We start from the raw sequence: 144,179 nt of genomic DNA on the forward strand, positions 1-144,179 counted from the left end.
TTGCTGATCCATCTTGGATAGGTAGTTAGTACAATGTGACTGACTAGGACGTGCTTTTTCTTCTAGGTACCAACTGCGCTGTTTAATTATTTATCTCTCTTAGATAGATTTTTCCAAATTGATATTTTTGTCTAAATTGATTTTGCATGAAGACTCACATGCTGATACTAATCTGGGTTAGGTAGGCTGACAAGGGTGTCTTTGACGGTGACAGTTGACCTACTAAATTGCATTGCTGAATCACTCCATTAATGTTGAATATTTGCTGACTTGTGTGTACTTGATTGCTCAAGATTCTTTTAATGAACATTGTTTTGTGATGATTAATAAAGCTTGGTTAACCATCAAGTTGAATAAAGATTTTGATTAGAATTGTAACTAATAGGGAATAAAACAATTAACCTTAGTAGAGAGTGTTGGTGTTTCTTATTATAAAGGGGTTTCCCATAATGTTTATTATCTGATTTTGGTGATGTTAATGGTTCGCTGGTCTACCGCTTAACTAGGATACTCCATGCGATCCAAAATGTTCATCGACCTATTCGCGTCCCCTTGTAAGTTTACTTACTAAGGACCAGGCGCGCTAACAAAAGAAAGAGAGAAAGAAAAAGAGAGAGAGAGAAAGAGAATGAGAGGGAGAGAAATAGAGTAAGAAGGAGAGAGAGAGATTTTTAGGCTTTGATGTATGACATACTTAGAATTAGATATTTGTGCACAATTTGAAAAGAAAAATGTGTTTGTCATTTAAAAATAGAAAGAACACTTTTCAGTATGAGCCTTAAACATTTGCAATAAAAAAAATGGACTTGAACCTCAACACTGAGGCCCTCATTACGACTTTGGCGGTCTTTAGTCAAGACCGCCACGGTCGTGGCTGCCAAAAGTCCTCCAGTGTTGGTGGTATCATGTAGTAAGAGTCCACAAAGTATTCAGTCTAAAAACAGCTACAAATCTGACACTGTCAGGACATTGGAGGGTGAGAAAGAGGCAGATGCACCACCTGCTCTGACACACCGACAACTTTCCACCCACCAGATTAAAGCACACAAATCAGCACAGGGGTCTTTCCATGGTGGGAAACCACTGGCGGCCCGAACTGCTGTGCCCATAACATACTCCTGTCAGAACACAACACCACATTGGACAGTACAAATACCCTGCACCAGATTCACATCCACACACCAGGCACACCTACTCACAGCACTATAAAACACCCCCCACGCATCCACACAACCCACAATTCTTAGTGCAACTAATGAACTACACAGACCCTGAGAAGCCACAATTTAATTCATATCACATATACACCATAGGCCCTCATACACTTCACACTCACCACACACCACACCACAGCACCACGAACACCATACACACATCACAACTAAACACAAACACCACCACCTACCTCTACTCTCTGCCAAATACCCCCACCCCACCGAGCACCTTACACTGCACCCTACACACACAACACCCCCCAACAACACAACCACTATGTCTCATCAAAAGCACCCACGCTTCACTGACGAGGAGTTGTGGGGCATGGTTGATTAAATCCTCAGGGTAGAGCCACAACTCTTTGGAGCGCAGGATCAGCAGACCTCCATAGCCAGGAAAATGGAGTTTATGGCAGAGAATAGTTGACAGGGTCAACTTAGTGGGCCTCCTTCCATGCACAAGTGAGGACATCAGGAAGAGGTGGAATGACTTTAGGGGGAAGGTGCGTTCCATGACGACCAGGCACCAGCTGGCGGTGCTGAAGGCTGGTGGTGGGCACCCTCCACCTCCCCCAGAGTTCACATTGTGGAAGGGTCGGGTCGTGGACATCCTGCATCCTGAGGGCCTGACTGGAATACCTAGAGGACTGGTCTCTGGTGAGTAACTAACACTCCCCTGACACTAATTCGCCCTGTCCAGCATGCTTTCTCACCACCCACTCACTCCCCAATTCACTCCATCTCCCACTAAACCTCCCACCTACTCACCTAATGCCCCTTTCCTTCATGTCACACTGCTACCCACCCCCAATGTCCACAGAATCCCTGCCAAGTGTACAGATAGCACAGCCAATCACAATCACTATGACTCCAATGCACTAGTCCATCCACCACAAAACCTGCACTGTGTATGTCACATCACATCTCTTGCATATAGGAGAATTGCACTAGCTACAGCAACTGGATGTTTTGACTGAGGACCACTACATGGCAATGACAGCAATGCACAATGGAAAACTAGCCTCGAAACAGCACTGTCACCAATCCAAAGGACCACTAATCCAGGCCCACTACCCTGAAATGAACTAATTCTGGCCATGACAGTAAGGGGGTTTACTCCATGCACAACAGGCACAGACAGAACAAACAACCTTGCATCCATACCTACCCACTCCCATTTGTACACCATGCTGCAATACCTGGCAAGCCAGAATGTCCATCAGCTATCGGGGCAAACCTGTCATGTGAACCATCCCCCAGGAACACAATCATCCCACTGAGCTAAAGTGACCAGGCCTGAAGCAAACAAGCCCAAGGACCATGGCACACATGTATCAATCCACCATTCACAAACAGTGTTAGCAGTGCTTCACCTGTCAATGTCTGGGAATCAAGTCAAGCCACTGTATGCATCAGACTAACAGACAGCCATACATGCCTACAACAGTAAACTCTCTCTCAGTCCATCCACAGGTACCCCTGCCAAAACAACAATGGAGAGGTTACAAGATACTGCCAGGCCTCCTTATGGTGAAGACCCTAGTGAGGACAACAGTGCTGGATGTCTGGACAAAGACGACCTACCTGGCTCATCTGGGACCCCTGGTCAGTCTACCACTCGTTGCCTCACCCTGCTCACTCCACCACCCTCGACCTTGTGGTAACAACATCTCAGCCAAGCTTTCATCCCCATATCTTTGCCCCATGGGCTGGTCAATCAATAGTGTGTCCCACAGTACAAGGACTTGAGTCAACCCCTCACACTAAAGACAATGAGAAGCCTGGTGAAACTGGGAGTGGACACACTGTGCCAGGGGCATAGGCACATAGGGGCAGGGGGTATGGAAGGGAACCTGTTTGCCAGAGTACGGGTCAGCCAAGGGAGGCATCTGACCAGGAATCCATCTCCCAAGTCCTGGAAGCACATCAGTTATCCCAGGACATGATGGGCCAGATCAAATTCAGGATGGAGGAACACCAGAAGCTGCAGAGGGAATACCACCAGATGGTCATGCAGCAGTGGCAGGCCCACAATGGCACCATGGCCTTCATTGCAGAGGTGCCAGGGACAGCAACACCACCGTGCATGCTTCCTCCACCCACTAGCAGACCCCTTCTACTAATCACATGACATCAGAGCCCTCAACATCTGCTGCTGCTAGTGGAACAGAGGCCCTGCCAGAGGAGGCACATGCCTCAGACCCCCCTCCCCCTGTACCTAGAGAAATACCCCGCAAAATGTGGATATCCATCCAGACATGCGGCTGGAGCAGATGCCGAGGCCAAAACTACTGCCAAGAAGTGACCCTCACCTGATAGTTCTTCCTTATATGCCACTGAGACACCCTGTTGACTGTTCAATGCCTAAACTCCATTTTCCCATGGCCCAGGGACACTGAGGCCCATATTAATACTTTTTGACGCACAACTGCGCCAACGCAGTTATGCGTCAAAACTTTTACCGCCGGCTAACGCCATTCCAACGCTCCATGCGGGCGCCTTATTTATGGATTGACGTTAGCCGGCGCTGCGGACTAGTGTGCGTCAAAAAAAAAGACTCAAGCCAGGCAGCGCCGGCGTATGGGAAAATGTGGGTTGTGTGTCAAAAAATGGGGCAAGTCAGGTCTGAGGCAAAATTCAGGCCTCAAACCAGATTTGCGCCATTTTTTTGGACGCCCAACCTCCATTGACATGACTCCTGTCTTAGCAAAGACAGGAGTCGGGCCCCCTTGCCCAATGGCCATGCCCAGGGGACTTATGTCCCCTGGGCATGGTCATTGGGCATAGTGGCATGTAGGGGGTCCCAAATCAGGCCCCCCCATGCCACAAAAACATTTGGAAAAAAATACTTACCCTAACTTACCTTTCCTTCCCTGGGATGGGTCCCTCCATCCTTGGGTGTCCTCCTGGGGTGGGCAAGGGTGGCAGGGGGTGTCCCTGGGGGCAGGGGAGGGCACCTCTGAGCTCCTTCCGAGCCCACAGGCCCCTTAACGCCTGCCCTGACCCAGGCGTTAAAAAACGGAACACATTAGGCTGTGCGTCGTTTTTTTAGGCCCACCCCCTCCTGTGCGTCAAAATGAAGTCAGAGTATAAATATGGGGCACAGAACTTAAAGTCATTATTTGGAAGGGAACGCCTACCTTGCATATAATTAACGCAAGGCTGGTTCCCCCTTCCAAAAAATTATGCACATGGTGGAATTTTGACGCCCGCGGGGTCAGACGTCAAAGTATAAATATGGGGCAGGGTTTGCGCCGATTGTGCGTCAAAATTTTTGACGCACATTCGGCACAAACAGAGTATAAATATGCCCCTGAACCTCTACTACCTACAGATGTGCCGCCTACTCTCAGGATTTCTTCTACCATGACCACACTCATCACCTGTTTGTCACTCAACTCACAAAAACACCATTGATCGCAGCCACTGCATAAGTGTATTTATTTGTACAGTAACAAAAGTATGTTTACCTGTTTGACAAAGTTGATTGGGCCATAATGCAACAGGCAGTGTAAAGGACTGCATAGTGAGGTATCCTCTGCAGCAGACACAGTACAACAGATCTGCGCCAGGGCTGATGTAAGGGAGTCACTAGAGTTGCCACACTCCAGAGTAAACCTACACATCCAACCTGCAAAAAGACAATTAGAAAGATCACCATCAGGATAGTAGGCATGGTAACAGCTAAAGCACATATGTAGTCCATAGTGGACGTGCACAGTGTAGTAGGCAACTAAACAGGGCACGACAGAGACCACCTCTACTGCACCAGTTGCAAGAAATACATCACCAAACACTGTACATGGCACCTCCCATGTGCTAAAATCCACAATGTGTACAGTAACCAAATGATACAGAACATGCATGTCTCAAGCAATAGATAATAGTGTCAGAAATAAACAGTGCATAGTCAGTAGCTGGAATGACATGAAGACAGGAGTATGCAGGACACAGTGTACAATACTGGCCTGTCCAAGAGAGATGTGATGCATTCAACCTGCAGAGAGTACACATGTCAGAGAGTATACATTACAACTGTGCACCTCACATACAGTCAGTCCTCTCCCACAACACACACATGGGGAAATAAACACATTATACCACCACTGATATACCAAATCAGGAGGACCATAGCTACAAAATTATCTTGACATGCCAGACATGCAAATACACATACAACATACCTTTATGTTATTGGAAGTACTGATTGATTAGCTCATACCTTGAGACAGCTCTACCTTCCTCATATGCCTCCTCATCACTTTCAATGTCAGCCACTGGTCTAGCTTCCTCCTCCTCCTCAGCTAGTAAGGATATATGACGTCTCAGGGCTAGATTGTGGAACAAGGACCAGGCTAGTATGATCTGGCATACCTTTTGAGGGGTGTAGAGGTCTGCACATACAGAGATGTCCAGGCACCTGAATCTGGCCTTCAGGAGGACAAATGTTCTTTCTATTAGACGCCTCGGCCTGACGTGGGCTTCATTGAAATGGTTTTACCTTCAGTGTCAGGGTACCTCACTGGTGTGAACAGCAATGAAAGGTTAGGATAGCCATAGTCACATGTGTGCACAGAAGTAGGACCTGTTACAGGATGGGTACAGCCTCAGGGAACATTGGGATGACAGGTGCCATAACAGGGACATACAACCAAATGCTTACATACCTATGAGCCACACCCTCCGTAGATATGTCATCATGTATGGGACATTGCTATTCCTCAGAATGTAGAAGTCATGCACAGATCCAGGAAACTTAGCTGTCACTTGGGAGATTTATTGTTCTGCCACACACGCCACCTGCACATTGAAGGAGTGTTAGTTTTTCCTGTAATTATACACCTGTTCATTGGCATTGGAAGGGACTAATGCAATATGGGTGCCATCTATCTCCCCTATCACATGAGGGCCAAATCCACTTGTTGGAGGAATTTGATGTAGCTGTCCATGTGTTTCAATAAGGCACACAGTACATCCTTCAACACAAGACTGAACATGGACTGTGACATCCCTACTGCCAAGCCCACTGTCATCTGAAAGGAGACTGTGGCAAGAAAGTGTAACACTGACAGAACTTGAATGGTGGGAGGGATGGCATAGGGATTACGTATGGCAGGCAATAGATCTGGCTCCAGCTGGGAACATAGTTCCATAATGGTCTGATGATTCAGACGATAGGTCTGAATTATGTGCCTCTCCTCCAGGGTTGCAAGGTCCACTAGCAAATGGTACACTGGTGCATGACTCATTCTCCTTAAGACAGGGTATCTAAGATGGGGAGGAGAAATAGCACAATGTGCAATGCACACCACACATGTTGGCACAACACATCCAACTTGCACATACCTAACAATGTTCACATGCAGCACACTTCTGGCACATGCCATACTGGGCATGCTGAAGTGGCATGGACCTCTCCCTTGATGTACATTGTTGCCCCTGATCAATAGTTTCAAGTTCCATACGTGGTACACTGACCTGCCCTGCACTGAGCTTGTATGTAGTAATGCCACATATCTATGCTGTGACGCCGCAAATCAGCTGACGATTATCTGGACATGCTGGTCATCAGACACCCAGCCACACCGGGTCACTGTATCATGCATCTCACATGTATGTGCCAACACTTGATGGCACCACTTAGGCCTACATCGCTATCTGCCATATAAAGTGTATCAGCACTGGACAGGTGACAGTGGCCTGATTCCGCTTGTGTAGGTCATCATGGCAGTAGACAGTCACAACCGCTGTGCAACTTCTAATTGGATAACATTTATGCCTATGAGAGACTGGGGCCAATGGCGATCACCGCCGCCGGAGACAGTCCTGTATGCGGTGGTACCGATGGCCATTTTCTGCAGCCTAACTCACTTGACTCCTGACACTCTAGCAAGCGAAACCTCCACGAGCTGAGCTGCTGTGTACTGTCTCTGGGAGCCATCATGCCACGTCCTGCAGGTGATATGGTTCTCCGCCTTCACCCCTGAGGAGCTAAAGAGGCTGGTGGATGAAGTCCTACCCTTGTATGGACAGCTTTATGGGGTACAAGAGGAGCAGGTGAGCCCAATGCCATAGTCATGTGTGCCATTGTCACAAGCGGTGGGAGGACCTGAGATGCTGGGCCCGGAAGACAGCGGAGGCCCAGCTGGGAATGTCCTCCCAACAAGTGAGGGGTATCCATTGGATCCTGACCCCCCTAATGGCCTGAATTTTGGTGGTGGCCTACCCTGGGTTGGATGGGAGTTTGAGGGCAGCACAGCAGCCACTATGTGGTGAGTACTGACTGTATCCTGGGAATTGGTTTGCCTTAATTAGGATAGTGTGCCTAAGTGCTGCCAAAGTGGCATTGTAGTTAATGGTACATGTGAATCAACATTTAGAAATGGGCAATAGGCACCTTTGCTGAGTATCTTTTGTTGTTGTGTCCCCTTGCTCTACTGCCAGTGGACTTTTATCTCCCTGTTCTATACCTCTCAGAGTCTGTAATGTGAAGATGCACAAATAACATGGGCACATGTGTGACTCCATCCTGGCCCTATGATGGATGTGAGTGTCAGTAGTAATCTAAGAATTGTGTGTGACCAGCTCTAGCCATCTGCATCAGTGGATCTAAGGTGTCAGTCCACTCCAGTCTGTGTAGCCAACATTCATATGCGACTGTGCGACCTTCCCTCCATCCCTGGGACTATGTAGATCATGTACTGTAACTGGTATAGATAGATTGTGGGGCTGGCATTACAGTTCCACCACTGCACTGCCCTTCATGGGACAATGAGTACTGGGCTGAGAGCTGACTAGGAATATACAGGTGAAGGGGTGAGTTCAGGGTATCTGTAGGTAGGCAACTTGGCACACTGATACATGAAGATCTGATGAGGTCTGTTTGCAGAGTTCTAACATTCCTGTGGGCTATACTTGTGGGGATGTGTCCTACCAAAGTATAGGTCAGTACTGGCAGTGGTAAGTACCATGGTAGATCCCTGATGTGTCACCATGGTGTGTATATGCATGTATAACAAAGTCCTAGCTTGTCCTCCGCTGCATTGCTGATTGACTGCCTGCATCATGTTGACATGGATAGTTGGGGTTACTTCTGATGGCCTGTGACTATACTAAGTAGGCAGTCATGTGTAAGGCAGGTAGGTGTTGTGTGCTCAGTGTTTGTAGTTGTCTTCACTGTAATGAACATTTGGCAGTGGACAAGGACTATTCAGGTGTTGTCACTGTAAGGTACTGCTGTGTATTGTTATGTCATCTGCACATCTAATGAGTGATAGTTGTATGGTGAGATAAGATGTGTAATTAGTCGAACAATTGATAGTTCATCCAAGGTATGCTGTGCCAGCTTAAGAGGGCATAGGTTGGCGTCATGGGTATGAGTCTAGTAGTGCTGTCCCACTTAGTTATTTCTGTAGGTGTTAGGTTTGGCAGAAGGTGTGAGAAGTAGTGACATGTCATGACAATATGTAGGTAATGTGTATTCGCCAATGATATTGCCTATGCATGATATTTATTCTGACCATGTTTCGCAGTGTCAATGGAAGGTGTATGTTAACCATTTTGCACCCTATCTCTTCCCCTCCCCCTCTCTCACTCTCTCATTGTGTGCATCAGCATCGTCTGTTGGAGGAGAAGGGGCACAGGTGAGTAGGGCAGCAGCAGCCCAAGGGGCAGAGGAAGGTGGTACCAGGGGGTGAGTGCCAAGGGAAGACCAGATCAAGCACCTCTTCTTCAGAGTCCTCCTACAGTAGACACTCCCTAGCAGTGGCAGACCAGTCTGGGACCACCCGAGCACCATCTTTGTCTGCCACCCCCTTTACAAGTACCGCCCTCCCTGTCACTCCCCACCCAGTTGCCCATGCCCATTTACCCAGGAGGGTGGGCGTTTCCTTCGCTGCAGGCACCTCTGCCCCTACCCCAGTCAGCCTTGCTGCCCTAAGTGAAAAGGCTTTTGACCTCTTCAGGTCCATCTCTGTGGGTCAGTCCACCATTGTGAATGCCATCCAGGGACTAGCAACTCAAGTGCAACTGAGCAAGGCATTCACGGTGCTGTGGCTGCCCTTAAGAGATCCTTTCAGGCTCTTGCTGCCTCACTGACTGCAGTCTGTGTCCCTTTGTCAACTGTCCCCCACCCGCCTACCTCTTCCCAATCCCAAACCCCTCTCCCCACACCCATCCAGAGCACACATTCACACAGGCATGCATCCACCTCAGCAGACACGGTTGGCAGTGACAAACATAAGCATTGCAAGACCCACCAGTGGCATGCACACAGACAACACCCTCCTGCAGACACAACAACATCCGCTCCCGGTACAGGCTCCCCCACCACCCCCTCCTTCACCGACACTACACCTGACACTCCTGCAGGCAGCACATCATCATTTGCAGATCCAGCCACCAGTCTCATCTTACCCACAGTTACCATAATAGCAGACACTCAGACATCCACCCCAGTCACCACATCTGCATCCACCACAACCACTGACATACCACACCCACATGTAGCACATGTACCATACCTGCATACACCACCCCAACAGACAGTCACCCATCCAGCATGGGATCTCTGAGCACCTCCCCCAAGACATCTAAACACCCACACTCACCAACCCAACAGACACCCAATACACACAAGCATTCCGCTCACATACCTGCACCCAAGACAACCACAAAGACATATCCTACAACCACCCCTTCTCCCTCCACTCCTAAATCCTTTTCGCATGACCACCCCTGTGTGCCAAAGAAATGTTTTCTGTATGAGTTTTCCCTGTTCCCTACCCATCTCCCAACCTCTGACCCTGGAACACCTCTATTTCCCTCTCCTTCCACCTCAAAATCCTCCCCTGCCACCCCTCTATTGCCCCTGCCCCTCCCCCTGCAAGAAAGTCAACCCCCCCCCAAGGCCAAGGCTCTCCTCCCAAGGCCAGACCCAAGGGGAACCCCACGCAAAACCAAACCCAAACCCAAGGACCACCTCCCAAGCCCAAACCCCCCCTCCACCGCACCCTCGCCACTGAGGTGCCTGTATGCCCCCTTGATGCCCCTACCCTGTGGAGGTAATTTGGCTGACAGGATTCAAGTTGGGGCAGAGTGAGGTACCTAATGTGACTTTGGCACCTTAGACATTGGACTGGCCTATGGGCTATTATTGTACATAGATAAAAAATTCGATTTATTTTAAAGATTTAATACATCTCGGTCAACTAGATGCTGGCATCCATCGAACACTACTTGTCCTACCTTTCTTTCTCCAGGTCAGATTTGTTAATGTGATTCTTAGTTTGTGTGTGTGACATGTGTGTGTGTTGGTTGTGCGTGCTGGTGTGCATGTCCTGCATGTGTGTGTGAGGCTGTTGGAAAATGGATTATTGGTAAGGGCAGGTAAGTACCTACACTTAGCAACAGGCCACTAACCCTCACTTAGGTCCAGTTAGGTCTCAATAAACTAAACCCAGCTCAAACCTTGGTAGCTTGGCAACAAGTGACAAGGCTTAACTTAGGAGACAATTATGTAAAGCATTTAAAAATCACAAAACAGTAAATAAGCAAAACACAAAACACGATAAAAATCCAACACCAATTTAGAAAAATAGATTATATTTTTATCTTTAAAATTACACCAAAATGCTTACAATCGGATAAGGGGAAGGGGAGATATGAATTTTTAAAGAATTACTGGGGCATATTTATACTCTGTTTGCGCCGAATTTGAGTCGTTTTTTTCAACGCAAATTCGACGCAAAACTAACTCCATATTTATACTTTGGCGTTAGACGCGTCTAGCGCCAAAGTTCATGGAGTTAGCGTCATTTTTTTGCGTGAACACCTTCCTTGCGTTAATGATATGCAAGGTAGGCGTTCCCGTCTTAAAAAATGACTCCGATGCATATGCGTCGTATTTATACTCCCGGGCAAAAATGACGCCCGGGAGTGGGCGGGTCTAAAAAACCCGCATTAGCACCGGATTTTAGCGCCTGGGTCAGGGCAGGCGTTAAGGGACCTGTGGGCTCAGAATGAGCACAGAGGTGCCCTCCCCTGCCCCCAGGGACACCCCCTGCCACCCTTGCCCACCCCAGGAGGACACCCAAGGATGGAGGGACCCATCCCAGGGACATTAAGGTAAGTCCAGGTAAGTATTTTTTTTAAACAAAAATTGTGGCCTAGAGGGGCCTGATTTGTGCCCCCCTACATGCCACTATGCCCAATGACCATGCCCAGGGGACAGAAGTCCCCTGGGCATGGCCATTGGGCAAGGGGGCATGACTCCTGTCTTTGCTAAGACAGGAGTCATTTCAATGGGGGATGGGCGTCATAAAAAAATGGCGCAAATCGGGTTGTGGCAATTTTTTTGCCTCAGCCTGACTTGCACCATTTGTGGACGCCCATACGCCATTTTCCCCCTACGCCGGCGCTGCCTGGTGTACGTCGTTTTTTTTAACGCACACCAGACAGCGTCGGCGGCTAACGCCGGCTAACGTCATTGAATAAATACGGCGCCCGCATGGCGCTTCAGAATGGCGTTAGCCGGCACTAATTTTTTGGGCGCAAAACTGCGTTAGCGCAGTTTTGCGTCAAAAAGTATAAATATGGCCCACTGTTTTTCTAGAGCATAGAAATGAAAAGCGCCAATCTGGTCATCTGGTTGCACCTCGACCGGGGCAAAGTCAGGGGCATATTTATACTCCGTTCGCGCGAATTTGCGTCGTTTTTTTCGACGCAAATTCAACGCAAAACTAACTCCATATTTATACTTTGGCGTTAGACGCGTCTAGCGCCAAAGTTCATGGAGTTAGCGTCATTTTTTTGCGTGAACACCTTCCTTGCGTTAATGATATGCAAGGTAGGCGTTCCCGTCTTAAAAAATGACTCCGATGCATATGCGTCGTATTTATACTCCCGGGCAAAAATGACGCCTGGGAGTGGGCGGGTCTAAAAAACCCGCATTAGCGCCGGATTTTAGCGCCTGGGTCAGGGCAGGCGTTAAGGGACCTGTGGGCTCAGAATGAGCCCAGAGGTGCCCTCCCCTGCCCCCAGGGACACCCCCTGCCACCCTTGCCCACCCCAGGAGGACACCCAAGGATGGAGGAACCCACCCCAGGGACATTAAGGTAAGTCCAGGTAAGTTTTTTTTTTTTTTTTTTTGTGGCATAGGGGGGCCTGATTTGTGCCCCCCTACATGCCACTATGCCCAATGACCATGCCCAGGGGACACAAGTCCCCTGGGCATGGCCATTGGGCAAGGGGGCATGACTCCTGTCTTTGCTAAGACAGGAGTAATTTCAATGGGGGATGGGCGTCGTAAAAAAATGGCACAAATCGGGTTGTGGCGATTTTGTTGCCTCAGCCTGACTTGCACCATTTGTGGACGCCCATACGCCATTTTCCCCCTACGCCGGCGCTGCCTGGTGTACGTCGTTTTTTTGAACGCACACCAGACAGCGCCGGCGGCTAACGCCGGCTAACGTCATTGAATAAATATGGCGCCCGCATGGCGCTTCAGAATGGCGTTAGCCGGCGCTAATTTTTTATATAAATATGGCCCCCAAAGTTTAAGGCTGACCATGATGGAACCCTGCTCGGCTACAGCTCACGGGAGGCCTCGGTCAAAAGTTTACCCTAGTCGTCGTTTTGAAGATTTTCTTCAGAGGAACCAAGTCGCCTGTCAAATCCGACCTCCTGGAACTCTTCCTCAGATGCGCATTGCGGGAGCACCCGGTGGAGAGCTCAACCTTCGGACGTAGTCATTTTTTTTAGATGAAAATCCTCTGACCAGGGCAAACTTGAATCTTGATCCGACGTCCTTTGAGTCCTCTTTGGATTCAGTGCCTGAGTGGTCCTTGTCAACTTTATACGTTTGGACTTTGTAACTTTTTTGGAGAGTGTCTTCACCAGGACAAACCTGCAAGTCAGGCCGGGACGTGATTGAGGCAAGCCAGCTAGAGTTGCCGCGGTGGTCAGTCCCTTTATGGAGGTTTTTTCCAAACGTTCTCCAAACTTCTGGATATTCTCCCAGATGAGCTTTTAAGGAATTTGAGGTCCACAGCTCACTCCAAGGTTCAAAAAGCTCAGAGATGCTCCTTGAGGGTGCAGACTATGACCCCCCAGAATGCACCTGTGCAAACTCCAAGTTGGCCACTGGACTGTGGTCAGCTGGTCAGTTTCCTCAGGAGTTGGTGCAGAGGAATCCGGTTAACAATTTTTCACCTGTAGCAAACAGGGAGTCCCTCCTTGAACTAGTTGAAGCCAGGCAAAGTCCTTCTTGCGGTGAAGCCCACATGTGCAGCTGGTGCATTCTTCCAGAATGCAGTGTCCAGGTACAGATCAAGGGCCCAGCAGGGCAGTCCTTCTTCTCCTATAGTTTTTCATTGTAAGGATCTGGTAGGGATCTAAGGTGTGGCTGCATCTCTGCCATATTTATCCTTGCTCCTGGGTGAAAAACAGGGGTGGGGTTCTTGGTTCTCCTTCAGATGCAGGGTCCTCCCCCCTCTGAAGACCACTTCATGGGAATTGTGGCAAAAAACAATCCCAGGGAGCAACATTCTTCAAAAATCCATCATGGCTGAAAGTGATTTTTGGAGGTTACATCTGGCTGAGCCCACTCACTGGTGTGGATAAAAATCTTAAACACACCCCTCTTCTGCCCTCTCCTAATCTAATCAAGAGGGCACCCAGTTGTCTGGGGTTGCATGATGTGAGGGAGATGTTGAACTAGTCCAAATGTCCTTCCCTGCCTTTGAAGACCAGTTTGGCAGCCCTAACCCCTTCCTGCGTCTCCATCTGCTGAGGGGACTTCTCCTCCCACAGGGACATTCCTTTGTGTTCAGCCCAGGCTACTTCACACCTCATCAAGGCAGCCTGGTCAGACTGTCAGAGGCTGGTCAATCAGAGCAGAGCACTACAGGGCTGAAGTTGGCAACTTTTTAGGTAGAATTTAAAACTCTTTACCTGAACAAGTTATATTAAATCCAACAATTGGAAGTTGTGGGACTTATTATAACAATTATTTTGATACCAAACTTGAGGTATCTGACACTTAAGGGGGCATTATAAATTAAAATAAAGTCTCCCCATTCTAGCCTATGGAGGCAATTCACTACAAGGAGGGAAAAAATGTAATTTGGCTTTTTTACCTCACCCGGGCTTATAAAACTATTTTATATAAGGTTCCTGCTTATAGTTACATGGCACCCAACCCTAGGGGCACATAGGGCACACCTTAGGGGTGACTTATATGTAAAAATAAGGTAGTTTAAGACTTTGGAAGTACTTTTAATTCCAAGTTGAATTTGCATAAACTCTAATGTAAAAGCAGTCAGCAAGGCAGGCCTGCCTTTAAAATGACACTGGGCACCTCAGCAGTGCACCTATGGGTGAACTATCTATGCTTGGGTCCCTAAACCTACATGCCTTACCATATACTAGGGACGTATGGGTGGGTTGCGACAATTATAATTAGCCTAATTTGCATACTTATTTTATACAGAGCACAGGCCCTGGGACTGGTTAGCAGTACCCAGGGCACTATCAGAGTCAGGAACACACCAGCAAAAAGTGGAAAAATGGGTGCATAAAGTTATGGAGCCTCTGCAACCAGCCCAATTTTCTCATCTGTCCCGCTGTGATGGGTGTGTATTGTGTGTGCAATATGATTGTTTGGTCACATACATGTGTGTAGCTATATTATGTTTTGTTTGTGGAGAGATAATTTATGTTGGTGTTGTGTGCCATTGTGTGGTTGGTGTGTGTGTGTTTGTGTGTGGTGTTGGCTATGTCCTATCCATTGTATGTGGTGTGGAAGTGGTGTGACAACACATTCATTGTATGGGTGTTTATTAGTGTTGGCAGATTGTATGGTGCTGTTATGTGTTGTTGTGTGTATGTGTTGTGATGTGGATGTGTGCAGTGAGAGTGGTTGGCGAAACTTATGTGCAGTTCACCTTGTGATGTGGTTATGTAAGTCAGTGGTATTGTGTATGAATGTGTTTGACAGTGGCGTATGTATGTCATGTGTGTGTTGTCCGTGGTATGTGTAGTTTGTGTGTGTGCATGTGTATAGTATGTGTGTGCTTGTATGTATATTGAGGTGTGTGTGTGTTTGGATGGGTGTGCAGGTGTGTGTATTTGTGCCTGTTGCAAGGCGTCCTGGCTGTTTGTGTTGTGTGTGGTCGTGTACTAATACCTTTCCCTACTGTGTGTGCTAAGTGTGTGTGTACTTACGGTTGTTCTCTTCGTCGCTGGAACAGGAGTCGTTGTACGGGCAGGAGCAGTGGGAGGAGTTTGAGTTAAGGTTCCATGGGAACTCCGGTCAGCTCTGTGTTCCCGGAGCTGAGTGTTTCCTTTTATTGCATTCGTTTACTCCAGGGTTTCAGTGGTGGTGCGACCGCAGCGGAAACCCTGGTGGTGTGCAGCCTCGTTACGTGCTCCCCACCGCCGTCCAAGGCGGTCAGACACTGGTGGGACTGGCGGTGTATTGTCTTCATCACCAGGCCATTAGCGCTACGACTGCTGCTGCCTACATGGTGGTCCTGAGACCCCCAAACTCGTAATGGCCACCTCAATCTGATGGTCTGAGACCTTCACTATTTAGGTATTCCTTTTCTTTTTAAAATATTTTTTTAGACCTTTCTGGGCTATCTGGGACCATGAGGGGAGACTGAAGGCACCCAGGGCAATCAGTGGCTCCTCCAGCGGGACTTCGCGGGCCATCTCCAACATGATAGATCCTGGAGGTCTGAAACAGACATTTGATCAGTCCCGTAGTCCCCGGGGCTGGGGGGGGCCGTGTGGTTTCACGCACAGAATTTATTCAATACCCCAGGTTCTGGTGGTCTCAAGGGCTATGAAGGGGGGCTGTGCATCCCCTTGCATAATAGTTGTTTAATGCCCGGGGTGCTGGTAGTCCCCAGGGCAGACCCCACCATTATGATATGAATGCACCTGGGACTTGGCTCTCCCGGGGCCTTAAAATAGACAAAGAGCAGGAGCCTGCACTTCATTATTTCCCATTTGTGGTAGAGCTGTGGATCCAATGTGACTCCTGCCCTAAATTAAAAAAAAATTTATTTCAGAGCTATGGGGTCAGGGTGTCCCTACCATGGCACCTTTTCTTTTTTTGTCTCCTTTTCTGGGATCTTGCTGGAGCCCGGTCCCAAGATTGCTGCCAACACTTCCTGGTTGAAGTGTTGGCAGCCAATCAGATCTCAGCATGAGATTGGAAGGGGCAGAAAATCCCCTGCATCCCTATACATACAAATTTGGATTTCCTTTAATTTCTCAATAACTACTGAACAGATGGACACCAAATAACTAAAAGCGCTCTTTCTGGATCAAGAGCTACCTCACTGCAAAATTTGGTGTAATGCTGTCCAGTGGTTTTAGCATCATCACTGTTCAATTTTTCCTCTGGGAATGAACATTAGAAATATTCTAAATTTCACCTCCCCTTTATCTCGGCCGAGATTCACGGATCACCCAAAACTTTCCAGACAGCAGATCACATGACTTTAGAATTTGTTTGGTAATTTGCGTGAGAATTCATCAAGCAGCACCAAATATATATGCAGGCAAAAACAGCTTTTTCTATAGAAACTAGGTCCTAACTACAACTATCTAGTGAGCAACTGCCACTTAGTCAGATATGTAAATATTTTAATTTATAATTCATCCATCTAAAACCACACTTAAAATACACAAGCATTTGAAATTCCAAAGTTCCTAGTTATAGTTATTTATACCATATTAATTTCAACACAATTGTAACATTAAAAATACGCACATATGTATACACAAACTTATCTGCCTGCTCAGTACAGTCAATGAAGTATAACTTGCCACTATGCAATACAGTAGTTTTGTAATAATGTTTAATTTAGTAATTACATTATAGCTGTAGTTGCAGTAAATCTTAATTTTCCTCTATAAAATATGGTAGTTCACGAAATGTCAACAAACAAGATGAAAAAGTTCCAGTTATTGTTCTTTGACTGTCTTGAAGAAGCTGATAAGTTTGTGTATGCACGTGTGTGCTTATTTTTTAAGTTAAATTGTATTCAAATTAATGGGGTATGAATAAACATAACTTAGGCATTTCAAATGTTTGTGTAGCTCAAGCGTGGAGTTTTACTGTTTTTTTAGAATGGATGATATATAATGGTTGGTGGTGTAAATGATTTTTCTGCCTTATATTATAGTTCCAAGTAATGTCGATAGAACGGCTAGGAAGGTTTTTGAATTCTAATGTAACGAGAAATGTTTATGAACATTAGTAACAATTTAAAACATTATGGTGGTCATTACAATCCTGGCGGTCGGTGATAGAGTCGGTAAGACCGCCAAGAGGCCGGCGGTAAAAATTTTGCAATTACGACAGTGGCAGAAACCGCCAACATAGACAGCCACTTTAACACTCCGACCGCCACACGGTACAAACAAACAGCGCAGCGGTCTCCGCCAACAGACAGGCGGAGGAGAAAGTACTGCCCACAGTATCACAACAGGCCAATCCGCCACCTTTTCCGGGGCGGATTCACCACGGATAAAAACACAGCGGAAACAGGATTCCGAAAGGAAACCGCTCATTTCTACACACCGCATGAGGAACTGGGACACCATGGAGCCAGAACTCCTAATTCTCCCTGCAATAGTCTTCCTGCTCCTCTACCAGGAGCACGAACGCCAGCGGCAAAGAACACAGTGAGTACTGCACCTACGACACAGGGGTGGGGGAGGGAAAAAACAGGGACACACACACGCAATACGCAACACCCCCACCCCCACCGTCACCCACCATAACACACACACTAATACATATTGTTACATCACAGTTACACCCCCAACCCCCCCGGAAGAATGCAAAGACAAAAGAAAATGAGTGTAACCAATGTAATCTATTAAAATCAAGTAGGCAAAAATATATATATATACCATTAACAAAATATACACCAAGCATAGTAGTCCAGGTAGTGTTCCAATTAAGTCAGTGGAACACTGGGCCCACACGGTATGGACGAGGCCCACACAAGATCCCCGACCATGATGGAGAGAACACTGCAGGGGCATCAGAGAGCAAGAAACCAGGCACCTCAGGGGGAGGGAAAGGGGGAGCACCTCAGCCGGTTGAGTTCACAACACCAAATCCACGAGGGGGCCACATGCCCACTGTTCAATCCTGGGTAGTGCAAAGCCACAGTCTCTCAAGTCTCTACAGTGGGTGGGTTGCCCACTGTTCAATCCTGGGGAGTGCAAAGCCACAGTCTCTCAAGTCTCTACAGTGGGTGGGTTGCCCACTGTTCAATCCTGGGGAATGCAAAGCCACAGTCTCTCAAGTCTCTCCAGTGGGTGGGTTGGCCACCGTTCAATCCTGGGGAGTGCAAAGCCACAGTCTCTCAAGTCTCTACAGTGGGTGGGTTGCCCACTGCTATATCCTGGGGAGTGCAAAGCCACAGTCTCTCAAGACTCTACAGTGGGTGGGTTGCCCACTGTTCAATCCTGGGGAGTGCAAAGCCACAGTCTCTCAAGTGGATGACAGTCCCCACTGGCTCTGGAGGGGGCATGGTGCCCAGAGTGCTTCATCCTGCTAGGGACAGAGGTAGTGGATGGATCACTTCACTGGTTCTGGAGGGGGCATGGTGCCCAGAGTGCTTCATCCTGCTAAGGACAGAGGTAGTGGATGGATCTCTCCACTGGTTCTGGAGGGGGCATGGTGCCCAGAGTGCTTCATTCTGCCCGTGACGGACCAGTAGCGTCAGTGACCTTTTCGCTCATGGGCCAGCGTTGCTTGAGACGGCGGTGCCCTGTTCAGCGGTGCTTAAGACAGCGGTGCCCTGTTCAGCGGTGCTTGAGACAGCGGTGCCCTGTTCAGCGGTGCTTGAGATGGTGGTGCCCTGTTCAGCGGTGCTTGAGGTGGTGGTGCCCTGTACAGCGGTGCTTGAGACGGCGGTGCCCTGTTCAGCGGTGCTTGAGACGGCAGTGCCCTGTTCAGCGGTGCTTGAGACGGCTGTGCCCTGTTCAGCGGTGCTTGGAGCGGCGGGCTCCTTTGCAGTGACTCAGCTGCTGGCGGTCCTTCATGGCCCAGCGGGCCTTGTGCTGGCAGTCCTCTCTAGCCCAGTGGGGCTTGTGCTGGCGGTCCTCTCTAGCCCAGCGGGGCTTGTGCTGGCGGTCCTTCATGGCCCAGCAGGGCTTGTGCTGGCGGTCCTCTCTGTCCCAGCGGGATGACGGCTGTGGCCTCCTGGGCAGCTGGGCTGGTGCTGGCGGTGGCCTCCTGGGCAGCTGGGCTGGTGCTGGCCTCCTGGGCAGCGGGGATGATGGCAGTCTTCTCCGCTGTGCTGCTCTTCCCAGCCTTGCTGAGTTTCTTGTGCCCCTTCCCCACCTTGAAAGGTGTTGCAGCTGACTCCACACTCCCACCTGTACCCCTGGGAGCGGCTTTGGTGGCTGGAGTCTTCCCCCTCTCCCGCCGGGCACTGGGCAACTTCTGATGCTTGACAGGTGGGGGACTGTCTGTGCTGTGGCTCTGTGCCACATTGGCTGCCCTGGTGGCCGGTGCACTCCAGATTACGGTGACTACAGGCACCACTGGTCCCAGAGATGTTGTAGCTGAGGTGCTAGTTCGGGACCTAGGAGATGGGCAGGGTGAGGGAGGTGTGGGAAAGAGGTCAAGGTTGGACAGGAAAAGGTTCTTGGAGACTCTGGGATGGGTAGCTGGAGGGGGTTTGGGAGTGGAAGAAGAGGTTGAGGTTGTAGGAGATGTTCGTTTGCTGACTTTGGGTGCAGGTGCATGCGCTGGAGGCTGTCGTGAGGTGGATGGCTGTTGGGTGGGTGTGTGCCTGCGTTTGTGTATCTTGGAAGGGGGCATCACAGACACATTGGGAGAGGACACAGGGGACGTGTGAAAGGTAGTGGGGGTGGTGACTGCACATGAGCGGGGTGTGGTGGAGGGTGTGCTGGTGATGGTAGTCGTGGCTGTAGAGGTAGTGCATGCAGGTGTGAGTGTAGACGAGACTGGGAGGGAGGAGGGAGACGAGGAGGAGAGGGACACAGTGGAGGCAGTGGATGTTGGTATGTCTGCATGTGTGTGATGCTTGCATGAGTGCCTGTGGGATGTGTGGTGCTTATGTTTGCCTGAGCTTCCCTTGTGTGTTGAGGTTTGTGCATGCTGTTGTGAAGGTGTGCTTGGGATAAGCTGGGGTACAGGGGATTGGGTCTGGGTGGAGGAAGTTGGAGGGAGGCTAGACACAGGGACAATGGCTGCCATCAGTGCTAAGGCCAAAGTCTGAAAAGCTTGCTAAGGGGCCGCCTGACCAGAATGAATGCCCTCCAGGAATGCATTGGTTTGTTGCAACTGCCTTTCTACACCCTGGATGGCATTCAAAATGGTAGACTGCCCAACAGTGAGGGACCTGAGGAGGTCAATGGCCTTCTCACTGAGCGCAGCAGGGGTGACTGGGGCAGGGCCTGAGGTGCCTGGGGCGAAGGTAATGCCCACCCTCCCGGGTGAGCGAGCACGGGGCAAAGGCTGAGGGGCTGCTGGGAGGGCGGTGCTTGAAGGAGGGGTGGTGGCTGTACCTGTAGATGGGGGGTATACAGATGTTGCCGCCACCACAAGAGAGCTCCCATCAGAGGACGAGTCCGTGTCGCTGGTCTCAGCTCCTGTCCCCGCCGTGGAGCTCCCCTCACCCTCCGTCCCACTGGTGAAGTCCGGTTCCGCAGTGTGGCCCTCCATGGCCATGTGGGATGCAGCCCCTTGTGCTCCGGTGCCACTGCTCCTCCACCTGATGATGCTAATGCACACAAGAACAGGGAGACCACAAAAAGGGGGGGGGGCGACAGAAGAAAGACATGTTGAGTACATGCATTACCGCTACTGTTGGCAGACACGAGAGACACAGAAGCCCCCTGCACTACGCCGTGCTCTTGGGCTCCACTGTTCAATTCCTGGGAAATGGCCTACTAGGCTATGGACGACATCTGCACACATGGCTGACACAGGGGCATGACTAGGTGTAGTTGGCACTCTACAGAGGTGTGGTGGGGTGCCACATGGCCTGCCTTATGGAGGGACCTTGCGTACAGAACCCGCCCTGGTCTAGGGAAACCCACAGCCCACCTCCCCCACCCAGACCCCTCCACTGCGCGCAAAATCAGCAGAATGAGAGTATACTCACCCCCTTGTGGCTGCTGTGATGTCCTCAAGCGCCCATCCAACTCTGGGTACGCCACCGCTAGGATCCTGAACATCAGGGGGGTCATGGTGTGATGAGCACCCCTCCCACGTTGGGAGGCCATCCCCGCTGAGCTTCTGCCGTCTTCTTGCTCCAGCTGCGAATGTCCTCCCATCTTTTCTGGTTGTGGGTGCTCCATCTGTGGTAGACCCCCAGGGTCTGGACGTCCTGGGCGATGGCACGCCAAATATATTTTTTCTGGTGGGCGCTGACCTACATGATTTGTACAGGGGGAAGAGAAACTTATTACCAACTGCACCGTCACAGTAATTAGCCCCCATCACTACCCTTGGCATGTGGCACATGCACTCACCGTCGCTTCATGCACGCTGCACTCTCCCCCCTTCCTTCTTACATCCACCCCTCTCCACACAGGCATAGCCCATACAGCATGCTCCCATTGTACTTACCTGTTTGTCTGGAGGACCGTAGAGTAGCGTGTACTGGGGGAGGACCCCATCCACGTGTTTCTCGAACTCCTCCGATGTGAAGGCAGGGGCCCTTTCTCCAGACACTCGAGCCATTGTCTCTTCCAGACCGAGGTCACAGCAGCACTTGCAGTGTAGGTCCTCTCCTGTCGAAGATCAGGTATTGAGTGATTGAAGTGATAGAAAATGGTGGTCACGTCCGCGGTGGTGCGTACCGTCACCGCCGGCGTACATCATCATTGGCTCCTGGGACCCATAGGGTCCAATGTTAACGAATGCAGCATTGCGCTGGGGTCTTCGACCGCCTACCGCGACGGTGTACAACGCCAGCGCAGTTACCTCACATGCCATTGTCCCACTTTACAGGTCAGGCAACAGCCATTTCAAGGGCCCACATGGCTTCATTTTCAACTGCGTCACATATACCTAGGCCTAGACTCAACACACATGCAGGCCACTTTTTAGATTACGATTGGTGTTCTGAGTAAGCTGGGGGTACGTACCTCTGGGTAGTTTGACTCTGTGCTCGCTGTTGTCCTTTATAGGCACCGTCCGCTGGGACATGTGAGGAGATGGCGGCATCCTCCGGTGTACCGACCGTTGGTGGACCTGTCGACAATGGAGGAAAGACATGTGATCATCACATATAGGCTTGTCTGTGCCACAATCCAGGAACTGTGTACCCAGTTGGAGCCAGACCTGATGTCAGCTATCAGCCAGCCCACAGGAATCCCCCCTAAAGTGCAGGTGCAATCAGTGCTCCATTTCCTTGCAAGTGGGTCATTTCAAACAACGGTGGCCGTAGCATCTGGGATGTCCCTGCCTATGTATTCCAGAGTGTTGTCTGCCCTGCTGAAACACATGCAGAGCTACATCGTTTTCCCTCAGGTGGAGGATTTGCCTACAGTGAAAGCTGATTTCTATGCCCTGGGACATATCCCCAACATCATAGGCGCCATTGATGGGACACATGTGGCTTTGGTCCCCCCCCCCACAGGAGTGAACAGGTGTACAGAAACCGGAAGAGTTATCATTCGATGAATGTACAGATGGTATGTTGGGCCGACCAGTACATCTTCCATGTGAATGCCAAGTTCCCTGGCTCAGTGCATGACGCCTACATCCTGTGGAATAGCAGCATCCCTTATGTGATGGGTCAACTCCAGAGGCACCGTGTGTGGCTATTAGGTGAGCACCTGGAAGCTAGTCAGTGTGAATGGTTGTCTGGGTCTGGGGATATCCCTCCAGGTCAGTGTGTGTATAACAGTTGTCCCTCGCCATTTACAGGTGACTCTGGTTGCCCCAACCTGTCATGGCTACTGACCCCAGTGAGGAATCCCAGGACAAGGGCAGAGGAACGATACAATGAGGCCCATGGGCGAACTAGGAGGGTGATCGAGCAGACCTTCGGCCTCCTGAAGGCCATGTTCAGGTGCCTCCATATGACAGGTGGATCCCTATTCTACTCACCAAATAAGGTGTGCCAGATCATCGTGGCCTGCTGTATGCTTCACAACTTGGCTTTGCGACGACAGGTGCCTTTTCTGCAGGAGGATGGTCCAGATGGCGGTGTTGTTGCAGCTGTGGAGCCTGTGGACAGTGAAGACGAGGAAGCAGAAGAAGAAGACATGGACAACAGAGACTGAGTGATCCAGCAATATTTCCAGTGAAACACAGGTAAGAATACAAGCCTGCCTACTACATGTACTTAAACACTACTACCTCTCTACTGTCTGTCGTTTTCACCCAGTGTATGGTCACTGAGTTGTCACTTTCTCTTACGATTTCACAGATGTGGGTCCCACTGTGTGACATCTGCTTTGATTCCTCATGGACTAGAGCTGTGTAACATAGGTATGTTGACATTACAAATGAAAGAGCTTTTTGCCACAGTAATTGCCAATACACTATTCTGAAATCACAGACTGACTCCAGATTGTTTTGTGCTTTAAGGGTGTTTATTTTAGTGCCCAAAATTGGAGGGGGTAGCAAAATGGTGAGGGGGTGATGGCGGAGGAATGTCCATGGCAGAGTCCAGTCTCAGTCTCACAGGTGCATTGCCCAAATGGGCATTGGAAGTGGAGCTGGGGCAGTTTAAGGAAGGAAAGGGTGACAAAGTGGGACAGTAGGATGACTAGTAGGGTGGTCTCATTTCTTGGCGGGGGTCTTGGCATCGTTCTCTGTCTTTGTCCTGGATCTCAGGGACCGCTTGCGGGGTGGTTCTCCCTCTGCAAGGGGTGGGGTGCTGGTGTGGTGGTCCTGTGGCGGTACCTCCTGTCCACTAGCGCCTGCGGAGGTGGTGGGCAGTTCATCATCCAGGCTAGTGTCAGGGCCCCCTTGTAGTGCCACAGTGTCCCTCCTGGTGTTGAGTTCTTCCTTCAGCACCCCTACTATGGTGCCCAGGGTGGAATTGATGGATCTGAGTTCCTCCCTGAAGCCCAAATACTGTTCCTCCTGCAGACTCTGGGTCTCCTGAAACTTGGCCAGTACCGTTGCCATCGTCTCCTGGGAGTGGTGGTATGCTCCCATGATGTTGGGGAGGGCCTCGTGGAAAGTGGGTTCCCTGGGCATGTCCACCCCCTGTCGCACAGCAGCCCTCCCAGTTCCCATGTGTTCCTGGGCCTTCGTCCCCTGGAACGTGTGCCCACTGCCACTGCCCACAGGTCCCTGTTGTTGTTGGGGTGGTGGGTTAGCCTGGGTTCCCTGTAGTGGTGGACACACAGCTGATTGACGTGTCCTAGGGACAGTGGTATGGGCCCGCTGGGTGGGTGCTGTGCTGGTGTTTCCAGAAGGGGGAAGCTCTGTGGTGGCCTGTGACTGTGTGAGGGGAACCGACTGTCCGGAGGTCCCCGATGGGCCGAGCTGGTCATCTAGATCCAGTTGGACAGAGGTGCTGTCATCACTGTGGGCCTCTTCTGTTGGTGGTGTGGACATGTGTGGAACCTCCTGTCCGGTGACGTTGGGTAGGGGTCCTGCAGGTGTATAAAAGGATGTTTATGACATCTCTGTGTGGCATGGTGTGCAATGGGTGGGTGACCGTGTACCCCAGTGCTTGCATTCCTGTGTCAGACCTTGTGTGATGATGGTTTAGGAGGGTGTATGGGTATGTGCAGTGGGCATGCTTTAGTGATGGGTGTCCATGCTTTGTTGTTGCATGCAGGGATTGGGGTTAGGATGTGTGGTTTGTGATATTGGGTAATTTGTGAGGAGTTAGAGTGATGGGGGTGAGGGTGGGGGTATGTGCTGGCATGCAGGTAGGGTAGGGGATGTAATAGTTAAGATTTGACTTACCAGAGTCCATTCCTCCACCTACTCCTGCGAGGCCCTCAGAATGCAGAATCGCCAAGACCTGCTTCTCCCATGTTGTTAGTTGTGGGGGAGGAGGTGGGGGTCCGCCGCCAGTCCGCTGAACCGCAAGGTGGTGTCTTGAGACCACGGAACGCACCTTCCCCCGTAGGTCGTTCCACCTCTTCCTGATGTCCTCCCGATTTCTTGGGTGCTGTCCCACTGCATTGACCCTGTCCACTATTCTTCCCCATAGCTCCATCTTCCTTGCAATTGAGGTGTGCTGCACCTGTGATCCGAATAGCTGTGGCTCTACCCAGACGATTTCCTCCACCATGACCCTGAGCTCCTCCTCCGAGAACCTGGGGTGTCTTTGCTGTGCATGGGGTGGTGTAGGTGATGTGTGGGGTGGTGTGTGGGGTGATAAGTGTGCTGATATGAAGTGGTGTGTAGTGTGAGGTGTGTGGAAGTAATGTGGGTGAAGGTGTTGTGTCCCTGTGGATGCTTGTATTGTTGATGGTGGTGTCTCTCTATGGCCTTCGTTCGTGATTTTTGGTCGTAGGGGTTTGTGGGTGATGTGGGTGTGTGTTTTATATTGTATTGGGTGTGTGGGAGTGTGGTGTGTATGTGTATCAGGTGTGTATATTTCGAATTGTCCAATGTTCCTGTGTTTTGTAAGAGTGTGTGTATTTTGAGCGCGGCGTTGTGTACCGCCAATGGAATACCACGGTTGAAAGACTGCCCCGTGGATTCGTGTGTCGTGATAGTGTGGGCGTATTTCTGTTGGCGTGATGGTTGAGGTTTTGTTTTCGCCAGTTTATCACTGACCTTTGGTGTGGCGGACTTGTGTGGGTGTCTAAATTTTGGTGGATTCCGTGCTGTGGGTCTTAATAGCTGTGGTGGTTTTCCGTGGCAGCGGCGGTGTGTTGGCATTCTTCTGCACTGCGGTAAGCGGCTTTTACCGCCAATGTTGTAATGACCGCCTCTGTTTTTTAAACTTTATTAATAAAACATTTATTAATGTGTAGAAACAAATTTACTTGTGAAGAAAATATTTGAAAGTAATGATGGCAAGGATAGCAGGAATGATTGTGCTGAATGTTTGTATTATTGGGCTATTACATTGTGGCCCTCATCCACGCATGTTGATAATGATGGTGATATTGTGCCACAGAGGAAAAAAGCACCAGTACCAAACGTGTTCTGGGGGGGTGGGTGGATGGAAGACAAGTGTAGGCAAAGTGACAGGTAGTAGTTTTGGAGGTCTGTGTGTGGGTGTGTGAGTGTTTGAGTGGGAGGCTGTGTGGGTCTATTAGTGGGTGTGCAAGTGGGCGTGTTATTTTTATTATTTTTATAATGAAAACACATGCACCGGAGTGCTTTCCCGGTGGTACCTCAGAACTTTGTCATTTAAACAAACAATGTGATGGGCTAGAAAGCTAGTTTCAGTTGACAATTGAGAAACAGGGATGAAAGCGTGTGTATTTTTCTTATGCTTGGGCGAGGTTTAGAAGTACAATACTGCAGGAGTACCCATCTTATTGTTTTGTATTGCTGCACTGGAAGAACAATATCTGTTGTGGACCTTGAGTCTGAAAATTATGAGGAGGTACAGGCCACTGACAAGGGGCAGTAGAGGATTTCGAGGAGAAAACATCTGAAGGATTGAGTGGCATGGGGATTTTTCCCCTGGCCTGCAGGAGAAAAAAAGTGAATGCTTGATGTGTGAAATGTAAGTAGTATCACAAAGTATTATCACATGGTAGTAGTCAGCAGTACCCTATGGGTACGACAGGGATTTAACAGCATCTGCAGGTGATTGTCTCAAAACATCCAGCATGTGCAAAGAGTGAGCAAGAGTTGGAGTTAGCAGAACTTGAGCTGAACATGGCAGCACCAGTGCTATCAGGCAACATTTCTTGGCCATCAACTTTGCAATTGGTTCATCCTGTAGGAGGCATAGATAGCTGCAATACACCACTTGAGGCAGAACCAACACATATTATAGAACAGTACGTCACCACTGCAACGTGTTGCTTGTATTGCCAAACTTTTATAGTCTCTGTTGAGAAGGACCTGAACATTAATTGGCAGTTAGTAATGGCTCGTGAGTGCTCTTCTCAGAATCCATAGGTTTTTAAAAAACATTTTTGGACATGTGTTTCCTGCTCCTCCTTGTCCTTTGGATGGTTTGTTTCTGGTAGTTGGTCCTGTTGACCTGTAAAAAAACAAGAAAACAAACTACAAAAATATAAAAAATGGAATAGTCATACAGATTAAGAGCTCGTTCACATTCTAAAAATTTTCCCAACTGGTGTGTTGCATATAGAATATCAAAATGGGTATTGTGAAAGGTGAGTTTAATGTAATTTGTATAATAGTGCTTCTAATTACTGTACTGGAAATAGTTTTTCAGACAGTTGTAACAATTCAGTTTCAGAGATGTCACACTAAGTACCTAATGAGGTGAAGATGAGCATCCTCTGTAGTCATCAGTAAACACTAGATAAAAACACAAATCATATGGGTTGTGAAAAACCCCTACTAATGTTGTGCTTGTTCCACTGTTTGTTCAACTGTTTGTTTGGACACAGCCATATGCAAATCATTCTTCACCCTGTTCTTCATGGGAACAGTTCAGCCTGGCGTGCCAGGACAAGTCCTCCTGAACCAGAACACAAGAAATCCAGGGCCAGCTTTGCCCTTGTTACAGGCTTGTAGGTTGCTTGTGTTCCTGTACAGAGAGGACCTGACCTTGCAGTTGGGGCTGCCCTGTTCCCTTAAGGCTGGGTCCAAACTGAGATAGCATGGTGGAGAAAAAGTAAAGGATTGGGATGCAACACAAGTGCTTGCCAGGGGCTGAGAATAATTCAAACATTCAATCAATGACCTTGTAATTTTTCTACATGTCCATTGCTCAATTGACAAGTCCATGTTGTACATCCATATTTATATGTAAAATAACGCAACATGTTTTACAAAAGTATATATCTTTTTCCAATCTTGCAGTATGTGAGACTGCTGTTTCCATATTCATTCATTTGGTATGTAAGCCTTTGGTAACGGGATTGTTAACTCCATGAGTTTCAACTGTATCTTTAGGAGGTAGATGTTTAAATTGCTCCTTTTCAATAAACAACACTTCCATATTTAGGTGAGAGTATTCTTTGAGGGTTGGCATCAAACAAACAACAGGTAGTGTCTGTAAAAGAAGGTAATTCACAATATCTGCAAGAAAATGAAATTGTGGAAATAAGTTAGAAATAGTTCTTAGAAGCATAAAGGCTGATTGCGAGTTTGGCATTCGGAGGACTGCAAAGCCTGCGGTGGCGGTCAGACTGCCACACACCTGGTGGTCCGATCGCCAGATTATGATCCTGGCAGTCAGACCACCAGGAGACCACCACCACCACCAGGATCCTAGATCCCAACAGGTTGGCTGCAGTCAGATTAGTGATCTGCCATGGCAGTGCCGAGTTTGACTCCGCCTGACTGATTACGACTCCACTTTCTGCCAGCCTTTCCATGTCTTGGGCAGTAACCAGCAAGAGGGATCTGGTGTGTTACAAAATTGGCCTCGGCTCCCTGGGAGAGCTGAGGTCAATGCTATTGCACTGTTTCCACCAGGCTTACCAGTGGAAACATCATAATACAACAGTTCTGCCAGTCAGCTAAGTAGAAACATCATAATGCAATGGGGGTCAAGCCGCCGGCTTGACGGTGGCCTCATCCCCGAAGGTTTGGTGGTCCAACAGTCAGACCACCAAACTCGTAATCAGCCCCATAGTCTTGGCTTCATGTCCTATATTTCCTAGCCTAATATATTTTAACACTTCCCACATTTCTCATCATTGGGTTATGTCATATTTTGTGTCAGTTCACTGTACGAGAAATGTAACCAAATACTGACATTACTTGTACTTCCAAGTGAATAGCAAGTTTGTTTTTGTAAGAATTTTGAAAATTGGCTCACCTTTTACAGGAGTACATCTGTATTCAATTTTATTAATTTTTTAGGAACTCTATAGAGTTTTTGACAAGCATCACTATTTAATTATAAGTTTCGTAGTTTGTTAACATGTTACACTGGTAGTGTAGTAGTAGTTGAGATAATGTAATTCCTTTTATATTTTGGACTTCTAAACCAATAGGAGCTGTAACAGTACATGATAAATTAGAATTAGTAACTTTATGTACATAAGCAGTTTTATAAGGAAATTTGTCCTGGTACTAGCTTGGTTTGAGATATATTGCAATGTATGCCATTTCTAACAATGCTTATAAGTTGTACATGTACATAAACCATAATCATGTTGAAGGCCATGGTCTACAGCTTTATGAATATCTTTGTATATTTGAAACCTTTTACTACTCAACTTTGTAATAAGATATTCTAGAATTTTGCCCATATCAAATTCTACCTCACCCATTGTAACAGTAGCTTCATTACCATTATTCGCTTCTCTAAGCAGGTCGCATTAGTGATGTTTGAAGGGTTATTTCTTGTTGCAGTGCTGCATAATATTCCAGTTTTCATTTTATTTTCTTCAAAAATGTGCTGCTCCAACGGTTGTTGGTAAATCTGAAATTCTGCTATTGTAATGTTGGTTTTCTATCAATCAAAAGCTTCTTCATAGGATGCAGATCTTCCTATTATGGCTTCCTCTTCTAACCATAGTTTCAAAAGCTGTAAAAGTGCCACAAAATAGAATTCCTTTTTTTAATCAGTTTCACATGCAAGTATTTGGTGATTAATTAGTGTAGGTTGGGAATGAAGTGTCAAGCAGCCTTTTGTTCCAGCAACATGGAATTTCCCATCATTGACATCCTCAACTACATTATGTAGGTAAGTATAAAAACTTCATAAAGTGATGAATGTTCCAATAAAATATTTCAGTTAGGTGAGTATGTGTCCAACACATTCGTTTTAAGAATGTTTTGTTATATGGTTCAAACTCAGGAAGATATTCAATTTGTGGTAAACTTTTGAGAATTCTTTCTCAACAGGATAAATCTTTAGCAAAGTCACACAATGGACTGAGGTTTAGGCCCATATTTATGTTCCTTTTGTGCCAAATTTGCGTCATTTTTTTACGCAGATTCGGTGCAAACCGTACTCCATATTCATATTTTGACGTTACACACATCTAATGTCAAAATATAAGAATTTGCACAATTTGTTATATGAGTGAACCTACCTTGAGTCAATGAGATGCAAGGTAGGTGTTCCCATCTAAAAAATGGTGCTATTTCAATAGCCCATATTTATCCCCGTGCTAAAATCATGCATGGTGGGAGGAGGGGCTAAATAATGGTGCTAAGCTTGCTTAGCACCATTATTTAACTCCTGGATAAGACCAGGCGTAAGGGGACCTGTGGACCCATTACCATGGTTAAACATCATGGAATGGGTCCACAGGTGTCCTCCCCAAACCCTAGCAGCACCCCCACTAAAGGTACACCAGTGGATAGGAGACCCCATCCCAGGAAAGTCCAATTAAGTATTTTTTAACTATTTTTTGCCATCGGGGGCTGTAACTTGGGGCCCCCTGCATGGCACAGGGTAGAATGGCCATGCCCAGGGGACACTTTCCCCCTGTGCTGGCCATTGGGGTGGTGGGCATGACTTCTGTCTTTCCTAAGGCAGGAGATATGTTTTTGGTTGTTGTGCTCCACAAAATAATGCTAGTCTGGTTAGAGGCATTTTTTTTGCCTCTAACCAGGCTAGCATCATTTTCTGAGGCACAACCCCCTCCTTCCCTACCCCCACCCGGCTAGTGTCTTTTTTAAGATGCTAGCCCAAGTTTAGCGCTGGCTTGCACTATACTATTAATATCACACCCGGCTGGCATTGTTAAATGACGCAAGCTTGTGCTATACTTTTTGGTGCAAAACTGTGTTCCCACAGTTGTGCACCAAAAAGTATAAATTCGGGCCTTAATGTATAAACTTAAAGAACCAAAACGATCACACGCTTCATATCTACTCACCTCTCAGTGAGATCACATTTAAATTCTATTCAACATAGCCCTCTTGTTAGAGATTCTTCTGCAGATATCTCTTCCCAAACTTCCTTCAAATCAGTTTTTACTGCCTTAGTAATATATGAAGTGTCATAAAGTGCTGCAACTGTAGAATTGTCAGCAACAAATTGTGTATCCATAATAGCATTCCACATGTGTAGTATTAAAGGGTTGCAGTTGTTGACCCACTGTGATGGTTGGCCTCTTTTAAGATTGTATGAACTTTTAGGTGAATATTCTATGACTACATGCCTAAAAGAAGACATTAGATTGCTCGCTCTTCCTTTATTTAGAATTGGTTTTAAAATCCAAAACAACAGTTGGTGTAGTGTTGGATTTGTTTTAAAACTTATATTAATAGTACTTTTTTCACATCTATGACTCTGAAATTACACAACTTGTTCAAACAGCTTAATATTTTTGTTCTTTACTAGGGATTTCACAAGTAACATACTGCTCAATAAAATTAAAAACAGATTCATCTGAGTCTTAGCCAAATTTTACAGCATTTCTAATACTCAACAGCATATGAATGTGAGGTGCACCAATTGATTGGTATTCTTTTCTTGAAAAAGAAATCAACAACTTCTCCCAGAGGTTTTTTTTGTATGTTAAGTACTTAACAATAGTATTGAATATGTGATTACAAAATCTGCAAACGTTTGCCGTATCTAAAAAACATAATTCACCAGTTTTCTTCAAGACAATGTCTGTAGGATGATTGCTTGCTTCAAGTAAGTGAATGTGTAAGTCATCCCATAGATATTGAAAAAGGTCAATCGTTTTTTAATGGATTTATTGTTAATATCGCATAGGGAAGTACAATTCCATTCGTACACAGGATGTTAGGTCAGTTTGTTCTGTAAATACTATTTTGACACCTCTGATATCGTTTTTACTTTTTTTCTACTCCTACCACAGACCCATGTAACACTTCATAACAACTTCTTTTGTCAGTAACTGATAGGATCCAATTAGTGTGTGGATAGTTTCTCGATGGAAGTACGTTACTGTAATGGAGATGTGTCTCCAACAGCCTCCAAAAATATTGCAGAAAGTTGGTGAATTCAATTTTGCTTCCTATCTTATATATTCTATATTTAGGGCCTCATTTCAAGACTGGTGGGCCAACTGTCAGCCCAACAGATCCGTTGAGAGGAGACCACCATGGAGTTGGCAGTTTCTTCCCTGGGCCAAATAAAATGTTTCCAATGGGCTGCATTAGGAGGTTTCTGACAGTCAGCACAGTGGAAACAGTGCAGTGGCATTGGCCTCAGCTCCTCATGGAGCTGAGGCAAATGCCGTCACACAGAGGGTAGCCCCAGCACCCTCAGAATTTACATTGCTGCTGTAACAGACAGTGCACATTCTGAGGGTGCTGGGCAGGTGGGCCTCTGCACTGCCCACAACATGGTTGCTGGCAGGGCAGAGGTCCCCCTGTAGCCCCTAATACTGTATTTCCAGCAGCCTTTTCATGGTGAGGGCCCTGCCATGAAAAGGCTGGCAGAAAGGGGACTCCTCATCAGCATGGCGGTGCTGAACTCAGCACTACTGTTGCTGACCATGACTCTGACTACCGCCACCTCTCCAGGATCCATGAACCTGACAATGGCGATGGTCCACTGGCGGTCCGACCTCCAGGGTTGTAATCTTGTGGTTGGCCTTCCAGGACGGCAGCAGTGCAACTACCACCTCGGGTTTGTCGGTCCAGGGACCACCAAACTCATTGAAGACCTTTAAAAGAAATTAAATGTGTGAGGCTTTCCATAGTATTCGTTGTTAAAATAAATCATTTTATTTTGACTCTGAAAGTTTTGTCTCCAAGATGTTTAACATATTGTTTATTTCTGAGTTTGTCATTCTTCTTTGTTTTTGCAGAAAATGTTTGATAAAGTTAGCAGGCACTGTACTTTTAAACTATTTAAATATAATATTTCTAATGCGCTCATTTCTTGTGCGACTGTATAAAGAAATTAAATTCTCCTTTTACTGTTTGTAAGTATCTTTTGCAGACATCTTAGCTATCTTACAGACCTTCTTTCCATTGATATTCCTACTAAGATGAGAACATTGTTCATTACCATGCAAATATTTTCTAACCAGCCTTTATTTACTTACCAGTACTTCCTACGTTTGTAGGTATGGTTAGGTTTTCTCCTATTTTATCTGTTTTGATAATATTTTCATTTGATAGGTAATATTTTGAAAGCATCCTCCATAATGTAGGTAACCCTGCATGCACACATGAAAAATATAGAACCATCATTATATTTCAATGTTATACCAAATTATAAATCACAGAATACTTGTATAGCCAAATGTTGATATGATACCAACAGCATTTAACTGTATCTACTTTCAATAATATTGTTCTGTTCAATTTATAAATTAAACTACTAGTAGATTTTAGAATAAGTATCTCTATGTACTTCTGTTGTACTACAACAGTTACCCCAGTATCAGTGTGATTAACATATATCTAATAGTATTGGGTTAGCTTTGTTGCCTAATTACATTTTTAATCCAAAAACAATATTTGTTATTGATGCACTAAGGGGCATATTTATGCTTCATTTGCGCTGAGTTTGTGTAATTTGTTTATGCACATTCAGCGCAAAATGAACTTCTTATTTCTATTTTGATGTTAGACACATCTAACGTCAAAATACTGGAGTTAGCACCATTTTTTAGATGGGTTAACCTACCTTGTGTCAATGAGATGCAAGGTAGGTGTTCCCATCTAAAAAATGGTGCTAACCGCATAGCCCCATATTTATTCCCCTGTGCTAAAAAGAGCAGGGGTAGAAGGAGGGGCTAAAGAATGGTGCAAAGCTTGCCTTGGCCAGACCAGGTGTTATGGGACCTGTGGATCAATTTCCATGTTTAAACACCATGGAATGGGTCCATAGATGCCCTTCTCAAGCCCCAGGAACACCCCCACCCACACCAGAGGGACACCGGAGGATGGGGGCTCCCATCCCTGGTAAGTAGTGTAAGTATAGGTAAGTATATATTTTTTTTAAATTAAAGTGCCATTGGATCCCAACTTGTGGCCCCCTGCATGGCATAAGGTGCAATAGGCATGCCCAGGGGACGCTGGTCCCCTGTGCTGGCCATTGGGGTGGTCTTTTCTAAGACAGGAGTCATGTGGTATGGATGGTTTTGGGCCAGAAATGACATCAGGCTGGTTAGAGGCATTATTTTTGCCTCTGATCAGCCTAATGTAATTTTTTGGTGCAAAACACCCTTCTACCATACAGCCACCACCACCCGGCTAACGCTATCTTGTGCCCTCTAGTCCTGTATCCTGAGATGCAACTCGACACTCCAGACACTGAAGATTCAAGACCAAGTTGGGGAGGACACTATGTGCCAAGGGCACAAGCCCTGGTGGTAGGGTGTGTGGGGGGGATGCTGTGGGACAGCAAAGTGAGGCAACTGGGGTTGCTTCGGCCAGCACACCATCATCAATGCCTTGGGGGTCTATCAGGAGTCCAAAGGTGCAATTGGCCAGGTGTTGACTGAACTCCAGGACATTAAGCAGCTCCAGAGTGTCATGATAAAATGGATGCCCATAATACCGAAATGGGCACCCTAACAGGGGTGCTGCTGGAAATTAACACCACACTTATCAGGGGTTTATTCCCAACATCTGCCCCTTCCTGTGTGGCAACTACATTGTGCCAAACTATATTTGTGGCAGACACTAGAAGGGAAGACTAGAAAGAGGCATAAACAGCCACAGATGCCCCTGCCTCTGCAGCAGCAGACCCACCCCCCTTGCAAGCGGGGACATCCAGCAAAGAATACAGAAGGTGTGGATGGGAAGACACCCACCACTGCCAGCAATAATCATCTTCCTTAAGGTCCTCATTTGTGTATCACACATTCACTCTGTGGACTGGTCCTGAACCACCTTCCATTTCCAATGGGAGGAGTACACTGGATGTTATACTTCCAGTGGTGTGCCCTCTACTCCAATGATTTCCTTCACCATGACTGACCCCTTCACATTTCTTTTTTTAATGAGTCATGTCACATATATTTTCTCTTAGTAGTAGCTTCCCAATAAAATCATGCATCATTGACTCATTGTCTGCTGTTTTTAATTTTACATTTAGCCATGTAGATTTGTCAGACCAAGTGAACCATAGGATGATGATCCAAGGTACATGTTCAAGAAGGGATATGTTGTATGTATCAGAATTGCGCCCACCCCACACTAACACATACATACAAGTGCCTGGTCAAAGAAACAAAATGATTGCAATGTTCAGCACATACGCTGTCAATATATGTTTGAACTATTGCAAATAAAAAATGATCGACTCCTGCTGAGTAAATTCACGTATTTCAAGTACAGACCTCCAAACCGGGGACGGAAGGGATTTGCCAGACTGGTCCTATAGAATAGGTAAACATTGAAGTTGTTGATGTCATCAGCTTGAGCCTTATCACATACCACACTAAAGTAATACAACTTCACATAATTCAAGATTCAGACAGATGGCAGTACAACAGTTGCTGATCACAAGGTCATTATAATCCAGTGGTCATGCATCTGGTGGTATGACACGAACAAATGTCAGTGATTGGGCACAGGCAAGTTGGCTTACAGTGATAAAATACCTCAACAGCTGAAGAACCAGAACCTTATGGGCCTGGCGGCGCAGGGTACGCCTGAAATCTCCTTGGATTCACCTGCCTCAACTAACAGAGACACGGGACACTCTGTCAGGCGTAAAAGATCAGATTTTATTAGCTGCAGCTAGTACAGTTGTCCAAGAAGTACACAAGGTATGTTCTCAGGAGACTGCCACTTTACTTTGTGGCGCACAATCTTATATACCGTATAAAAACATTTATTAACTACATACACTCCCAGAACACATAGAAAGAAGCCAGTAAGAATGATGTAAAGATAGAACAGAGTCAATAGAAATGTCGGAAAACAAGACAGAACAAAGTATCAAGTGACTTAAGGTTGCCTCCCCTCCAGCTGTGTTTGTCACCCCTCCCTTGAACTAATTCATTAACCGATCCACAACGAAGTTTGCATGTGGTGCGATAAGTTTGTGTGCGTTTGGAAGACAGTTGTGAAATGAGAGAATACTAGCAAAGGACAGCGAAGGCCAGACGATAAGATAAGATCGGCGGAGAATAGTGTGAGCCTACAGATAGTTGAAACAAGGATTAGAAAACCAGACAGGGATTAGTGTACTCGGTCAGACCTTAATACCAGCCTTGTAAAGATAGAGGCAGAAAGCTGTTTTGAACACCATGTTGCAGAATAAGCAGAAAAGGCAGAATGGACTTCGTTCGCTGTGCTGCCTGAGTGAAGGCAACATAAAATGGCGGCGGGCCACAAAATGGCGGGTCGATACGATCGTATTAAAAAATCGAATTTCCTCAGACCCTCCTTTTGCCAGAACTCAGGCAAGATACACAAACTCATGTTAATCTGAGTCGATGTCTATGGCCATGAGGTCATCAAGCTGTTGCTGTACCATCATTTTGATATTCTCTGCTCTTTGGTTGGGTTTGGGAATACATGCAGTAGTACATAGGTTGCAGATGGCAGGACCGCAGTGCATACAAAGACAACAAGAGAATATAAAAGCTAAAATTACTCCAAAGAATGTCAATACCTTCCAACCCCATTTGGACAGTAATCCCCAAAACCACTCTGAAAAGGACCAATCTCCTTCGTCCTGATGAATCGACTCGGAGATTATGTGTAACTTAGAGATAGCTTGGTATACTGTCGGAGCGTCATTAGGTATGAAAATACAGCAACTTGATCCGATCAATTTGCATACTCCACCACGGTCCGCAAGAACAAAGTCTAAGGCAACACGGTTCTGCAAGGTCATAAGACGATCAGCCTGTAGTTCAGCTGTAATGTTACTTAAAGCTCCTACAGTGATGTCTATGGTGGTTTCTACGACACGAACCAATTGCCTTATATTTCTGCTGTTGGCCATTGGACCCCAGAAGGGAAGAAATCCTTTGAGGAAATCTCCTCCCTCTTGTCCTGCTGTGTCTTTCGAATCCACAATCCCTCTGCCATATCTATTTTTATGATGGTTCGCAGGAGCGGTGTATGTAGGGGGAAGAAGAAAGGCTATATAACAAGTACCAGAAAAATCAGCTGGCAACCATGTATAAGCCCTATCGTGGCAAACGAAGTATGTACCTTGAGATGGTACTAACGGCGGTGAATTCAGGGCTGAATAAACATATGTATGGGAACATAAACTTTCTCTTTGTCTGGTGTTTGGAGTTCTTCCATTTATTTGCAGACAGAAATTTCCTTGTTGGGGTATGACCCGTATCGGAGGAGATTTTCCTTGCTCAATCTTATCATTGAGGCTGGAAATGTAATTAGTTATGTTCCAATTGGTATATGCTTTTCTTTCATCTATGGAAGCTTCACTTTTTTCCATGATTTTAGCCATAGCTACCATTCCCTTTATCAATAAACTATGACTGAAATCTGAACCAACACTATGTGAACTGACAGGTTGTTTAATTTTACTTTGATATGCATTATTGAAAATGACAAAATAAGCCCAAGCGGAACCTTCATAGGAGAATGGAAGAACTAAATATGGCATTCCATTTTCTACTGTATGTGGTATGAGGCCACACACCCAACAGTCAGTTGTATTGATCACTAACTGATGTTGATGTAACAACTGGACTAAGGAATTGTTAAAGTATTCAGTTCTTCTGATGAGTTCATGCTGGGGAAGAGTGTGAAATAGGTGCGGAGAGATAGTAGAAGAAGATGTAGAGGTAGGAGAAGAGACAACTTTTTGCTGCAGAGTAATAATGATCCAGTTTACAGATGCCAAAAGAATACACGACAATATAATGACGCATAGAGCAATACTACAACGACTACATATTTCTTTACAATTATTCTTTACATTTTTACTTTCTCTTTTATTTAATGTAGCCTCCATCTTTCTAAGTGGATGCTCACGGCAATCTTCCTCAATCACTGTAGTCACGATTATCTACCGTCCTATGACACTGTGAGGTCCTGCAGGCCTATTGCCACTTACTCAGGTCGTGACTAAGACTCCTACCGTGACCCTGCAACCGGGATAGAGTACTACATAGGAGAGAAAGTTACAAGTTCTTTGGTCTTGGTCTCAAATTATAGCGTTCCTGTCCAGAGGCAGTCTGGTTTTGAAACAATGTTCCTGGATTTGTCGTGTTCAAGCGTCGATGCGATGGTATTGCTTCTTGAAGGATGTCGTCGTCCTTTTTCTCAGAAAGTGTTCCAATTAGACGCGCATCACTGAATGGTACAAATTGCGGAACTTTCTCACTTTCAGAGTCACTGATGCCTCTACGGACCCACTGATCGAAAGGCAAGGGCAAAGGCACTTTCTTGCAGTGCACGGCATGCACCCAGTTTTTCTTTCCTTCGACTTTAACTGCTGTTCTTGTGGTCAAAAGAACCAGGCGTGGCTCTCTCCATCTGGGCTCCAAATTTCTCTGTCGTTGGAAATTTTTCGTGCAGACCCAGTCACCTGGTCGGATGGAATGACCTGGGTCTGTGGAAGCCTCTGGTAGAGCACTCTGAACCTGTTGATGAAGAACACGCAATTTAGTTATAAGGTCATGCAAGTAGTCAATCAACATCGGGTATGGCAAGTCTGAGTAGTTTTTTAGGGCGAGGAACTCCCCATACATTAGCTGGGCGACCAAATATCACTTCGTAAGGGCTAAGCCCCAAACGAGAGTGTACTGCTGTTCTGATGGACAGAAGAGCCAATGGTAAAGCATCAGGCCAATTAAGTCCTGTGCTAGCTTGCACCTTAGCAATTTTAAGCTTCAAGGTTCCATTGTAGCATTCTACTAAACCAGCCGACTGTGGGTGATTCGCCGCGTGGAACTTCTGTTTTATGCCAAGACCTGCACAAACTTTTTGCATGACTTGACCCACAAATTCGCTCCCATTGTCACTCCAGACAATGCGCGGCAAACCAAACCTAGGGAAGAATTCTTTCAAAAGTATTTTGGCAGTTGATAAAGCAGTATTGTCCTTCAGAGGGTAGGCTTCTACCCATCTAGAAAAAGCACATACTACCACCAGAACATATTTGAGGTTGTTGCCTCAAATGGATATGTCGGAGGAGCAAAATGACCTGCTGGAGTTGGGGTTCCCTTTCCCGGATTGTACATCAAGCAAACAATACAATGTTTTACTACATTATTTGCACACTTTGGGATCCCCTCATTTTGCCACACTGGAGCCAGAAGTCTACATATTCCTTTTGCACTTAGGTGAGCTGGACCATGTGCCATAGTAACTACAGGTAGTACATAAGCATCTGGTAACAGCCAACGTTGATGTTCTGATAATTCAACCCAACATCCCATCTCATCTAACATACCTGTACTTTCCTTCCACTTTCTCAACTCATTCTCCGTAGCCTCTCCTTGAATTGATTTCACACTCTCTACTGTATCTTCACACATTCCCTTTTCTCTTACGCAGTTTGCGGGACCTGCAACATACATTCGACTAGTGTTGTCTCTGGCTGTCTTTTTCGCTACCTCATCTGCAAATGCATTTCCTCGACCAACATCGTCCACAATCTTTTTGTGTGCACTACACTTCACAATCGCTATCTGAGTAGGCATTGTAAGTGACTCAAGAAGTTCAGTCACTAATTGACCATGTTGTATCTTAGTACCATGGGAAGTAAAGAATCCTCTTTCCTTCCATAAGCGCCCAAAGTTAAACGCTACACCAAAAGCGTATTGGCTATCAGTGTACACGTTTACTCTTTTTCCTTTGGATAACACACACGCTCTAGTTAAGGCTATCAATTCAGCTGCCTGAGCTGAATTATGTCTAATGCGTGCTGTCTCCACAATCGTATGCAAAGTAGTAATAGCGTAGGCTGAAACTGTATCTCCATTCGGGAGCTTGAAACAAGAACCATCTACCCATAGTGTTCCATCTGGATTCACTAATGGCGTGTCTTTTAGGTCAATTCTACCCTTAGTCTCTTCTTCAGTACGGAGAAAACAATCATGCTGTTCAGAGACATCTCTCTCTTCTGGAAGAGGCAACAAAGTAGCTGGATTCAGGGTACTACATCGTTTGATGTGTATGTGACTAGCCAAAAGCGTCAGCTCATATCCGGACAACCGAGCACTCGTAAGATGCTGCGTTTTTGTCCTATTTAGTAAAATATCCACTGCATGTGGCACCATAACAATGAGAGTATTATCTAGCACTACTCCAGCAGACTGTCGGATAGAAATTGCTGCTGCCGCTGTCGCCTTAAGACAACTAGGCAATGCTTTAGCTACTGGATCTAACGTAGCTGAGAAATATGCGCATGGTCGCTGTTGATCTCCAAAACACTGCGTTAAGACTGACAATGCACAACCCTCTCTTTCGTGGACATAGAGCGTAAAGGGCTTACTGTAATCAGGGGTACCCAATACAGGAGCAGAACACAAAGCAATACGCAAATCAGTAAAACTCTTCTGACACTCGTCAGTCCACGGAAGAGGCTGAGGCGTATCTTTTAAAGTTAGCGCCAACAGCGGTTTAGCCAATAAAGAGAAACTCGGAATCCACTGTCTACAATAAGAAGTAATGCCCAAAAAGGGACGTACCTCTCTTTGTGTGGATGGCACTGACATTTGTGCAATTGCCTGAATTCGTTCGGGGGTCAATCGTCGTCCCTCCTTTGACAAGAGATGACCCAAATAAGTCACCTCGCGACAGGCATATTGTAATTTAGAAGGAGAAACCTTGTGATTTAGATCAAACAAATGACGCAACAGTGCAACGGTCACGTTTTTGCAAATCTCCTCTGAATCAGCGGCAACTAATAAGTCATCCATGTACTGAATGAGAGCGGCACCGGACGGTAAGGAAAAGGCATCAAGATGACATTTTAGAGCTTGACTGTAAACAGAGGGACTTTCACAATAACCTTGAGGTGCGCGTTTAAACCGGAAGCTTCGGCCTCCGAGGGAAAAACCAAAAATATCTCTACTCTCTTCGGCGATGGGAATACTAAAGAAAGCATTCTTTAAATCAATAACTGAAAACCAAGTCGCTGTAGAAGGTATCATCGTCAACAGAGCAGTGATATCTGGGACTACAGGAAACTGCGGTACGACAATCTTGTTTACCTCCCGAAGATCAATTACAAAACGATAAACAGGAGGCTGAGAAGGATCAGTGCGTTTAAGAACTGGAAGAACAGGACTGTTACATGTATTTCCTCTCGTTTCCTCAACCACACCCTTCTGAATCAAATCATGGACAATTTCCAGAAGTGCTTTCTCACCTTCAGTAGAGATTCTGTATTGCGGAATACGTGGCATTTCAGCATTGGGCTTAAGAGTAACAACATAAGGTGGGATCTCAAGACAACCAACGTCATTCGGACCCGTAGCCCAAAGCGTTTCGGGAAGAGAAAGCAATTCAGGTGGGAATTGATCTTTTGATAAGTACATTGGACTAGTCATTTTCTGTCCTAGAGTGAGGTATACACCAGAAGGTGAACAATATATCGTAGCATGCATTCTTTTTAATAGATCTAAACCCAACAGATTTTCACCACAACCATTCGTCAGAAGAAGCGGAGCTTCTAAATCATAAGGGCCTATTGAAACAGGCAAAGGGCAAGAAACTGGATTGCGAACAGGGGCGCCAGAAAATCCTACAGATACATTCGTTAAGCCAGACAAAGGTGCGCCAGGGAGTTTAGAATGAATGATAGAGCTTCTCATGGCACCAGTATCTAAAAGAAATGGCTCTGAAACACCCATTGTAGTGACATTAACATAAGGTCCATTCTGATCCACTGGAATTGACGTAACCCCCTTACTTTGTCCATGGCTGTCCTATTCAAAATGAAGACTTTCATTCCCTCCTTCAATATACTGATCCTCACTGTAATACTGTGTAGACCTAACATTTTGCTGGTCAAAGTAATTTCCGGAATTTGGAGGAACAAAAGAACGCTGCCCTTGGGTTAACACACCTCGACCTCTACCTCTATTTGCTGACTGAAGACCACCACGACCTCGTGAAGCAGATGTTGCTCCATTACGCTGCAACAATGCCGGACAATTGTTCTTAAAATGACCTTCCTCCCTACAATAAGCACATTGATTGGGACCTAGCAAAGGTCTTGGAATGAATGGTTCAGGCTTTTGATACAACCTCTGAAACTGCGGAGGCTGTTGAAACTGAGGCTGAACATAACGAGGAGGATAAGCCTGTTGCAAGAGAACTTTAGTTTTTAATTCTTTCGTCTTTTTCTCTTGTTTTTCCCTTTCTTCTTTGTCTCTATTTTCATAATATTGTGCAGTAGCCAATATCTGGGCGGAAGAAGAAACTGCCCATGAACTCTCGGAGTCTTTTAGCTTGTGTGATAGTTCAGGAAGCAAGTTATATACGAACTTATCCACAAATAATCGCTGTCCCCCTTCTGTAGCCATATCTTGACCACTGTGATCAATGAATGTCTCCTCGAATCGGGTAAAGAAATCGGAAACACTTTCATCTTTCTTTTGTTTACATGCTGCTAGCTTATCCAATTAACTCTCAAAGCAGGCATCATTGTTTTCATTAATGTAATAATCCTACCAGGGAGTTCTGAGATCAAAGCGTCGGGTTTTGCACCACCTACTTGACCTCTATCTGCGGCAATAATAGCGTTCCAATCGCCGCCTAATTCTTGAGCGTGATCCTCTCTACGAATTTTAGCCCATATTGTCTGTGGAACTACATTTCCCATCAACATGTCAATATCTGCTAAATTCATAGTACATGCATCAACTGTTTGCGACAACTCTTTATAGTAACCAGCAGGATTTTTGCGTGAATCTGGTAGTGATTGTTTAAGTGCTAAAACTTCAGACCTTTTCCAGGGGACATGTATCCATATGCGCTGAAAATGCGCAGGAATAGCTGGATTAGCACCTGCTGCTGCAACTTCTTCCTCCCATATTGGAGAAACCTCTCTCATGGGATAGTTTTTCAGTGCTGTCCTAACTGAAGGATCAGAATCAGGAAAAGTCTGTGAGAACAATAGGGATCTGAAAGAAATAAGTGTTCTGACAGCGTTTTCAACCTTAGGACCCACAATAAGTCCTTTGTCAAAGTCAGCCTGAACATCTAACAGATCCTGTGGGACCGAACCCAAATTCATATCCTCCCATTCTTTAGCGAGAGTATCGCACATAACTTTAAAAACATATCTCTGCGTAGGTGCATTCCATTGCAGAAAGGTGGACATAATATCAGACGTACTATATTGGGGACCCTTCTTGATCCATCTACAAGCAAGTGAGTCCAATTTTTCTTGCTCTTCGGAGTCTGGGAATTGACTACGAGACTGCCTTCGAGAAAAAGCTGGAGACACATTTAAAGCTTCAAAGAAAGGTGATAAGAGACCAGAGACAGTATCTGCAAATCGCTTACGCGTAGATGGAGAATTTGACATAAGGATAGGGGACAAGGTATTAGGTGAATTAACTAAAGGAGCATTAGGAATTGCCAAAGGAGCAGAAGGCAAAGGAGTTAAAGGCAAAGCTGGCATAGGCAATACTTGAGGAGGCAAATGTGGAAAAGCTGGAGCAGGCGGAAGCACAACTGGCGGCTGAACAGGCTGTAACATCGGGGGTGCATTAGCACCTTGTACATAGGGCGGAGGCAATTTCAATAAGTGGGACATTAAGGAATCTTCCTCAAAATCTTTTCTTTTATCAAGGGAAGAGATAGGCAATGTCGGATAGCATTTATCTATTGCCATTCGATGATGTCTGTCTGAAATTTCCATTGCATTATCTATTTCATCATCTTTGAATTGCTGAGCAGCCTGTATAATCGTCATTCCCTGTGTTTTCCTATCTCGTTTCGCTTGTTTAATTTCTCTCTGTTTGGCTTCCTTACGCCAAAGGCGAAAAGAGTCAAACATTGCCGGCCGGGCTTTTCTTTTAAATAACGTTGCTTCTAAATTATCTAGCACATCAGTTTCGAAACTACCATTTTCTGGCCATTTTAAAACACCATCTTTCTTTGTATATCGGGTCCATGTTTTATTAAAGGCAATAGGACCAACACCATGTTTAGAATAGAGCTCATATGTGGGAGTTCCAACCGAAGGAATCGGACAGGAGTCCTCAAGCTGGGAGTCCCTATTACAACCAAAGCAACAAAGTTTTCCAAACTTAGTCAGACCAGACATCTCACGATTTTTACTGGCTGTTCACAAACATCAAGGGGGTAAAACTTTCAGTTTACACAGCACAAATGCACTTACCCCTCGGCTTTGGCCACTGCAATGGCCAAATCTAAGAACCTAAGGACAAAACAAAGACCAAAATTTGTGGGCGCGACCCACCAAATACTTAACTAAGGATGTCTTCTTACACCAACAGAGGCCCGTCTATCGTCTCGCTTTACCATACATCATCAAAGAAAGGGCCAAGGCAGGGCGGCAGTCAGGGCAGCAGTCGTCAGTAGCCGTCAGGAAGGAGTAACCGCGCTGAAAAAGACCTTCGGACCACTTCGACATACAGGGGTCGCTTGACGTGGCTCGCGATTCCTCCAGAATTTTCTTGCGGGGTTCCTCACGACCTTCAGGCAGAACCGGTACCGCTGAAGCCGCCCCACGTTGGGCGCCAGTTGAAGAACCAGAACCTTATGGGCCTGGCGGCGCAGGGTACGCCTGAAATCTCCTTGGATTCACCTGCCTCAACTAACAGAGACACGGGACACTCTGTCAGGCGTAAAAGATCAGATTTTATTAGCTGCAGCTAGTACAGTTGTCCAAGAAGTACACAAGGTATGTTCTCAGGAGACTGCCACTTTACTTTGTGGCGCACAATCTTATATACCGTATAAAAACATTTATTAACTACATACACTCCCAGAACACATAGAAAGAAGCCAGTAAGAATGATGTAAAGATAGAACAGAGTCAATAGAAATGTCGGAAAACAAGACAGAACAAAGTATCAAGTGACTTAAGGTTGCCTCCCCTCCAGCTGTGTTTGTCACCCCTCCCTTGAACTAATTCATTAACCGATCCACAACGAAGTTTGCATGTGGTGCGATAAGTTTGTGTGCGTTTGGAAGACAGTTGTGAAATGAGAGAATACTAGCAAAGGACAGCGAAGGCCAGACGATAAGATAAGATCGGCGGAGAATAGTGTGAGCCTACAGATAGTTGAAACAAGGATTAGAAAACCAGACAGGGATTAGTGTACTCGGTCAGACCTTAATACCAGCCTTGTAAAGATAGAGGCAGAAAGCTGTTTTGAACACCATGTTGCAGAATAAGCAGAAAAGGCAGAATGGACTTCGTTCGCTGTGCTGCCTGAGTGAAGGCAACATAAAATGGCGGCGGGCCACAAAATGGCGGGTCGATACGATCGTATTAAAAAATCGAATTTCCTCACAGCTACATACAGGTCATACAAAAAGAGTGTTTAGCCAATGTGAAGGGGAACTGACATGGTCGTAGACTAGGACTACATATTTTCTGACCAGATGATGACACACATGATTCATCAGGCCCACCACAGGACACTGAACAACTTCAATGGACACTTTTAAACTTCCATTCAAGAGCGGTGAAAGGTCTCCTACACCCAAACTTTGTGACCTACATTACCTGGAATAATCCATGTCCACTTGATATGTCAGAACAGCATAACATACCTGCCAGTGTCACAAATCCGAAATACCCATATGAAGGTGTCATGATGGAGGTACCTGTGCAAAGAAAAAAACAAGGAGAATAGGCATGAAACCATACGTATGACACAAGTCACATGGCAAGTGTCTGAAAAACAAAGTATGTTGCAAGAAATCTGACGGAAACAAAGCAACATCATCAAGGTAGGGATGTTTCCGAAAGCTATCTCATCATTCAGCCTTTGGCTCCCTAATTGTTTAAAAAAACTCAACGCCACACTTTCTCACAACTACAGTACATTGTACAGTCACAGTCATGACATTACATGACATCCGCTCATGAGAAGATTTGGATGAGATCTTGTCGCAAGTCAGCACTGTCAACTTCAGTTGGCATTTCAGGATTCTCACCAAGTGGCACTATAGACTCCCCCTCTTCTGAGATGTACGGGATATTCCTCAGCAGAACAATGTTATGGAGGATCTAACATGCCGCAGTGATCTGACACGCTTTCATGAGTGATTAGAGGAGGGCTCTACCAATCCTGCCCAGACAGTGACATCTGGCATTCGAAAGCCCTCTCCATTGCCCGCTGTGTTCATTTGTGAACCTCATTGAACTAACTTTTAAAGGGCATAGTTGGATTCCTCTGTGGTGTCAAAAACCAAGGATGGTTTGGATATTCTGAGTCTCCTGTTAAGGAATGGGACATAAGTGCAACAATGAGTCACTGACTTTGTGATTGTAGCACCTGGCTTTGCTCACACACAATCATGACAGATGTGACTTACCAACCAGTCAGGCCCTAGATGGTTGCAGTTGTAACATCAGTTGAGCTATGGTACTGTTCTGCATAATAAAGGAATCATGGGCTGATCGAGGAAAACAAACACAGAAGTTTATGATGTAGATCCGTCAAACAGAGAACTCGCACATTGATGGAATGGAAGATTTTTCTGAGGCTTTTGGTGGCACCAGGGCAACATGTATGCCACCAATGGCTTCCACCACATGTGGGTGGCAGGCAAAACCATATAAGTCAGCATTCACATTAGCTAAATCCTCACATCGCGGGAACCTGATATAGCTGTCAATGTGTTTCAACATTATTGAAAGGAAATATCTCAACACCAGACTAAACATAGGTTGGGACATACCACCAGATAGAGTCACTGTATGTTGGAAGGACCCTGTGGTCAGAAAGTGCAATACTGCCATGACTTGACCAATAGGTGGTATGCAGTATGGATTACTGATTGGTGGCATCAGATCTAGCTCCAGCTGATGCCATAAATCCACTTTTGCTTGCCTATTCAGATGGTACAGCTGGATATTATGATGTTCCACCATGGGCTGAAGGTCTGGAAATGGACGGTAGACAAGAAGGTGTTGTATCCTCCCTCCCCCAGGGTACCTATGCATGAAAATACATGATTTAGAACATTAGTCACTGTGTCCACAACAACATACATGATGCATACCAACAAAATCATGTGACAAAGCATTTCTGACTGGAAATACATTACGCCCAGTACACATCACAGCTGTCAACTACACAAGGGTCAAATGTGACCCCCATGATAGTGAACACATCTACACAACATGGATTCAGGTGCTACTCAATTGCCCCTAGAATTGTGACGGTCTTTTCTGACTGCCAAAACTACCGTTCAACAGTGGTGGACAGTGCACAGTCATCACGTGCCACCAATGCCCTGCAACACATTACACTGGTGGTTGTGTATTAAGACCTACACAACAACGCAGATTTAGGATGTTTATGATTATCCTCAACATATTGTTTTTGTGATGAATTTAACAGGGCCATTTACCATATTTCCAACTGCAAAAATGGCAGATGCTTGACCCACACCACTTGACATCAGGAAATGCCTGCGGCCACCGGCAGAAGTCATCTAAGTGTGCACAGTACCATCCATGGCATACACACCCATGGGGTAAATTTGTTGCCTGTGGCGGTTGTGGGAAAAAGGATGTGTCCACCAGTGGTGATGTTCACGTACGTACGGTACGTTCTTTCATGTTTTGTAAAATCAGTCACGTGACTGCTGACACTGCTGCCAGAAACTCCTCCACCACTTCAGCTGCTGTGTGCTGCCTCTGGGAGCAATCATGCAGGTGAAAGGGCCTCTGCCTTCTCTCCAGAGGAGCTGGAGAGCCTTGTGGACAAGGTCCTTCCATGTATGGTCAGCTCTGTGACACCCCAGAAGAGCAGGTAAGTACCTCATAGGCACAATTGACTCTGTTGAACACCATCATTTCCCTTCTCACTGGCTACAATGTGCCCCTGTCTGCCAGTTAGAAGTCTTGTGTGCCTATTGTTGCAGTTTGTGTTGCATCAATTGGATGTACATGGTGCAGGAATTGGAGACCAGTACTATATGTTGTGGACATTCACATTATGTTGTGTGATTTTTTTAGGCCCTAGATCCTCGTTGTGTTTTGTATCCACATAACTAGGCAAGGAGACTTTACTGCCATATAATGGCATTTCTTTGTTTATGATAGTTGTAAATCACAGACAACATGTATGTGTATGACAGATGACAGCATGAGCTGTGTTTGCATCTTGTCTGTATCATTTGAGAGTCTTGGAAGCAATCTGTATTGTGCCATGGATATTTCACCCCAGATCAGGTTGCCGCACAAGCCACATTATTGTCATGCGTAGAAGTGATGGAAATGTGAGTGTCATGTAGGTTCTGTATGCTCAGCATGCAGAGACCAGGGCCCATGAAATGTACATCTCAGTATGAGGCATACGCCAGGTTGTGGGAGAGTCACTTTGGCTATGCAAGTGCAGCATTGTGCCCACTCCCTGCAGACCTGCAGATCCTGTCATGTGGCCAATATGAGGCTCTGGTGGCAAAACATGCCCAAATACCTCAGTAAATGTCTTGATTAGGAATGGGTACTGAGGTAAATCCCTGAACTACTCCGTATGTGCAATTAGCAGAATTGTCAATCTGTGTATTTGACTCATGAAAGGTCCCTCACTCCCACAGCTCTGTTGTCCCCATCACATAATTCATATTTGTACATTACAGAAGTATTGCACAGTTGACAAACCCACAGTGAAGATAGTGTGTATATTCCAAGGAGGCCATGGCATGTCACTCAGTAGCTTGGTTACATAACAGAAATTGAACCAAACATACCTTTAGAAGGTGGATGCCATCTCTGTAGGTTTACCACATGTGTTCAAATGTGTTTTCTTTGGTACAGGTACATGTCACAGAAACCCACTTTGAAGTGGCAAGAGTCAGTATTTGGTAGGCTAGATTGTCCACATGTGCACAAGGTAGAGACTTTCCGTGCCCACCATGCCAGCCCTTTCATTGTCACTCAAGTCTTAGGGTCAAGTCTGATATATGGTAGTTGACTGTATGCATTGAGGCAATGCCTAAGAAGTTTACCCTTTAGAAACCACATTGGTTTAATTGTAGCTGACATCACAGTGCATGTTGCTGGACCCTGGGCTACTTGATGTCAGTAGGTTTGCTTAGTCATGGTAGGCCATGAGCAGGGTAGTGAGTTAGTCTGCTGATGACTACAAAAGTGTGTAGATATGTCCCTGTATTTATCTTGTGTGCTTTACACTTGTGCTATGTTGGCAATTTGCATATTTTGTGCTTTGTCTTTCTGACATGTGTGTGACACAAATATTTGGGCAAAACCTTGTGTTTGTAATCTTTTGATTTGTCTCTTGCATCCATACTGGTCAATGTCCATCAGAAGAAGGAGATTTGGAGAGCCATCGCCCAGGAGGTGCAGACCTTGGGGGATCCATAGCCGACAGTGTGCCCACTGTCAGAAGAGGTGGGAGGACTTGAGATGCTGGTCCCAGAAGATCACAGAGGTGCAGCTAGGACTGTCCTCCCAAAGTTGTGGAAGCACACAATGGAGACTGACCCCCCTAATGACCCACATTCCGGCAGTGGCCTACCCAGAGCTTGATGGGCATTTGTGGGGAGCACAGCAGCCACAAGGGGGTGAGCACAGGACTTATTCCTGCCTATCACATTGCCAAGTTGATTTATTAGGTTCTGACTTCTTCCCTTGACAATTGTGGATGGGCCATGTGTGATACACAAGATGAGTAACTGTTTGTGTAGGTATGGGATTTGGTGCATACTGATGTTCCTTGCCTATTAGCCCAGGGACCTAGGGAACAACTGAATACTGTCCACAAACAATTTGACTGCAGGGTCAACAGATGGCTGTGAACAGTGACCAATCAAGTAATGTTGGTTGTTGTGAATGTAAATTGTATGCAACAATCCACTACTCTTCAGTGCTACAGCCCAAGCAAAATGAAGTGATGTATCACTGTCCTCAGCCATGTGTCTGCTCAAGTGAGTAAATTGGCATCTGCCCTCCAGAGGCCACTTGTCTGTAGTGTGTCATGTGAAGGTGGGGATCATACATGTGACAGAGCATGCATTGTTTTTTGGAGCTACAGATCTATACTTTCCCTTCATAAGTGGGGAATGTCCATTGACATGATTTGTGTGACATTACTATTGGCTACATGTGTTAATTTCACTTTTGACAAATTATTTTCACTTCTATTTCATGCATGGTCTGCCTACCTGTGTTCATGGGATGATTTCTGTATTCCCTCACATTTGTGTGCATGCCAACATGTGTTCGGAATTGGACATATGTCATGGGGCTACATTCCATGTGGTGCCACAGACAGGAGTGTGTTACCATTGATTGGTGGCTCACAAATACCCTCACACATCATTGCATGTCATTTGGCATGTACAACTGCAGTAGCAATGAAGGACATGACAGGTAGGACTACCTCTGTTACCTACAATGTACATTTCTATGCAGTTGATGTGGCATCATTTAACAAAGTGCTCCGCACATGTGAAATGGTAAGGTTCTTTACCTGACTGCTGGCATGCATCAAGGAGTGACTTGTTATGTTGAAATCATATGTAGTTGGGTACAACCATCCACCCACAGACACATGGGTTTGCAGGACCAAAATGGAGATGGTGATATTGCTTTTCACTGGGGAACATGTTGAGTACTTGAGAAGCCCAGGGCTTCTCCAACATTCAAAGGACTATTGGATTCTACTGATGCAATCAGAGTATGTCATTGTTAGGAGTGCCATACAAGTGAGGTGATTTCCCTGGGGCTAGCTGATTCAATGTGTTGTGGATTTGGAGACATATCTCCCTGAAAATGTGCAAATTTTGGCCCATATTAATACTTTTTGCCGCAAAACTGTGCAAACGTAGTTTTGCAACAAAACGTATAGCACCAGCTTGTGTCATTCCAAAGCCCCAGCAGGGTGGCAACTTTATGGAATGCCTCAAGCATGGCCTCAGGTTGGGCTGGTGTCAGAAAAAATGATGTTAGCCGGGTGGGGGTACGGGTCAAGAGAGTTTTGCCTCAAAAAATGACGCTAGGCTGTTTAGAGGCAAAAAAATGACGTTAACCAGCCTAGCATCATTTCCTGATTCAAAACCATCCATACCACATTACTCTTATCTTATAAAAGACAGGAGTCAGGCCCACAACCGCAACGGCCAGCTCAGGGGACCAGGGTCCCCTAGGCATGGCCATTACACCCAGTGCCATGCAGGGGGCCCATGCCAGGGCCCCCAACGGTAGTTGATTTTTTTTAAAAATACTTACCCATTGTGAGAGAACAGGGCTGATTGCAGAGGCCCCCTAAATTTTGCCCCCATTTTCCACTTTTTGCTGGTGTTTTCCTGACTCTGATGGTGCCCTGGGTACTCCTAACCAGTCCCAGGGCCTGTGCTCTGTGTAAAATCAGTATGCAAATTAGGATTATTATAATTGGCTAAGTCAACCTACCCAAAAGTCCCTAGTATATGGTAGGGCATGTAGGTTTAGGGACACCAGCATAGGTAGTGCATCCGTAGGTGCACTGCTGAGGTGCCCAGTGTCATTTTAAAGGCAGGCCTGCCTTGCTGGCTGCTTTTAAATTAAAGTTATATACAAATTCGACTTTGGAATTAAAAGTAGTTCCAAAGTCTTAAATTACCTTATTTTTACATATAAGTCACCCCTAATGTGTGCCCTATGTGCCCCTAGGGCTGGGTACCATGCAACTATAAGCAGGGACCTTATAAAAATAGTTTTATAAGCCCTGGTGAGGTAAAACAGCCAAATTGTTTTACCCTCATTGTAGTGAATGGCCTCCATAGGCTAGAATGGGGAGACTTTATTTTAATTTAAATTTAAAGTAAGAGATACCAGAAGTTTGGTATCAAATTAATTGTTATAATAAATCCCTCAACTTCCAGTTGTGGGATTTATTACAACTTGTTCGGGTAAAGAGTTTTAAACTTTACCTGAAAAGTTGCCAACTTCAGCCCTGCAGTGTTTTTGCTGCTGTGCTCTGATTGGCCAGCCTCTGGCCATGCTGCCTTGATGAGGTGTGAAGTGGCCTGGCTCCACACAAAGAGATGTGCCTGGGGGTCGAGGTCTCCCCTCAGCAGATGGTGAAGCAGGAAGGGGGAGGGCTGCCAAACTGGTCTACAAAGGCAGAGAAGGACATTTGGAGCAACCCAGCAACACCCTCACATCCTGCAAACCCAGACAATTAGGTGCCCTCTTGATTAGATTAGGAGACGGCTGGAGAGGGGTTTGTTTAGGATTTTTAGCCACACCAGTGGGTGGGTTCAGCCAGATGTAACCTCCAAAAATCACATTCAGCCATGATGGATTTTTGAGGAATGGTGCTCCCTGGGATTGATTTTTGCCACACTTCCAAGGAAGTAGTCATCACAGGTGGAAGGACCCTGCACCTGATTGGAGAACCAGGACCCCCCTGTTTTTCACCCAGGAGCAGGGATAAAACTGGCAGACCTGCACCCACACCTCAGTTCCCTACCAGCTCCCTACCAGGAAGAACTACAGAAGAAGAAGGACTGCCCTGCTGAACCCCTGGCCTGCACCTGGATCCTGCACTCTGAAGGACTGCACCAGCTGCACCCTTGGGCTTCAACACAAGAAGGATTTTGCCTGGCTTCAACTGGTTCAAGGAGGGACTCCCTGTTTGCTACAGGTGAATAATCGCTAACCAGAGTTCCCTGCACCAACTCCTGAAGAAACCAACCAGCTGACCACAGTCCAGTGGCCAAAAAGGAGTTTGTGCCAGGTGCATCCTGGGAGTTGTAGTCCACACCCCCAAGGAGCATCTCAGAGCTTCTGGAACCTTGGGGTGAGCTGTGGACCCCAAAAGAACCTTAGAAGAACATCTGGAAGAAGATCCATAAGTTTGAAGAACTTTGGAGAACTTTTGGAAAAAATCCACATAGAGGGACAGACCCGCCGCAGCAACTCTAGCCGGCTTGCCTCAACCACGACCCGGCCTGACTTGCAGGTTCGTCCCGGTGAAGAAAATCTCCCAAAAAAGAGACTTAGGCCCTCATTACAACCTTGGTGGGCAGCAGAGGCCGCCCGCCAAGTTTGAACCGCCGGGCGGCTGCCAATGCAGCCACACTACCGAGGGGGTCTATTATGAGATCACCGCTGCGCCGCAAAACCGGAGCCGGCTCCAAATAGAGCCGGCGGTGTTGCGGCTGTGCGATGGGTGCAGTTGCCCCCGTCGCGCTTTTCACTGTCTGCTATGTAGACATTGAAAAGCTGCATGGGGCCGTAGCAGGGGGCCTTGCGACTCCCCTTTCCGCCAGCCTTTTCATGGCTGTTCAAAAAAACTGAAAAAGCTGGGGGAGGGGGACTCATAATCCCCTGGGCAGTGCTGCAAGCAGCGCTGCCCTGGGGGATTTAAACCGCCTCGACAAAAGTGGTGGGAAACCGCCAGTCCCGGCGGTGCGACCGCGGCGCTTCTGCCGCGGTCGTAATTCCCCAGAAAGCACCGCCAGCCTGTTGGCGGTGCTTACTCCAAAACAGCCCTGGTGGTCAAAGACCGCCAGGGTTGTAATGACCCCCTAAGTCCGAACGTAGGAAGTTGACCGGGACCTCCCAGCCAGCGTATCCAAGGAGGGGCTCCAAGGACGTCGGATCAAGATCCAGGTTTGTCCCGGTCAAAGGATCTTCACCTCAAATAAACAACTACGTCCGAAGGTGAAAATCTCCACCGAGGGCTCCCGCAACGCGTATCCAAAGAAGAGTTCCAGGAGGTCGAATTGGACTGGCAGGTTCGTCCCACTGAAGAAAATCTTCAGAAAAATGACTAAGTCCTAAGGTAAACTTTTGACCGAGGCCTCCCGCAGGCTGGAGCCGAGCTGGGCCCCATCGCGGTCTGCCTTAAACTTTGACTTTGAAGTGCGACCAGATGACCAGATTGGCGGTTTTTGTTTCTATGCGCTACAATACAATAATTCTTTAAAAATTCATATCTCCGGTTCCTCTTATCCGATTTTATTTATTGTGGTGTCATTTTAAAGATAAAAATATAATATATTTTTATAAATTGATTGTGGATTTTTAAACAGTTTCCTGTGTTTTATTTAATTACTGTTTTGTGATATTTGAATGCTTTACACTCTGTCCCCTAAGTTAAGCCTTGTCACTCATTGCCAAGCTACCAAGGGTTGAGCTAGGTTTAATTTACTGAGACCTAACTGGGCCTAAGTGGAGGTTAGTGGCCTATCGCTAAGTGTAGGTACTTACCTGCCCTTACCAATAACCCATTTTCCAACAACCATACTTACCCTAATTACCTGGGATGGGGTCCCCCATCCTCTGGTGTGGGTGGGGTGTTCCTGAGGCTTAGGGTGGGCACCTGTGGGCCCATTCCATGGTATGTATTTCACCATGGAAATGGGTCCACAGGTCCCCTAATGCCTGGTCTGACCCAGGTGTTAAATAATTGTTGAAAGCAAGCTTTGCGCCATTATTTAGCCCCTCCTCCTACCCGTTCGTCGTTTTAGCACAGGGGATGAATATGGGGCCATGGGGTTAGCACCATTTTTTAGATGGGAATGCCTACCTTGCATCTTATTGTCGCAAGGTAGGTGCACACATCCAAAAAACAGTGCTAACTCCAATATTTTGACACTAGATATGTCTAGCATCAAAATATAAATATGGAGTTAAGCTTGCGCTGAATTTGCATTGAAAAAATGACGCAAATTTGGCACAAACATAGTATAAATATGCCCCTTTGTCTACAGTGTTCATTACCATGCTAGATGTGTAATATAGCTGAGCAACATTACTACTACCTCCATGACTCCATTAGGACAATTTGCACATGGAGAAGTGAGCAATGTTGATTTGGTTCCAGTGTAATGTTGGTATTTCCATGTCATCTTCTTCAGGTCAGGCTACTATACTTCTATCAGCAACATGCTAGGATTTTGGACCCACAATTCATATTATTGTGTTATTAGGTATGTGACAAATAGATGTATGCATGACCTTGTGTGTGATCTGTTGTTATGAACTTGGCATTGGCCTACTATTGACAAAAGGTAACTGAGGTATGCTTTATGAGGTAAACAGTTGGTGATAAGGTCTCCTACATGTTCAATGATCACTGTGTTGCACAAGTTCAACCATGCAATTGTAGTTCTATGAGATTCTTATTTTGCTGTGGGCAACTATTGACAGTTCAAAAGGAATGCATGGATATACTATGGTAAATATAGGAACCACTTTGGTGGAGTTTGTTGCTGGGGCCTACTTGATATCATGATAATGTTTGCTAATCACAGCTGTTGTTCAAGTGTGATCAGGAACATGTAGTGACCCTATTTCTCTTTGTATTTGCAGCATCATCCCAGTCAAGTGAAGGAGGAAGGGCGGAACCAAGTGGGGAAGCATCTAGCCATTGTACCTCCAGTCGTGACACCACCCACACTGAGAGACCCAGTGGCCTGGAGGGTGAGGGGAGTACCAGGGAGATGCAAGATCAACCTCTTCATCTTTGGATTTTACCTCCAGTGGCCACTCCCTAGTGGTGGCAGACCCATCAGGACATGTTCCTTTACCATCCTTGTCCACCAACTGCAGTTCTATCTCCACTCTCCCTTTTGCTCCCCATCCAGTTGGCTGCACCCGCTCACTTAAGAGGGTGGTTGTCTCCTTCACCCCAGGCACCTCACCCCAGTCCTTGTTATCCCTGCTGCCCTGAGTGAGGAGGCTATTGACCTCCAAAGGAATAACTCTTTGGGGCAGACTGCCATTGTGAGTGCAATCCAGGGTTTGGCAAGCTAACTTCAGAAGACAAATGCATACCTGGAAGGCATTCAAACTGATATGTCTACCCTACAGAGATCTTTTTAGGCTCTGGCCTCCTCACTGATCACAGCCACCAACCCCCCACAATTCTCCCCCAACACCTCCTTCTTCCCAAACAAAATTCCCTATTCCCCTACCTGTCCCAAGCACACAGACACATCTGCATGCACCCACCTCAACACACACAAGCAGCACAAGACACACTGGCATGCATGCACTCAACAGTCGCCATTTCCACAGACACCTTCATCCCCATACCCACTGGTCCATGCACTGCAACCACCATACTCACAGATACCACCACATCACCCAGTGACCCATCCACTATACCCACCATACACCCAAACAATACCTCACAACCCACAAACCCACTCACCTCAGACCCCATACCCCAGATACCACCAGAACACCCAGAGACACATCCACCACATCAATCATACCCTCAGACACCACCCCAACACAGACAGACACATCCACCACATCCACCATACCCACAGACATCACCCCAATACACACAGGCACAGCCACAACTTCCGCCATACCCACATCCACTTTTCCCAAATCACCCAGTACCTCTACCTCACGGCTCCAAAGACATGCAAATGCCCATACTCACAGATGCAGCAGACACCACCCAAACACAGGCATATCTCACACATGTATACACCAGCATCAACAACCACAGACAAGATCATCACAGCCCTCAACCTTCAAATTCCTAGCCCCTTTTGATGACCCTACCCGTTTTCAGAAAGAAATCTATTTTTTTTACCTTTCCCCTGTTACCTCCAACCCCCTCCCAAACCCAAGAGGCGCCCACCCACATCCCAATCCATCCTTTCCACATCTAAGCCCTCCCCTGCCACACCTGCCCTCCCTGCATGCCCCCACACCCCTCCCCCCAAAAAAATGACCTTTGATCTCAATCATTTGCATCTAATAAACCCAAGTTGTTGTTTTTTGGGTATCTGTCGTGCCATTACATTTCTACCTTTTTGTTGCTCCTGAGTAATTAATGTGGTATGCCTACAGTTATGTGTGTTTCACCCAGATTGCTGATTCATTTGGTATGGTTGACAAAATCTGACTTTATGGGCAGTGCTGGTGTCACCCAGAACAAGTATAGATGTTCACTGTATGGATATGTGTCTGTTAATCCAAATCGGGTGTCATTGTATTGTGTTATTTTGGCTATGGTTAGTACTTAATCTTGGGTTGGCCAATGTCAGCATGTATGTTGTTTGAATTGTTCCCCTGATATGGATTGGACATTCATCTCATGTGTGGGAGCTAGAGTTTTGTTTGCCCACACATGACGGGTATACAATTGTGCTACCTTGCTTTTCATTTGACTGACCATGTGTCCATTTTGGCGTGTGTACTTTGCAGTTACTTCATCTAGATGTATGGCCCATGCTGTTGCTGGTATATTTGATTCCTTTACTTGCAATTACACATTTGGCAGATTGGCATGTCACTTTGCACTACTATCATGTGTCACTGAGATACATGAAGATTCCTGTGCAAAGTGAAATGTGTCCCAGGGCATCATCTTTCTAGGAGTGCTCCTGAAGCCGCCATCCCTATTGTGTAGCTATTGTTTGCATTGTGAACTTTGGATATTTGTCTCAAAAAATGTTATGCATCTCATTGACCTTCCTTTGTCTTGCAATGTGGGTGATATGTGTGGGCGCATTACAGGGATGTTTCATGGGAGGGTTATTTGTATGACATGACACATCCATACATATGTCTTCAATATTCAATCTGATGACAGTCCATGGCATGTGAACAATGTGAGAATGTCTGTTGAATTGATAGATGTGATGTTGAAGTGGTGTTGTTGTTGTGTGACACAATGTTCTGTACACTTCACTGTCCCTGTGCCTATGATGAGCAGACATCTGTTTTTGTGGAGTGTGGTGGTGCAGTGTCAGTGACCTACCCAAAAGTGGCATTTTATGGCTGTGCATGTGTCATTCATTGTGAATGACTCCTACCCAGGACACAATGACACGTTTACTTGGTCCACGTAGCCTGACCCCCATATCATGTGGATGATGATAAAACAATCTGTTGTTCAGCTTCATGACACAAATAAGTGTGTGCAGCAGCAGCAAGTGTGTTATCGGCTCATTGGCAGCACAGGACTTATGAAGCTACATTCAGGTGAGTTTCTTCCATTATACTCTCCGTTTCCGCCAGCTGGATCGTGGTGGTTGTACCGCCACAGTCATGTTGGCAGATGGCAACATCAGCGGAAACATTGGCTCAGTCGGCTTGATTGGCCTGTCTCACCACCGAAGCATCCTGGAAATGCAAGCAGGACCGCAGCAGTCTTTCCTCTATGGAACCGCATGCATTGTGATACGGTGATCTGACCACTAAGACGATGGCAGTCGGACACCGCCACCACCATGGGGGTCCACGGACCACCAAACATGTAATAAGGCCCTATGTTTTTATTCATTATTAAGCAAATGCTCAAACATTGGTCAAGAGTGTCATGCCCTGGCCTGAAGCCATACCACAATTCAGAAATGAACTGCTTATCTTTGACCCAGGTAGTCAGCCTTTTTAAGACCACTCGACCTATCACTTTTACTATAGAGTTTGATTATTGAAATAAAGCAATAGGGCTGTGTGTCATTTTTATTTCCTATTTTAAAGATGGGCACTATTACTGACTGTGTCCCTGTTTGAGGGATATTGTGTGATACAGCTGTGTTGATGGACAAAAGAAGCAGGGAAGTCAAAAGGAAAACTTCAGAGCTGGTAAATTGCCAGATCCCGACTCAGAGGGTATTATTCTTTGGTGATGCAGCATTAGAATCAGTTGCCTCCTCTGGAGACAAAGAAAGAATAAAGTCAGAAGGGGATGGGGCAAAACTAACAGAGTATCTTCAGAACTTGATCCAAAACTCGATCCAAAATTTTTAACCCTGCTATCTAATGAAATATAACAACTCAAAGAAGCATTATTATTGTATTGGGAAAGAAAAAGGCAGTTAGCAGCTTTCCAGAAAGTTGTAGTCTCTCTGTTTATACTGGTTGGATCTAGCTGCTCTCAAGCCTTCTCCCAGGACATGTTTCACAGCTTCACCATATTCTTATTTTTACCTCTAGATACCGCTTCCTCGTGTCTGTCTCTGGGGGTCTTCTTTAAACTACTAATGGTCCAATTTCTAACATTCGGAATCAGAAATATATTTAAAAATATCTTTTGCTGGCAAATGTTTTTATAATACATTAATACATGCAGAATTAATAAATACAATGAGTAAAACCTCACATATTTTTAGAATGGGAAAAATTTGACTTACACTCAACAAGCGTTTCTCAGTTGGCAATAAGGGATCTTTATATAGCCTGTCAGGGATTTTTCCCTGGTGTATATTTTGGGGGTGCAATTCAATTTAATTATTACTTCCATACTGCCTAAAGCAGTGTTTCCCAAACTGTGGGTTACAAAGGCAGAGGGCAAAGGTCAGGTTAAGTCTTCTGACAGATTGCTGCTTATTCTTTTAACATACAACATGCTGTTTGCACACTACAAAATGCTGTTTGCACACTTCTGATTTTATTCATTCATTCTATTAGCCCAATTGTGGTTTTGATCTTTAGTTTTTCTTTCCCATTCTCCTCGTTGTAGGTTGGTATTTAGTTTTCTCTTATCAAGTTTGACTAATTAGGCTCATGAGTTCCATAGTTCTTATTTTATTTTGCTTTCTTTCATTTTCCCATTCACAATTTACTTATGTGTGTTCCCCTTCCTCTTTTTGTTTCTCAAAAAAAGACAATTTTTCAATATATTTTTGTACTTTTTTGATACTTAGTCAATCCTTGCATAGCATTTGTTTTAAGGGTTTTGCTGTCTGTTGATTCAAGTCCTTCATATGGGTATTTTATGTAGATTAGAGACCCTTTCTATGTATTGTTTTTCTTAAATTGATAATCTCTTCCAGCTCTCTTATTGTCTGCTATCCTTATCAGAATAGGTACTGGATAAAATGATCTAGATTTCTAATTATTTTGGTCAATAATGATTATTAGAAACTGAGCAAAGTGCATTTATTGTGGTTTGGGAATTATCCTAAGTGGTGTTACCAACAATTCACCACAAATAGAGTGTGTGACTAGAAAATGTCATCTGAGGCTTTTTTTTACTCTGCATTTATGTTAATTGTTTTCTTCCCCTCTTTTTTCCTCTTTTTCTCTGTGACTGTGGTCTGGTGTATGTATGTTTATTTAAACATTTTAGCTTCTATGCTTCCTCTCTGATAGATGTTTCTGAGGCATTTTTTACAGTACGGGGAGCCAATAGAGAATACGCTGTTTACCAATGATGCCACAACCACAATATTAATGTGCTTCCATTGAATAATAATTAAGTAACTACTTTTATGTAACTGACTCTGAGTATGGCCGGGACAAACAGGGAAGGTTTGCTCCACAGGTGAAAAGGGTTAGAAACTCTAATGCTATGAATTATGTTAAATAATTCTCAAAAATATTAATACCCTGCTGGTGCATTGAAGTAGAAAATAAGTGAAACTCATGTAACAGTTATTTAGATACTTTAGTAAAATTATAAAGAAAAGATACAACCCAAACATTATAATGCTGTACTATCACTAAGCACTACAATTCTGTTAACAATGGCCCCAGGCTTTGGATGTGGTCAACTAAAAGATATTTTATAGCACCAGGTCCTTAGGCTTTACTGAGGGCTAATTATCAGTAACTTTGTCGGGAAGATAGGTAAGCAATACAGATTCTGGTTATCTGAACCCAGCTATTGTCTTAGACCAGATTAGGTAACACTCTTTTACAAAGATTTAAATCAAATGTGGCACCACCACGAATAGGGCAGGGGTATGAACAGAAGGTGTCACCCCTAAATCATACACCCACAATCAACCATCCAAATAAATAGGATCATTCCCAAGAAATCTCTAGAGATCCTCCATCGTCTGGTAATGATATTCCGGTCACCCCATGTCTAACTGGACATCATTTTCTGATCTAGGACAAGGATAATGTATGAAGGTGTAGGAGCCCAGACATTGATAAACAAGCACACTGGAAGCCCTTAGTTGTAGCAGCACCAAATGGACATGCTAGGTAGTACTTACTAGGTTGTCCATAGTTATTCTTTTTTGTAACATACATAGCATAACATAACAAAACATAGGCCCTCATTACAATCCCAGCGTTCTTCTTAGAAGACCGCCGAGGCATCGGGTGCCAGAATACCGCCAGTGCTGGTGATATTCCTGGCTCCCTATTTTGACTTTTCTGCTGGGCCAGCGGACGCTAACGGTATTACCGTCCGCTGGCCCAGCGGAAAAGTCACCTCAACATTACTGCCGGCTCATAATAGAGCAGGTGGCAATGCTGATGTGCAGCGGGTGTGGTAGCACCCATTGCACATTTTACTGCCTGAAATTCAGGCAGTGAAATGCGCGATGGGGCTATGCCTGGGGGGCCCCTGCACTGCCCATGCCAAGTGCATGGGCAGTGCATGGGCCCCCAGGGGCACCCAAAGTCCCCCTTACCTCCAGCCTTTCCATGGCGGTGTTTCCCACAGGCCACCAGGGTCATAATGAGACCCACAATGTAGTGTCATAGAATAACATAATGTAGAGTAACATAATATAACATAGCATGACATAACATAAAATGCATATTTGTAAAGTGCATGTTCATGCTTGAATATCTTGATACTGAATTACAAATGCTTATTGTTACCCATACCTGTAATCTCAGTGAGATTTCTGCTTCGGCTAAGGAAGGAGACTTAGGGCCAGATGTAGGAAAGGAAAATTTTGCGACTTGCAAATTGCGAGTCTGACTGACTCGCAAATTGCAACTCGCAAAATGGGATGCAGAAAGGTGTCTCAGACACATTCTTCGAGTCGCTATGGGGTCGCAAATACCCACCTCATTAATATTAATGAGGTGGGTCGCAGTTTGCGACCCCATAGCGAGTCCCTGTACTCACAGGGTTGGTGGCCTGCACTAGTCAGCAGACCTCCATGTCTGTTACTGCTTTTTCAATAAAGCAGTTTTTTTTTTCTTTTTGCAGCCCGTTTTCCTTAAAGGAAAACGAGTTGCAAAAAGAAAAAAATTCCGAAACCATTTGGTTTCGTTTTTTTCAGAGTATAAATATTTTTTTCGGCATTCACAAAGGGGAAGGGGTCCCATGGGGACCTCTTCCCTTTTGCGAATGAGTTACCACCAGTGTGACACTGGTGGTAACTGCGAGTTGGTTTGCGACCGCATTCGCGGTCACAAAGCAACTCAGCATGGCGATGCGGTCGCAAATAGGAAGGGAACACCCCTTCCTATTTGCGAGTCGCATCCTCAAATTGCGAGTCGGTACCGAGTCGCAATTTGAGGATGAGCATCGCGTTCGGCCTTTTGCATGCCGCAAACTGCGTTTTTCGCAGTTTGCGACATGCAAAAGGCTTCCTACATCTGACCCTTATCTCCAAGGGATATTCTTGTACAGTATAAAAAGGATGCTAAGGTTACAGGGTTCATCTTCATAAATATGTTCAAGGTTGCAACTTGAACATCACCTTACACATTTGTAAACAATATACCTTCCACTCTGAAGGCTCAGGGAGAATCATTTCCAATGCTAGTGTTCTTCAGGCAGTGGTATCTATGTGAATCCTTTTCACACTGTGAGTGAGAAATAAGGATTCACAGCAACTTTAATTACAGTTTGTTTTTTTGTACATTACATTAATGCAGAACATTCTTTCTGCTTAGATATGTTTCATTTCTAAAGCCTAGGAAAAAGAAAGAGAAGTTACCGTTTAAGTTACTAATACTCACCATTACTCTAGGCCTTTTCTTCTCAGTGGCCCAATATTCCCACAGGGTCTGGTAATTGATGTTACTAGTCTCATTGGGATTATGAGGAGTATTTCACTCAAAACATTTGCTGATGATCTGAGATCGCTAGGAGAAATAACAGCATTAGCATGTGAGAATCCATCACATTATCCCCTAAATTCCATGATCAAGAGTATTATGGCCTTTCCAACACTGGAGCTGATGTCATTGGTATTAGAAACAATAGGGGTGAGTGAGCATACAGGGCGGTTTTACATTCAACTCATAAAGAAGTCCTTATCCCCATTCTTCTGTGTTTTTGCCCTGCCAAACCACACAGTATGATGATGAGGCTTGATCCCAATGGGAATCTGGGAATCCCACCTTACTTATGGTGCCCCTACTGGATGGATGAAATTATCAACTGCAGTTCCTAACCCAAGGTGTGATCCCTTTAATTTGTAAGGTCTTTATCAAAGAAGAGTATGAGTGAGTGTGTTGAAGATTGCAACAAACTAATTGTGGCATTCCTTTCAAGGCGTGCACTTATGAAGGGGAGAGACAATTACATAACTGTTCATTGGTGTAAGACATCATGATTGGAGGGACAGTAGTCAATTCAATTCAATAATTTATCTATGTTTTAGAACTCCAATGGAGGTCCACATAAAAAGAACAAATTGCATCAGTTAAAAACCTTACACAAACATTGCTACAGCATATAAAATTCAAATAGGATATATGCACCACATGATGTTAGTTGGATACAAGAATAATGAGATTCACAATGATGCACTTATAAAGTGTAAGAGTGCAGATACACGCATACATACATGCAAACATAGACTAAACTAGAAATTAAAACACATTTAGAAAAAACTTTAAAGAGTTAAACATTTTTGCTCAAACCATCTCAGTAAGTACACCTTGACAAGATTCGGCTGCTGAATTAGTGTTACATTTCACAAGAATCAGTCCTAGAAAGTGGCGACATGCAACGTGCATATAAGGGCACACAAAGACCACATGATTTAAGGCTTGTACATATTTGGAACATAATTTACAAAGTCTCTCTTACTTTGGTACCCTTTCCCATTTTCCTGTGATCAGACACAGAGAGAGTACGTTTAATTTAAAGGCAAAATAATTCTACGCACTCCATGTGGAAGATTCCAGAAAAAAAGGTAAGGCGAAGGCTTTTTACATATACTACTTTCTTGAACAACCATACTTCTTGCATGTTCTATATGGAGCAAAAGATCCCTTTTCGTGCTTATTATCTACAGGGATTTTTAAATAGGTTTCTAAAAAGGGAGTTTGACAATGGAAAATTCCCAGTTTGTACTGTCTCAAACATTTCAATTGCTTTTATGAACAAAGAGTAAAAACGCTTTTCTCCCTCAGGATATTAAAGCTTAGATTTATGGTGGCCTAGCTCCATTCGAATGCCACATTAGCATCATTTTTTTATGCTAATGTGACGTTGGAAGGGCGAAAATGCCACACCATATTTACAAAGTGGTGCAATGTTTGCATTACACCACTTTGTAACACTTTGAGCCACATTGTGTCTATGCCAGGCATAATGTATGCAGGCGGGCATTCTGGCACTAGGGGAGCCGTAAGTATGGCCCAAAGAAATCTATGAGATTCCTTTGCACCATTTTTACCAGCATTTTTTAAAATGAGGCTCCCATTGTGTTCAATGGGCCTCTGGGTGCTTTGCAGGATTAGTGTCATAAGTTTTCACGCTAATCATGCAAATCGCTGGACTGGCATAAAAAAAAAAATGATGATGCTAGTCCCTCTGACTACCGCCATGGTGCATGGTGTGCAGTATTTTAAATACAGCGCACACATGATGGCACCAGGTGCAGTGCCACTTTTCATAAATCTGCCCCTTTGTGCCTTAATGAGGCTCAAATTTACTCCAGTTCACTTCTGAACAGACAGTTCTCACACTTCAGGAACTGTTGCCAGAGGGAAGACAACAGTAGAAGGTAGCCAAAACTCAAGTCAGAGAACATAGGAGGAAGCCAGAGAATTCAATTTTGAACTTTGATGCCAGATGCTCATGTCGATCACTTCACATGCATAACTTAATTTAGGCAGAATGTTTGCCTGATGAACCGACATGGCATGTGAAAAATGCCTTTACTAGCAGCTCTTATACAATCTGTTAATAACCAAAGCTTGGGAGACTTATACAATGGTTTATGTGATCTCTGTCACAACAATTGCTTGAGAAAATCTTGCCCAAACGAGAGTAAAATTTTACTTTTTCCATCTTAGCACTACTAAAAAACCAGGCACCCTTTTTTCTAAAAGTCAGAGCTTTACTTCTTGAGATGTTTGTTTTTAGGTAGTGCTCTGCCACATAATCTTCCAAGGCACTGAGATGCCTTTGAAGTCCTATTGGTGTAAGATCCAAAAGAATTATGCCATTGGCGTACAACAGACAGTATATGTCCATAAAGCCAAATGGCATTCCTACTCTGCAAGGTAGGTCAGGAATGTAAAATGAAAATAGCAGCAGCGCTAACAGGCACCTCTGTTTCAATCCGTTATGTGTCATGACTCTTTGTGATAGACCTAGGTTCTCACCCATCAACACTTGGGTCAATATAGAAGAGTGAAGAGCTCTAATTAGCCTCAGAAGATGTGCGGGGATTCCTAGCAAATGCAATTTTCTCCACAGTGTCTCTCAGTATACCTATCGAACGCTGTGGAGAAATCAATAAATGCAGTGCACAAGGGCAAGTGCCTCAGCTGGGGGTACTTTTCTATATCTGTTTCTAATGCTGTAATGTTATCAAGATTACCACAATTATTCCAAACACTGCCCTGTTCTGTGTCGATAATGTTATTTCCAAATGCCCACTGTTGGAGATGAAGTAGAATGCTTTTAGCAAATAGTTTGCCTGTCACATCCAGAAGAGAAATTTGCTATAGCTGGCTGGAGAAGTTTTCAGTTTTTTTAATACAGGGGAACAATGATTCTTTCCTTCCAGGATGATTGAGTTCCATCTGCAAGGCAGCAATGTTGGAATAACGAATCTGAAAAGATAGCCCATCAAAGTTCCTCCTGTTTAATGATTGCTATGGGGATTTCATTAGGGCCCATGGTACCAGAACCTCTTGCACCTTTCATGAATCCTACAATCTCCTTGCATGAAGGTGGAACATATAAGGCTAAGGAATCCACATTGCCTTTTAGGGCAGGAGGGTTACTGATGCACAAGTTACATGTGGATAGCTCAGAAATGTATTGGGTCCAAACATCATCTAAAATCGAAAACGCTTGAACACTAACTCTAAAATCACAATATTGGGCAATTTAAGACCAGTATATTCTTAAATTATAAGAAATAGCAGCTTCCCTCAGATTAATCAGTTTCATATCCTCTTCTTTTCTATGTTCTATCTCTTTCAATCTAGCTCTCTTGCCCTTAAGGCAGTAAATTTCACCCTGTCTCGAAATTGTGAAGGACATAAACTGCTTCCTGAAAAGGTAGTTTATTTCCTTATTTACCACTTTTAAAGCCCAGGTGATCCTTTTAAGTGGTTTTAATTCTTTACCTTTACTTCCATAACAGCAAAAATAATTAATGTGCTGGAGTGTATCCACTGGGCCCAAACATGCTACCTTAAGACTTTACCCCATAGCTTTTATGTTATTATGGGACCAAAAGGAGTACCCATTTAATTTATGATCAGCCACAATTTCTCTGTGGTATTCTCGGAGTCAAGGACCTTTTACTCTAAATCAACTGAGATAGAGAGGATACTATGGTCACTTAAATCCGACCACAGTATCTTTGGGTGTGAGCATGTTCTTAACATTAGATGAGACACCACCATATAATCAATTAGGCACTGACCACCAAAAGCTTTAAAAGTGTAAGAAGCAGCTGTATCTTTGGGAAACCTATCATTCAAAAAGATAAAATCACGCAGTCTCAGATTATCGAAAAATAATAGACCCCCCCTGTTCGTTTTGACCTTTTTCTTTAGTACCACTTCAGGAGTAGACCATGCTTCATCCAATTCAGTATTACTGCATGTCATATATGCTGAATTGGATACCTTAATGTTAAAATCTCTTACAGTATTTACCAGAAGGCATTCCTCTATCAGACTGATGTTACGAATGAATACAGACATAGAATGTCGTAAATAGTCCAGAGACTTGCTTGGGGAAATATACTGGTTAACTAGCAGGAAAAACAACAGCCCTCCTTTCCCTTTGAGAAAAGCCAACTTGAAACAAAGACAAAGGGTTGAATGATGAACAAATATTTTTTTAATTCCATTTGATGTTATTTTTGAGCAAGTTAGCTATACCAGCACTAGCATGATCTTTAGTGGCTGATTTTGCTCCAAAGGAAAAATCTAAGTAATTCTCGAATGCACAGTCAGTGCAGACCCACATTTCCTGCAAACATAAAATCAAGGGTTTAAGGTGCATTACAGAATTAAATTTCAAATCAGCTTGTAATATTCCAGGATATAAGCATTCCCCAAGGGTTAGCTCAGAAGTACCAGATGCGTTGTGATGTTACTGAAGCCATTCAGTGTCCCTGCTACCCATCTCCAATTTGTTAACTCAGTCCCCTGCTGAAGCCCCCTATAATCCAATTCTGCCGACTCCATTCAATTTATAACTCTCCTCGCACTGCCTACCGAAATGGTTATATCCTTAGGTTTAACAGGCCCCATCAGCACAAAGGGCCAGATGTAGCAAAGGTTTAGTGACTCGCAAACGGCGAAAAACACCGTTTGCGAGTCGCTAAGGCCACTTTGCTATGTTGAAATACATTTTGCGAGTCGGAACCGACTCGCAAAATGCATTTCCGAGTCGCAAATAGGAAGGGGTGTTCCCTTCCTATTTGCGAGTCGCAATGCGATGTAATTCCATTTGCGACTTGAAGTGGATGATAACCCAGTCGCAAACGGGAAGGGGTCCACATGGGACCCCTTCCCCTTTGTGTCTGCCATAAAAAATACTTTTTCAGAGCAGGCAGTGGTCCAATGGACCACTACCTGCCCTGAAAAATACCGAAACTAAAGGTTTCGGTTTATTTTTCAAAGTGCAGCTCATTTTCCTTTAAGGAAAACGGGTTGCACTTTGAAAAAAAAAACTGCTTTATTTAAAAGCAGTCACGGAGATGGAGGTCTGCTGACTACAGCAGGCCTCCATCCCCGTGAGTGTCCTGAATCGCTATGGGGTCGCAAATTGCGACCCACCTCATTAATATTAATGAGGTGGGTCTTTGCGACCCCATAGCGACTCGCAGACGGTGTCTGAGACACCGTTCTGCATAGCAAATTGCGAGTTGCAATTTGCGAGTCGGAAGGACTCGCAAATTGCAACTCGCAATTTGCCTTCTTGCTACATCTAGCCCTAAGTCCTGGAACTTTTCCTGATTATTCATCATGGGACTATTACAATTATACCCTGCCCAAGGCTCTACACAGGTTACATTGATTCCCCTTTTAAGGGAATAATCAACATTCTCCATGATTTGCAATACAATAATCTTAGAGCTAAATGTTATTGTAGAACTAGGCAGCAGGACAGATGGATTTAAACAACATTTTAAACGTTTCTGCTTGTCACCAATATCAATGACTCAATTTCCAATAGATAGTACAGAATGAAGTGTCTATTAACAGGACCAAAGTCCCGATAGAACAGAGTAACAAAGTCCAACATATTAGAGACTAGGGCTGTTTCTAGACACTTCAGGCCCACTTTCTATTTATTTGACTTTATCTCATTTCTATACCAAAGGCACTGCGAGAGAGAAAAAACAGATGTGCATCCTTGTTGAGTGGTCTAAAAGGCCTTTGATCATGCCTTGGGGCATCTTTCAGAGGGAGCAAAATTGCGGATTTTTTTTTACCGACGGCTAACGCCATTTTGGTGTGCCGTGCGGGCGTCATATTTATACTTTGAAGCACGGCGGCGCAAACCACAGGTGGGAGTCATTATTTTTGACGCACACTGCAGCGTCACATCGTAAAGCAAAACAACGTTAACACGGCGGAAATGACTGTGGGTCGATTTACGACCCCGCAAACCGGATATGCGCCATTTTTTTACGCAATAGCTTAAAAAAAAAACGTGAACACCGCCATTACACCAGAGGAGAGCCAAAATGGATCCCAGATGCCACTACAGACCCCAGGAAGATGACAGCAGACCAGGAACCAGCCAGGATGACCCACACAAGAACCAGGACACTTTTAAGAAGAAAAGAAAGTGTTGCTTTAGTGCAGAGGAGCAGGAAATTCTGGTTAAAGAGGTGACGGAACACCAGCACCAACTGTTTGTCACATCAAAGTTGCCAATCAGTAGGAGAGAGGCAATATGGCAACAAATTGTTGACAAGATTAACAGTGTGGCTGAAGTACGCAGAACTGTCATCGAGTGCAAGAAATGCTGGCATGACTGCAAGCGCAGGACTAAGGAAAAGATGGCCAGGAACAGGAAGGCAGCACTGCAGACTGGAGGGGGGAGTCCAGCACACCATGAGGCCCTGGACCACATGGAGGAGATGGTGGCAGCCGTTATCCCTGAGGAGATCGTCACAGGGATTCCATGGAAAGGACAGCGCAGACTACCAGGAGACAACGCACATGCAGGGTAAGTCGCATGGGGAATTACAATGCAATAATGTCAACTGTGAGTAGGGGGGGATACCGACCACTAAATGCATGGAAGTCATCTAATACATGGAGTGGCATGGGTAAAGGGGCACGGCATGGGGGCATGGCCCGTTCTGAGAAGACCTGAGGCACACCATTACACAACACCAACAACAGTCCCATGGGGGCATGCTGTCATGCCAGCGATGGAGCAAAGGGAAAGCCACGCCAGGAGGGAAGGCCACAACGTCAAACTGACATTCCGGCACACGTCAGCCACCATACCCCCTACATTAACTAGGGCCCTCTTAACAACCTCTATCCATACCGACAACTGGAATGTAACTACGACAACAGTTGCCACTACCACCTCTGCTCTGTGTGCAGCTCAAGTAGACAATGGCAGTAACCTCCCCATTGATCATACACACCTAAATTAGGGGGTGAGGATGACAACTTCAACAATCCCCAGAAACAAGACAAAGGCCCCAGTACTCTCAAATGTCAATGCCCATAGTTGACGCAAACATCATCCCATGTAAACAACAATAGGAGCTACACAGCACTAAGGACACACCCATGCTGCATATGTCTGGGTCCATCCTGTGTCTGGGTAACAATGCAACATCCCAAATGTCATACTGATCAGACAACAGCATTGAGGGGGGGACACATGTAACTGGTCACTGAAATACACCTACACAGTCAGAGGAGGAAATAGGACACTGATATGATTATCAGGGCAATCCAATGTAACACACATTCCCCAACATCAACAGGACACATTACCAATGTCAACACCCATATCAGATCATAACATTGCCATGCATAGGATATGCCACATGTCAATTACATTTAAGTGGATGTGAAAGATCAGAGATTGGGACAGGTCCAGATTGTTAAGTGTGCTGCCAGGGCCATCAGTACACCCACAGCCAGTGAAAGGTCTCACCATGAGAATGGATGTAGACAGAGGCTTGAGTAGGAAAAGAAGGTGCAATTCTCTATTTGGCATAAACCAACACCTAGAGGCGATGAGGCTGACAAGTCTGATAACTCAATAACATACATGTGACATACAGGTGGGCCATAGGCCTGGAAGAATGACCATCTGAAGGACTGGAGAAATTAACACAAAATAAGATCACAAAGTGAATTCATCAAAAGGCAGGCACGTCACATCACAATTGCCATAACACAGACACACTAATTGTACCCTGTTTCATTGCAGAGGAAGATGGATCTCCTGCGGATATGCCTGTCTCAGATTTCCCTGATGGCATGGATGACGAGCCGATAAACATTCCCCAGGAGACTATCCAAAAGGTCCTTGACACCCTCCAGACCCCACGTTCAGTCACAATGAGGAGCACAGAACAAGCAGCCATCGCAGAGGATCCAGCCACCACCAGACCTGCCAGCTCCAATACAGCTGAGGACTCAGACGACACTGGCACCAGCTTTGAGAGAATTGTAGTTGGAGTACAGCAGGAGCTGGCCAAGGAGGTGCGGGTGGGGATGCAAAATATGGCAGCCAGCCTTGAGGGGATCCGTTTGTGCATGTTGTCATCTGCAGATCAGGCAGCAGCTATGAAAGCCCTAACATCCATACTGCAAGGACTACAAGAAACTGTCAAGCAATTCACCACTGCAGTAAGGGAGTTGCCACAACACCTCGCACCCCAAACCTTCCACTGCATGCACAAATGCAATCATGACCCCCTCAGAGCCGACCTGGCTGCCTACTATTGTGATGTGGCTGCTATTCTCAAGAACCAGCAGACCCTCCTTGCTGCAGTACTACCCTTAAGACCTTCCCAGGGAGCAGCGACCGGGATGTCTGACTCCACGTCTTCTAACACTGAGGTGTGTGTTGCCCCTTCACAACCAACAACAACAAGGACAGAGGAGGCAACACACACATCAGAAGAAGAAGACATGGAACAGATCACATTCACAAGGAAAATGACCCGGAAGTACTAGTCCCTGCCACATGGCCCACATTTACCAAGGTCCTGCGCTTTGTAACTTGCCAGTCTTGCAACAACTTTACTCAAGCACTGTTCTGCAAACCACTTTATATCTTGTCACCCAGCCCAGTAATTGTCTCTCTCCTACTCATTGGCAAATCCTGTCCCTCTGCACTGTCTGAAACATCAACCCCAGCATGTCAAAAGCATTTCCGTAACCCCTTGTGTAGGATCACAATGTAAGATGTCACTATAATGGACTCACAATCTTGGACAATGTACAGATAGCACTACAGCACTTTTCAATAAATAGCACTTACACAACAAATCTGTTTCTGGGTTATGTGACATATCAACTGTGCAGTAGATAACTGAAATGTGCCTACTGTCAAGTTACGTAGCTTGTCAATACAACCGTCCTGATAATATGCAGTCAGAGAATTCTGCACAGTGCCCATGATTGCATCATACTCTGCCCATCCTGAGGGACAAATCTGATGAAGTGAGAAACCATACACCATCATGCTGTGTTGAACAGAAGAATGCTTCCTCAGGGGATAACTAAGTCATCAAATAGTGGCTAGAAAATGTTGTTGACATGCAAAAATAACACAAATAACATGCCACACTAATCTAAGTAAACCCTACAAAAACTGCATAAATGAAGGTGTCTGAGTTAACATACAAATAGGTAATCATGCTGAACTGTGTCACAAATGATGTATGAGGGTCATGAAGACAAGAATACAAGATTGCCAATGAGAACTCATCTTATAAGGGTGTGAATGATCATCACACTGCAGTCAGACCTAAAACTGTTTCCCCAATACCAAGTCTGGAAGCACTGTTTGTGACTTTGAAAACACACTTATCAACAGAAACACATTGTCATCCATATTAACTGTGATTGGTGGTTGCAACAAAGGGTCGACACTTTGCAAGGTAGCTCTGGGCTAGCTGCCAATCGTACAGCTCAGTTGGGATTTGTTTGTAGCATAGGACACAGATGTTGTAGTACAAAATTGATGTACACTGAATCCAAACTCACAATCAAGTATCATTCAACTTATACTATTAAGGGTTAACCTAATATTTATTAAATGCTAATCACAGATGAGGAAACTGAGGGAAAAATCTTACCTACCCTAATCTACCCTGACTACTCATTACCCACAACTGTCCCTAACTAACCTAAGCTACACTTACTTATCACATGTAACAAAACGTTCTAAACATCTACCCCCCACCCCCCCTTATGAGACGGGACACATGGAGGACAACACTTACTAACCTAAACACATACTATACTATCCTATACAAATATATATATTTTAGTTTTTTTTTTTAATTTATTTTAGTTTTTTGGGATTTTTTTTTAAACACACAAGAACCCCAACATAGCCCCCCACCCATCCACCCACATATGTAATAAGTACAAATAGAAACAATCAGGACCCCCCACCCACTAACACTAGATAAACTAACAGCCTATACTAACCTAACACTAAGCCCCGTAAGCCCACTAACTATAAGAACAAGGAAAGAGGAGGGAGGGGAGGGAATCATGTCCATATCAAAAAGTCTAGAGGTTGGCCCTCCGGAGGGTCCTCTTAATGGACTTAACACGCTGGTTAATGTGGCGCACATCCCAGCTCAGGTGGCTCAACTTGCACAGCACTTTGTCCATCTTACGGTCCATTTGGTTGAAGGGTCAACAGATGGAGCTGTGGCAGTCTGGGTACCGGTGGAGGAGGTCTCTGTGGGTGTGATGCCAGGCCTAGTGGGCTGTCCTGCACCGGTGGCAATGCTGGGGCCTGGAAGTCCAGCAGATGTCGGACCAACAGTGGCAGCTGTGGGTGGGGCCACCTTGCTTGGATTGGTGGTTGTGCTGGTGGTGGGCAAAGTAGGCCCACCCTGTGGGAAGGCTCTCCATGCCCCGGAGGCCCGTTCATGGCGTTATCGCCAGGCCATCCTCCCGAACCCCGACCACACCAGCAGGATGTGCTGGTATTGCATGGCCCGGCGCTGAAATTCACGGACCTGGTCTGGAGTCATGTTAGCAGCTGTGAAGACAAATGGAGAAATTCTACATTAGTAACTGCATTGTGTGAAATGGCACAGGAAGTTAATCAGACAATACATCTACTGTACTTGTAACAGCTCATATCACAATACAGATCATTGAATGTCCCTGAGGAAGTACATGGCAGGCCAGACTACAAAGGTCACATCACACATAGCACATCCATAACCTACAAGATGGGTAACAACTGGCTTTGACTTGCAATCTGAGTTCTGGCAGTTATCAGCTAAGAATCATGCTGCATATCCTCCGCCAAGACCTGGGCTACAAATGTCAGTGTACGGAAAGCAAAATAAAGCAACATGGTCTGTAAGTTGTAAATGGACTTGCCAGTATAGTACCAAGTGCTAAACCTGAGTGTGTATACTAGTTTGCAACTAAACCGTCACTTATTCACATGTATGTGTAACATACTGGTAGCATCAGTACTAGGTACCCCATTCACAAACCCATGCCCGTGTTTGAGGGGGGGTGGATAAACAACTATAATTTGCCAACAACATGTACACCGAGGAGTGTATAGAAAACTCCACACATGTTTGTCTCTACAGACACATCACAGGTAAGGTCTATCAACAATTAGGAGTCAGCAGACCCTAGAGCACTCATAGGGCCACACATGTCAGGAAATGCAGAACTTGGTACACAACATATACTTCCAGTGAGGCCTGACTTACATCAGACACAGAGTTGCTAGAACACCCATGATCATGAATTGCATGCACACCTAGGCCATTGCACTCAAGTTCCACATACTTGTAGCATTACATGTGGAAGTACATGCTGCTAGGAGGTTCTACCTACTGTTTCTTAATTACGTAGGTAAATAGGGAAGCAGATGTCTATTGGAAAGTAATTTGCTGTACCAATCTTAGAGAATGTGGGCTGACAGGCTGACTAAATCGGAGCTGACTTCCAGTGCGACTCTTGGTGATACAAGTGTCATCCACATAACTAACCCCTGTACTCACAGTGGGGCCTACAGGAATGGCCTACAATCCCTACATGATACCATTGGATACGCATTGGCCAACTCAAAATATGTGAGAAACTGAATTCCCACTCATGGAACAAGAGAAAAGCTTGCCCTACGCATCACACCTTGCTATGCGTCCAACTGGCACAATTCCATAACCAGCAAACACAACACATAACAGACATATCAACACTTACTGGAGTGGTCGGGGTCCTCAAATGTCGCCACCTCTCCCACAGTGTAGGGTGCCGGTCCACCTGTAAGGTATGGGATGAAGAAATGTGCTCAAAATCTGTGCACAGCGCAACAATTTCATAAACATTTACAATGTGTAGGCTGAATAAGGAACTGGCAGCCATTCAGACATGATGGTACTGCTTCTGATATATCATGGCCATCTTGTACATAGCTTGGGTCTCCTGTGACAGTTACACACATATCTGCACAAATACAATGGCCCTAACTATCATGTGGTTGCAAACATGTCCCGTAATTGGTGAGCAGAAAAAAATATGGAGTGTAATCGTCTCATCATGTGCATCCAAGAGAGACATCCAAAGCCTGGTTACTTGAGGACTGCATTAGCAGTCAAACATGCCTTGTGGCCATGACACATAGTTCCAATCTACAGAGGGACGGGCAGGGACTTTTGTAAGCCATCCTGTTGTTACAGTTTATTCAACTGATGTGGCCCAGCTATGGTGATTTGCACCAACCATGGAGATGTGAAGCCATGTGCATACACTTGGACTGCCATCCATATTTGGAATGTGGCACAACTAACTCCAACAAACATTCTAAGATGTTAGCTGAGGGCACCTTACACCTTTTCACAATGTTTTCAAATCCAGATCTGACATGTATCCAAAAAGATCAAGGAACACAATAATCCCAAACATTCATAGTACTTCCGTGAACGCTTTCCTTCCACACTCACCAGACTCACATGAGACATATGTCTGAGCCACTTTGCTAATATCAATTGACGTGAAGGCAGCACTCACTTTCTGCATCATGTAGTGATTCTAAAGTCATTCTAGCAATTGCGTCAACAAAGTTGGCCTAAATGTTGGTACATCTGTACTTCTCTGTCAATAGTACCCTCTATAGACATGATTGGCTCCTGTTTTGTTTGCTTTTCTGACAAAAAGGCTGCACCAATTTCCTTAATGGAAAACTAACCTGTAAGTTTGCCGAGCACGTGCTACCTGACAGCTAGCAATTGTGATCCTTGCCATAGTGCATTAATTATCCCTTTATATTCCCCCAGCATTACACACAGTCAGCAAGTTAGCTGGCAGACATTGTACTAATCCCCTTATGTCACTACAGAGCATTTAATTGTGCACATTAACATGATTCATGCTCACCAACAGTGCCACCAATCATGATTCCCAGGCGATCCAAGAGATCCTGCTCCCTGGTGATGAGGTCAGCCCACCGGTGCTTCAGCTGGTGGTCACTCCTCTGGCTGGCATACACACGCTGCAGGTGATGCAGCACCTTTCCCCACTGGATTCTGCGCGCCTCTGTTGGATACCCCTGTATCACCCTGCCCCCTGCCTGGATCGTGAGCGGCAAGAAATGGCACACAAGCCAGATGAACCCCCCCCATCTCCTCTTCCCCCATCCTTCCAAGACGTGGCCTACCAGACATACTTGAGAAGTGAAAGGGAACAGGGGTAAAAGAAATAGAAAGGGGAAAAGGGGGAAAGCAGGGGTACAAAGACAGATGAAAAGTAAACTTAACCACTAAAAGAGCCCAACTATCCCCAAACTAACACTACCCACAACAGACTCCCACAAACAACAAAAACACAAGATAAATGGACAAATGTAGACAAAACACAGTAGTACAGTATACAGCAACAATATTTATTTCACAAATTGAAAATACAGATAGCACACAGGACAAAAAAGCACAAAATCACAGGACAACACTCTCTACACAGCCACACAGTCTAGAAGGATCGTAGACTGCAAAGTGAAAGTGAAAGTATACCCACTGTTCATGATCTGTAAACAGGATATCCTATTACATCACTTCCTGTATGAAAAGTCCTGCCTTTTTCGCGTTATGCGTCATTTTTTTTAACCAAAACTGTATTTGCGTCATTTTTTTTGACACACAGAAGTGAAAATTAGCCCGTATCCACATACTAGTACATGGCCTGTACAAATATCTGGATGCGGGCTAAATTTCACTCCTGTGCGCCAAAACAATGAGGCAAATACAGTTTTGATAGACAAAAAAATGACGCATAACGCTAGGAATGTCAAAATTACAGTGTATTAACTGGTTTTGGGCAATTTTTCTTGTTTTTTGGTTATGTTACATTTAGGACACATCAGAGATAGGCTGATTGAAGACAGTATGGTGTTGATGGTGTATGTTCACATGTGTGACATTATACTACAGCGGACCATGATCCACTACTCTCTTCACAGTATTTTTACGGTTGGCTGACGCAATAGTTGGTCATAAGTGTGGCCTACATATATGTGTTGCAGACATTGTGCATGTTTGGCATAAGGAGAGGATAGCAATGTGACGCACATAGGTACAATACCTAAATGCCTTTGGCTCAAAGTGTGTGCTTTGGCAACTAATGTATTTGTTGACCAAGTGTGTGTGTATCACATGAAGCATATTTGTACATATGCTTGTATGAATGTGACGTCCATGTGTCCAATCCTTAGATGCAAGTCATTGTGGAAATGAGAGAGGGCATGTGTTAGTCATACATTTAACAACACCCGTAAAGTGGACTTCCAAGATTTAGGGTCACGTAGACACCACATGTGACATAGCATGCCTCAGATGGATGGCAGACGCTTGTTCATGTCAATGGTCTACATTTTCTACATCCTATGTCCTAGAGTATTGGTAAGAGCTTCCTAGGCACTAGTTGGTGAATCCCACAGTGAGTCATACACATGCATTGAGGAAGTGGGTACCATGTTGTTTGCACAGACAGACAAGGGTGAATCTCAAATGTATGATGACACCACAGTTGAGGCCATAGAACTGAGCCCCAACTATCAAGTGGCTGTGGTGGACCAGCATACAAGACAGCACGTGTCCACATTTTTCCAGTGATCAATTGCACATAGGTGTCTTGTTCATGTGTGTGGTCCAATGATGATCCTGTATATGGTTTGGGGTGTAATTTGTCACAGTTCGGTCCAGGACTCATCATGAGTCAGTGGCAGCTATTCATGTATCTACTGAGTATCCTTGCTTGATCAATGTGAGTAAAGTTGATGTGGACATGTGAACCAACATTTGGATGGTCCCACCCTGTCACTAAAGACGTGTAATGAGACAGTCAACAGGGCAACCTTGGTGTGCGAAGTGAGATAATGTCTCAAGTGTCATGTTCCGGCAGGTGTCATTACAACATTTGTACACAGGTTGGTTTCTGCACTTCCCACTGCATCTGGGAACATCATAGCCTCTGTGCTGATTATTCTTGCAGCTATTCACCACACACGGCCCATCACTATGTTGTGAGCACTGTGATTCTGTGTGTGAACTGTCATGGTCCTGACATTTGTGTATTTTTCATGGACATTATCAGAGGTTGCTGGTTATGCTGAAAGCCCCGTACCCAATCCCTGCCAATGGCCCTGGGACACTGTCACACTTTGTCATTCATGCATAAGTGCAACCCAGACAAGGGATGGGCCATGAATTTTGCTTTTCCAAGAGAATGTAACTCACATGGTACAGTTAAAAGGCAGATGATGCTATACACTGTATTTGTGTATGCATTGAAGAAGCCCATGCCCAATACCCCCTGATGAATGAGAGGTTTGCTAACGCAAGTGTGGTACATATGTAGACACAGGGATACTTTAGTGTGATGCACAGACAGTTGCCAGTCAGGCTGACAGAACGCAAGGTGATTCAGGATCCAGCTACTTGACAAGTTACATAATCAGTGGTCTGACTAAGACTGTTTAGAGGACAAACTAGGGAGCTGACATGTAAAACTGTGTATGTCCTGTGTTTTTGAAGGTGACAAATGAACCCAGTGGCTGTGTTACACGGCTTAATTAGTATCAATGCTTAACGGTGTATTTGACATAATGGCAACTCCTATGCTGTTCCAGGCATCAGCAGGGGCAGTGCTTTTTTAAATGGGTGGTGTGCATGGAGGTGATCACAGGTGTGGGCTGCATCTGTTTCTCACCAGTCCTGTAGGTGAGACTTGCATTCTAAGGGCCAACAGACATTTTCACATGGGAAGCAATCTACATGTGCCAACAGGGCTTTGAAACTAGAAGACAGTGTATAAATTAACCTGACGTCCATGCAGTCATATGTTCTATGACAATGGCATACCATAGGAAAGGGTGTAGATCACTGGTTTGCTAATGTTGGTCTGTGTGTGTAGGGGAGGGAATATCAGGGTACACATCTTAGTATTCCAGGGACCTCTTCCGACAGGTGGGATGTGACCAGGTGCATGGGTGTGTCAGGAGTTAGGAAATGGGCTGACATGTACATGAAATGCCTTGTGTGCAATGCTGCTCATATGTGTGGCACTTGTGCTGTCTATGTTGTGCTTCTATGGGACTCTGGTCACAGATAGTCCTTGCAAATATTGGATGCAGTTGGACTTACTGCTGTCAAGGGTCTGGTCAGGCATTCCTGTTACTGATGCCAAAGCACATCGACTGCCTCATGTATGAGGCTTGTTTTCCCCTTTTTCCCCTTATTGAGTGATGGTGTCTTAGTTGTGTGCCATATGCTGTGTTGGACCTTGATTTCAACATGTATGTGTGAAATAGTTGTGGTCCACTGTTATTGGCCATCAAAGGAGAAATATACATGATATATGTCATTAAGAGTGTGTGTGTGTATGTGACCATTGTATGTTAGGCATCACATTAGCTCTGGGATGTTCTGTGTCCTACTCAGTATATCAGCAATGCTCCATGAGGCAACACTCTTATTCTGACAAGTAGAGATGAAGGTGTGCAAAAAGGAATAGCCAGACCACTATATGGTGATTAGAATAGGTGTGTATTTAAATTCATTAACTAAAGTGGTGAAGGTGATCATATTCAAAAGAAATTGTTGACAATCTGTTGCCGCCTGCGTATACCAGCGGCCGTGTTTTGTAGTTCCCCCTTATGTTGCCAGCATCCTCCTCTTCCTCCTCTTCAGGCATGTGTGGCTCTGGTTCCAGGAGGGGAATGTTCCTTTGGATGCAAATGTTGGGCAATATTGCACATGTTAGGATGATCCTACAGACCATCTCCGGGGAATATAGGAGGCTACCACCATTGATGTCGAGGCACCGGAACCTTGACTTGAGGATGCCAAAGGTCCTCTCGACAATGCTGCGTGTCCTCCTATGTGCGTCGTTGTAGGCACGCTCTGCAGCAGTACTTGGGTTGGCAATTGGTGTCATAATCCATGGCTGGATGCCATACCCCTGATCAGCTGCAAGAGAAAATGATTGGGATCATGTTGATGTAGCTGGCACTATTGAAATGACCTTTCATGGCAGTAGTTGTCTTGTGTTGTCTATGACTCTTTTGTGTAATAATGTAGCATCCTATGCTTGTAGGATGTACCATCTGCATTGTGTTGTTTCCTTGGCTGAACGAGTGTTTGTCTCCTAACCGTTTGTCAGCAGTATGTTTTGGGATTTGCAGTACAGTGTGCCCTTCCTAGCATTGTGACTTGTGATACAGGTGTCCGTGTGTCTTCACTGTGGGTGAGATGATAGTTCCATACACAGTTAAAATTGAAAGTGTTGTTAACACATTCATATCAATGTACCCTGGACATCCCATCCTTTTAGACTTAGGCAATGGATTAATGTAAAGGTCATTGGGACACTTACATTTTGCAAGGTGACATTTGGGCAACAAACTCCACACGTTGTGATCTTTGACGTCTTAACATTAGGCTGTACAGTAATTTCCGATGTGTGACAGGTTCAATGGTGACCTAAGAAACATGGCTAGCAATGTCACGACCTCAGTATGTTCCTGTTCACATGTTGCTGTTGTGGTGTATGTGTTGTGTGTCCTAGAGGGTTGCTGTGCAGTGTGTATATAAGTAGGTTTTTATACTTACCAACAAGTAGTCCATTGCCATACCGTCCATCCTGGAAGTGTTCATTGATGGTGCAGTGACGGAAGATGAATGAGTCATGGACACTTCCAGGATATTTTGCAACGATATTGGTGATCAATCCCTGGTGATCGACTATGGCCTGCACATTGATGGAATGTGTGTGCTTCCTGTTGCGGTAGAGGTGTTCAGTTGCAGCAGGTGGCAAAAGGCGAACATGTGTGCAGTCGATTGCACCATGGACGCGTGGGAAGCCACTGATGAGGTAGAACCCCTGTTTTGTTTCCTGCTGCTTCTGTAGTGTGTTAGGGAAGCAGATGTGGCGGGGTGTCAGTCCAATGATGGCATCCAGTACTTTGGGCAAAAAGGCGGAGAATGATGGTTGTGATATTCCACCAACCAGGGCACCAGTTGTTTGGAAAGAGCCACTTGCCAGCATATGAAGTACGGCAAGCAGCTTGGTTTCTGTTGGGATGGTGCGGGTGTCACCAAAGTGGGGGCCAACTACGGTTCAATGTTGCGCAGCAGCTGCTGAATGGCCTGCCAGTTCAACCGGTACCTCTGGATGATGTTGTGTTCCCTGAGGCCCTGAAGGGTGGTTCTGGGGCTGAATAGCCTCTCCTGCCTTCTGCGCTGCCTTTGGGATCCCTGCTGGTGTTGTTGTCACTGCTGTTGTTGCTGCTGGGCTCTGCGTCTGCGTGCACGCTGGATTAGAATCACCTCCATGGCTCCCTGTTGCTGCTCTGCTGTTTGTTCTGTGTGTCCTGATTAAATACAGGTGTGGTTGCCCCTTTTTAACGCCTGCCCTGACCCAGGCGTTAAATTTTGACGCAAATCGGGCTGTGCGTCATTTTCTGGCTCCGCCTCCAGGCCGTGCGTCATCTTTGCCCGAAAGCATAAATACGACGCACAGCCATTTAAGCCATTTTTTGGACGGGAACGCCTACCTTGCATATAATTAACGCAAGGCGGATTGCCGCATCCAAAAAATGCTGCACACAGCAGAATTTTGTCATCCGCTGGCTCGGGCGTCAAAGTTTAAATACGGGGCAACGTTTGCGCTGATTGTGCGTCAACATTTTTGATGCACAATCGGCCCAGACAGAGTATAAATATGCCCCAAATGGCATCAACAACAGCCCTTTTACCCCAAATGCTCACAATACCTCTTTTACAACCACCTTCAGCATTCACCCTTTCCTTGCTATCATGCAAATCAGGGACAACTCTGATACCGGCCCCCTTTTTTGTCACATTGCACTAGATACAAATTTATCCACCTCATTGATCATCACATGGGGAAAGGGTTTTCTAGTCCCCCAGGTGAGAGAGGAGGGAATATGATTCAGCAAATTAGTACTTGTGGAGGAAATGAATTGCACATGTTCCACATTGCCCAAGTGTGATGTACTTGCAAATCTTAATTTTGTGGGCTTTCGTTTCATAATACACATTTTTTTTCTCTTCCCTTTATTCTTATTGTGGGAAAACAGGGCTGATTGCAGAAGCCCCTAACTTTTTGCCCCCTTTCTAAACTCATTCTGGTGCTTCATTGACTCTGATGGTGCCCTGGGCACTGCTAAACAGTCCCAGGGCCAGTGCTCTGATTAAAAGTATATACGCAAATTAGGATAAATATAATTGGCTGTATCAACCTACCTATAAGTGCCTAGTATATGGTAGAACATGTAGGTTTAGGGGTCCCCACGTAGGTAGTACACCGATAGGTGCACTGCTGTGATGCCCAGCATCATTTTAAAGGGAGGCCTGCCTCGCTGGCTGCTTTTTAGTTAAAGTTAACCCTAAATTCACTTTTGGAATTAAAACTTATTCCAAAGTCCTAAGCTACCTTATTTTTACATATGTCACCCCTAAGGTATGCCCTAACTGCCCCCAAGGTTGGGTGCAGTGTAACTATGCAGGGGCTTTATAAAAGTTGTTTTATAAGCCCTGGTGAGGGAAAAATAGCCAAATTATTTTTTCCCATTGTAGTGAAAGGACTCTCTAGGCTAACATGGAGAGACTTTATTTTAAAATAATAAAGTCTTATTTTCCACATGAATGAGCTAAATATAGCACATTTAGTATCAAATTAAAAGTTATAATAAATCCAACCTCTTGCCACTGTTGAATTTAATATAACCTGTACCTAGAACGAGTTTTAGAACTCTTGCTAAAAATTACCAACTTCAGCCCTGTAGTGCCCTTCTCTGATTGGTCAGCCTCTGGCGGCCTGAGCCAGGCTGCCTTGATGAGGTATGAAGTGGCCTCAATAAAGGGGTACTGCTAAACAAAGCTGGCAGGAATGGACAGCTGGGCAGACATTGTGGGAGCTGACCCGTCTCACCTCCTCCTTCAGCAGATTCTGCCCAGGCAAATCTACAACCAGTAAAGTAAAATCCTCCGGGTTGACCTTCCCCTCACCACAGACTCAATGCAATTTTCCAAAGGAGTCACATCCTTAGGGACTACAGATGCATCCACCAGGCCATGGTAAGGGTTCTTAGAGTTTTTCTAATTGGGACTTAAGCTCTGCCCTAGGATGTCAGACGGGTCATTTGTGGAAATCATCTTAGAATGATAGAGCAGTACTCGGCCAGATGAGGCAACCAGATGAGGCAGCCTCTAACTCCAAGAGACCCAACTCAGAGCAGTTTCCGTGCAAATTGAGTACTCAGCTGAGTGACAACATCCTTAGTGCCAACCCCCTCCTCTTTGTGCTGGGAGGCCTACTCATCATACTTGACTCAGACACCGCAGAGAGGTGAAGATTTCAACCGGCTTGAGCTCCCCTGCCATGTGGAGACCAAGGGGAGGGTAGATGGATCTTTATGCTCCTTAAGACATGGATCCTTATCTATTACCATATACATTTGTTTTTACTCAGCTCTATACTATTTGTAAAAGAGAAGCTTGAAATGGAGGGATAAGACTTAAAGTGGTGCCTCTTTGGTCTTTGCTGGCAAATTGCTTTTCTTTTATTTCAAAGGATTGATTGCAGGACTGTTTGTGGCAATTAAATGACCAGATTGTCGTCTTAGCAAGGCCTCCCATATGAGAGTTGGGGCACACAAAACCAGAAGGAAGGTACTCATGTTCCCAGCTGAATATTTAACTAATTGGCTGCTTATAAGTGATATAATCCAAAACACGCAGGGTAACTACTTGCAGATGTGCCCGCTATCGATTTCAAAGATGCTTACTGCAATTTCATCAACAAACATGTTCACTGTGCAAGCATGAGATAGTAAGAGAGGCCTAACAGTTAAGTTGAGGAATCAGAGAAGAATTAGAGTACAAAGTCATGAGTCTACTGGGTTTCTTCTCACACTGCTTTTCGGCTCCCCCTTGAAACTTCTAACAGCATAGGCCACTGCTACAATGCAGCGATGCACCACTTTGGTGACCAGCAGCCTTCTGCAGACAGCCAACAGCCAGCAGATGACAGGAGAACTTCTGCAAGATACTGGGGATGGGAGCGGTGGAGTCAGAATAGGAGTTCAACAGGCTACCCTGGAATCTGCACCCAGACCTGGCTGGGATGCTTCCATGAGGACTGTGCTCTCCTGACTGTGGCCACTGACTACAGCTGCCGCACTCGTCTTCACATACCCCCATCACAACACAGCACCTTGCCTCATCTGTAGGCTTACAATAAGCCAGGAAAGTGATTCAGCAATTTTGACACCCAATGGCGTCTGACACAGAGTCTAGCATCCTACTCGTTTAGCTCATTTCGCTCTTTCACAAGCTCCGTCTCAGTGCAAAATGTAGTCAAAAAGTATGATTAGGCAATCTTAACTACACAAGCCACATGTAACTTGAAAACAATAAGTTATTTAACAGATGAAAGTGCCTTCCTGGACTATATGTACCTGCTCGGAGCAATTTATCAATGAGTAAACAGCTGTGCAAAGGTCTTTATAATAAAAGGCTGATCTATATGGAGATGGAAGCTTCATTGACAACACTGTTTCTTATGTTTCCAGAGTAATGAGAATGTTTTAGGAAAGCAATTGGCTTGGGTTTCTGTCCCAGTTAACAGTTAAAACAAATCAGTTACTTTAGTTATTGGTGGGAGCCCTCTATTAAAATCTCATGATGATTTGAAGAACAAGAGTTTTCTAGATTAACACTTTTATTCTCAGCAGCAGATATTTCAATTGTGAATATCTGCTGTTAGGACAACTTCACAAAGGGTAAGGAAAACTTTAGTATTCTGGCATAGATTGGGCTCCAAAAGTTAAAATTAAACAATATTTCAAACCATCTTTGTAAGAAATTGGTTTATTAGTTGTGCAGGATGGGAAGACTGCACAAGAAATAGATCCACAATTTCCCCTTACTGGGAACCAACACCCACTACTGTATCAAGTGACTCTTTCAGGGTACTGAAGCAGAAGAGTGCCAGGCTTACTCAGGGCAGGTGGTGTGAGCACCATTCACTGGTATGCAATACTAACACTCAATAGATGATAGACAAGTCAATCTTTTTTCTTTGAAAAAGGACATGTACAATTTTTTATTCATGCACTACAAAATACTATGCATTGATTTACAAATATATACATAAGGCAGATAGAAAAATCGTTAGTGGCATTCTGAAATCACATTTGAACCCTACCACATCATAACCCCCAGAATCACAGTATCCCCTCACCTTTATCTGATAGAACATCACAAAATATGGGGTTATGTCTTTAAATAAAGAAGACCGATTGGCTTTGTCAAGGTGTCACTACTGCACAAAATAGAGCAAGTCAATGGGCTTTGTCAAGGGTTACCACATTAAAAAGACCAATACTTTACATGTTAATAAGCACTATCTCATGAATGATACAGTAACAACCATGTTTAAATGCATTCAATATTGACAAAAAGCATTATAATGCTTGTTAAAACCTCTACTAACAATATATTGTGAACAAGGTTTTTAAAATGAGTGCAAGATGTCTCTAAGTATTTCTTATAAAGTTTTCAGCTACATAAAATGCAGTCACAGAACCAACTGCTAAAGGTCACTGCACTCCCAGGCTGTGAAGCAATGGTTTCAGCCTAAGAAACATGTGAGAAAAGTGAGGGATTCACCATATCTGGGATTGAATTTCCTATGAGACAGAGTGCTATCTTTTTTTTTTTGTAAACTAATAAGGGGCAGCTGTGCTTCCTACAGCCCCTTACTGGACTCCAAATCCATATTGGGAGAGCCCTTGCTCACCTGCGGCCCCCATAGAAAGAAGGATTTATGAAAATTAAACCTCAAGGAATTATGGGGTGCTCCAGAGGGGAGAGATGTACACATAAATGTAGAGACTCTCCTGCTGTTCTTTGAGATCACTGACAGAATATCCCAAACAAAAATATCATAGGGACAGAATATCATGTCTAAAATATAGAGGACCAAAAAATTAAGAAGGTGAGTGGAAACAGGTAAGTATAGATTTAATATTCTTAACTCCACATCTAAGTACCTTGAAGACATGTATATCTTCAAGGTACTTACATGTGAAGTGATAGATAGTATAACTTTGCTTACCTATAGAGACTTACCTTCACAAATATTTTGTTCTCGATATTCTTTACACTATATTTTGTCCCTCAATATTTTTGTTACTGATATTCTATCTAAATACTGTTCTTTGAAGTTTAGCAGCCTTATGAGGCCTGTCTCATTTTTTTACTTCTTCATGAGGTGCCCTGGTCCAGGGCACCTTTTGCCATCTACTGTTGTTGGGGCAGCACACTCCCACGCTTCCTGGACAGCTCCCTGCGTGGCCAACATGCAACAGTGCTAGGGTGGAAGCCAGCATTCTTTTCCTCCCACCCACGTGATGTGCAGGTGAGTCTTGCAGCGCTTTGCCCCATCAGACACGGGGTGGAGGAGCCCACAGGCTCTGTTTCATTCCTAGGTGTGGGGCCCAGGGATGGGGTCCCAGGCCCCATTTAACCATTTGTTGGACCACCCCCTCCCCCATTGTTCTTGGTTGTGGGGATGGAGTACGGGCCACCTGTAATAAATAAGCCCCCAAAGATATGGAGCCCCTGGAGGCATTCTGAACACAGGGCAGGAATAATAAAAGGGATTCCTTCAATAACTCCTGGGCACTGGCCAATCCAAGGGTTGAACTCCAGAAGACAAAGGTCAAATCTTTAAATATGAATATCTCAGGCCCTGTTGGGCCACATTTAATGATCATGAGATCGTTTTACTTCTTGTGGCAAGATCTAGCTACCAGGGACATTTTAGCAGGCCCCCCAGCATCAAATGGGAGTTGATGCTCTGCAGGGAGTTGGTTTCACTAGCTCTCTGTGCCATACTCCTCTATTGTGCCCTCCACAGACGTCATGACCTCTTGACTGTCTTAGAGGGATTATGAGGGGCAGTGAAGTCCAAATCTTCCCTCAACTGATCCTGAGGGTGTGTAAGGGGACCAGCAACACTGGCCCTTGGAGAGACCAACTAGTTGTGGGGTCATCTGTAGACAGAGTCCTAAGTCCATTAGGGCATCCGGGGGCTTACCCTTCCAGCATTCTGTGGTGTTTCTGATGTTGCTGTCAAGGTATAGGTTCTTGATCTGGCACTTTGATACCCAGTCGAGCTTCTGAGTGGGGGATTCCACCTTTGTCTACCCTTCACCCTTTCCTGGGTTGAGCTCAGGCCTGGGTAGTGAAACAAAAGGCTGGTGTTAGGACTTTTTGTATGTGCTGTGGAAAGACTGTTGTGTTTGGCTCTCATTATACTAAGTGAGACTCCTGGATTTGGGAGGCAGCACCACCAGGCAGTCTGGAACTGAGTCCAATTCCACACTGTGTGACAACTGTCTGCCTAATCCTTCCTTCCAGCTAGCAGTACCTTACCAGTACCTGAAAGTGGCAGTGATTTGTGGCAGCCGTGTGCATGACATTCTGATTTCACAGGGAAATCATGGTGCAACAGATCTCATTATTTTCTCTCAGTTACATTTGTCTCACACATGCAAAGGCAAACAGAAGCAGAAATCCGTTCAATATACTATATTGAATCAACTGCGTGCTAAATAGACTATCATATACTGTAATGATTAGGATGAGAAACCCGAATAACAACAATGTGGTAACAGGGAAAGTGAAACACAAAAAAGTCTCACCATAGTGTCAGAGTGCTGTATCAGGATTCCTACCTACGCCACTAAGGTACTACTAGAGCACAGCAGTGTTAGTCCTAATCTGCCCTTCAAGTTCTCTAGGAAGACACCATACCCCATACTTAAATATGATAGTAGTGAAGAGGTCTATTGGCTACTGAGAGTCCTCCCTCATGTAAGTGGAAAGACGCCAAATCTCAGCAGACAGCTACAGTGAAGCGACAACATGCAGTGGCAATTTTCCGTTTGGATCTCTCACTCTAATGTTTAGGGGGCAGAAGAATTTTTTATAATAAAACAGCGGGTGTTCTGAGGAACCTGTCCTAACGTAAGAACACGTATGTTTCTTGTGAAGTGACAAAGACTGCGGTGTTTCACTTTGCACTGATAACATATTGGAAACAGCTTTGAGCAAAGCCAGAACAAGAATATCAGACTAAAATGAATTAAAACAGTTTCTGTGCTAAAAGCGTATGAGAGAAAGGAAAATAAAACATCACCACAGAAGAGAGCTTCTGCTCAGAAAATAAAATACATTGTTACTAGGCTAAAGGGCATCAGCTGCAGGTCTGTGGCTAAAAAATGTGCACATAAAAGATACTAAAATAACCTCACAACAAGACTCTTTCAAGTGTAATCAGAGCAGAGTCCAACTCCTTCTCGGCCATCCTGTCAGGAAGACCCATTCCTTTTACACCCAGTCCTTTTGTGCACTGCCTGGCTCCAATATACTTTACCCAGTTTGTGAGGCAACACCAGCCTAGGCAGCTTGAAACTCACATACATTTCAGGCAGAAGTGCCAACTGTCAAAAAGAGGCACTTCTAAAGTAATATTTTAAAGTGCGACCCCATCACTATAGACTACTTTATAGTACCATTCAAAACAATGTACAAGGCATTTTTCCAGCTGCTGCCAAGCTACATTTAGCATTTCTAAGTGCCCTTCTTCCAAAAATCTGCACCATGTCTGTATGGACAATTAGGCCTACAAATGGGTGACTTATTAATATTTAAAACAAAGAACTAGGCCTGTCAAAAGGGGTATTTTGACAGGTCAAATTTGTAGTGTAAAACTGCCACGGGCAGGTTACCTGTTTGCATCTATCAGGCTACGCACATCTAGTCTCTCATGTGCAGCCTGAACCTGTGCGCACACATGTGCCCCTGTTCATGTGTAACCAGCTCAGGGCCCCTCATCCCAGCTGTTTGCAGTGACTTTATCCTAAAAGGAGGACACTGTCGATAAGCATGCACGGTCCAATTTACCATGAAATTACAGGAATGAGACTCAGTTAATGAGACTCACTCATCATAAGGGTCCACAAGCTGATTATCAAAAAATCTGGGCAAACTAAAACCGTGGAGCCCATTTCCAACAATCATCCAACTATTTGCATATTTATTAATGCAGAATCATTTATTCAGATTGTTAAGGCAGCCGTTTTCCACATGTGAACCAACCAAAGGAAAGCAGCAGGCTACCGGAAATGGGTTTCATATTTGAGGTTATTACATCAATTGCTGTATTTCATTATCTATTCTTAGCAGATGGCGGTTCAGCATGTTAAACTTGTACCACTACCTACATCTACCCGTTAATGCAGTCGAATAACGTGGCAAGCAGGCATCCAATGTGAAAGATGGTTTGGTATGTATTAATCAGAGCAATACATGTGGAGCCTTCAATCTAATAATTATATTGGTTAGGCTATGCTTTACCTTTCTTGCGGCGTGTGCCCTGGCAGCTTCTCCACGATGTTCGCAAAAGACAGGTGATGCCTCCTTAACAGAGTATGGCATTTGTCAAATGTTTCAATTACACCAGAATTAAGATAGCAGTCAGCTGCAGATAAAACAGGACAAATCCATGTATTTATTGAAAATGAATCAGAGAGTTCAGCAGGGATAACATATTATTTAAAGCAGGCACATTTGTGGAACAAAGTTTGATTTAGAATTGCACCTGGACTAATAATAAAGAGCAAAATAAGATTCTATTTTAGCGGTGCTGCATTGCCAAGTTACCACTACTAAAGTGCTTCAAAAAGGTTCTGTGATGGTCGGTTGAAAAGAGGTAACATGGTGCCTGATCTTTTGTCAGGAGTAAGGTAAGAAGGAACAAACTTTTATACATTAGATCAGAAGTTCTTAACCTGTTGTCTGGAGCCCCTTTGGGTTCTCAATGCTTACCCAAGGAGTCCTACTGCTTAGAAAATTGAATACTATTAACAGAATAATCAAGTGCATATAAGTAAAGAACCAAAAGAAAAACTGAACATTTTACATTATTCTGTAAATTTGAAGGCATTTGAAATTGGAGGTAAAAAATTAAGTTGCTATCCTCAGGATGATTCGTGGGAGCAGTAAAAGTGCATTAAACAAAATGTGTATAGACAATGGGTGGTCTAGATTGAATTTCGAAAAGGTCCAACCTTTCAATTAAAATTAAAATCTCGATTGTTTTTGTCATTTTGGATTCAACAAAATATTTAATAATTTGTGTATTTGTTTGCTGAACTATGTTTTTTTTTTTAGGCATTGTTTGGCACTTCAAATCAAAATAGCTTAGGCTTTCAATAGTGATCCAAAGGAGGTCCCCAGAATCCAATAATAATTCAGTAGGGATGCCCTGAATTCCAGTAATGAATAAGTGGTTCCACAGAAGTTAAAAGTTTGGGAACCACTGGATTAGATTATGAACACACATAATTCTACGGCAGGCTATAGGAGAGTACGATTCACCTTGGGAGTAAACTACTCATCCGGATTTCTAAAACAATCTGCACATACACAATAAAATACGCTTTTTTGAACTGGAAACGTGTTAGTGCTCTTGCAAAAAGGATTTACTTCAGCATGACCAGATAAACTCAGATTTTACTAGAATTTAGGGCCCATAGGTTTGGCGGATGTGACTGCCATATTACGAGTTTGGTGGTCGTATCAACAGAATACCGGCACCGGTCCGTCAGCACTGCCAGAGCCTGTGTTTCCCGCTGGACTCATTACGAGGTTGACCACTACCAATGTGACCGTGGCAGTCCAACCACCAGGTATCAGAAGCCCAAAACGGACAATATAAAGGGAGACACTCACCGGCAGGCAGCCTTATACATCAGATGCTGCCATGGAGCTATCCACAAACATCATGCTGCTGCTGATGTTCATGGATGGACAATGAAAACGGTGTCGCCGTGAATGCCAGCAACCGCAAAGTACACACACCTACCTGCACCACCAGCCTTAAAATCAGCTTGTGGTGCCAGCGAATGCATCATCGGGGGCATGCCATGGGCATGCCATGGGCAGCAGGTACAAGTCTCAAACAACACACACTCACAAACATACATCAACATGGACACATACACAGTCACAATATGCAAACTTTGGCCAGCACACTCACACTGCATTGCAACACTACATGAATACAGATGGCCACACAGCTCAGGCAAAGGGACACTGAAGGCTACACAACATTGTAACACACATCAGCAACAACATAACTATAGCACATATACAAATACAGCTCACACACTCACATTCACCACTGGCCAGGGACTGTCCTTACATATAACACGCATACATATTTATGTGGCATGGAACACAAACAACACCACCAATAAACAACCCTGCTATGGACACACACATCACACACACCACAGCACAATGGAAGTACAATGGCATGCACAAAACGCAGAGAGACCAATAGACCAAGAACAACATGACAACTATACCTACACAGTGGGAATGGGGCCATCTGCGACACACATGGAAGGAGACTGCACAGGGACATATAACACTTTGAACAGACCCCCTCAACATGGGCACAGGAAATGGCCCTACATGGGCCTTAGGGACAAACAATACTAAAACCAAATTTCATGCACATCTGCATAATGGGGAAGAGCAAGTCAACAAGGCACATACAACAACTCCTACTGCATGGGATGGGACGTACCTCTACAGGGACTAGCTGCATGAGACACACCCTGAAATGGACACATGCGCAGACAAATGCAAACACTGCTAGCACAATCTAACATACTTCATGTCTGCACATACAAAACTCAAGATGACACACATCACACGTGTACATAAGCCATATCAGGGGGAGAAGTCTAACACCGTACATGCCCACATTTGACAACTCTTATGAAATACTTACCATACAAAACAGTACACAATCCCATGACACCATCATTGCATTTACACACATATATACCTATACACACAGATATACCCTTCTTTTGGGGGACAACAGCACTGCATACAAACTCACATACTGCAAACAACAGTACATGGAGCAGCAATCAGGCTGGAATACACACAGCTGGAGGCACACAACCACTAAGTCACTAAGGAACAACATAAAGCTAGAAAAGGAATTGCATAACAAATCTATACCCAAAAAAACAAATGTTTGGGTTTAATAATTGGAATGATATTAAAGTTCAAACAAAGTTCAAATGGCATTGGCCAGTCCATATTCAAGGCCAATAATAGCACAGTGTTGTGCCTAAACTTGATGCCCAACTGCCGTGTAACCTCCACAGGAAGGAGTATCAAGGAGGCAGGCTGCCACCTCAGGGATTATCCAGGGGTGGGGGGGATCATATTTGGGAGGGGGGTTTAGGCTGGGCTTGGGAGGGGTGATCTTCTTTTTGGGAGGAGTGAGCTTCTTCTTGGGAGGGGTGGGCTTCTTCAGGAAAAAAAGTTATGGGATACTTGCATGGGGCAGGGGAGGCCTTTGAGGTGGAAGGGACTGCCTGGGAGCTGGATGTGGCCCTTCTTGGTCTGGGATGGGGGTAAGGTGAACAGGGCAAAAGTTAAGGTCAAACAAAAAGTGTTTTGGACACACTGCGATGGTCATCAGAAGGGGGTCTGGGATTGGAGGTTGAGGGAATGATAGTCTGATGTGTAGGTGTGGATGTCGTGGGTGTGTGCATATGGGAGGTATGCTTGTGTGTGGTGGGTGTCTGTTGGGTGGGTGATTGAAGGCGTTTATGTGTCTAGGACTTAGGGGGTGGAGCTGCTGGGCGATGCCATTGTCTGTTGGAGTCATGACTGCAGATACAGTGGATGTGGTGGATGTATGTGTGTCTGTAATTGTGGTGTCTGCAGGTGTGGTGCTTGTGGTGGATATCTGGTGTCTACTGGGGTGGTTTCTGTGGGTAGGATGAGTGTGGTAGCTGTGCCAGTGACCATTGAGTTGATAGGTATATTTGATGTCATGTGTGCGATGCTGGGGTGATGGGTTGTCAGGTGAAGTTGTGAGTGTTGCTGTGCCTGTAGGTGGAAGTTCTTTGTGTGTGTGCCAGTGTGTCTTGTGGTGCTTGCGTTTGTGTGCACTACATATGCCTGTTGAGGTGGATGTCTGTGGATCTGTTTGTGTCCTTCAGGGAGGTAGGGGAAGGGGGATTTGGACTGGGAAGAGGGAGTTGGAGGGGGGGTGGAAGGTAGAGGGTGGCTGGCTGCCATTAATGTGGAAACCAGAGCCTGAAAAAATCTATGTGGGCCTGCCATTGCACAATAAATGCCTTCCAGGAATGCAGTAGTCTGTTGAAGCTGACTTGCTAATCCCTGGACAGCATTCACAATGGCTGTCTGACCCACAGAGATACTTCTCAGGAGGTCAATAGCCACTTCACTGACAGCAGCAAGGTTAAAAGGGACTGGGGTGGAGGTTCCTGTGGCAAAGGAGACGCCCACCCTCTTGGGTGAGCAGGAACGGCTATCTAGGTGATGAGCAAAAGGGGGAATAGTGATAGAATTGGGATCGGCAGACAAGGATGGTATTGGGGGATTCACCAATGGGTCCGTCACTTATAGGGAGTGACCACAGGAAGAGGATTCTGATGATGATGATGACAATGCCCCGGACTACCCAATGGCACTCCTCTTGACTTCCGGGCCACTGGTTCCCTCTGTGTCAGTGGTGTCTTAACCCGAGGTCCCGTGGCAAGATGCTTCCCCACTTGGCTCAGCCCATCGCCTTCGCTTGCCTGTGTTGATTCTGCAAAAAGAAAGAGAAATAGGGTCACAATATCTCAATGATAATACTTCAATCACAACTTTGATTGACAAACAATACCATCATGTCAAGTAGGCCCCAGCCAAAACGTGCACTTAAGTGGCATATACATGTGCCAAAACATATGCATGCATGCCATCTGGATTTACTCAAGTTTCCCACAGGAACATTTGAATACGATTGTATGGCAACCACAATAACCAAGCAACAACTAGGAGACCTCACCTTCCTCAAAGCTGTGCCACATGCAGCAGACCTAAGTTAACTTTTGGCAAATAATAGTATCCCATTGTAAAGCCCATTCCCACATTTCACACACAAGGTCATGCACACATCTATTTGGCACATACATAATATACCAACAATTAGAAATTATGCCATGAAATCCTGCAATGGTGTTTACAAAAGTGCCATATCCTGGAGTAGGTGACACTGGAAATATTTCAACAATGTATACTTCACCAAGTGGCACCTGTCCAAATAGAGCCAAGGAGTTAGTATCCATGTTACTCAGATAGGCCTCACATGTGCCACTGAAAGGAACACTATTGACATAAGGTTCAATATGTAAGGGAAATATGACTCCAGAATACACAACACAATGAAGCAGTAAGCCCCAGGGTAGTCACCACCAATGCCTGACACCCATAACAATGATACTATCTGAGTGTTTCTGTAGTAACCATCTGTCCTTTGCATGTTGGAGGGACGTAGAACTTTCAGTGACTAATATGAGGACCTCCACTTGTTGTCCAATGAGAATCAACATCACTATCCACATCTTGGACATGCCGATCCTGGTGTCTGTCTGTGGATGAATGCCTGTACCCAAACACATGTGTTGTCAACATCACTGTTAGTAATGACACCCAGTACAACAACGATCAGTACATGAATGATCACTGTACACAGCTATTTGTGGTCCCTGCTGAGATAGTGGTTTGAGGATTCCCCCCCAGTTTTGTACTAGGTCACAGGTTCAAAAGGCAAGGCACACCAGTTTGATACACATGAAATGTCAACACAATCTTCCATCTACTGTGTGACACATGGCTCATCCCTATTTGTCTGAGGGACCAGTCAGTACCTCACTCAACCATTTGGCAATGGAACAGGCAGGAAGTTGCTGTGTACTCACCCCTGTGGCTGCTGTGCTGCCCTCAAATGCCCATCAAGCTCCAGGTAGGTCACTGGCAGAATGCAAGCTATTAGAACCATCACTGTGTGACACCCATCCTCATTGGGAGGACAGCCCCTGCTGGCCTTCAGCGATCATCCGGGCCCAGCATCTCAGGTCCTCTTGCCTCTAGCGACAGTGGGCGCTCTGCCGGCTGTGGACCCCCAGGGTCTGCACCTTCTTGGCGATGGCACTCAGAATCCCTTTCTTCTGATGGGCGTTAACTTGCATAGATGCAAAAGACAACACAGGAACTTATGTCCGCAAGTCCCATCCAAAATGGCTGAGTGACATACATGTTAGTAGACAAAGATAATACCATTCTGTATTGCCCAAATTGCCCATGTGTGGCACATACTAGCCATTGAGTACAGGGACACCATATAAAGACTTCCTAATTTGCAGTCCCAACCCACCACTCTGCTCAGGCCCTACACTGACTAGGTAGGTCAACTGACATTTTGCGGGCCATGCTTTAGCAATCTGACTGTGATCTGAGGAACTATGGGAGACATCACACCTCTGTGGCTTCTGAAAGGTAGGCTCCTTAGGCATGAATGCATTGAAACACTAACACTCTGTGAGAATTATTCTCTGCACACAGTTCCTATGGGCTACTGCCTGAGTACAAAAGCAAACTTCACACATGGGTAACAATGAAGGGGCTGGCATGGTAGGCACAGAAAGTATCTACCCTGTCCATGTGTGGACATGTGGACAAACAAATGCATGTTCATACCACCTCAGGGGGTGGGGTTCTGTGTGATGTACCTGTGCCACAGAACATGCTTTTTGACATATGTACACATCCTACAAAGATGGCATCAAAGGCATGCATTGTCTTTTTTCTGCCATGTGACCAAGCTACTGAGTCACATATCATCATCAAACACTTTATTCGTTTAAAAAATGTCAACCATAAAAACAGACAAATCACATCACATAACAATCACAATAATTTTTAGAAAAAAAAATCACGAAATTTTGCAATTTTGAAAAATACATTCACAATTTCATTTTCCATGCAAAATTATAATAAAACTGATTCTCTTCCCAATAAAAACGTATAAATAAACTTAAAAGAGATTTACAATATTCCGCCAAGTTTGACACATCAGAGACCATGCACAGCAACATTTAAAAAGTTTAAAAATTACATTCAATATTTCATTTTCCATACAGAACTTCAATGGTGGTAAAAGATTTATGAGCAGAAATTAAAAAAGATTTACACTATTCCGCCAGGTTATGGCTCCCTTTAAAAAGGATCCTACCCCCGACACACCAACACATCGGAAACCATGCGCAGCCATAAAAAGGCTGGGCGATACGGCACAAACCCCCTTTCCCTCAACAAGGGGAGTAAAAAACAACACCTATAGGGTGCGTAAAAGTTACAGAACAAAGTAAAATGAATCAAGGTCTGTAAGGACACACCATCACATGGGCACAATTGTATAGAATTTGAATCAAGCTGGCCTAGCAGAAAGCACAAATTGCTTCTAATTACTTCTAGCCGAAACTGTGAAATGAGAGTCCTTTTCCATGCATTCCTTATCTCCAAAAGGTACGCCTCTGGACCCACCCCCATTTTTAACATTATAAAATCTCTCACTGATTTTTTCCTTAATTCCTATGTCTCCCTCTTGGCCCCTGAGATTTTGAAAAAGTTTTCCTTTGCCCAGCGTTTATCAGAATATGTTAAGCCCTCTGGTGCATCACACATATCTGACCGACTGAGGGCAGTGGCTACTTCTCTTATGTGTGCTAGCCAGGGAATATCCCTCGCATGATCACATAACATACAATCCCACAGGATTTACCTGTTTAAAGAAGCAAATTAATTTGTCCAGATGGAAATCCACAACAGAAAAGGAACAATCTTAATAGCATCCTCTATAAAATCAAAATCCAATTCAACATGCAAGCAAAAACCAGAGGTGTTTTGACCTACTCTCAACAATCTTCTACAAAAACTATTTCCTCTATCACAGGGGCCCTATTTTCTATATAGCCCCAGAGTGGTGCCCCATACATTAAAACTGTAAGACATTTACGCATATATACATGAAGCAGGGGCTTAATAGGTTTATTTACCACCCTTGTGGCAAACTCAAAGATAGTGCCTACTGTGGCATTAAAACGCACCACTCTCCTAGAAATACAGGATTTCCACGTACCCTTTTCATCGAAGTTCACCTCTAAATAGGGGAATTCTTGTACCTGGCTAATTACTTCAGACCACCCACCCTACCCAGGGGTTTGCCATACACCATAAAATGTGATTTAGTACAATTGATCTCTAGGTCTAAGGCAGACATGAAGGTTCCATATCCTTTAACCACCTCACGGACACTGTTCATAGTGTGGGCCGTGAGAACTGCATCATCTGCATAGATCAGTACCAGGACACTCTTGCCATTGATTTTAGGAACATCCTTGCATCTTTCTACTAGAAAATCATACAACCCATTTGTATATAGAAGAAAAAGGGTAGGAGCCAAAACACACCCCTGTCGTACACCCCTATTAAGGCCGAATGAGTCAGTGCATTCCCCATTCGACCCACACCTCACAGTTGCATTTGTTCCTAGATGGAGATAACGAAGCAGCTCCACAATTTGGTGATCCATACCCATCCGGGTTAGCCTTTCCCATAGCTTGCTTCAATTTACCTTGTCAAAGGCACAGCTAAGATCTATAAAAGCAAGATGAAATGTACCATTCTTTGCTTGCGTATATTTACCAATCAACATGAGCAGATTTAAACATTGCTCTTGGGTACCAAGCCCTTCCCTAAAACCATATTGCACCCTGCTCAGGACCTCATTGTCAGACATCCAATCCTCAATACGCCTTAAAACAATCTGTTCCAAAAATTTTGCTGGGGACTCGAGGAGTGAGATTGGCCGGTAAGACTTTGGGTCACTACAATTGCCCTTTTTATGGACAGGCACAATACGTGCCGATTTCCAACTGGTGGGAATTCCTGCACTAACTGCTGCATCAAGAACACTAAACAGAATAGGTGCCCATAACTGGGGACAGTATTTGTATAAATCCATGGGAATGGTATCAGGGCCTGGGGCTTTGTGGCTGTCACTGCCCTGAAGAGCCTCCCTCACCTCTTCGAGTGTAAACCTAATAGCTAAATTTGGGGGATGAACATACAGGTCACCCATTGCCTCCCCTTGGGGGCCCCCCAAAAAGATCCTACAAAAGTGGCTCACCCAAGCTTCAGGGGTGATATTGTAACCCAAACCTTCCGATGTTTCTGTCTCGGTTTAACCCCTATTTACAACCTTCCAGAACAGGCCTGGGTTCTTGTTGCTTGATGCACATTCCAAGTCCTCCCAGGCCAGCTCCTTAAGCAGCTGCTTCCGAGCCCTCAAAACAGATTTGTAGTGAGCCCTTGCATCTATTACATGGCCCATATCTCTTGGCTGTCCCTTTAGTGCCTTCCTCAGAGATTTCTTTGCCTTATGGAAATGCTTGCTGGGCCACCCTCCTTGGTACTTAAAGGCGGGCTCAACAGCTGTGGTCATACAATCCTTAATAGCTTAATTTACTCTGAGCATGGCAACCATAACTTCCCCTGGTCTGGGGGATTCAGCCAATAGAGTCCCTACTATCAAATTAAAATTTTGGCCCACCACCCTATCTACTACTTGCTGAATATTTACCTGTACCCATCCAAGTTTCCTTCCCTGATCTTTTATTCTCAACGAGACGGGCTCTCCCACCACTGGTTTGCGTATAATCACAGTGAAATTAAAGAAAATCACGAGGGGGTTATGATCACAAAATTGCTGCTCTACCATCTCACAATACATGACCAGGTTTTTAAGAGATAGGGACATAAAGATGTAATCAATTATAGTTCCAGCCCCTCTACCTACAAAAGTTGGGATCTGATGTTCACCTACCACTTCCAAATCGCATATATTTAGAAGTCCCAAACTCCGTAGACCCATGATCAGGGCCCTGCTTCTCGAATCCTGTAATCCATCAGCTGTATGAGTCCTATGGTCCTGCTAAAAGGGGTTCCCCACAGTACTATCTTTGCGTTGAAATCCCCTGACACAACAGCACCGAACTCCAGACCAAATCCCTGCAGTCTACACTTCAGTGTCTGCAAAACTGAAAAGAGGACCCCAATTTGGCATCCAGAGTCCAATACAGCATTATAAAAATGTACCAACAGGACATTAAACTTATATGGAAAAAGTACCCAAATAACTAGGAAACCCTGATGATTACAGGTAATTTGATATGCTCTCTCTATTTTAGAAGACCAAATCAGGGTTACTAAGCCTCCTTCAGGGCATCCTCCTTGAGGCCGGTCGGCCGATACTGCAAACCTTTGGTAGCCATCCCATACTGCAAGCCCATCTGACCAGGTTTCCTGAAGGAGAATAAAATCAAAATATACCATCTGCTTTACCCAATTACCATCTACGAGCTTGGTATCGTACCACGCCACATTCCAAGAAATGAAACAGCACTTAGAAGTCTTCCCACCCTGACCTTTCAAGCCCATAGTTTCATTTGGGGGCTCTACCACTCCCACTGAGGGTCTCAGAGCATAGCGTCAATCAACCTCCTACAACTCTGAATATGTCATAAGTCTATTTCCCAAGATAGTTGGCTGTAAATCACTCTGCATTTTATCAGAATTCCTGGTTCGGAACCCATCCATCAGCCGAGTATGATTATAAAAGAAACCCAAAGGGACCATACCAATCTTTCCCTTTATCTGGGATACCAATCGTTGTGTTGAGAGGAGCCGTTGGACCAGACCTGGCTATCTACAGTTTACAATGATACAGTCCCCATTGATTTCCTTATGCCGTGTCCGACCCACCTAATCCTTCTGACAAAAAGAATATGCCTAAAATCGTCACACACAAAATCACAGTTTTTACTCAACCAGTGACAAGTCTTATTTTTTAATTGAACTGTAGATTCACTTGTTCCCGTAGCTAAAGAAGGAACATCTATTAGCACCACCACTTAAGGGGTGCAGTCCAGAGGGAGCTCTATAAAGACAAGTGGAAAGCCTTTATCCAGATGCAAATCTTGGTCATTACTCCCGCGTTCTCCATGTGCCTGCTTCCAATTGACTTTCAATCTCCCAAACTACAGTTTACCCTTGCCCCTGCAAAATAATTAACAGGAGCTGCCTCTACACAATTTCCAGGAACCCTTAAATTAGTATAGCATTAGGATTGCCGCATATCTCTTTCCTGGGTTTCCCTCCTCTGGATACACCTCCTCAATTCATTGGCTTTGACACTCAAAATCCAAAGCAACACCATTTACTGCCCTTTCCACCCAACAGGGAGACAGCGGCTTCCAGAGCCTGCAATTTTTCCATGACCGGGGCCAAGATTGCCTCAATCATTTCCTTGAACTTCATCAGTAGATTCTCTACACCAAGTCCTGGGCATTGGCTAAAGTTAGTGCCTTCCGGAAAAGAACCAATGGGCTCAAATTTACAGGCAAGGGCAGTTTTGATTTTTTTCCAGGTTTCTTCACAGACTTTTTCTTTTTAAAAGGAGGGCTACTACTACCAGGAGGGGAAGCCATCAGGAGCCTCTTGCTCTTCTTTGTTGTACCATCCAAACCCTTTGCCCCTATTTCTATTGGCAGTGGGGATTTGGGCAGTTCCCCCTGCCCTATTAGTGGAAGCCCATTGCCATTGTCAGAGAACTCCAGGGGCTCCTATTCTAGTGGGACTCGCTGCCAGTCACTCATCTCCAGTGAGAGCCTCCTCTCTGCCAAATCATTCTCCTTTGTAAGTACCCCAACTGCTTCTGCAAGAAAGGAGTCTAACGTTGAGTTAGTTTGCCTCTTCCCACCTCCACACTGGACCCTATTTTGCAAGGCCCTTCTCCTGCCCATCCTATCAGTTTTCCAAAAAAGCCTCAGAGTGTACCTCAAATGTGCCTCAGCCGCTGGTTAAAATATTACTCATAAGAGGGAGTAAACTCCTCTTCAGCATAGGAGTGAGAATTTATCAAAATTAATAAAGGTCAATAAAAATTTGGCAGGGCCTGGCTGGTTGGTAACTCACATATGTCATGTTTGTGTGCAATGTATTCTGATGAGAGGGACTCATCAATGCACGTATGTCTCATTCCATAACAGGTGACTCTGCATACTAAAGCTGTCCATGGTTGATGACGCCGGTGAGGAACCTAATATGGCAGGGGAAGTCCGCTTCAGCGATGTCCATGAAAGAAAACAACATGTCGTAGAGTGGTGTTTTGGTCTCCAGAAGGCCAGACTTACGTGTCTGGACAAGAGAGGTGGAGCCCTCCTCTACTAAACTGAAGAAAATGAGTAAGATCATTGTGGCCTGCTGCATGCTCCACAAAATTGCCCAGTGGAGGGATATCCCATGCATTCTACATGACAGGGAGCTAGCAGTGCCACTGGGTGAGAATCCTGAAATGCCGAGTGAGGATGACAGTGACGAAGAGGAAGGTGAAGATTTACGGGTAGATCTCATCAATCACTACTTTACTTGAGTGTAAGTATGCAATGTTATGTTATTACTGTGACTGTTCGAGGAACTGTAGTTGACAGGATGTGTTGAGTAGGGGATTTTTTCCAAAAGACATGGGATATTGTGCTTTGCAGTATACAGTCAAGGTTTGCTTGCTAAGTCAGATTTTTTACTACCTTGATTATCTGGTTTGTTTGTGTCAGTCTCATTGCAATGTAAGTGAGTCTACTGATGTTTGATATGAGGTTTTGGTCATAGGTATACATTTTTTGTCCTAAACTTGTCGTATTTTTTTAACGTGGTACATTCACTATGCCATCCTCATTTGGGCAATTCAGAGTTGTGACATTGGGTAGTATCTGATGCTGTTCTGACATATGACGTGGACATGGATTGATCCAGGTAATGTTTGTCACAGGTGTGGGGTTTATACGTCCTGTGCCAATGTAGCTTGGACACTGGGTAGGTGGAATTCTGATGTGCAGAATACACTGGTTTGATGTGGTGTGTTCGTCCTATTGTCTCATGTGTGTTATCATATGGCGTTGAAAATGTGCAATCCATACATACTCCCATCACATTGTATTCGCAATGATCATGTATGACCTTTGTGTAGGTGTAGATGTGTTTCATCATTGCAGGCCACAGTGTCTGTGTCACAATGCTGAGATAGGATTGTATCATAGCACCAGATGCTTGGTCATTGCAATAGGATGGACCTACGATCAGGGACTGCTGTACTGCCCTCTGTCTGTGCCATGGCGTATGCTATGTTGTCAGACCTCAGTTTGGTATGTGATAAGGCTCAAGCTGGTGAGAGCAACCACCAATCTGTTAGCCTATTCTATAGGACGAGGTCTGACAAAACCCTTTCTTCTGTGGTCTGGGGGAAGGTACTTTCGGATAGTTAGCCTGACTCAGTATGGTTCAGCCATTCTTGATTACGACATTCCAGACATTTTAACAGCCTATGTGCTGTACAGTACAATAAAATGTTTAGTGTGACCAGACACTTGTATCATTGTGTTGCTAGTATTCCTCAGCATGACACTACCTGAGACATTTCCCTCCTTCCTCATATGTATCACATTGGCTTACATTTCAAAATGTGGAAAAGAAGGTAGTAGGCAATGTTTTTGGGATATGTGAGTTTATTGACATAGTTGCAGTAAATAATTGAGAGGTACACAAGAAAAGTAAAGTGGAGGAATCAGCCATGGTAGATATAAAAATATAATTAGATTACACAACATTTGAAGTCCAAAGTCCAGTGTCCCACTACCATAGAAAATGGAAGGTGGTTGAAGAGCAGTCAACAGAGTGAATATGTGACACACAAAGGAGTTCCTTCAGGAAAAGGTCACTTGCTGGCTGTGGTTGGTTTATTGCCATCTGCTTCTCCTGGATGCTTGGTTGGATGTCCCCACTTATGGGGGTGTTCTGCTGCTACAGAGGCAGGGGCGTCTGGGGCAAGTCCTTCCCCTGACAGGGCCTCCCTTCCAGTGACTGCCACAGATGTTGAAGGGACAGGTGGTGTTTGACCAAAGGAAGGGGTGTGGTGTTGCTCACAGTCCCTGATCAGGAAACTGCTTATGTCCCTGAACACCTCTGATAGGGAGGCCAGGATAGTGTTGGCGGCCTCCTACTTCTCTAGAGACTCACAGAGGAAGTCACTCTGCAACTGCTTGACTTCCCCGAGTTGGGCAAGTACATGGCCCTTCACGCCTTGGGATTCTTGATAGGCTCCCATGACATGGCTGATGGTGTCCTGGTCAGGACTATCTCCAGTATCCCCATGCCACTGACCCACAACATCCCTCCCACGCTCCCTTTCCCTTGTGCCTGCGCCCTTGGCACATCTTGCCCCCTACCAATGGTTCCAGGACCATCATTGTTGGAGGTGTGTTGTTGTGACCCAGGATCCTGGACTGAGGCTGTCATTGTCCTTGTGATACAGGTTGGGGGGTGAATGGCTGTCTGTGATGTAGATGCAACTGGGCTGGGTAGACTTGATGTGGCCATGGTAAGGCTCACTGGTGTTGCCTGACCAGGTTGCTGTGATCGGCCAGAACTATCCTCAATGTCAAGACATCCAGGAGAATTGTCCACACTGAGGGCTTCATCCATGGGTAGTCTCTTGAGGGGGCTTGATGCTCCCAGTGGCAACTAGACTTGTTGATGTGAGAGATATGAAGTTACAGGATGTATTGTGACATTTACATCCAAAATTGTACAGTGACATTTAGCAGAGGTCATGTACACATTGGATTTGCAGGTTTTCTTTATGTCATAGGCACACATGCTATCAATTGTATTGACCTTACATTTGAGTAACAACCAACCCCATTTTAGTCAGCCAGCTGCAGAATGTATGAGTTAATGAATGTATGGGTAAATTAGAACTTGGGATGATGGTTATAGGTTTACAGTGCAGGCACAAAAATCGCTTGGAAGGATGTGTTTTAGATCATTTTAAGGGCTAATTGACTGTTATACAGGCATACCCTGAACTTTGTTGTATATGTGATTGTTGTCATCATGTGGTCAGTGCATTGTGAATGTCTTTGCTGTTAATACCATTCAGGTGATGCATCTTGAGGCCTTTGATATTTTCAGGGATTTTTTGCACACAGGTGAAGCTGTACTTCCTGTCCACATTAGTTTCATCTTGGCTTAGCTGTTCAAGATTGATCTAGGTGGTTCGCCACAGCACAGAGTGTACCATGGTCTGTATCTTGCTCCGTTCCAGGTGGGTAAATTTATTTTGTGAGTTCACAGACAGATGAACAATGTCATATGGACACTGGCCTGGTTATTGGAGTTACAGGAACTGGCCCTCCTGGCATCTACAGTCATGATACTCCAAGTACTACACACAGTATACATAGGTCATTGCAAGTTGCAATTTAACAAACAAGGATATTTGGACAGATGTTCTGGGCTTGTGTTTGGATTTGGGGAGACAGAGCCTCTTGGCCTTAGCAGTCATGTCACTCTGTGTACTTCATGCACTTGTTATATGTCATCCCCAGAGGTGTGTACATTTCATGTGTGATTTCCCAAATTAGGGTATTTTGGCAAGTGTATACTGGACTGGTGTATGAAGTCAAAGTAAGGGAGTGCCTGTGAGTTGCAGCCATGTAACTTGCTGAATTACACACATTATACTGATGGTTTCCTCCCAGGTAAGTACAATTCAATGATGATTTGGTACACAAGTGTATTTTGGAGAAGGACACCGTTTTGGTGTGTGTAGTTGGGGAAGCAGTGCCTGCTGTGAGTTGTAGTCCTTTCACTCTCACTGCTTCACAATATCTGACAGATGCCAACTCCCCCAGTGAATATACATCATTTGAGATCTGAAATAATGTTGTCTTCAGGGAGGGGGACACTGTTCTGATGTTTGTAGTGACAGTCCCAGTACCTCCCGGCCCATGCAGTCCTGTCAATGCCTGTACTACGCACACACTATCCAGATATCATCCTTCCAGGTGAGTACACGTCAATGGTGATTTCAGTGACAGGGGTCATTAGAGCAGAGAACACTGTGTTGGCAGAATGGAGTGATAGTACCAGTGCCTCCTAGCCTTAGCAGTCCTGTCAGTGCCTGTACTGCACTCACACTATACTGATGTCATCGTCTCAGGTGGCTACACTCCAATGGGGATTTGACAAACAAAGTAATTTTGAGTAGGATACACTGCTCCGTTTTTTGGAATTGTAGAACAGTGCTTGCTGCGAATTGTAGTGCTGCCAATCCCTGTACTACACACAATATAAAGAGATGTTATTCCCCCAGGTGAGTCTACTTCACATGTGGGATGCCAGCCAGGGGTCTATGAACAGGTGAACACTGGGCTGGTGAGTGGGGTGACAGTGAAGGTGGCAAAAAGTGAGCAGTGAGCATGCATGACAACACATTTTGTTGATATTATTGTATTGTGACTTACCAGACTTCACGTCCCCAGGAATTCCTGTCAAGCCCTCAGGATGCAGGATGGCCAAGACCTTCTCCTCCCAGGATGTGAGTTGTAAGGGAGGGGAGATCGAGTGCCAGTCTTCTGGACCTGCAGCTGGTGCCTGGATGCCATGGAATGGACCTTCCCCCTGAGGTCGTTTCACTTCTTCCTGTTCTTGTCCCTTTTGCATGCGATAGGGCCTACAGAATTCACTTTGTCGACTATCCTTTGCCATATTTCCATTTTCCTGGCAGTAGTACTGTGTTGGACTTGGGCTCCAAATAAACGAGGCTCCACTATTATGATTTTATCCCCCATGGCTCTTAACTCACCTTCAGTGAAACCACCAACATGCGGTCCTACGTTGGCATTCTGGCAGTCCGACCGCCAAACTCGTAATGAGGACTTTGTTCTTTTAGAACTCCTGGTGTACCCTTAAATCCCTAGCTATTAGCTTAGAGTAGTCTCAGCTTATTCTTATAATTCAGAAGAAAGCCAGGAGTAAGTCACACTTGCTCAAAGAAAAATCTTCATGTAATGGAGCCACAATGCTTTGAGTGAGTAGATCAGTGTGCAGGGGTTGGTCGGGAGTAGATGCTACCACATGTGAACATCTACAAGCATTTATATTTGTGAGGATCTATAAACTTGTCTCTGCCCACTTTCCATCCTGGAAAAGGCTAGAGAGTTACGGTCAGATATACAACATTTTCTGTGAATCACAATTAGGAAATAGCTATTTCTAATGTATGAACGTTGTTAATTAAAATCAGTGATTACTAGTGGGTTGTAAACAAACCTACAACATAAATATTAATGAAGAAGGTTGGGGTTTGAGACCCATTAGAAATGATAGCCACCACAGGGATGGTGAACTGACGGGGTCAGCAGACCACCATGTCTGTGGTTGCTTTCAAATAAAACAATCATTTTTAATTAAATGCAGCCTGCTTCTTTAAAGTAATGTGGGATGTGTTTCAAAAGGAAAAAATGAAACATTAAATATTTATTTTTTAAGAGTAGGCAGTGGCCCATGGGACCACTTCTTGCTGTTTAAAAAATATTTGTTTTTACATTCTCAGAGAGGAAGGATTCTCGTGGAAACCTTTTTCCATTAGCAAATGACTACCACTACCTTCCAATAATTGGTAAAAAAATGAATGTTTTGCACCCATAATTAGTTTGCAAAACATTAACATGTACTCAAGCTCTTTTAGGGATCCCAAATGCTTTGTACTCCTGCTTCTTATTTCTCTCACATCATTTCAAAGGTGAAAGGGCAGTGGACCATGGCTTAAATGGTGGAGTTCTTGCTCCAAGGGAAAATATGTTCTTCCTACAAAAATGAAGAAAGTGCACTTGCACATGCTCAATTTTGTTAAATATCTGCAACCGTTGCAGTTTTTTGGGCATTACATGGAAAGCTTTTATGAGTTAAAAAAAAGTCAGAAATCTACCCATGTGAGGATAAGGTAATCACCAACTAGTTTTCTGACTTTTTTTCTAAATTAAGATGCTTATATTAAAGACCTGATCAATTTATGATACTGTTTTTGAACTGCAGTTCCGCATAAGGGTTCTGTGCAATTCTTTTTGATGGTTTAAGCACATATATGAACTCTAAATACCTCTGTGTTATTGCATGCTTTTCAGACAGGTAAGTTCATAAACACAAAGAGACAAATACTGCCCTTTGTTTTTGGGTGCTACTATTGCTAAAACATGCAGTAATTCAGGGTTAATGTATGTACTCAAGAAGCACCCAGTCTGTGCTGGAGCAATGGAAAAAATGGCATCATGAAATGGTGCATGGGTGGATGTTTTAAAGGCTCAGAGGATGGTGAGAGCCTGGGGTCAGTCTAAACAAAGTCAAATAACAACAAACATGTAGACCATCTAATGGCACAGAGGGCATAATTTGATGATCAAAGTTGTTTGGATGTTAGCTTCAGAAGAAATATTTGAGGTAGGCAGTCTTGTGTTTTGAAATCTGTTCCTGAACATGCTGGCCATGTTGAACATAGTCTAACACAATCTGATTCCCTTGACACTGCTCCCAGATAAAGTCTTTGCACATATAACTTTACTCAATTAGCCATTTGTATGTGATTTAAGTTCATCAGGGAGACAAAATATGGTATTTAATGTCTGCAATGAATTTGCTATTTCAGTTTTTTATAGCTTAATGATCTAGCTTAGGGGTCTAAAGTTCTGAATCTAAAGTTCTGAAATTAACGTAATGTTATGCGTATCCAAACAATACATTTTACTTGGGGGTCATCTCTAATAGAAATAGGTGAAACCATCAACAAGAAGTGACACTCAGGTTCAATCTTCTTCAGTGGGTAGAAAATATCTGAAGATCAGAAGAGTGACAATGACAAGAGATCCACATTAAACTGCTGTTTAGTTTTCCCCATGTTGACCTCTCATGTCAAACAAGGCCAGTATAGAACAGGGGTATGAATCAGTGGCATTCACCAATTAGGATGAGAAAAAAGACTCTAAGAATAAATAAAGAATGCACATCAATCAATCATTTGATATAGTGCAGCACTGTCACTCCTAGGGGTAACTGTAACTGGGCACTGTGGTACCCGCGTTGGGGTCACACAACCGCGTCCTGAGTCTCCTTCGGAAATCTGAAAGGGAGGGGGTCCGTCTGAGGTGGTGGGGCAGGCTGTTTCGTTACTTGGCTGCTATGTGAGAGAAGGAGCAGCCTCCGATGTGGCTGCAATAGATGCAGGGTGTGTGTGCGGGGTTAGGGGACATAGAGCAAAGGAGTTTGGAGGGGATGTGGAAGTTTAGGTGGTGGTTTGATGTAGCCCAGGCTGATGTGTAGTGCTTTGTAAGCAAGTGTGAGGCTCTTGAAGCAGCATCTCTTTTAGATGGGAAGCCAGGGAAGTTGTTAGAAGTGGGATATGACTCTCGGTTGTTGGGGAATGTCCAAGAAGATCCTGGCGGTAATGTTCTGAAGAGCTTGGAGTCTTTTGAGAAGGTGGGAGGAAGCGTTGAGCATGTTGCCATAGACGAGGCGGCTGGAGATCAAGGCATGCGTTATGGTGTTTCTGGTGTCACTGGGGATCCACCTGAAGGTGTGGCGGAGCATTAGGATGATATAGACGCAGGAGAAGGCAACCAATTTAACCTTTTTCTCCAAGGATAGTTGCACACGTCGTTTCATGGGGTGGCGGTGGGTCCAAGTCCCGCAGGTCACCAAGTGCTGTCCCGGATGGAGGTGTTATTGCCGAAGATCAGGACCTCCGTTTTCTTCAGTGTTTAGCTTGAAGTAGCTCTTTCTCATCCATGATGCCACTTTAGTCATGGCGTTGAGGCAATTGGTTTTAGTGTTACATACACAAACAGTCAAAATTTCCACCAGGGAGACCTATAGTTTCAGATATGGGGGGTCCCACGGAGAGACTATCGGAATTTGTGGATATATTTCTGCAACCATTTGTATGCAATTTACCTTCATATTTCAAAGACATTAAACACATACTGAGTTTGTTATCAGATATTCAGTGGGAACAAGGTATGATTATGGTAACTTTGGACGTGGTAGCATTATATACTAGTATACAACACAAATGTGGAATGAAAGCAATTGAACATATTTTAAATAGAAGATCAGCGAGTCTATTGGAACACACGCATATGATATTAGGTATGATTGATCTCATATTGAATAACAACTATTTTCTATTCAGAAAAGACAGGTGCAAACAAAAACAGGGTGTGGCAATGGGCTCTAGGTTTTCCCCCTCATATGCGAATTTGTTTATGGGGTGGTTTGAGGAGAATTGGGTGTGGGGCCCGGGAGCAGCGAGGTGGCATTCACATATCTTATATTGGAGGCGATACATTGACGATTGTTTCATGTTATGGACAGGAGATGTGGAAAAATTAGAGAGTTTTTGCAACCATCTTAATAAGAATGATGTGAATATCAATTTCACACATAAACATAGTGTGACTTGTATAGAATTCTTAGATGTGGAACTGTTTGTAGAGAACAAAAGAATGGAGAGTAGATTATACCGAAAGCCAACTTCTTGTAACAGCATATTGCATGCAACGAGTGCGCATCCGAAACATCAGATATGGGCCATACCGTTAGGGGAAATGGTTAGAGCGAGAAGAAATTGTAGCAGAAACTGTGATTTTCGTAAGGTCATTGAGGATATGGGACATAGATTTGCAGTTAGGGGCTACTCGGAGGCAGTTATACGTAAATCTCAACACAAGGTTTCAAAGATATCTCGTTCACAGACATTGTTGTCGTCAGTAAAGAAAAGAAAAGTAGGAATCAGAAGCTAAGGATTATTTTGCATTATACAGAGATTTCTCAGAGATTGCTGAGAATCATGAGAAAGCATTGGTCTATACTCACTCAGGATCTGATACTGAAGGGATATATTGGTAATAATCCAGAGGTCTCATATAGGAGAGGTAATAACCTCAACAATATTCTCAGTCCAAGTTACTTGTCCGACACAACTAAACCGAATTGGCTCAGCGCGCATAATCTGGGCTTTTATAAGTGTGGCTCATGTGCAATGTGCAAAAGGGCATGGCAGGCCAAAAAAGATTTTGATGACATGAGTGGTAACAAATTAGATATGAAATCACGTATAGATTGTAACACCAAGTTTAAGCACGATACGCCCCCTTAAAGTGACAATTTCTGAACACTGGAGAGCGATTAGGCAGGAAGACGAATAGTATCCCAAAGCCTCTCATATGAAGGTATGTGATGCACAGGGAATTCATAAAGAATTTAGGGTTTTTGTCTTTGATTATTGTGAATTAAATCCACGAGGTGGTAACAGGGAACTGGCCCTACGGAGAAGGGAATCTATATGGATTATACGATTAGGAGCTGTGGAGTGGGGTCTGAACACAGACTATGAGATGGAATACTTTCTTGGTAGAAAAGTACGGGGATATAGATTTAGTGATGGCTAAATAGTACTGAATATAATGAAGTAGGGAATCTGTATGGATAATATGAATAGGAGTTGATAATGTGATGCTTTAAACTCAGACAAGAGACGTAGCTTTCTGTTTGCTTGGTATTAGGAGAATACCTGGTACTATGAATGAGAGTATTAGGATTGGTAACAGCCTTTTGGGATTTTTCGGTTTGGTGGAATTTATAATTTTTAGTGCAATAGTGGGTATTTTTTAAATTTTGTTTTCCTTTTGAATTCTTTGGTTTAGAACTTAGCCTCTTAGATGATACAGATTTAGGAGTTTTGTCTTTACTTTCTTTATTTTCATTTGGAAATTACACTAGAGCCGATGTCAGTATCCAACTGCATATGTGCCGAGCATGTATTGAATATTGGTGTATTTTATTGTAACACATGATTGAAAAGGAACCCGTTTGGGAGTTAATATGGTTCGGGCAATATAATATTGTGACAAAAATAGGACTCGCGGTTGAAATTACTTTAGAATTGGGTGTTACTTCGGTTGCTACATAGTTTACACTTAATTTGACATTGGTTCTGTTTTGTTTAAACTTTTGTTTTATACCCAATACAATAGTGGTTGTACATACTTACTTATTGGTGAAAAGCATCCATATTGAATTGAAATAGTCTGTCTTCTATTTCTTTATCTCTTTACATGGACGGCAATAGTTCTTAGTCCTTTTTCTATTATTATTATAAGACCGAGGCTCTTAAATATGACGTAGTGGGAGTGTTTCGGCTTTGATAGTAGTTCCTTGGCGTACTCGCCGCAAACTGGCTAATGGGCACGATATATGAGGATATTGGATAATATACAGGTAAGATACGTTATGTAGTACCAGGTTTTCTGTTCTTCAGAGTAGTACAGTATTAAAGACCACTTATTTTTGATTCTCTCATGGCATATATTGTAGGAGACGCTGTCAGAGACACGCATGGACTAACACATTGTGTATGACTTAAGGAACTGTAATCTGGGATAGGTGAGCATTACAGATGACGAGAATTAATATAACACGCATATCTTTTGAAGAATATGAGGTACACTTGATAACTAAGGACTAAATATTTATGTATTTATTTATCTTTTTTCTGTTAGACGTATAGACACATATTGGAGTTCCCAAAAAAATGGGTTTCTAAATAATCGGATAAATAATCAATATCTAATTGGAAGGTATATATTGTTTATTGTATATTCAGTTGCACTTTTGACCTGGATCTGAGGTGGTGTATGGGTTTACATACGGTGTATAGCATTTGTGTGGTGGATACCTCAACTCTTATGAGCATGCTCTATACATAGCACTTTACATCCTATATTAATAAGATTATTATATGATTGGATATCACTAAGCGTTATAGATGTACAATCGATTAATGTGCACGGTTCCCACTGAATGGCATGGATATGTATGTTTACTATGAAGGATGAGATTAGGAATGTAAAATACATATTGTATACTGATATGTTATTCATGGGAATATTGTTTTAGGAGGTCCTGAAGAAATCCTGGGGCACTCCCCGGATGAAACACGTGTTGACGGACAAGCAAGTGAAAATTTAAGGAATTGCTTTTGGGAATTGAAAATGTGAATTTTTTTGAATACCAAGTGGAATTTGAAATTACTTGAGATTTTTGGATCAGAGATTGCTTTTGAAGTAGGATTATACCTTACTTGGAAATTACAGACAGAAATCTAACTTTGGACTGCAAAATTTCATCTGGAAAAAACGATTTTCTGAACTTAAGAAAGGACAATTTTTGGATATATTATTAATTTTGACTCACCACATGTTAGTTTGATATATTACATGTATTGCTATATTTTATTTTCAAATGTGTGCCAGTACTTACTGTTATGGTTTTAGTGTTGAGTTGGTCCTCAGAGAGAGGATCATTTGAGTGACATCGGTGTAGGAGCCAGTGTTGAGTCCGAGTGATCTGACCATGTGTGCATGGGGGGTCATGTAGATGTGAATAGGGTGGGGATGAGGGATAAACCCTGTGGCACGCTGCAGGTGATGTTCTCGGGTGTAGAGATAAAGAGGGGGAGGTGGATGTTTTGATTGTGGCCTGAGATGAATGATGGAATCCATTTGAGGGTGTTTCGATGGATGCCTATGTCATGGAGTCTGTTGAGGAGGATGTGGTGGGACACTGGGTCAAACGTTGGGGAGAGGTAAAGGAGGTTCAGGGCCACTGATTCCCCTCTGTCGAGCAGTGTCTTGCTATCATCCATGGCTACTAAGCAGATGGTTGTAGGGTTGTGGTTTGTTCAGAAGCCCAAATGTGGTGCATCGAGAAGGTGGCTTTGTTCAAGGTAATCAGTGAGCTGTTGGTTTATTGCCTTCTCAAGAACTTTTGCAGGGAAAGGATGTAGGGAGATGGGTCTGCAGCTTTGTGGAGGGTTTCTTGAGGAGGGGCTTGACCTCAGGGTGCTTCCATTTGTGGGAAGGATGCAGTGGAGATTGAGGTGTTGAGGATGTTGGTAAGTTTAATGCTGATGACGCTGGAACCGAGGTTGAAAAGATGGTGGGCGCAGAGGCCAGTGGGGGGCCGTGAGTGGATAGAGGCCATGTTGGCTGCTGTGGTCTGTTCTGTGATGATAGAACATGTGTTTTGTTCAAATGTGGCTAGTGAACGTTGATTGCAGGAGGCTGTGTAGGCGGGGCATCAATGGCTGATGTTCGAAGTCCTCTTAAATGGTGGAGATCTTCTTGTGGAATTAGTCTGAGAGTGAGTCACAAAGCTCCTGTGATGGATGGATGGTGTCTCTGTGGCTGTTGGGTTGACAGATTTCTTGGTGATTTTGAAGATTTCTTTCATGCAGTTGGTTGCACTGTCAGTGCGGGAAGTGAGTGTTTCTTTCTTGGTTGATTTGATGATGAGGTAGTGGTTTTTGAGTGCTGTCTTTTAGCGGCTCTAGAAGAGGGCTCCTTGGTAACCTGCTATTGTTTCTCTAGTCATTGGCAGTTGTGTTTCTGGCATTTTTGAGTTTGGAGTGTACCATCTTGCTTACCTGGCAGTATTGGCATCTTTAGCTGGCTTGAACAGGATAACTGTAGGCTCATTTGGTGATCGAGGAGGTGAAATTGTGGATGGCTTGGTCGATATCTGACGTGGGTTTGGGTTGTGTGGTGTGCAGAGCCTCTTGCCATTGGGCTCTGGTTATCTTACCCCAGCTTCTGTGGGGGTCCTGTGGGGCTTGTCAGATGGGTGACGGCTCTTTAAGATGGTGAAGTGGACGATGTTGTGATCCGTCCAGGTGAGTTCAGTAGTGTGTGAGAAGTTGATTCTGTCGCTGGCTGTGAAAATCATGTTCAGAGTGTGCCCAGCCTTGTGCGTGTGTTTGAAGACTAGTTGGGTGAGTCCGATGTTGTTGAGGTTTTCTAGGAGAGAGATGGAGTTGTGGTCAACGGGGTCATTGATGTGGAAGTCAAGATCATCTTCTAGGATGTAGTGAAGGGAGTAGATGGCGAGGGGTGGCATTGAGTTCGGTGATGGTGTTGCAGAGGGCTGGATAAGGGACCAAGGGTCTATTTATGAGGGTGCCTTTAATCGTGATATTGGTGTCAATTTGTAGTCTGAAATTGAAGTGCTCCTTGAAGTGTGATGGGTCATTGTTGGAGATGGCGAGTTGGATGGAATCCTTGAGGATGATGGCGAGGCCTCCGCCGTGTCTGTCTGTGCGGTCGCAGTGAAACATCTTGTGTCCGTCTGGTGTGGCAGTGGAGATGCCTGGGTTGGAGTAAGGCTTATCAATGTCTCTTTGATATCAGGGTTGAGGGTGAAGATGTTGTCCCAAATTTCCTTGGAGTGTTTGCATAGTGAGAGTACATTGAGCAGGATGCAGTGAAATCAATGGTATCAATAAAAGTCCAGTACTGGCATAAACAGGGATTGCTTGGATTGCTAAGAGTACTTTAGGACCAAAAAAGTAGGTGAAGAAAAGTAAGTGGGAAAATATTGGGGCGATGATGGAGAAATTTTGGAAAATTCGAGAAACTATTTTAAAGGTTTGTGAGATCACAAACCAGCAATAACAAATGCAAGTGATCAGCAACCTCAGAACCTGGAGTAACAGAATTCCCCATTCTCCCCAATTTATAATCTGCTTCAACTTTATAGAGTAGAATATATAAAGTACTCACTGGCTCTAAAACCTCCTATTTAAAACTCAAGAGATATTGTGGCAGATGGCTAAGAATATAGATATATTACATGGCCATTTAAAGGACATTCAGGTCTGACCTTCTAATATCATAGAGTCAACACAAGCCATTAAAAGCCAAGGTTATCAACAAGAAGGACAATTACGGGATATGTCCTAAAAGATAGAATAATATGCAAATTGCAGGATGCAAAACATTCTCCATGTGCTAGGGATTCCAGAGGGAAAGGAAGGTGGACAACCCAAGAAGCTATATTGTTCACCTTTTGTTTTGCTCCCTCATCTTGGTGACATTGACATTGATTGTCAGACACAGCAGGCTCATAGATTCCCATTTCACAAGGCAAGTAAGGGTATGGCAGCTCAGTATTCCTATGCCATTCTAATCTATGAACGGAATTTTATTTTCAGGTAATATATTTCAGTTGGCAAACCCAAGTAAACCTATTGAAGGTCTGATTTCTGTCATGAGATGATTGAACCCAGATGGCATTTATGGGAGACAATTTGATCTTTCCAGAAACCAGGAGCAACCATTTCCTTATTCCTTATTTGAGCCTGCTAATCTGAAGATATTTAATAAAGATCAAACAATTTACTCTCAGGACCCAGAGAAAGCACAGTATCTAAAATAATAATGGGAGAAGGCTAACATTAAATGATTCTTTGATTCACTCCATGTGCTTTGGAATATGTGCCGAAAGAGACTGGGGACATGGTTGTTTTTTGTAACAACTATGCAGGTTTCTCCTTGAATTTATGCTTGTTTGCTTTTCTTATATGTGGTAAAGTATAAGTAGTACAGCAATTATCGTGTAGCTTAAGTTCTTTGTTTGCCCCTTTTTAGTTTTTATCTAATTTTTCTCACAATTGCTTACGTAATGGCTCTGATGGGTATCTTGCAGGTTTTGTACCAAGGACTAGGGTTCTTGATTTTGTTTTAACTGCCATTGATACCTGTAAGGGGGACCACTCCGAAGTTATACATATAAAGTGTGATACAATGCACTGATTCCCACTTTCCAAGCTGCTTTTAGCTCTTTTTAGATCCATTTATTCGGATTCTAAAATCATATGCTTCGATCCATTGGTAAAGCTACATAACTGGGAAGCCATGTCCTTGGAATATGCAGATGATATTGCAGTAATAACAACGTCCCCAATGAAGGCACTCCCAGCTATTAAAAAAGCATTTCTGATATTTTGTCAAGCTTAGGAATTTACATTAAATATTGATAATACTGAGATTTTAGCAAATGTCTGCCCAGAAATTGATGGATGATCAGTATGGTAAATTGGTCGGATATCACATATTTCCCTTAACGTGGAAAGTGTTATCTCCCTCAGTGGTGATGCCACAAACTGCTCTTGGGCCTAGTAGGTAGATGTACTGTTATTAAAATGATTATCTTGATACAGTATCTCTACCTAATCAAGAGGTCTTTTTTAAAATAAGTTGAAATTAGCTGGCAGAAATGTATTTGGCAATGCAAGAAACCTTTCTGTGCCATCCATTATTAACACATTTTCAATGATGAGGCCAGGTCTGCCCTTCTGTCACTTTGGGTTCCTTTTATCTATTCATTCCTATTCAAAATTTTTGCAGTGATTGGGCCAGGTAAATTGAACATGACCGGCTTTTTTTCAGAATACCTTGTTCCCCCCCCCAAACAACTCTACCCAATAAAGGGGCTTGACAGACTCTGTATACTTTAAACAGCTGTGTGGTCTACCATAGGTTGTGGCTGGCGATTCGGTCCATCTGCGTTATACCAACCTTCCATCCATATACATTTCTTGGGTATAACCCCAGTCCACCCTTTTGTTTTAAGGACACTATATAAGCTATTAGCAGTGGTCACAATGCCTGAACTTGGGTCAGCTTCATAGGATTGGAATAATTTCTCCATTTCAGGAGCTAAATACCAAATTGTAGGTGGTGACCTATACTAGTATCCACACCTGTTTGTTGTGTTTACTTGGGTTCAACAGGAGGTACACATGGTGTGATTTGATTGATTGCATGTACCATTTTATCAGTAATTGTATTATGTGTAGGTATTATTTTACAATACTGAGTCCTGATGGTGTTCTGACAGACCTCTGACTGCCACCACAGACCGAAACATCGATATTACCTTCTCATTTGACAAGCTGAATTGAAAGACCATAATATTGTTTGAGCTGGGATTGAAAACCAGGTAATAATTGTGCAGGACTGTGTCAAGAAGAGGGTCATAACCCCTTACTGGATCTTCTGTTGGGACACAGTTGTGTTATCTAGGGGGGTTATATAAAGTGTTGTTGTCTATGGGATGGACATTCATTGTTTTTGTTGTACATTTTTTTAACTTCCTGAATCCTGTTGATTAATAAATTGGGTTTGAACAGTACAGAGTTGTCTTGTTTTATTCATTAATTGAAGAGTCAATCTAATGTACAAAAATAATATCTAAACAATTGCACTAGGAGCATTTTTAAGTGAGACATTGTCTCTGTGCAGTTCCTAGGGGAATACCTGTTTGCCTCTAAGTGTGTTGAGTTTTAGAGAGTTGTCATTTTTCTTGTTGTAACCATTTGGGGGCATATTTATACTATATGATGCCTCATCCTCGACATCCCATGCTGCAACCACATCTCAGCGCACCTAAGTGACCTACACTGGCTCCCTGTCAACAAGAGAATCACATTTAAACTCCTCATCCATGCTCACAAAGCACTCCACAACGCTGGCCCTGTCTACCTCAATGATCGACTCACCTTCCACACTCCTAACCAGCAACTCCTCTCCGCCAACCTCGCTCTCGCCACCGTCCCTTGCATCTACCGAACTACAGCCGGCGGCAGATCTTTCTCCTACCTCGCCGCCAAGACCTGGAACTCCCTCCCCGTCCACCTACGATAGACTCATGACCTGCTGGCCTTCAGGTAATACCTCAAGACCTGGCTGTCCTTTCAGTGCCTTGAGACCCTAGCGGGTGAGTAGCACACTCTACAAATGATTGATTGATTGATTGTTTGCACCGAATTACTGTCATTTTTTTTACTCTAATTCGGTGCAAAATGAACTCCATATTTATACTTTGGCGCTAGACCCATCTAGCGCCATATTTATGAGTTAAAGTCGTTTTTTGGAAGTGGAAACCTACCTTGCCTTAATGAGATGCAAGGTAGCTGTTCCCATGAAAAAAATGACTCTACTGCCTTAATGCTATATTTATACTTCTGTGCAAAAATGGTGCACGGAAGAAAGGAGGGGTCAAAAAATGGTGCAAAGCTTGCTTTGCCCCATTTTTTAATGCCTAGGTCAGGGCAGGCGTTAGGAGACTTGGGGGCATTTTCCATGGTAGAACACCATGGAAGAAGCCCACAGGTGCCCTCCCTTGGCCCCAGGGACATTCCCACCCACACCAGAGGGACAGCAGAGGATGGGGGACCCCATCCCAGGTAAGTATTTTATTTTTTAAAGTGCCATTGGGGGCCCTTTTCAGGGCCCCCTTACATGAGACTGGGTGCAATGGCCATGCCCTTGGGGACCCTGGTCCCCTGTGCTGGCCATTGGGGTGGTGGGCATGACTCATGTCTTTTCAAAGTGGTATGGATGGTTTTGCATCAGAAAATGACTCTAGGCAGGTTAGAGTCATGTATTTTACTCTAACCTGCTCAACGTCTTTTTTTGGTGCAAAAACCCTTCTTTCATACCACCAGCCCAACCTGACTAAAGTCTTTTTTTTTTTGCCGCTAGCCAATTCTTTGCACCTGTGTGCACCATTCCATGAATATCGTGCCTGGCTGGTGCACAGAAATGGTGCAAGCCGGTGATAAACTTTTTGGTGCAAAACCAAGTTGGTGCAGTTTCGCACCAAAAAGTCTAAATCAGGGCCAAAGTCTTTTCTAGAATCGTACTTCATGATTTGCTACCAGAGGTCAAACTAAAAAAATAGTTACGTGTGTAACGACGAAAGCTCAAAATAATCATCCTAGAGCTTTGTTGTGTAATTGGCTGATACACAAGCGGGCACTCAAGTACACCATGTATGGATGTATTGATTATGAGTTTAATGAAACACTCCAGACATTTTTCTTGGCTGAGATATATATGTTTAACGAAACCGTACACAACATGCCCTTTTATATTTAAATATTGTTTATGTGTTGACATGTGGCGTATTTAAAGGAAAAGGATATTTTGACCTGCACTCTTAAACTTTCATAGACAGCACATGTTGAATAACATACCAAAGATACTGTGAAAATGAATTACATCTATTACCTATCTTGGTGACTAATTCATAGATATTATGAAATAATACAAAACATAATCGAAAATTGTCAAATGCATAGCAAGCTTGGACTTCAGATGTTGCTACAGAGATATTTGACTATGTCAACAAAATACTGGAATTAAGGAACCTCGTCTGCTATAGAGTTAAAGATGCTACATGTCAGCTCTCTGATTTTTTTAACCATCTTCATTGGGCTATTGACATGAATAACACAATATACAAGCCAACACATGTTAGCCAAGATGACACACCAATGGAAGCAGTTATCCCGCTGCTGCCAATAGAATGTTGAATGGATTATCAGCACACTGATATTGTTTTATTTATTATGTCAGCGACATATGACTCTGTTGATCACACCATCCTGTACTACACCTCAGTGCTGCAGGGATCTTGTTAGAAATGCGGTCTCTGGTTGGCGGTCAGTTTACACTCTGTCCAAGCAGGGACCCTCACTCTAGTCGGTGAAAGGGAGATTCTCACTTAAGATAACCCCTGCTCACCCTCTTGGTAACTTGGTACAAGCAGTCAGACTTATCTCAAAGGCAATGTGAAAAGTATTTGTACCACGATATACAGTAATAGTGGAAACACTACAAAATGGACACCACAGCAGTTTAGAAAAATAGTCAATATTTATCTAAATCAAACAAGCCAAAAATGACAAAAACACAACATACTCAAGTAAAGATATAATTTTTTAAGATATCAGAATCTTACACCATAGAAAACAATAGAAATGTTGTTGTTACACAAAGTACCTGGTTTGCGTAAAAAATAAAGCCGCACAGGCGAGCGTGCATCAGAAAAGTCAGTGATGCATCAATTTCTTACTCACAAGTGAGGCTGTGGATCGTTTCTTCTCGGGTCAGGTAGGCGATGCACCATTTTTCTCTCCTGCAAGAGAGCGAGGCGTCAATTTCCAGACAGGCACCTTGGGTCCGGGCAGGTCCAGGTTGAATTTGAAGCCCAGCGATGTTGTGTGAGAAATCAGGCAGCACAAGGATGAAAATACATGATGCATGCAGGTGCTGGGTTGTTTCTCCAGCTATGCTGCAGGTAATGCATCAATTTCCCAGCTGCGATGCAGGTGCTCTGTCAATGTCAGCTGCAATGTGGGAGACGCATTGTTTTTACCACCATGTTGCAGGTGGTGTATAAAAGTTGTCCACGCATGGCTCCTGTGCGTGGATTTCCACTTTGGTTCCACCAGCTTCACCTCTCAAGGGCCAAGGGACGGGATAGGGCACAACTTGGTTGGATAGGAGCCTCAGCAAAGTTCATGTGCTGGCAGAGGTGGTCTATGCTGGCCCTAAGACACTTGGAGACACTTCACAAACAGGAATATACCACAAAGTCCTGCCTTTGTCCTCTTTTAGGCAGAAGCAGCAACTGCAGGCCAACCAAGCAAAGCACAGTCACAGGCAAAGGGGTAGTACTCCTTCTCCAGCTCTTCATCTCTTCTCCTTGTAGAGGTTCCTCTTGGTTCCAGAAGTTATTTGAAAATCTGAGTTTTTGGGTCCACTACTTATACCCCTTTCCGCCTTTGAAGTGGGTGAACTTCAAAGGAAAGTCTTTGTTGTTCACAAGATCCTGCCTTGCCCAGGTCCGGCCCCAGACACACACCAGGGAGTTAAAGACTGCATTGTCTGAGGGCAGGCACAGCCCATTGAGGTGTAAGTGTCAGCTCCTCCCTCGACTCTAGCCCAGATGACCCATCAGGATATGCAGGCTACACCCCAGCTCGCTTTGTGTGACTGTCTAGTGGAGATGCATAAACCTACCAAATGTTAGTCTGCCACAGAATGGTTTAAGCAAGAAAATGCCCACTTTCTAAAAGTGACATTTTCAAACTGACAATCTAAAAACCACCTTTACCAAAAGATGTATTTTTGAATTGTGAGTTCAGAGACCCAAAACTCCTCATCTCGATATGCTCCAAAAGGGAAACTGCATTTAAAAGTTATTTGTAGGCATCCCCCATGTTAACCTGTGAGAGAGATAGGCCTTGCAACAGTGAAAACCACATTTGGCAGTATTTCACTGTCAGGACATGTAAAACACATCAGTACATGTCCCACCTCTAACGTACACTGCACCCTGCCTATATGGCTACCTAGGACCTAGCTTAGGAGTGCCTTACATGTACAAAAAGGGAAGGCATTGGCTTGGCAAGTGGGTACACTGCACACACAGACACTGTAGTGGTAGTTTGAGCCATGGTTACAGGGCTACTAATGTGGATGGCACAATCAGTGCTGCAGGCTCACTAGTAGCATTTGATTAACAGGCCCATGGCACCTCTAGTGCACTTTGCTAGGGACTTACTAGTAATTCAAAAATGCCAATCATGGATAAACCAATCACCAATACAATTTACACAGGGAGCACTTGCACTTTAGCACTGGTCACCAGTGGTAAAGTGCCCAGAGTACCAACACCAGCAAAAACAGGGTGCAGCACAGTTAAAACATAGGAAGCAGAGGTATAAAAGACAGGGGAGACTACACCAATGCTGCCAGGTATAACAGATCACTTGTTCAGCAATGGAATGGGCTTGTTTATTTTCTATTTCCAGGACCCAATTTGTGTGCCTTTCTACAGTATTTTTGCTGCTGAGGAACTTCTATTGGATTGTGGAGATCCTCGTGGCCAAGCATCTTCCCACACCTTGTAACCTCTATAAAGGTCTTTTAGCCATCCTCATCCACTCCAAAACAGTCAACCTCTAAGTGTAAGCCAACAATACTCAACCTATAGTGCAGCAAAAACGTGTCCACTCAACTGATGATAGTTTCAGCAGTGATTGAAAGACACTTGGAATGGACAGACAGAAGTTTACTAAAACTAAGGGCTCATTACCAGTTTGGCTGTTTGACCGCCACACCGCCAAACCCGTAGGATGAGGCTGCCGTCATACAGGCAACCTCACACCCCATTGTATTATGATGTTTACACCTGGCTGACTGGCAGAAACATTGTATTACAACGTTTTGGCTTGTCAGCCTGGTTGAAACAGTGTGACAGCACTGACCTCGGCTCACTTAAGGGACCGGAGGCCAATGTGATCGCTAACCAGCACCCTTAGAATGAATTCCAAGGGTGCAGGCAGGGGACACCCTGTTGTCCCCATCACTGGCTTCCCACCATCCTTTCCATGGTGGTGTGCCTCCATGGCTGACCACAGCTTCAACCTCCACCACCATATCAGCATCCATGACCCTAGGGTTGGCGGCTGTTTCTTGGTGGCTGTACCTCCAGGGCTGTAATCTGGATATCGGACTGCCAGGAGTGTAGCAGTTTGACAGCCAAGTCAAGTTTGGCAGTTCTAAAACCACCAAACTTGCAATGAGGCCCTAAATATCAATAGAATTAAGGTGGTTGTGGTGAGTGGTCATACTGATCTTAGGTTAGATTCACACTTGCTCATGGAGTTTGGCCCTTTAACTATGATAGTCACCTCAGAAGAGAATTACCCATTGTAATAGACTCCAAGCTCAACAAGGGCTGAGCATTAGTGTCTGCTTTGTTGCTACTACATGTGAAAATGAGGAAACTTCACATACATCTCATCATTGAGGGTAAGAAAGGCTCTTTCTGTTTAATTGGCTCAATAATAGATTAAACCATCTGTCTATATCTAGGCCTATCTGATTTTTTCTACACCATATGCAGGTGCAAGCACGCCTGGTCCTTGGTAAGTAAACTTACAAGGGGACACGTATAGGTCGATGAACCTTTTGAATCGCATGGAGTAACTTAGTCATGCAGTGATTACTGAATCAATGATCAACTATGATAAACAATATCAAACACTTAAGAAACCACTAAGAAAAATCCAAAAATAAACACCACTCATGAAAAAGGTTAACAATTTGTATTCTCTTTTGTTTGCAATTCTAATCAAAAGTAAACTCTACTCTTATTAATCAATTTTTATTAACCATCAAGGTAATTAGTATTCTCCAAGACAATCATAAGCAAACAATGCAGTTCATAAGTCCATAATTATCAACGTTAATGAAGTAATTCAGCAATTCGATTTGTCAGTCATTGTCACTGTCAACGTTTCCCTAACAGCCTACCTAAACCAGATTAGCATCAGCATGTGGGTCTTCATGCAAAAACAATTTAGATAAAAAATTAATTTGGAAAAATCTGTCTAAGAGAGAATTTCTATAAAACAGCGCAGTTGGTACCTAGAAGAAAAGGCACAAAATTACTCAGTCACATTTTCATAGCTACCTATCCAGGATGGATAAGAAATGAGTCAGTCTTTGTCCCCAGATCATCAGTGGTCAGATAAGTATCAGGCTCACAAGTATAAGCCCAATTATCAGCACTTCAGACAGCGTCTTCTGACGTCTTCGCAGTTCTGATTTCACTCCCCTTGTCATGACTTTTTTATTAGGGTCTCCCAGTCCGTCCCACTAATTGCTAATTGGTCAGCCTCGTCGGAAGTTATGACTCTAACCTATAGTTTTTATTTACCAAATCTCTATTTCTGCATAGGCATCCCATTCCATAAATTTGATTGGTCTCTCTTGTGATGAGAACATCATCCGGCTCTTCAGGTAACAAAATTGTTGCATACATAGTCTTAGTCAGTGCCTCTATTGTTCAAGTCCTTGGAAAGGGGATTTAGCCTACACTACACACAACTGTATCAAATTATTTTCATCATCTCCTGTCTGCTGGTACATTGCAGAACGTTCTAGCAGAGCCATTGCACTTTACACAGTTCAAGGTCCCTTACTCCTGTAATCAGTCCTCGCAAGCTTTGTCCAGTCTCTACGTTGTAAGTAGGCAAGACCCAGTAAAACCAGGCCTTTAGTTCAGCTAAGTTAAGAATGCAAATTAACACAAGACATAGGTTATACATCTAGTTATGATATATTAATACATTTTACATAAAATGTTCTCATTATTTAGCATCTGTTAATACACATGGTGACCACTCCCCGTGGGCACATTTTCAATTATACACGTTTATTTTTCTAATGTTAATTTCTCTATGCAGTTTTCTCATTAACAAACACATATTAATCTTTAGAGTTTATTACATTAGCATATCTGCTCCATCACAGGTGATCCAGAATCAAATGTCTAAAGCTGTGACAGGTGCTGCAGACCTGTTTTAAACGATAGTAATAGTTTGGCAATTTGACCCCCATCTAATTTAGAGTGTGGTATGAATGGCCAGTTTTTACTCTCCCTCATCTCCATGAAAAACTTGGCAGTAATGGAAAGTAACAATGCTTAAATGACCCCCACTCCATGGGGAAACCCTCTCTTGGTATGGGGGTAATTCGATTTTGTTTTGTCAAAAACAAAATCCAGCTTTGGGATTTTGATTTTGAAAAAAACAAAAACAAATAAAAAGTTTGATGGAAAATGCTGTAATTTTTACTGTACCATCCGTCAAACTTTTAATACATTGACAGGAACCACTGTGACGGTGGTTTCTGCCTATGTTTTGAGTTGTCCAGCGATCTGGTGGACAACCCTAAATTTGGAGAGTGAAGGACCCTTGCTATGGCGGGAGTAAAGTACTCCACCATACATGCAGACTTGTCTCCACTCACCTAATTATAAATCAGCCTTTCAGTCATCATTAGTTACATAAAAAAGAATGTATTATGGTAAAGGTCCTATTTACCATCCGTGCAACATTCTAAAGAAATGCCCTTCCTTTTATTTGGAACTGTGCCAAACCTTACAATTCTCATAGAACTCGCAGTTACTCTTCAGCCGATCTCTTGGCTACTCCCACGTAAATTTAATAAAGTTGTGGTTGTAGCATTTTTGTTCTCATGGTGAGAAACTGCTTTTCCACACAGCCGGATATTCACGTATTATCAATGCTGAATGAAAGCAGGTGCAAACATTTTACACAGTTTTTCAAACTACTTTAAATACACCTGAAACGCTCCCCTTCCCAGAAAAGTTACAATAGGGAATTGAACAAAATGCCAGCACAGCACAGACGTTTGAAGGCATAGGCAAAGAGGGAAACTTACCAGAGCCCCCACCTTCCAAGAGCTCCCCTGGGAAACAAAACTTTTTCTGTGTCTCTTCTGTTTCTCTATCTCAAACTCTGTCTTTGCCTGCCATTACCCCTAAGTCGGTCTCCTATATCAAATGCAATTTTTGGCACATTTGGTCCTTTTGGCAAGAAATAAGTAAACTGTTTTTTTTTTTTTGTGTAATCATTTTTAAATATAACTTATAATTTAGTATTGTTTGGCAGACCGTGGCCTTTAAATTGGTTATAAAATCCAAATTAATTCCGTACAACGGTCTTCAAAGTATATTTAGTCCAAGGCCCTCAAACTCCTTATGATGATGCTGCAGCCGAGACTGTGACTGCTGCAAATGGCCAAGAATGTCTAAGGGGAAGGTAGCACAGGAAAACCTAGTTAGGGCGACACTGTTTGGGTAAAGTGAGAATGGTTGTAATTCAGTAGTAAAAACCAGTAGCACTGGATTGTGTGGAAATGAAAAAGTAGTGAAAAGCTCTGACTACAAAGATTTGCAACTTAATGGTAATTGGTGATGCAAACACAAAATGCACAGCCAGAGTTAGCATTGTGCCAGGCTACATGGGTTCTGATCAAGTGCTATCATCCAGTCATGGGCGTCCACAGAAATGTTTTCAGGCAGGGGGTAGGGCGGGGGCATAATTTGTTCTGGAGGGGGAGGGGGACATAATTGTAAGGTCCTCCATTCTGAGGCAGCATAACACTAGGGAGGCCGTAGTATTACACTGCACAGTGAGCCCGCACACCAGCTGTACCTAAATCCGAGGGGGCAAGCACTATCTTGCCCTCCCCTGCAGACGCCAATGCTTTCAGTGCAATTGTCACTCTTTCTACCAACCAAGGGTTAACCATTTAACGTATGCAACTTTTGGAAAAGATTCACATATTAAGCATGGAAACAGTGCATGGAATAAGGCAAGGCAGCTGCCTCATCATGACTGTGTTAGCACCTGTTTACTTTAACTTTAATTGATAAGGCTGTGTTTCAAATCCTCGGAATAGTTGCACTATTCCTGTCCTGTCACACCCACTTTCCATAATGTATCATGGGTTCGCTGCTACGCAGGGAAATTTACTTTTAGAGCTGCACTCACCTCAACTCTCAGAGCATACAAAACATTTACTCATGATGTCATCCTTCTGAGGTCGATAAAATGATTACCATTGGGTAAACATCTGCTCTTCAGCGCCAAGATGGCCCCGGGGGGAACACATCATTTAAAAATGCACATTATATGCTTCCAAAATATTTCATATGCTCTGTACAGTTTAATTTCTTGGAAAAGTGTGCACTGTCCTCTTCTGCACCTTCTAGGCTATTAACTTTATTAGCAACATCCGCATTGGTACTGCTTCAGTTGCAAAACATTTTGGCATGTAACCCTAATTAAAGTACATTTGTGCCTGATCCGACCAAATGATTGTGATACAGAGATAGTCATTGGAAGTATTTTAAGACTGATGATTGCAAAATGAAAAAAACTATAGACTGATCTAAGCAAAATGACAAATGAGGAAGTTATGGTCAGCCTTGTTCGGCGTTTTAAATATTACGATCCTCCAGGAATGCTGTAATGTGCTGCCTAAGAGGTGAATCAAGTCAGCTCCCAGGCTGCCTTACAGGGTACATGAAAGCGGTGGCAGACTAACAGGAACTAGCAGACTATGGCCCTCATTATGACCCTGGCGGTGTTGCACCGCCAGGGCCAAAGGGGGCGGGAGCACCGCCCCCTTGGGCATTCTGACCGCGGCGCTTTGGCCGCGGTCAGAAATGGAAAACCGGCGGTCTCCCGCCGGTTTTCCGTTGCCCATTTGAATCCCCCATGGCCGATTCTGACACCCCTCACCGCCATCCTGTTCCAGGCGGTTCGCCCGCCAGGAACAGGATGGCGGTAGGGGGTGTCGCGGGGCCCCTGGGGGCCCCTGCAGTGCCCATGCCAATGGCATGGGCACTGCAGGGGCCCCCGTAAGAGGGCCCTGCTAGTATTTCACTGTCTGCATAGCAGACAGTGAAATACGCGACGGGTGCAGTAGCACCCGTCGCACCTTCCCACTCCGCCGGCTCGATTACGAGCCGGCTTCATGGTGGGAAGGTCGTTTTCCCCTGGGCTGGCGGGCGGCCTTTCGGCGGCCGCCCGCCAGCCCAGGGGAAAAGTAAAAATACCCGCCGCGGTCTTGCGACCGCGGTACGGTATTTTGACGGCGGGACTTTGGCGGGCGGCCTCCGCCGCCCGCCAAGGTCCGAATGAGGGCGTATATATATTTACATTGATTCCTCAAAGATGGAAACCTGACTAAGATGTGGCCCACAATCTGGACATGATTTTAAAATTTTCAGAAGTGCATTTGGCCCCCATTGGTGATTTTAAAAAAAATGAAGGGTGGTAGGGAATGGGGCGTAGAGGGCTTGAAGATAACGATTTTAAAAGTTCAAGGTCTGGGGTCTAGGGGCGGTGTGCAATATTGGAATTAGTGTTATATTTATTTAATTTGGCTTCTGTATATGGGTGGCTTTGGGGAACGTTTGTGGCGCAAAAGCAGGATAAGCACAATATCAACTATATATTGACTAGGTGTAAGGAATGTGTGACTTGACCTTGAGTGCGATAATAGGACTAGTGCTGCTCCCCATGTTGGTTTACTGCAGTATTAATTGAAGGCCCAGTATGAGTATGGAATGTGCTAAGTAATTTAGTATGTAACAACTAGATCAGTGTAATTCCTTTTCAAGGCCACCTGGGGAATGGATTATTTTAGGTTTCTTTGTTCTCAACTTTGGAAGTAGGGGTTACAAGCGGGGCTGGAGGGGGCTAGATGGATGAATTGTTTGCTCACCCTAAGTCAGCATGCCTGTTTGGCGGGTCATGTTGGGCCGTCAAAACAGATATGCGCACTTTGCATTTCTCCACCTAGCTGTATTTCACAGCGGAGAGGAGAAAGTGCATAGGGTGCCACTACCCCTATGAGCGCCGAAGCAGCGTGCTCACACCCATCATGGCACTGCTGTCATGCTGGTGACAGCAGCGTCGTGATTCGCTGAAAGCAGTCTGGGCCTGTGTAGTTCCGGACGAGGAGGAAGCTGGAGGATAGGAACGTGTCTCCCACCTCAACAGCTAAGTGTTATTTTTTTTTCCATTCACCTCCCCCACCCCCCGCCACTGCACTTAAAGTTATTCTAGAGTGACTAATGGGGCATCACAACAAATGACCCCTCAAACAATGATTGATCTTCACTGTTTATTTCCCAAGTTGTTACATATTTTTACGTTACATAAAACTGAAGCTCAAACAAGCTATTTGAATACTAAGGCTGAAGGTACCACAAAGCAATTCGCACTGAAGTATATTCAACGAGGAGTTTGACAATTACATTCTAATCTCTTGTGATTGACTGGCAAACAGAAATGACCATCCATCTAACTAAGAGATGTGGGGGCTTTAGGGATGAGAACAGCAGAAAAGCAATCCATCGTATGTGAAGAATATGATCACATATCAATTTTGAATTCGAACAAATGTATTTCCCTCTTTTTAATCCCAGCTAATATAATTAAATTCCTTTTTAACTGTTTATACAAAGTTTGAAGTGTTAGTTTGACCCCAATCAGAATTTATCTAAATGGGCTCAGAGGAGCAATGACCTCATTAGACAACGTGATCTGCAGTGGTTAACTTGGCAGGTAATTTCCTCCCAAACCTGTCTGTGCATTGCTAATGGAAATCAATTTGACAGAATCACATTGTAACATTTTTACACTGTGAATAACCTTTCTAATCTGTAAATCTAAAAGTAAATTTGTAGTTTACAATGATTTTTACAGATGACCGAATAAAGGCCGTGTGGAGACATGTACCAATAGTTTATATGAGAGGCTCTTTAAACAAAGGGGCTTATTTAGTTTCTAGTACAAACATGAGACCAGTAGAGGCCATTTTCCAAAGCAATGTTATACAAGAATTGTCTTAGTCAGTAGTTCCCTTTTTGTATAGTCACAGGTTGCTCTCCAGGCTTCACATAGACACATACATCCACAAAAACAGAGGTACGCAAGCACGCAAGCAACACCACAACACCCCCACACCTGGTCGTCTTCTCTCTCACTCTCTCTTACACACACACACACGTAAGAAATGGAATTGCTGTACTCTGAGGAGAGAGCAATATTTTAATGCGAGCTGCGATTGAGCTTCCACAAGGAACAAAGGATCGGACATCTACAAATAACCCCAGCCTCTTTGCTGATACCTCAAGTTGCAATGCTTTCTTTAGACGAATGTACAAGTGCAACAACTAACAAACACGAATATGGTTAGAATGCATAGAATGTAAAGTTTTCATCCAAGTTTAATACATGGAGATAAAGATAATGAGTAAGATAATGAGCACATAAAGAAAAACAATAGAAGAGTACAAATCCAAGGTTAGTCTGTTGGTGTGCTGGACCAGGATGAGACCCCTTTGTGTGTGGCTTGTAAAGAACAGTGACTGGTAAAAGCTGGTAGATCATCCTGTCAAGCGTGTCATCCTCAGATTGTTCTGAAATCCATTAAATCGTGGGGCAAAATTGGAAGTTGGGTTCAATAGCCTTAATCCTCACAGAAAAAAAAGCTTTTAGCAGAATAAACTGTTAAACCGAGCTACCGAGGCTGTCTTTTTCCTTCAGCCTTAGTACTTTGTCTTTGTTCTCCAGTGATGGAAAGTTATGACATTTAGAAAAAGTTCAATCGCCCCCTCATGTGATCCTCCTCTTCCCAGTCCTGACAAACAAGGGGGCATATTTATTCTATGTATGTCCAAAAAATTACTCAAAGCCCCTAGCATCTTATTTATCCTTCCTTGCAAAAATAGTGCATGGTGGGCCTAAATAATGGGGCATATTTATAATGTGTTTGCGCCAAATTTGCATCATTTTCTTTACTCTAATTCAGCATAAACTTAACTCCATATTTATATTTTGACGCTAGACCCGCCTAGCTTCAAAATATTGGAGTTAATGTAATTTTATGGATGCGTGAAACCTCGTTGCATCAATGAGATGCAAGGTATGCGTTCCTGCCAAAAAAAATGACTCAAAGCCCCTAGAGTCTTATTTATCCTTCCTTATAAAAATGGTACACAGGGGGTGGTGGGCTGAAATAATGGTACTAAGCCTGCTTAGCGCCATCATTTAACTTCTGGGTCAGAGCAGGCGTTAGGGGACCTGTGGACCTATTTCCATGGTTAAACACCATGGAAAGAGCCCACATGTTCCTGCCCCAGGAACACCCCCACCCACAGCAGAGGGAAACTAGAGGATGGGGGTACCCCATCCCAGGTAAGTAGGGTAAGTATAGGTAAGTATTACAAAAATATTTTTAAAGAACCATTGGGGACCTGAAATGGGACGCCCTACATGGCACTGGGTGCAATGGCCATGCCCAGTGCTGGCCACTGGGGTGGTGGGGATGACTCCTGTCTTTCACAAGACAGCAGTCATGCGGTATGGATTTCTTGGCATCAGGAAATGACACAAGGCTGGTTAACAGCATTTTTGTTTGCCTCTAACTAGCCTAGCGTAATTTTTTGAGGCAAAACCCATTTCCCCGTACCACAACCCCCACCTGGCTAATGTCATTTTCCTAGACGCTAGCCCACCCTTAGTGCTGGTTTGTGGGATTCCAGAAATTGGGCACCTGGCTGGTGCTCTGGAATGACTGAAGCCAGCCCTTTACTTTTTGACGCAAAACTGTGTTTGCGCAGTTTTGCATCAAAAAGTAAAATATAGGCCATGGTTTAAACCTCACTGACAGCAGTAGCACAGAAGTCCCTTCTTTAATTTTACACTCTCTTTTTTTTTTTTTATAACATGTCGCTTCCCACCCGCCTCCTTCTATTTTGTTTCCTATCTCTGGGGCAGGTAAGTGCAGTTGTCTGCTTCTGTGTTCTGTTTACTGTTTGTATTTATTTCTTTGCACTTACTTATGCAAGCAGCATGCATTCTTCTCACTCCTGGTACTTGTCCACTGCTCATGTGCTGAGTTGGGGCAGGGAGCTATGCTTGCATTCAGGAGCGATTATTATGAAGCCAGTGTGCCGGCTTCTATCTTGGCCTTCACATATCTGCTTGGACACAGGCCGCAGGGGTGCGCCTCTTCTTGTGCAACTGGGTTCTCACAAGACAAGACCCGGTTGATGGCGGGATGCCTATAACAGGAAGCACTCACACTGTTGTGCTCCCTGGTGCCTAGTTTGGTGTCAAAAGGCAAAACGTTTGGACAAGGAAAAATATGTTCAGTTTCCTGATGTGCAGGCATCTGAAGAATTGCTCCATATTTATCATTCAGACTGTCAGTCCTGTGGATTCTTCTCTGCAAGAAAAAGAGGTCCTTGCGAAACACCAGAGGTTGGAGGGTAGGGCTGATGAATCTGATGTCTGTAAGGGCAGGTATATTCAGTTGGACCAATTGATGGAGGTCTTGTCTCATATCCGAGATCAACTAGGATTTGAGTCCCCTGTTCTTGAGGAGGGTGAGTTTTTGGCACAATGTGGTGCTGCTATTGTGGACTGTTTGCCTTTTCATTAGGTAATTAAGTCTCTGCTCCTTAAGGGATGGAAGGATGCTGACAAGTCTGCTTTTCTTCATTTTCTCAATGAGAAATATGTGTTGGAAGATTTTGATGAACATTTTCCTCAGACACTTAAGGTTTATGCTATCTTTGCATCAATGTCCTCTTCTTCCTTTTGGCTTCCAAGGATGCTGTCTTTGTGGGCCCTGTGGATCAAAAGGTGGAATCCACCTTGAAAAGGGCCTATGCTGCTTCTAATTATGGCATTCATACTAACACCTATGATGCCACGTTTGTTTAACTGCCTGCAGGCTCAGGATGACCCCTCTGATTTGATGACATGTATGGAGCTGTTGTCACAGTTTTGTCTGATGCGGTCGTTGATTGTCTTTGGGCCGCAACGTCTGCTGGAGGTACTTCCATTGTGGGTCGGAGGTTGTTATGGTTAAAATCCTGGAAGTTGCATGCTGGTCAACTCTTCTTGACTTGTAAATACCTTTTTTTGGCTCAAAAGCTATTTAGTCCAGGACTCAATGAGATGGTTGAGAAAGTGGCCGAGGTAAAGAAGATCCTACGACCTTTTAAACCAGTGACAGACAAGAAGCAGTTTGGTGTCCATAAGGGGGTTTTCCAGGGCAATGACCACCGTCCCTTTGGAGGTCGGGTCTGTGGTCGGGAGGGCGCCTTCTACAATAAATCCCAACCTTTTCCTCCAATGTCAGGTCTCTCCAACAGTTCAAATGACTATATGACTATATGACAGTGGGAGATCGCCTCAGAGATGTTTTTCCTCAAGGAAACACACTTTCAGGTGTTGATTGACTTACTTCTGCAGAATCGGGTGATTGTTCCAGTGCCGGCCACTCAACAGGGTTTAGGGTTTAACTCAACTCTGTTTTTGTTCCAAAACCAAACTAGTCCTTTCGGCCCATTCTCAATCTCTGTTCTCTGAACAAGTTTGTAATGGTTGAACATTTTTGGATGGTATCCTCCAGTCAGTCACTTCTCTCCTCATGAAGCGGGTCTATCTAGCAACACTGGACCTACAAGATGCCTATTTCCGTGTGCCGGTCAATGTGGAGAGTCAATAATTCCTGAGATTTATGGTCTTCAGATAGCATTTTCAAATTCATATCCTTCCTTTTAGCATGCCCACCTCACCCAGAGTCTTCACAAAAGTATTGGCCCCTCATGTTGCTTTTTTGCATTTACAGGGTGTTGTGCTGTCTCCGTATTTGGATGACTCGTTATTGACTACTCCATCTATTTTGAAGGTTCAACAGGATGTGGAGCTGGTGCTCAGGGCCTTGGGCGACTTCGGTCTGCTGATGAATCTTCTGAAGTTTCACCTGTCTCCTACCTAGTTGAAGATGTTCATCAGTGCTTGCCTAGACACTTGACTGGGGTTAGATTTTCTTCTGGAGGACTGGATCCAGTCTCTCCAAGGGACTATGAAGGACATGCTCTCTTGCTCTCACAGTTTTGCAAGATGTTGGCTGAGGGTGCAAGGGATGTTGGTTGGCAGCTTCCACTGTAGTAGTTCCTTGGGTGAGGTTTAATTTGAAGCCGATTGTGATTCATATTCTCAGACATTGGGCTCCTAGTTCCAGGGGTTATGGGATCTTGATTCCCCTCTCAGCTCAGGTTTCCCAAGCTCCATTCTGATGGGTGGTCAGGGACCATCTGGAAAGAGGGGTTCTGGTTCAGCTCCCTCCATCAGTTCTTTTGACAACCAATACCAGAGAGGGGGGGCTGTCTTGGGGCACCTGGGACAAAGTGCGCCTTGGTCCCCTAGGGAGAGTCAACAGACCTCAAATTGGAGGGAACTCATAATAGTGTTGAAAGCTTTGCGTCTTCTTCTGGAGGATCTGATAGTTCGGAATGTGGTGGTGAGGACAGACAATCAAGTGGCAAGGGCTTACCTCACCAGGCAAGGGGGCACACATTGTGCATCCCTGAATCTGATTGCCTGTCTGATTTGTGCATGGGCAGATAGGATTGTTCTTTATCTAAAGGCTGTGTACATCGGCAGGGAGATGCATTTTTGGGTGGGCAGTCTCAGCCAGAACCTGCTGTCCTCTGTGATGTATCACTTGGCTCGTCTTCTGTTCCTCAGAATGTTTTGCATGTTCGGATGCCTTGACTGGATCTGCTTGCCTCCCTGGGGAACGCTCATTTCCTTCTGCATGGAGATTACATCTTCACAGGCTTGGGCAGTGGATGCTCTCTCAATCCCTTAGCCTCTGGGTTGTTGTATGCACTTCCTCTGATTCCTCTCTAGGCGAAGGTGCTGTAGAAGATCCATGTGGAACAGGTGAAGGTGATTCCCATTTCCCCTTACTGGCCCCACTGCCATTGGTGTCCTCTTCTTCTCATATGATGGGTGAATATGTTACAGTGTCTCTCTGAGGGAGGCCATGTTGGTATTGTGAGACTCCCACTGTTTATGCATATCCCTATGGATGTCCCTCTTTAACTGCTTGATTGTCTGAAGTTCGGTCAAGACCTGGCCCATCATGCCTTGGGATTCCTGATAGACACCCAAGACTTGGCTGATAGTGTCCTGGCCAGGAGCAGCCCCAGTGACTTCACCCCGTTGGCCCACAGCATCCCTCCTATGCACCCTATCCCCACCGTCCTGTGTCCTTGCCACAGGGTGCCTTCTCCCACTGGTTCTTGGACCATCATTGTTGGAAGTGCTGCACTGCAACTCAGGATCCAGGACTGGGAAGCACAAGATGGTAGACACTGTGCTCGGAACTTAGGTTGGGGGTGAATGGTTGCCTGTGATCCAGAGGCAACCAAGCAGGGAGGTGTTGATGTGGCCACAATGAGACTCACTGTTGGTCTCTGACCAAGTAGCCCAGATGGGCTAGAACCATTCTCCCCTTACTTATTATTATCACTGTACAAAGCTTTAGGTGAAAGCCTTACTGTCAAGGGGATAGCATTTTATTCTCTGTAGCCCATAATTGCAAACAGATAAAAATAAGCCTCCCCATTATTTTAACAGAGCATTCAACCAAGGATATAGGCCTATAATATTTGGGTGATCCCCTATCTCCTTTTTTAAAAAATTAGACACTTATAGAAAAGGTCCAAAACTCAGGAATTCTATTACACAAAGAGTTGTGACATCAATTTGCAAGTAGGGGCCCCAATAGGTCAGAATTACACCTGAATAAATCCATAGGGATCCTGTCCGGGCCAGGCACTTCGCCACCAGCACTAGCATCAATAGGAGCCTCAACCTCTTGTACAGTAATTTGTAATCAATTTGAGGGGGGCAAGGGACTGTTGCAGAGCAATCTCACAGTTTCTGTCCGTCTTTTTTTGATCCACATCAGTAAACTGCATTGCTCATTCCTGTCCTGAAATATTACTGCTCAAAAGGTTAGATGGAGGGCTATCTGGGTGATAGTGTTCCCCAAAATAACTTGCTTCTATAATGCGCAGTGGGCTTTTTGAGAATTACCCAATCTTTTCTTTCTTTGATAGCCATTTTATACACCTTTCTAGCCTCCTGAACTGCTTTTTCATCCCTTGGGGACACAGCTAACACCTTCCTCAGGCAGCAATTGGCGGCTGAGCATTTCGTATCCAAACAGCAAGGGCATTCTGACTTGGGTTTAAGAGGTTTCAATAAAAAGTTATTAACAATATCACATAATTGATGATAGCTGGAAAACAGCTTGTCACTGGACCCTTCCTCTAGACAGCCCAAAAAAGTCAGGAGTTTATCTTTGAGGAGGTCATTTAAAGCTGCTGCAGGATCTTTAAGGTACCACACTAACCTTAGGCCATCACTGATGTGTTTGCTAATACCATCACACACTGCTAGTCTGCTATCCCTGTCAAAAGCAAAAACACCTTTGACAAAAAGGGCATTATGATCACTCCATTGGGTTTCAATCACTAGACTATTTATACACCACTGCAATCAGCTTCTAGAGGCAAATATAAAGTCAGTTATTGATCTTTGATCCCCTCCTTTATTCGTTGGCTTATCTAAACAAGAGCCCTGAAAATAGTTAACTACGTCCACCAAATCCAACCGCAGCACTAAATCCCTCATATTCACACCCCTCAAATCCTGTGGGACAACTTCCAAGACCATGCTCTTGAAACAAGGCTCTGTAATTTCAGTATCCATTTTTTGCATAGAAAACCCACAAATTAAAATTTGCGGTGGAGAAATAAAATTCTTTCCTTGTGACTTTAAACCTGCAATAAAACAAAATAAATTTCTATAAGAGTACAAAAAATCATTATTATAAAAATTCACTAAGTAAAAGTTAAAAGAATGCTTACAGTCTTGGACGAGCAAGGCCTGATAAGCGAAACTACCCATTTCCATAACTGAAATTTTTATTCTGAGGTTAAGCTTGAACCAGAAGGCAAGGCCTCCACAGGCTTTCCCATGCGGAGAGGGAACAGCTGGATAGGAATAACTGGAAAAACCATTACAGACAACTGATGAAACTACCCAGGTTTCCTGGAGAAAAACAAAAATCATAATTATCAATAAAAGAAAGCCATTCTGGGTTGGAGATGTTACTGGTAAGGCGAGCCTAATTCCAACTGATCAGAGCAAAATGTCTATCATCACTTGGACCATCGACATGCAGCACTCTCACTTGAACCCTACCAAAGGAAATATTATGTTGCGAAGGTAGGGGAGTATTAGCTGCATGGGGGTATATATCAGTGATGAAATGTACACCAGTCCCACTAGAATGACCCTAATTTATTTCCCTATCTTTAATACATAGAGTTTATTTCTGAGAGTACATATACTGTCAATCCAACCTATTAAGGTCCGTTAACAGTTCAAAATGGTTATTACACAGATTAATATCAGCAGGAGTGTTAAATGCAGAGAGTACTGAAGATTAAACTATGTGCTGTTGAGGATCGAAGGGCCCATAGAAAAAGCCAAGAGGCAGAATTCTGACATCACCAGACCTGGTAAAGGCCTGAAACTTCTGGAATCTAATTTTTTACGCAATTAGAGGGTACCTAAAAATAACAACAATACAGTCACCTCGTATGGACTTGGTAGAAGGTCCAACCCGGTGACTTGGCAGGCCAATAAAATATTTCCATAGTCTCACACATCAAAGTTGGAATGGTTAACTACCCGGTGATACACTTTAAAATGGAGCTGAAAGTTTGACTCTTGATGGGAAGTGGGTACTGGGGGGATGGCAACTAGGACAACAGCATATGGTTAACATATGGTTAAGATGCAGGGGGAAGATTAATCACCGGTAGTGTGCCCCCTCTCTTTGAAACTGTCTTTTGACGGCTCCCTTGAGCACGGCTGACGAGCCTTGGGAGGCACTAGTGCGCCATGAGCAGTACTTAAACCTGAGAAGACATTTGGTGGCATTCCAAGCAAGCTCCTAGTCCACGCTGGGAGCAGGGGCTTGCTTGGAAGGCGCCAGTGCACCATGAGCGGTACTTACACCTGAGAAGACATTTGGCGGCATTTCAAGCAAGCCCCTATACCATGCTGCTCCCTGCTGATGATGGGCTAAACCCAGAAACATGTGTACGGGCATATACAGCACTTGCTGCACCTATGGAGGTGAAGGACTTTATTACTTTTTGAATGGACTATGACTTCGACTGCATTTACCATGATACTTTGAGGGTCCTACTTTGTTGCTGGACTGTAGGCAGTGTGCTCACTTTCTTTGAAACTGTCTTATTGACAGCACCCTTGAGCCACGGCTGATGAGCCTTGGGAGGCACCTGTGCACCATGAGTGGTACTTTAACCCGAGAAGACATTTGGCGGCATTTCAAGCAAGCCCCTATACCATGCTGCTCCCTGCTGATGATGGGCTAAACCCAGAAACATGTGTATAGGGAAATACAGCATTTGCTGCACATATGGAGGTGAAAGACTTCATTACTTTTTGAATAGACTATGAATTCAACAGCATTTACCATGATGCTTTGGGGTCATACTTTGCTGCTCGAGTGTAGGCAGTGTGCTCACTTTCTTTGAAACAATATGTTTACATTAGTCCCTGTGGCCAGTAGAAGTTATGACCCCCAGCAGTTAGTGTTCAAACTGTCCCCAGGAGTTTGTGGTATACGTGACTGGATTCATCATGTGCCTAGTGCAATGTGAATGTGTCTGCTGTCAATACCATTCTGGTGATGCATCTTGAAGTCTTTGGGATCATTGCTGTACACACTGGGGAAGCTGTCCTTCCTGTACTCAATAGTTTCATCTGGGGTTAGGTGATCAAGATGGAGCTAAGTGGCTAGAAACATCTCAGAGTTCAGCATGCTCTGCATCTTGGTCCCTCCCAGGTAAGTAAACCTCAATTGAGAGTTATCAGGCAAGGGTTTTTGGACAAGTGACCACTGTTCTGGTGTTTGCAGTTACTGAAACAGTTGTCTTGGAGTTGTAGTCATATCAGTCCCCATACTCCATACTACACACACATGACAAATGGTATCCTCCCAGGTGAGTAAAGCTCAATTGAGTGTTCACAGATAGATAAATTTGGGCAAGTGAACATTGTTTTTGTGGTGGAAGTTAGAGACACGGGGCCTATTGGGCTTAGAATTCTGGTCACTCCCTCTACTTCCCACTAAAATTGCAGTCTGGTCACTCTCACTACTCCATAATACTTCACAAATGGTATCCCCTCAGGTGAGTATACTTCATCTGGGAGTGAGTTGCCAAAACAGGGGTCTTTGGACAAGAGAACTCTGGGATGGTGTTTGGAGTAACAGAAACAAGGCCTGCTGGCCTGAGTAGTTGTTAGACTTTTCATCCTTGGCGTGGTCTCCCTTAAAATGTTGCCTCTGTTTCCCAGGTTGTTGCTGTGTGCTAGACTCTGATTTTGCTCTTTTTGTTACTCTGGGCACTTTACTACTGGTAACCAGTGCTAAAGTGCAAGTGCTCCTTTACAAAATATGTAATTGGCTTATACATGATTGGCATATTTGATTTATTAGTAAGTCCCCAGTACAGTGCACTAGATGTGCCCAGTGCCTGTAAATCAAATTCTTATTGTGCGCCTGCAGCACTGGTTGTGCCACCCACATAAGTAGCTCTGTAATCATGTCTCACACCTGCCACTGCAGTGTCTTTGTGTGCAGTTTTTAACTGTAAATTCGACTTGGCAAATGTACCCATTTGCCAGGCCTAAACCTTCCCTTTTCTTACATGTAAGGCACCCTGAAGGTAGGCCCTAGGTGGCCCCAAGGGCAGGGCAGTGTATAGTTAGGGTAGGACATATAGTAATGTGATTTATATGTCCTATCAGTGAAATTTTGCTATCTTCGTTTTTCACTGTTGCAAGGCCTGTCCCTCTCATAGGTTAACATGGGGGCTACCTTTAAATCTGATTAAAGTGTAGATTCCTTTTGGGAGCAGATGGACATGTGGAATTTGGGGTCTCTGAGCTCACAATTTAAAATATATCTCTTAGTAAAGTTGATTTTGAGATTGTGTGTTTGAAAATGCCACTTTTAGAAAGTGAGCATTTTCTTGCTTATACCATTTCTGTGACTCTGCCTGTTTGTGGATTCCCTGTCTGGGTCAGTTTGACAGTTGGGCGGTTGTACCTCACACTAGACAGTGACACAAAGGGAGCTGGGGTGTAGCCTGCATATCCTGATGAGCCATCTGTGCTAGGAGGGAGGGGAGGAGTGGTCACTCACACCTGAAGGGGCTGTGCCTGCCCTCACACAATGCAGTCTCCAACCCCATGGTGAGTGTCTGGGGCCTGGCCTGGGCAATGCAGGATTTCACATTCAAGAGAGACTTTGCTTTGAAGTAGGCCTACTTGAAAGGAGAAATTGGGTATAAGAAGGGCACTCAAAACCACAGACTTTAAAACACTTCTGGAAAACAAGAGGAACCGCTGCCTGGAGAAGAGCTGAAGAGCTGAGGAAGAAGAGCTGCCCTTCCTATGACTGTGCTTTGTGGAGCCATCCTGAAGTTGCTGCTTCTGCCAGAGTAAGACGGGACTTTGTATGTCTTCCATCTTGTGAAGATCTCCAAGGGCTTGATTTAGAGCTTGCCTCCTGTTGTTTGAAGTCTCAGGGACAGCAATGACTTCTCTCTGCCAGCACCTGGAATCTCTGGAGAGACTCCTGCTCTGCCCTGTGGTGCCCATCCAGTTCCTGGGACTCTGAAAGGAGAAGCTGGCAGCCTAAGAGGAAGAAATCCACGTACAGAACGCAGTGCAAGGAAAAGATTGACGCAACACCGATCAGCAGCTGAAAAATTGATGCACCGCCGGCTTCGCTGGGGAAACAACATGCAGCATCGCTGACGGAAGCTGTTGAGATGGCAACCTGCGATGCGTGGTTTTCGGATCATCGTGCGTCTGGATTTCCGCTGCAAACTCCTCTGGGCGTGTAAAAACAATGCAAGGCCTGCCCGGACCCGAGAGTGCTGACCGGATCCACACATCGCTCTCCTGGGAAGAGAAGAAACAACACGCCTGACCTGACTACAGGAGAAACGACGCAATGTCTTGCTCGTGAGTGAAATCGACACATTGCAAGCCCTTTTTGATGCACACTCGCGCATGCTTGGTTATTTTTGATGCACCCAAGGTACATTTTTACGCTAACAGTGTTAGTGTGTGTTTAAACTACATGAAGACTCTTTTTGCTTTTTAATTGATAACTTGACTTGTGTATTGTGGATTTTTGTTGTTTTGGTCTTGTTTTGTTTAGATAAATGTTCTCTATTTCTCTAAACCTGTGTTGTGTCATTTTGTAGTGATTTCATTAAGTTACTGTGTGTGTTGGTACAAATACTTTACACCTAGCACTCTGAAGTTAAGCCTACTGCTCGTACCAAGCTACCAAGAGGGTAAGCAGGGGTTAACTGAGGGTGATTCTCTTTTACCCTGACTAGAGTGAGGGTCCTTGCTTGGACAGGGTGTATCCTGACTGCCAATCAAAGACACCATTTCTAACAGTAGTCATGTCAGCCCCTGCACTACACACACTATACAAATGTTATCCCCCCAGGTGAGTAAACTTCATATGCCAGTTAACAAACAGGAGTCTTTGGCGAGAGGCCACTGTGCTGGTAAGTGAAGTAACAGTGGCAGACCCTCCTGGCCTTAGCTGTCATCACAGTCCCTCTATTACACACATTATCCAATGTTATCCTCCCAGCTGAGTAAACTGACATTGAAGGTTGCCAAACAGAGGTCTTTTGATGAATGAACACTGTTCTGGTGTTTTGAGTTGCTGAGACAGTGCCTCCTGTGAGTTACTGTCAGGTTATTCCACCTAGTTCTCACACTTTTCCAATGTCCTACCCCCAGATGAGTATACTTAATTTGTGAGTTCACAAACAGAAGTTTGTGGGAAAGTGGCCACTGTGCTGGTGTTTGGAGTTATAGCAACAGGACCCTGTACTACACACACTATACACATATTATCCCCCTAGGTGAGTACACTTCATGTGTGAGATACCAGACAGGAGTCTTTGGAGGAAAGGATATTGGGATGGTGTTCTGATTTAGGATACAGTGCCTCCTGGCAGTTGCAGTCATGTAAATCCCTGCCTATGCTATGGCAATGTGTGCCAGCTGTGTTGTTTTCAAATTCATCCAATGTGAAGTTGTTTATTACTTTGGTGCCCACAGACCGCCATGGGGGTCCATCACAGTGATTGTGTGTTTGTAATACGGTCAGTGGTTGGTCGCTGTGCTGTCGGCACTGGAGGTTGAATCGCCTATTTCTAGCCCTCTGTGCCGCCCCCAGTCTGCCTATGTTGGCTGGCTGTCAGTGGTCCTGCCTGTGTAACTCGTAAGTGGTTGGTCTGAAAGATCGCCATCATGGCGGCTTTTTCATGACTACCACCATGGCGGTCTGGCAGTCTGACTGCCAAACTTTTAATGAGGCCCTAAGTCAATATATTTTTCACTGCTGTGCCTTTTTAAATTCCCAAAAGAAATGATTTTAGTACAAAAAAGATTGAAAGACTTGTTGCATTCCAGAGCTTTTGACTTGGTCTCAGAGCTTGGTGGATGACTATTTATTTGGCTCCCAGTAAAAGAAAATGAGTCTGGCTGACAAACCAGTTTGCTGCAGTTAAATACTTTTATGAGAACAGTTGGGTTAAGGTCAGAAAATCCCAAATCCAGATGAACCTGTCCACCCTAAGTCCATTTTACCACTCCTGAATATCTGCCTGGCAGATGTTTGACTGATGTAATTATAGAAGTAGAGGTAGAAACATGGGTTTTCTCAATAGATAGGAGGTGTTCATTAGTAACTTAAGAGCATCCATAAAATCATACATCTGAGTATTCATAACCATTCCAATGTATTTTCACTACTAATTTACACTCTTATCCTAATGCCCTGAGGAAGACCTTGTTGGAGAATCGCAACCCCATTGCATGGGTCAGAATTACCATTGGTATGATAAAGTCCTCACTGTAGCAATTTTCTCCATAATCACATTGACAGTTCAAAGCAACAAATGATATCTAAGTGAGAAAATGACAGTTGATTGCAAGAACATGTATATTTTGGTGAAGAGTGCACCCAAATCCACATGTATTGCTCCATTTTGAAGGCAAAACGCATAATTGGTGATACTTATCATGCCTCTTAAAGTTCTAATACTGGGCATTTTTTTTTAAAGTACAATAAGCAGCATGCTACAATCCGGACACTCATGATCAGAGCTACTTTGGTTAAAAAAAAAAGTAAAGGATTGTAACACCTTGTTTTGCTATCTGGGTTGGGTGACTACCCACTTCAAGTAATAATCACCACCTTTGTCAGGATGAACCCCCGAAGTTACTCAGGCCCAAACACATAGAACTCTGCTCCGCTGATTTTGCAGGATTCGGGCAGTTCACTCTTCTCAGAATAGCACTGAGTTCCCAAATTCCACAATCTGGCATGGAGTTCATTTGCACTTTCAAGATTTGGTACTCGCTCACGAGCGTCACAATACTCTCTGGCCACTAGCACATGGAAGGTTTCCCATTCGCATGCGCTGCTTCTGGCCGTTCTTGCAAGACTTCATGTTTATTTGTGCTGCATCAGGCCATGATGGTGGGGCAAAACAGTCCTGCTCATGAGCGGGAATGTACCTGGAGTAGATTTTCTACTCAAGCTGCATCTAAATCTAGACAAAAAGAGGTTTTTGAGTGGATTTTCTTCTCCAATGGACCCTTTAAGTTGTTTTTTACTGTGAGAAGACTATTTTACTTTTTTGGCCAACAGGAAGGAAATTCGCTAGAGACTCTAACTTTCAGTTCCTGTCCAGCAGGGTCCTCCCAGTGTTGTATCCATGCCTCCTTGCTCCTTGTTGATGTTTGACCGTGTGGCTGGCAGCTCTTTGTGCATCCAGTCAATGTATTTTTTCCATAGGCTTTCATTTGTTCTTTGTTCCCCATGCCACCTTGCTCCTTGTTGTTTGACCATGTGGCTGGCAGCAGCCATTTTGTTCATGCAGCCAGTCTCTCTCTGCCATAGGCTTGCATTTGTTCCTCATGCCACCTTGCTCCTTGTTGTCTAACCATGTGGCTGGCAGCAGCCATTTTGTTAATGCAGCCATTGTCTCTTTGCCGTAGGTTTGTATGTGTTCTTTGTTTGCCGTGACTTCTTATTGTTGTTTGACCATGTGGCTAGCAGCCATTTTGTGCATTTAGCCATTGTGTCTTTGCCATAGGCTTGCATACAAACATTGGCAATTATTGTTCATTTGTTTATTTTAAGATTGTATTTTAATTTGTAGTCTTAATTATTTTTTATTTTTTTAATTTTTTAGTTGTATTTTTTATTTTAATTTCTAATTTATTTTTAATTTAAATGTGCATTTAGTTGTTTAAAAAAAAAAGTTTTTATTTTTATTTTGGATTTTAAAAATTTTTATTTCTTGCTTTTTTATTTTAATTTTTATTTTAGTTTGTTACATTTTTTATTTTTTTAAATGTTTTGATCTGTTTTAATTTTTAATTTAATTTTATTTAATTCAGCATTTTGCCTTGATCCATTTATCCATCCTTCCATTCATTCCTCCATCCATCCTTTCACCAAAGGTGCACAGCCACGCTACAGCATTCAATTTCTTTAGGTGTATAATAAATCCATTTCCTCCTGGGCACCCTGGCTGCAGTGAACTGCAGACACGTCAGCAGCATAAATCATTTTTTAATGATTATTTAATTTCACCTGGACCATCTTGCCCCCATAGATTATTAAGTATTATTCATTTTACCCAGGCACCTCTTTCTGACTACAGCAGGTGTCACCTTTAATGCAGATGGAGATAAAGCAAAAAGCTATATCTGCATGCTTGATTTGAAATTAAATGCTATAGTGTGGTTTGACTTTACATTATTTAATTACATTGACATTTGTTACAGAGGTAACCAACCACACTAATATTGCATTTGTCAGTATTATTACAACCTGCAACAATACCATGTTTCACTAACTACACATTTTTTCTTGCTTTGATGCTTTTAGGTGCCAAAGAGAAGTGACATCATACCGCCCACAGTACTGCCAAAAAACAGGCCTGTACATTCATTTCAATCCTCCAATCTATTCCACTTATACAGTTTAGTGCCACTGCCAATTGAGAGCTTTAAGATGGCCCCATAGAAAGTTTCTCCC

This window comes from Pleurodeles waltl, chromosome 2_2, assembly GCF_031143425.1.
Source record: "Pleurodeles waltl isolate 20211129_DDA chromosome 2_2, aPleWal1.hap1.20221129, whole genome shotgun sequence".
Taxonomy (NCBI): domain Eukaryota; kingdom Metazoa; phylum Chordata; class Amphibia; order Caudata; family Salamandridae; genus Pleurodeles; species Pleurodeles waltl.